Here is a 139653-nt window from a genome sequence, read left to right as displayed (position 1 = left end):
ATTTTTTATTAATGATATTATGCAAAAAATAATCAATTAATTAATTACTCAACCTAAACTAAAACTTATAACAAGTTTGATTTCCATAAATACAATTGATTTGCATAATTCAATGGTTAATTGATTTGCATAATTATAGATAGTATTAGTTTTACTTCATATATCTCAATTAAAAATAATTCCATAATTATAGTGTGTCATGATTCTAATTTTGTGGGATAACGTAACATTTACGTGTGTAATCTATAACATTAATACACAAATTTTGTGGGAATATATTAAATTGTAGCAAAATCTTGATACCTTATTTTGTGGAAATATATATTTATAAATCATTATACACTATATACTATTCCAATATAGAAAAATTAATATTTATCTAGCACAATAAAAATTTTAAACTTGGCCCAGGACCGGCCCAGCCCGGCCCACTTACCAACTGGGCCCGGGCTCGGGCTGGGCCCATTATTTATACCAAAACCCAGGCCCGGCCCGGCCCGGCCCGGCACAAACATGGGCCTGGGCCGGGCTGGGCTGAAAAGTCGTTGGGCCTCGCCGGGCCCGGGCCGGGCTGGGCCGGCCCGACCCACTTGACACCTCTACAAGTAACAACCCTAGCAGTAGTCCGAATCTTTGACCGATTCAAATACCAACCTGTTCACGATTGTATCACCTGCATAGCTCAATAGAGTGGATTGGTAACACAAGAACATAGATCCTAAAGGATCTGTACAACACCGGAAGAAAGACCAAAGAAAAACAAGGAGATGATGATATTGTGGCTCAGGTTGCACAACAACTGCATTGAGTGGAGTACACATGTGGCGGCCATTGTTTACATCCAGATAAGTGAATGTTACGCGAGCCTCGCAATCAATAACTCACAAACAGATTCAGCCCAAATGATGATGGTCCATAATATTCAACAACGTTCTATATATTTTTTTTATGACGTCGAAAAAATCCTTTGATTTAGCTTCTAGAGCTGCAATTTTAGCCATTTAGAATCTATGTAATTAACATACTAATTAACATTAATTGTTCCGCAAACAAAAGAACGAGACTACCTAACTAAGTAACTAACCACTAATGACTCGAAGCGTGAGGATTCTGTACAATGTATCCGTTGCATAGAATATTCAGTATTGTGATTATTGAATTATTTTGTGATTATGAATTATAGAGACACACAGTCTCGACCAAATAGATTTTTTTTCTCTTATTGGACAGCCAGACGACAACTTTAATATTAAAATATACTTATATTTTAATTCGTTTACAATTTATATTACCATTATTTTTGTTTAGTGGAAATGAAACATTTTGTAGACAAATGAGATCTCAGGCATGCCGGCCGTTAAGATGGTGGTATGACGCGAAACAAAAGTTTAATAATTTTATGTGATAACCCACAATTATTAAACTTGCTGGCATTTGATCAGACACTAAATAAACATTTATAATAGTTTAGTAAATAAATAGTGCAAATTATTCCCTAAAACCTAATACTCAGCTCTCTTTCCAATTTTTTCCATATACTTAAAAAAAATAGTCACATGTATCAATTATCATTAATTATTTCCAATTGTATTGATTTTCCTACCCGACCCGATTCTGTTTTTTTTCAACGAAATTTAACACTAAGCCGCTATTACTGAAAAGTGTACTAAGTTGGTAATGAAGCATATATGCATTGATATCTCATACTTTTAACTAAAAGTATGGATATATTTTTTTTAAAATCTCATATTTACAACTAAAATATGTACTCCTTATATAACTTACTCCATATTGTTAAATAAATGAAACATGATCATCTGCATCTGCGAGGCCCAAGATGCTCTTGGTGTTCTGTTTTTTGTCTTCTCCAGCTGCCTTCATTTGTTAATTAATCCAATATAAAAATGTTCGACTTAGATTGTGTACTATGTATTAATCTTTATTAAGTCAATAAGAATTCAATTATTGGTCGCTTCGTATTCTTGTCTACACTTTTATTTTGTCCTATTTTCCCCGCTAGTTTGGCTGTATCATTCCTATCCATTGAAATTAAAAGTGAATAACTTTACACGAGACTCCTAATTTGGAGCATTCAATAGAAAGATTATAAATTTATAATACAGATGACTCAAATTAAATATTTTCAGGCTCTATTTTATAGAGATATACTCAATTGTTAACTTGTCAACTCTGCATATTAAAAATGTGAATACAAATACATAATTTTTGTCCTTATATCAATATCATTGTGTTGATATTTTTAATATAGATACATTGACAAGTTATCAGTGTTAGTAAATTAAGCTAGTTAGCAACTTAAAAAAAATTATGATAACTATACTTTGATAGGATGCATAATTTTATCCTAGACTAACTTGTTGTTTGGTTCGCAAATAAAAATATTTAGATAGCTCGTGTCAGCCCCAGCCCGTAAAAGGCCCGTATTGAATTTTGAGTTTTTTAGAATTGGGCACTGTTCCCCGCTTATAGTTTCATTAAAAATTAGGTTTACTCGACGATGAATAATTTTATACTTAAGAGTTGGGCCACAAAATTTCTCAATTTGGCCCAACCTTTCATTTAGGCCCATTTTGTTTTGTTCTCCCAGTGCTAAAGCATCTTTTTATACTACTGTATTGATAAAGGGATTTTTATGTTGTTTTTGTCCTTAATCCGTAGTCATATTCTATACTATTTCAAATTACTTATAAAATCATTTATCTTTTATTTTGGTCAATTTCTCTCTAATAAAACAGTGCATATTTTCTGCTTATAATAATTCAACAATATTTTTATACTCACCCTCCGTCCTAAGTTAGTAAAGATATTTATTTTTAATACGAGAGGTAAGAAAATTAACGTGTTAAAGGTTAAAATAAAGAGAATAAAGTAAGCTAGAGTAAAATATGAGAGAGAAAAAAACTTTATAAATATAATTGACTGAGGCCCGTGATTCATTGCTAACCCACTCTCCAATTGCTAACTATAACTAATTTAAAATCATATTTCCTCCGTCCCGCTTTAGCAGTCTCATTGACTTTTCTGCACTTGTTTTATAAAAATGATAATAAATAGTCAAAGTGGAGAAATAATAAAGTAAAAAAGAGAATAATATAGAGAAGAGTCTTATCTACATTATTCTCTTTTTTACTTTATTATTTCTCCACTTTAACTATTTATTACTATCATTTTCACAAAACGAGTGCAGAAAAGTCAATGGAACTGCTAAAGCGAACGGAGGGAGTAAGATTTTAGAAATCTAGTGGTCTAAAATTTGTCACGTGTAATTTTTATTTTTATTAATTAAATCGAAAAAGATAAAAAAAAAAACTACTACCTCCGTCCCATAATAGATGTCACACTTTCTATTTTAGTTTGTCCCACAAAAGATGTCACATTTTCTTTTTTGGAAAAAGTTCTCACTTACATTAATATAAATATATTATTTTCTCTCTCCACTTAACACACAAAACAACTTTTCCTAAAATCTCGTGTCAATCTCCAAGTCTGTCATCTATTATGGGACAGAGGGAGTACCGTTTTGGATGAAAATGTCAATATAGTGTTTTGAAAATATCAACATAATGCGTTCAGAGTGTCAACACATTGCTTTAAGAATGACATTCTACATGTATTATATTGACATATTTTATAGACTAGATTGACATTTGTTGTTGTACGGTAAAATTGAAAATTTTGAAAATTTTCAAATTTTGACATCGGAACATAGCAAGTGAGATTTCGTTAGAATCCTTATGAAATTATCTTTAATTTAATATATATTGTGTGAAAAAATAATTTAAATCAAGAAAGGTATATGCGTTTTAAAGTTGTAGAATATTTTTCAAAAGTTATTTATAACTGTAAATTGACCTTAATATCGTTATTGGCGTTTTTTTTATCGTACTGACATTCCGGGACTGAAAATCTAGGCCATTGATTGGAATATCCAATAACTATTATTTAATTATAATTAGCAATTAAGTATTGAGTTAACAATAATACAATATAACACTTCCTCATTGACTAATGTAGTACTACCTCCCTCCCCAAATTTTGACACAATTTAATATTTCGGTCCGTCCCTGAAAATTTGACACACTTCACTTTTTACAATTTTTGGTAGTGGACCTTATATTCCACTAACTCATTTCTACTCATATTTTATTATAAAACTAATACTACTTTAAAAGTATGACTCATATTCTACCAACTTTTTCAACTCACTTTTCATTACATTTCTTAAAATCTGTGTCAGGTCAAAATGTGTGGGACGGGGGTAGTAAATAATTACCTATATAGTCACAATCCTCGTACATATGCACACAATGTATAAATATTACTCCTTCCGTCCCAGATAATTCGTCCCAGTTTTCCATTTCGGTCCGTCCCACATAATTTGTCCCACTTCATTTTTACCATTTTTGGTAGTGGACCCCATATTCCACTAACTCATTCCTACTCACATTTTATTATAAAACTAATATATAAAGGTAGGACCCACATTCCACTAACTTTTTCAACCCTCTTTTTATTACAATTCTTAAAACTCGTGCCCGGTCAAAGTGACCCGAATTATCCGGGACGGAGGGAGTAAAATGGTAGAAATATTTAAAATGTGCGCCACGCCCCACTAATTTGTCCACAATATCAACGCTTATTATTATTTGATTTCCCAAATAATGAGATGATTTATCGATCAAAATGTGCGCCACGCCCCCTAGTTTATCAGAAAAGCATTTTTCTCTAAAGTTCGGCACGTTTCATGTCAATTATGTGACATTATTGCATACACATATACACCTAATAGGATATTCTAGTAATTTAGTAGAACTAGTGATTAAGATGTCATTAATGGTGATTAAAGCACTATTGACTGATATTTAGGAATAGATTAACAAAATTATACCGCCAAATTAATATTCAAAATTCTTCCTAGTTATGGAGTACGTATATATATGTGTGTGCTAGTTGTGAGACTGTGTCTATAGACATGTGGTTATGTAGTTGTGTTATGCAATTAAGTACTATTAACAATAATTACTTCTCTGTTTTTACATATTAGCATTACAAAAAATGAAGAAGTGTGTGGGTGTAATGCTAGCCAATATAATTACTCCTATGTTGTATGTGTATGCACGCATGGAACATAAGTGACATGTGGAAATTAATCTTTTATATTTTCCTTTTTTATCTTGATTTCGAGTTTTAGTACTTTGAGATTGAAGATATACATGGATTTTGATCCTGACTAGTTGTTTATATCATTTTTTGAAATCATCATAACTCTTATGAAGTTGCATATTAGCTAGTGTATTAGGCTTCTCTATCCATCAATGTAAAAAGTACTATATGAAGCAAGAATATAGTATTATCGATGAAGTACGTGTCTAAATTGGAATCTGTTGAGAATGCAATTTTACTGCTGATTGCTGCCCATTGGAAGAATTTTGATTAGAGGAGATACCGCCTTCTTTTTGGCATCCCGGGTGTTGAAGGCTATCAAATGCATCCTATGACGTAAACCACCGAACACATATTATTTTCGGCTTTTAAATTTTCCTAGTAATCTTTGAAGTCGTTGTTGCGAGTTTAAAAATAGTGTGGTAAGTGGATGGTGAATAAAGTAAAAGAGATGAAAAGAAAATAAAGTAAAAGAGATTGTTAATTTTTGCCAAAAATAGAATTGGATCAATTAACTTAAAACTTTTCAAACTAGTAAAATGACTTTGTTAACATGGAACAGAGGGAGCATAATGAAAAGGATTGGATTTCCATGTTCTACCTTCTATTGTGGTCTATTTTTTTATTCAAAACTAAATTATACTTCAAATGTTAGGATTCGAAACTAACTTACTCGCTTCGTACTAGGGAAGATGATCCCTTCTTTGGGCGGCATGAGATTTTATGCAGCTTTATTTTGTGTGTTAAGTGGAGAGAGTAAAGCTCTAAGAGATAGTGAAAGTAGAGATACATGTGTTTTCATTTTTAGTAACGAGTCATCTTAATTGAGACAAATAAAAAAGAAAAGTGAGTCATCTTCACGGTGGAGTACTTTAAATGTAATTCGGATTTATATATGTTGAAAAGAGCGTATTTGTAACTTGTTTGTTCAAAATCAATTTTCGACCAATCTTCTATTAAAATGCGAACAAAAAAAAACAAAGGTTATGTGTCCCAACAATATTCATTTAGTTTTGAGCTTCAAAAACAATTTTCAGCAGTTTTGATTTGATTATGTGAGTGGATTATACGTTTCCCCCCTCAAATTCCAACTTTATTTCTCACATTAATTTATTTATACACCATCGTCCAATTTTTCCCATTTACATTATTAGATGTTTAGCATTATACATTTTAAAAGCCAATTTAGCTAATTGTATAACAATACTCTGTTAAGGAAAGTAAATAAAATGCTACTACTACTACTACTAATTTTCAAGGATTAGGATCACATATAGGCATAGAGAATCAGTTGTCCAATGAATGATCTCCAGAAGCATTTCTAACCACAACTTGCAATTTTGTGGCACTATTATATGTGTCAGATAGTATTGGAAACACAAAATACTATCGTAAGTAACCACGCACTAAACACAGTGTTTCCAACTATCATTAAACTTAGAACTGATTCAGGAATCGTTTGAAACAAAAATATCTACTATAATTATGAAAACGAAAGTGCTTGGACAGAGTTAATCAGTAATTAACAAATTTAGTCCACCGAACAATATTGCAATGAAGAAAATGGAACTTGATATTTTGTTCGTACATGAGCTAATTGTCACCTAATTTGTGCTGTTAAGTTGTTTATGACTCTGAACAAAATTAAAGATTATTAGCCACATACTTATGTTTCTTCACTGGCTATGCTAATAGATAGAGCAAAAGGAGGTGGCAGATTAAGATTGAAAACTATAGTTTCCCATCAAGTTCTAATTCTATGTGACACATTATTTGTGTAGTACGGAGTATAATATTACACATGATTATATCAATGTTAATACATAACAAATTGAAGATCTCCTAACTTTGTTTTATAGCTAAGAACATTGATCCACCCAATAAACAAGCATATCCATAAGTGGAAACACACAACATTTGTATATGTGGTGACGATACATATTCTAATTAGACACTTGTGTTGCATACTCCTAACACGTTTTCATCATTTAAGCTTTGCGTTACCCTAATCTCGTTTAAGCTACCGATCATATGTCCATAGTGAAGGGGAAGTCCTCACACCAACCATCCACTCTAAGTATTAAACCGTCACAAAAGTCAATTTCCTTCTCAAAATTTTAGTTAGGATTGAAGCCTTGTAACACCATTTTATTATAAATATATGAATTTACAGCATACTCCGTCCGTTTCCTGTTAATAGAGTCATTTTTCTATTTTAGATAATTCCAATATAAGTGAGTCATTTCAATTTTTTGGCCAAAAAAATCATCCATCTTATTTTATTCTCTCTTCATTCATCTTACTTTATCTCTTTTGCTTTATACATTATTCACTTAACATACTATTCTTAAACTCGGTGCAAAAAATAAATGTCGCTATTAAAACAAAGAGAAGCCTCAATATCCATCTCAAGCCCCGTGTATAATTTTTAAAGATATAATATTAAACTGATAGCAATAATTTGAACGTATATAGAAGAAGGACCTTACGGCTAACGAGGATGATAAATTTTGATTTATGTATATAAGAGCATCCGCAATGGTCGGCTAGCGACCGGCTAGCCGATTCGTCGGCTGGCCGATCGGCTAGCCGAACCATTGCAATCGGCAGCGCAAAATCGGCGAGCGGATCAGCGTGGGCTCGCCGATCGCTCGTCGCTGGCCCGAAACGCTAGCCGATCGGCTAGCCGCCATTGTGGAGGCCCGATCGGCCAGCGATCGGCCAGCGCCGATTTTCGATTTTTTTTAAATCATATATAAACGCGATTTTCGTTTCATTTTCATTTGCACCACTTGTTTTAACGAGTTTTCTCTCTCTCTAACTTTCTGTTCAAGAGCATCATCGAGCGCACGCTACAAGTCAAAGAACCCCACGATAACCCTCGGGCCGAGGGCCGGGGCCGGGACCCGGCATGGTTTTGGGGGAGGGGCCGAACAACCCCTCAACGCCCGAACTCGCCCCCCTTTCAACAAAAGGCCCCTGGGTGGCCCAAAATTGCCCATTGGGGGCCCCCAACCCATGATGGGGCTACTACGGGGCAGGGATATACCCGGCCGGTTTTTGTGAAGACGATCCGACAAACAAGTGAAAAGAAGGCCTACTTTGCGCAACGAGAGGGGCGGCAAGGACGGGACCGCTTTTGGTGCCCCACCTGGGGGGGAACGGGGCCCAACGCTCGGGGAGCCGGAGCTTTCCCGGATAATGTACCCGCATTATCCTCGAACAACATGATCGTCAGAAGGCGTACTAACCGTTAGCTACGACTTGTCCAAGTGAGGAAGCCGTCACAAACCATCCATTAAGTATTAAACGTCACAAGTCAATTTCCTTCTCAAAATTTTAGTTAGATTGAAGCCTTGTAACACCATTTTATTATAAATATAGTGAATTTACAGCATACTCCGTCCGTTCCGTTAATAGCATTTTTCTATTTTACATAATTCCAATATAAGGAGTCATTTCAATTTTGCAGTCAAAAAAATCATCCATCTTATTTTATTCTCTCTTCATTCATCTTACTTTATCTCTTTTGCTTTATCATTATTCATTAACATACTATTCTTAAACTGCAAAATAAATGTATTAAAACAAAATTTAAGCCTCAATATCCATCTCAAGCCCCGTGTTAATTTTTAAAGATATAATATTAAACCGATAGCAATTTGAACGTAATAAGACGCTAACGAGTGATTTTGATTTAGTATATAAGAGCATCCGCAATGGTCGGCATGACGGCTAGCCGATTCGTCCGCAGCCGATCGGCTAGCCGAACCATTCGACCGGTCCAGCGAAATCGGCCAGCGATCGGCGTGGGCTGCCGATCGCTGCCGTCGTAGCCGAACCGCTAGCCGACGGCTAGCCGCCATTGTGGAGGCCCGATCGCTGCGATCGCCAGCTGTTTTCGATTTTTTTTAAATCATATATAAACGCGATTTTTTTCATTTTCATTTGCACCACTTGTTTTAACGAGTTTTCTCTCTAACTTTCTGCTCAAGAGCATCATCGAGCGATGGATCACGCGGGTGGTAGCGTACGAGGGTGGGGATCCCGAGAGACGAACGGAGGATGAACGAGGCTATGGAGGCCTACATGAACCGCGGGATGGAGCGGTACATGCGTATGGTGGAACACAGGCGATACCTCGCCCTCCTCCACCGCTTGTCCACCACCGAGCAGCGATTGATCGGATCACGTAGCCGCACATCACCGGCCGTACGAGGACTACTTTGCAGAGACTCGCGCTTCCCGCCAACATATTCCGGCCAGTCGTAATGCGCAGGAGTTGTTTATGCGCACGTTAGGGCATTGGAGCGTCAATATATGTGTTTCCGCTTCGTGCACGATGCGGCCGGAGACCCGGCCACACCCCTATCCAAAAGTGCACGGCAGCAATCAGCAGCTGTGGCCTACGGAGGCGCGACATGTGGGATGAGTACCTCCACATCGGTGAGTCGTCACCGAAATGTCCAAGGAGTTCTGTGGGGGCGTGATTAGCATTTTCGGTGAGCAAGACTCTTCAAGCCCTACTCCCGAAGATTGTCGAATTTGAGCAGATGCACGGGGAGAAGTATGGGTTCCCGGATGTTAGCAAGATAGATCGTATGCATCGGGAGTGGAAGAACGTCCGACCGCCCGGAAGGGGGCCTACACGACCGGCTACAAGTCAAAGAACCCCACGATAATCCTCGAGGCCGTAGCCGACACGGCCGCGGATCTGGCATGCGTATTTTGGGGTAGCCGGGTCGAACAACGACCTCAACGTCCCGAACTCGCCTCCTCTTCAACGAGAAGTGCGGCGTCGTGCCCGCCTGCCTCATTCGTGGCCAACGGCAACCGGCATGATATGGGCTACTACTTGGCGGATGGGATATACCTCAAGTGGCGGCTTTGTGAAGACGATCCGACAAACAAGTGATGAAAAGAAGGCCTACTTTGCGCAACGACAGAGTCGGCGCGAGACGTGGAGCGCGCATTTGGTGTGCTCGCCTCGATGGGCGGCAATCAAGGGCCCAACGCGTTTGTGGGATGTCGGATGCGTTTCCGAGATAATGTACGCCCGCATTATCCTCGCACAACATGATCGCCGAAGACGAAGGCGTACAACCGACTAGTCGTCGTGACGATGAAGCCGGTCCAAGCCACGTAACGGCCACCCCTAGTGCGACAGGGGTACCCTCGATGAAGCCGGCCGACTCAAGGAATTTGCCAGCATGCGCCAAGTGGATGCTCATATTCAACTCCAAAAGGATATAATTGACGAGTTCAGGGCACGAGGACCGCACGACGATAGTTTTTTTCTTTATTATGCATGTACTTTTTTTATCTATGTAACTTTTTAAAATGCAATTAATGAATTTTCCCGTACACGTGTCTAAATTTAATTCCGTATTTTAATCGTAATTTTAATTCCGTAAAGAGATCCGCATTTCCTAGCGCGCTAGCCGATTCGTCTTTACACCAATCACCGATCGGCCGCAATCGCGCGCACGGCCTGGAAGCTGGCATCGCGTGCCGATCCGTGCCGCGTGCTTAAGCCGTTGCCGACGGCTGGCGACGGCCACGAAGGTTTTCCGATTTTTTAACATCATATATAAACGCGATTTTTATTTCATTTTCATTTGCACCACTGCTTTAACGAGTTTTCTCTCTCTAACTCGTTCAGTGATCATCGAGCGATGGATCACGCGGGCAGCGTAGGAGAAGTGGGGATCCCGAGGAGTACTACGAGGATGACGAGCATATGAAGGCCTACATGATGCTATGACGACAGGTATGGTGGAAATACAGGCGATACCTCGCCTCCTCACGTTTCCACCACCGAGTGATTGACGGATCACGTACGATGCCTGCAAGATCTAATATGAGTATAATAAATACATTCATTACATAGCCATCATTTTTTATAGATGTAGTATTGAAAATTAGGGCTGACAATTTTTGACACTACACGATAATCCGACACGAATCCGCACGAAATTATTGGGTTTGGATCAAGTCTTATTGGATGCGGGTCATTATTGGGTCGACCCACTAAGAACACGAAAAAATCGGGTCGGATGCGGGTTGGATGCGGGTCGGGTCGGGTAACCCGTTAAAAATTAATATTATTATTTTTATTTTGAGTAAAGATAAATTTGCAAAATTTGTATACACAAAATGTTCTTCAAATTTTAAAAAGGATAATATTAATTTATTTTGATTAGATAGCATCATTAATTACATATTTTTTTGACTAATTTGACCTTATTTATAATTTTTCATTTTTCATTTGTATTGTTGTACAATATGTACCAAGACCCTTATTAAAAGATAAAATTTTAGAGAGAATAACCATCCATAGTATTTTAATAGAATAATAATGGAATAATTTTTTATTCATTTTATTTAAACTATCACAATGATATAAAGATAAATAAATTACTTTTTTTTTATAAAGTATAAATTAGGAAAACACTTTTTTGTTAGGAAATTCTCTCATATTATTTTTGAAACTATTGATATTTTATCAATAATTTCTTACTTTTAATTTTGAAAATAATATTATACATATTGGTTGATTATTCTATCTAAAGTTATTAATATTATAATATGGGTCATTCAATGATGAGACATTGTTGGACTCAACATATATAATAGTAATACAACATTCAAATGTATAGCACTTGCTCCATAAATTGATAAGATCATGAAAAATTATTAGTATTACTATATGATAAATCACAATATTTTCAATATTTCATTTACTGTATTATTTTAATATTACTTTTATAATTATTTTCATAGTGTGTAATAATATCATAATAGAGATGGTATGATGATAACATGTGGAATTCAACATGTAAGTTGTAACATATCCTTTAATTATATGACTGCTATATAAATTGATATATTTAAATATTATGATAAACCACAACAAATTTTAGACCCATATTATAAAATGAATTTATGATTAATAATCTGTTATATATTATAGTGCATCAAATGATACATAAGAGCTAGTTCGACGATAGAAGGTTGTTGCTATCAACGTCTAGGCGTGTGACACTTCAAGTATATTAGTTAATATATTCAAAATATATAATTATGTCTTCATTCATGTAATTTTGGATAATAATATTAAATGACCATGTAATGACCCTACTTTGCATATTTCTTCATGTGTTATAATATATGGAAAATATTTGAAATTACAAGCTTCAAATTATATTTTAAATTACAAAAATTAAAGTAGTCGAAAGAAATGAAATAAAATACAATGTACGTGAGAGATCCAAGTAAAAAATAAAACTAAATCAATTAGTGTTTAGAATAAAAGGATAATTTGAATAAATTTATGAAAAGTAAGTTTATACTTATAGATACAAAACGTTAATTCAGATATCATGTACTAGCAAAACTAATCAACAAATAATTTTATAATATAATTTATTATTATTATATTCTTTTTATTTTGATTTAATAAATTTAATTTAATTATTAGTATTTTCACTCTTTTTTGTTTTGTTCTTTTTACTTCTTTAGTTCTTTTATCTTGTTTCAAATTTTTTTGTTGGGTTTTGGAACAAAAGTTATGTATTTGGAACAAAAGTTATGTATTTTGTTGGGTTTTTTTGGATTTTGTTGGAGTTTTGTTGTTTAAAATGGAACATCTTCATGCTATATGGTTTTTTAAAGTCTTGATCATTTTGTGAAGCAATATGTAATCGTGTTGTTATCGTGTCGGGTTAACCCAAAGTGGTTCGTGTCGGTATCGTGTTCAGGTCGATATCGTGTTCTTATCGTGTCCAGGTCGATATCGTGTTCTTATCGTGTCGGGTCAACCCAAAGTGGTTCGTGTCGTTATCGTGTTCGGGTCGTGTCCGGGTTTGAAGGTGGCGGGTTGGGTTCGTGTTCGGGTTTGGGGTTTCCTTAACAGGTTGGGTTCGGGTTTGGCCTTATTGGGTTGGGTCGTTATCGGGTTGACTCAATAACAACCCAATCCGCACGATTTGCCAGTCCTATTGAAAATAAGAGAGACAGAGTATTGAAAGGAGGTAGGTGCCTACTTGAACCACGCACACCCACGCACTACATCTTCAACCACACTATATATATAATCTTGTCTGTCCTCATTTCTTATTCCCACGGCTTCCACGTTCCCATCTTAACCATCTCGTCCCTCCACTTGTTCCAAATTGCACTTTCACCCCTAACCATGCAATCCCTCGCCCATTTCTCATCTCTAGATCTCAAATCCATAACCCGTTTGACTCGGGCCAACCCGACCCGATTCCTCATCCAATGCGCCTCCGTCAGCCACGACGCATCCAATCCCACCGCCGCTCAGCTCCCCGCCGCCCAATCCAGCCGCCGCTACGAGTGGCAGAGCGCCTGCGCCATCCTCGCCAGCAAGGTCGTCTCCCAGCAGCAGGACACCGAGAAATCCGCCGCCGTCAACGGCCACCCCTCCCTCAACCTCGTCCCCCTCAATAGCTCGGCGCTTCCGAAGCCGCTCACCATCGCCGACCTCTCCCCCGCGCCGATGCACGGCTCGCAGCTCCGCGTGGCGTACCAGGGCGTCCCCGGCGCGTACAGCGAGGCCGCCGCCGGGAAGGCCTACCCGAAGTGCGAGGCCATCCCCTGCGACCAGTTCGAGGTGGCCTTCCAGGCGGTGGAGCTTTGGGTAGCCGACCGAGCCGTGCTCCCCGTGGAGAACTCGCTGGGCGGCTCGATCCACCGCAACTACGACCTCCTCCTCCGGCACCGCCTCCACATCGTCGGGGAGGTCCAGCTCCCCGTCCACCACTGCCTCCTGGCCCTGCCCGGCGTGCGGAGGGAGCACCTGCGCCGCGTCATCAGCCACCCGCAGGCGCTCTCCCAGTGCGAGCACACGCTGACGCAGATGGGCCTCAGCGTGGCCCGCGAGGCCGTGGACGACACGGCCGGCGCGGCCGAGTACATCTCGGCCAACGCACTCCACGACACGGCGGCGATCGCATCGGCACGCGCGGCGGAGCTGTACGGGCTGCAGGTGTGTTATAGTAGTCCGTTAATACAGTTCTCTCTTTAAAAATCAAAATCAATGTGGGAGATTGTTAATTGCTGTTTCACTTGCCAACAACAGGTGGTGGCGGACGGGATTCAGGACGACTCGAGCAACGTGACGCGGTTCGTGATGCTGGCGAGGGAGCCCATCATCCCGCGCACGGACCGGCCGTTCAAGACGAGCATCGTGTTCGCGCACGAGAAGCAGGGCACGAGCGTGCTCTTCAAGGTGCTGTCGGCCTTCGCCTTCCGGGACATCAGCCTCACGAAGATCGAGTCGCGCCCGCACCGCAGCTGCCCCATACGCATCGTCGGGGACGCGGACACCGGCGCCACCGCGAAGCACTTCGAGTACCTATACTACATAGACTTCGAGGCATCTATGGCGGAGCCGCGTGCGCAGAACGCGCTCTCCGAGGTGCAGGAGTTCACCTCTTTCTTGAGGGTGCTCGGCAGCTACCCCATGGATATGACGCCCTGGGCGCCTTCCTCTCCTCAACATTGATTCATCCCAATATTATTTTTCTTTTTGTTTCATTTTCATGCCTAGGTTTATTGCTCTTTTGTCTCTTTTTTAATTCGATTGTAGATTACTATTGTGTTACTACTATTTGATACTATAAATATTGGATCTTGGTAGTTTAAACATCAATAAGGTTAACAATTAACAAAGTCATTGGCTCCCCCACTAGGCAAGGATATTATCTTGATATTCCATTTTAAGGAAAATGTCTTTTTGTTTTAGATGATTATTATGCTAGTTTGATGTGAAGTAGTATATGCATATGCGTATGGTGCTCCGTCTAAGGTTTTAGCTAACTTAGCTTGAATATACTGGAAATGGGCGTAACATCATAATTGTGACAATCAAAATCATAAAAGGGTTCAACTGCATTACTTTATCAGTATTTTACACATGTTTATGCAGGGTATAGCCATCGCACGATTCAATTCAGTTCGGTTAATATGATATTGTGCTAATATCATTTCTTTCTTAAAATTTTTATAAACATGTTTATTAGTAAAGCATCATTTTGCTTACATTAAAATTTGAGTCAACTATTAAATGGCCATTTTGAAATTAAAAAAAAAAGATTTAATAAATACTCTGTCAACCTCCAAAAAATAAGTTTAATAGTATCATGCAACACAAATTTTAGTAAGTAAAAGTTATTGATGTAATATAAATAAGAAAAAAATACCACGTTATGAATAATAGTACTTACTCCTATTAATTTATAATGTAAATTTATTAGTTGTCACGTGGTGAATTATGGAGCTGGCGTTATTATTTGTGTTATTAGTGAAATAAATGTCTCAACTTTAATATTGTTTGTATTGTGGACGGAGAAAAGAGTTTCATTTATGAATATTGTTATATAAAATGATCGTAAATAAATTATATTAATAATAGTATTATCATAACAAGTTATAGTACTATCATGAAAAAAAAGGTAGAGAACTGTGCATAATTTGTGGTACGAACAAATAAAGAATGTAGGCATATTATTACGAGACAAGTTGGTAATCCCTCCGTTCGCCTTTAAGAGTCTCATTTCTTGGCGGTACGAGTTTTAAGAAATACTAAGTAAAGTAGATGGAAAAATGTTAGTGAAATATGAGTCACACTTGTATATTTTAGTTTTAAATGAAATGTGAGTGAAATGAGTTAGTGGAATGTGAAATCCTATTACCATTTATGATAAAAGTTAACCGGGACTGCTATTCACAAATGGACTAAAATATAAAAGCATGATTCCTATTCGCAGACGGAGGAATCCTATTCACAGACGGAGGAAGTATTATTACTCTTTAAATAGGAAAATTTCGTTTTAGTCATAATTTGCCCCCATTTAAATGGGCAAATCACTTGTCTTTTTTCCTATTCACTTCTTAGTCTTAATCATAACGGAATAAAAACCAACATAAACAACAAAGAATCTATGCAAAAGAAAAAAAAAAAAAAAAAAAAAAAAAAAAACTTAAAATGTACCACGTGTGTGGTGGAATATCTATATGGGCTTAGTTTTTGGTCCATATTCAAGAATTTGCCCGTAGGGGTAGCACAGTTGGTTATAAAGGGATAAAATTACAAGAATGGCAGAGAATCGATTCCCACTATTGTCGTGTAGTTGTAACATCTCTCAACACAAGCGTGAGACCTTATGAGATGGACTTCTGGTAGGATAATGAATTACGTCCTCCTTTAGTAGGTCGCTGCATATCCTGATTTAATTACCCCTTGCAATACTATATATCTGACTGGAATATGAAGGGCCCTTGATGTTGGGATTTCAATTTTTTTTTTCAGAGAAAAAAACAAAACTGAAAAGGTACTACCACGTGTGTGGTGAAATATCTATTTAACGGTTGCGCTAGGATCCAACTTACTTCAAGTCCATTTTTTCATATAAAATTTACTTATAACTTATTTATGCTAATTCAAAATATCTAAGCTCAAAATGAGAGTGATTTGGTAAACAAAATGTAGTTATAGACTCGATTATTGGTGAAGCTTATGTAGTTTGAGTTTATTGTAGGTAGAAATTGAAATGGGCTGCTATGACAAAGTGTGGAGTGGACTGGTCGACTGGAGATGCACTTTCCTTTAATCACGTTAAATAATGCACACTTGTGTTTTATTTTATTTTTACTTCCTCGTTCCACAAAAATATGCACTCTTCCCTTTTTAGTTCGTCACACAAGAATATGTGCTTTCTAATTTTGGAAAATCTTCTCTCCAATGAAGTGGGACTCATTCTTCTCTAATAATATTTTAATTACTTTTTCTCTTTACCTCTCTCTTAATTTATCAATTTTATGTTAAAATCCGTATCGAACCCAGAATGCATATTCTTTAAGGACGAATGGATAAAGTTTTACTATTTGGGATCAAGATTTGATGGTGGCTCAAAAATTGGTTTGGAAGTTTAAGTCTCTCACTCTACACTTGTATTTTGACTAGGAAAATTCAATAAAAAATCTCACTTATGCTTCAAAAGTCCAAATATAAATAATGTATTTAAAAGCACAAAAGTAGCATCTTTAATATAATAAAGAAATGGTCCTAATCAGTTTTTTTAATGTTGATTACAACTTGAAGGTAATGGAGGAAATAAAGAAAACGGTAAAGACCAGTTCGATGAAATCACTTTATTAAGTTGACTTTTTTGTATTTTTAAATTTGTGTAGCAATTCATTTCATGCCTCACCACATGGCTTATTATTTATTCGATTGTGTCATTAGAGTTTAGCCACCATTTACATGCGGTGGACAACATGCTATAAGGTGAAATTAGCACTCCATTAATGTATCAAAATGGTGTTCCTAGCTACGTATTATATACTCCTAAATCAATGACTCTGTGTATTGTTATATGTGTGCAAAGTTATTCTAGACAACATTATAAATAGGATTAAAATCAAGAAAATTTTAATGAAAGTGGGAAATGATGTCATCTTAAATTAAGATATTAATAATAATGATTAAAAATATATTACAGGTAAAGACTGACAAATTAGATGATAGAAAGAGTCAAATATAATACTCCATATAAATGATAATAGTAATTATGTAAAGATAATATGATTGGAATAGACTAAGTTTGAGTACTATTAACTATCCAAAATGACAAAAAAATAAGGTATATTTATTTGAGAGTGTCGGAGCATATTCCATGTTAGTATTTTCGAAAATGGCTGGGAAACTTAGGTTCCACCGCTACACTCACCGTCATAGCAATACCAATACCCTACAACTTCCAAAATTTCCTATGAGATTATTAAGATCCTTTCAAACTCTTTTTCCTTGAAAAAGAAGACTTAGGAGCAAGTTATATTCAAATTTTAGAAGTACATCTACTTTGATTATGATATTGAATACTACATTTTAGAAAATACACACGAGTTTAAGAATTGGTCACGAACTACCAATTTATTTCGATTTTGTTACGGTACTTAAATTTAAACCAATCAAAACTGACATAAATGCCAAAATGATCGATATTTAGATAGAGCATTCGTCTGTAAATTTTCAACTTTCTCGATCTCACTTTTAAATCCACATGTGAATTACTAAAATATTACTTATACTATTGATTTGCAATTGATCAAAATTCCAACGCTGACATGACTTGATCACATTGATACCTAAAATGTGATGTTTAATTGACATTTAATAGTGTCACATAATTAAATCTATCATGTCAAAATCTTGATTGATTGCAAATTTAAACAAATCAACAGTTTGATTACAAATTTAAATCAAAGTAAATGTTTAATAATTTGCAAAAATATTTTTATATTAAAATGTAAAGTCAAAATTTAGCTAAAGCTTAGAAATTTGTAGATAAATTACCATTTTTAGAATATGCTTATATGCTAGATACAAGTAGACCAAACTCACGAGCAATTATGATTGGGTTTTTTATGCAGCCCAACAAAACAGGTAAAAAAGTTGGTATGAAATTCTGAAGCGTGATTAAATAATATAAAAACAAAATTTAATATCATAAAATATCCTTCAGAATATAGTGCATTACATATACAAATATTAGCATACATAAATGTAACAGCCTGGATTTCTAGGGTGTTATGAATACGGCGATCACCACCTAGGCGGACTTAATTGCAACAAGAATGTAGGCTATGGTTTCATTTAAAGAGATTTGACCAAAATAATTAATGAACTATTTAAGAAATAAGACAACGGCTTAAGCAAGAAAAAAATCAATCGTGGATAGCTATCATAAATCATGCTCAAAAGTCAAGGGTTTAATATAAATCCAAAACGCATCATGTCTCAATATTATAAACCAAAAGGGGATAAGTTCAAACTCAACAAACGATTATAAGTTTCGGGTTTCAGCGGAAGCAACCAAGAGAAAAGTGAAGTCATGTATGAAGACACAACTACAATTGAAGTTTCAAGATGACCATATTATTCAATTAAAATTTGCTCAACACCGCCAACCGCTCGTCGCCACTCAACCTGCACATAGGGAAAACACATGCAGGGCTGAGTATTTTGAAATACCCGGTGGACTCATGCCAAAACATTTTATCAATTATGCCACCCTTACCATAGTGAACTGAGTTTTTGCAGTTATCAAAGAAATATCATCGAGTATCACAAAAATAATTTCACAGACTGGCCAGTCAAACAACTCCCCCGTTTTCTCAAAAATTTCCACAATCACAACCTTTCCATGGTGCGACGAAAGTGTGGCCACACTTTTCGCCTACGAGACCGGCCGACTAGCAAGAACGGCTCCCGATCCTACCGTGTACACTAGCCTGGTAGGGTTTGCGGCCCTACTCGGACCCGAATTCGTTTATACATATCCATAGCCCTATAGCCCAATGGAGCGAACTCTCAAATTAGGCATCAGGCGCACAATATCATCAAAACAATCATAGGCATGACATAACAGTTTAAAACCACCCTTATCTCTCCACTTTCATAAATTTGCAACATAACAGAGTTTAACAGTAAAGCCCACCTCGGCTCCTTAGATCACAAGTATGCTCTTCCTCTTGCTATCACGCCGAGAGCGCGAGTTATCACCTTTAATTTATGCGTATCACAAATAAGTCTCAACCGTTGATTCAAAAATCATGCATGTTCTCAACGTTTCCCTTTTCCCATCAATTCATTTTAATATCACCATACAAAAATCAATGTATGATTATCATATCACTTTTTATTCACACTATAACTCCAGATCTATCATCAAAACATGTCACGCACGAGTGTTTTACCAACACACCACACACACACACACGAATACACACACACTTCACATTCATCAATTGTTTCCCCTTTTCACTCAATCTATATGCATGAGGGTTCAAGAACACCGATTAATGGGCTAGATGAGAAAAGATAGATCAAAATACCTCTTCTTGATAAAAATAATTGGTAGAAACAAAGTAGGATCTTGGTTCTTCAATAGTTTTTGAGGCTTCAACTGGAATTCTTCTCAAAAGATAAAAAATCTGGGAGAAAAGTAGAAGAAAAAATTGAGAGAGAGTGGGGGAGAAGGGAGGCGTGAATTTGGAGAGTGAGGGAGGCGTGTGATTTGATTTCTAGGTTTAGGGTTTCTCATGTATTTATAGAGTGCAAAAATAATTCTTTAATTAAATAAATTAAAGATTTGAGAAGATATGGAGGAGGGAGTTGGCGTGATTTTTGGTGGAGAAATAAGGAGAGATTTCGAAATCTTAGGCTATTTAATTAGCCTATGATTTTATTTGATTTTTTACGGAGTAGAATAATATATTACGAAGCAAGGTAAAAATAATAAATCCTCCAAATAAATAGGGAAAGTGGCGTGGATATTGATTCTCTCCCCAGGAATAAATTCCAAATATTAATTAAAATGGGATATGGCAAGATCTCCTTGAGATATGGTAAGATTTGTTAGAATATTTTTATTTATTCATGGAAGAGAATAAATAAGGGATCAAATAAAATAATAAAATAATCCCACTCATCATTTAATCCACATACTTCATAGTATTAAAAGCATTTAATGCAAATATTTTATGACTCAAAAATTAGGGTTCGAAAAAGTGGGGTGTTACAATGAAAATAAATTTTTAGATATGTTTTAATATTGATGCTGAGGACTAGTAATAATGAATTGAATTGATATCTAGGTATGCAATTTGGAGATATAATTTCTTTCATCTTTTTGCAGTTTTTGGCGATCCTAGTGAATTGTCATATACTGAATGGACATGAAGAAGAAGAATTTAAGAAGGAGAAGAAGAATATTAAGTTTAACAATTGGAAAGAAGAAGAATGAAACATTTTAACACTGATTCTATAAGAGGGGGTGATTTGTGTAAAACTATGTCGTTTTAGCCCTAATTCTGAAAGTGGGGCGACATAGTTTAATATGCCAAACGTTTATTTCACGTAGTAGTAATACTTTTTTCGGCTTTCACGCCATCCACAATTTGACCCAATTCCGAATCTATTGATGGATGATTCAAAAAATTGTCAAAGTTATATATGGAATTGACCATTCGAACATAACTGGGATTACTGTTTTTATTTTTCTCAAATAGATATCATTGACAGTTTAATATATAGTACTATCTTCGATATTCATTTATTCTCACGAAATACAAAGTCTGTGAAATTTTGAAATTAAGATGCATACTCGGAGGAGTAGCTAGAACTTCAACAAGCTTCCAACTAGGAGTGCTATATAATTAAGCTTTTTAATACTTTGCGACCCTTGCTACACAATTTGTCACGAATTTTCTCTGGGTTGCAGCAAGCCACCGTGATCATAACTTGATACACTCGATCTGAAACTTCTATAGTGCAAAATAAAAAGAATATTTGCGTTACAAATATCATATACTACTAGTGTTTATATTGTGGGTATATAGATGTTGAATATATGTGATGAAAAATTGATGGCATATGTATGTGGTGTGCAAGCAAGCTTGAGTTGAATTTGATGGTGATTGTGATGAGAGAGAGAGACTCACGGGGAATGTCGCAAAGAATTTTCCTGAGCTTGTTGTAGCAGCATGGACACTGGAGATCAACATTCAATGTCATTATACTCAGCTGCAAACATTCACCATAATTTTATTCCTCATCAGATCAGAAGTATATAGTAGTATATATTTATAGATTTATAATTAATCATGCACGAGTTGAAAAATGAAAAGGGTTAAGAAGTTGGGGCATACATTCTCAGTTGCCATCAATCCTGCTGTTGATCCTCCTGATTAATAGAAAGGGAAATAGATAGATAGAGACTAGAGAGGGCCTTTAGAATTTATGAATCTCTGAGAATTGAAAATTGGAATCCTAATTAATTGTTGTGTTGTGGAGTTGATTGGGACGTTTAACAGCAATTGGTGTTGTGTTTTCAATTTCTAACCCTTCTTGTGTATTGTACATTTATACTCCTATTAAAGCTTGTTATTTCAGTGAGTTTATCCCACATCGAATGCATAAAAGGAGGATGTGCATATGACATAATATAAAAACATGAGCCAGTATATGAAAAACTCATACCTTTCTCGGCCTTTTGGCTAAGATCAAGTGTAGTATCTATTCTTATCAGTTTAATGTCTGATATGTGGACCATTGGTCCACACGATATTAGATTTATTTTTTGAGGGGGAAGATCCATCTAAGTAGCTTGCTACTTGGGTCTTCATGCGTCGTCTTTGCATTGCACTGGCCAGGCTCACCCCAGCAATTTTAGTTTAAATATGGAACTAAGTTATTAGTGGTGAAGCTGCGAAGCCGGTGAAGAGGCACTGAGAGAATTCACGGCTAGAGTTTGATGAGAGTTGGGGATATGATTCTAGTCGGAAATGAGTGAGCTATGCATGAATTATATTTAAGCTTATATGATCTCTCTCACTACCCTTAAAATATTCACACACAGCCTAAACTCTACTTCAATTCAAGTTTCAACCATGAAGTCTAGTTTTTCATTAAACGGAGGAGTACTAGTTTTCCTTGTTTCCTGTATTCTCAATTCACCTGCAAGAAAAATGGCTTCAATGAAGGTACCTCCTTGTTTTCTTGATTTCCCCAGCTATTTTTTGTAAATTGTAATGAGACTATTAGTCAATACTGATCATTGTTGAGCAGTAGGAGAAGTGGATCAAGGAATCCATGGCAAGGGATCCGAGTTCAAGATTGCAAGTGTAGATTCTTTGGATGCACAAGTGTTTCTCTCATTCAGTGTTTTAATAGCTCGATAAATAAGGATTTAAATTTATTGAATAAGCTGATGGGGGAGGACTTAGGAGAATGTGGAAATGGAGAGGAAGAGTGATTGATTTCATGCTATTGTTGTTTACACCATACAGTGTTTATTTATGTAGTTTTATGTACTTTTATTGGTGAAGTGGTGCTACATTTAGATATTCTCAACATATAATGTTCCAGTTTCAATCGTCACGTGCATCAAATCTAGTTATTTACAAGTGGAGTAAAGGCCAAAATTGATCCTGAACATATGGTCATTTTATGTTTTTAGTCTTAAATATTATTTTTTGGATTTTTTTGTCCTAAACATATGAACATTTGATCATTTTGGTCCTCCGTCAATATTTGCATTAAAAATTAACGGTCAATGGGTTTAATCCCAATTTTGACCAAATTAGACTTTTAATTTTAATTTTTTACTCCCTAATTATTTTAGTAATTATTTATTTAAAATCAAATTTAAATAATACGAAAAATAAAATAAAAATTGTAACTCCTCTTCTCCTACGCCCCAATCTCCATCTCTGTCGCCTTCAACAGCTCCGCCTCCGCCATCTCCCTCATCCATCTTAATCAAATGCAGATTTTCCACTCTCACTCTCCTCCACAACTCCATCCCCACATGCCAATCAATAATTCCCCAATTAATTCCCCTTTCATTTTTTTGATTTTTTTTAAATTCAAATTTAATTTAAAAAAAATATCATTTTTAAATAAAAAAAATATTTTCCCACTTCTAAATAAATTATATCAGTTTTAAACACACTTTTAATTTATTTTTCCATTTTTTCTCCCAAAATTCACATTTTAAATAGGTATTTTTATTTTTAAGGATTTTAATTGTGTAATTTTTATATTTTAGTATTTAATTATGTAATTTTTTATATTTTAATGTATTTTTATATTATAGAAATGTTTTTAGTAATTGAATTATTTAAATTGAATAATAGAATGGTGGGACCCTTGCTTGCGGAAGAGCACGGATGTGGGTGTTGTGCTCTTAGCTAAGGACATGGAGTAAAAGTGGGGCCGGGTCCACCTCCGTGCTCTTAAATAAGAGCACGGATAGGGATGCTCTAAGTGCTAACCACATAACCACCAGGATGGACGACTACTTCCTAGATTTTATTAGTAGACCAAATAAAAAATCTTGAAGATAGAAGTTAAAAAAGAAATTAAAATCCAGAGAAATGACGATCAGAGTGGGGATCGAACCCACGACCTTTAGATTCGGAGTCTAACGCGATATCCACTCCGCTATGTGATCTTTTTTGCTAAAATTAAAGGGAAAAATTCACAAAAACGGGAACAGACACAGCAACGGCGATTTCTGGCATTATGCCGATGATGAACAGAGGAAAGAGACGATCAACAAAATCACCCAAATAAAAAGACAAAACAAAACACGAACGAAGAATAAAAACAAGAAAAATAGAATCGACATCAAAATCCAACGCAAAAAAGTATAGATCACATAAAAAAAATCACCTTCTTTTACTAAAGGAAAGATCGGATGGGAGAAATGTTCGATGCGAAAAAAATACGGATGCTTGGACATCGAATAAGTTATTTTGGTTGCTCAGCGAGATCGAGAAAGGGAGATAAGAAGAGTTAATTCGCCATTGCGATGGAGACAGAGTTAGGGTTTCGTTTTCCCCAATTTGTTTGAAATCAAATGTGATGGCCGTTGTTGCAATTCATTTTCTTTCCCCCATCCAAAATTTGCATAATTCCAATTTAACCCTTGAGATTATTAATAATGACATAATGGGTATTGATAAGAAAGCCCATGTCCAGCTACCTTTAATTTGGGCCGACTATGTACAAATTAATTTAGAACTTTAGTTTGTCCGAATCAAAATTTTATACTCCTATCCTATGATGCCACTATTTTAACTTATTCTAGCAAAATTGCACATTATAAAAATGTGAATTATTTAAGGCATTCAAAGCTAAGAATCCTAAGATTGCAAATGAACTAATGGGCCTTATTTCTATCAACTAATATCTGAGTAATTTTTTGAGATCTTAAATAATACTTCATCCCTTTTTTTTTCTCAGTTTCATATAGTTGGATTTTATAGGATGCATCTTTATTAGTACATGTATAAAGTTTGTGTTATAAGTGTGGAGATCTTGAAATAGATCAAATGAAAATCCAAAAGATTTTGCATCTGTGTCGCTCATGGTCTGAAAACCATCACTATATTTAATTGTTTCTTCAACTTGTAGAGCACATGATTTATTCTAATTATTAAAATTACTGTTTTTGTATCATTGCATGTATTTATCCGTCCAATGCATCTTCCTGGAAACTTCCTCCACACAAATTGACAGTGGCATTGAATTGAATGATAGGGAACATTCATGCTATCACAATCCATGTGCTTAGTTTTTAAATTAATAGGAGTAATCAGTACAATACTGGTACAGTGGTGTTAGAATATAGGGTTTATATCATGCAATTTTCAAAAATATTACTAGTAACTTTTTCCACTTTGAAGTTGGTATGCAATATCATGAATTTATAGTAGGGTGCCAGTATTCCACCGATAACTAATTATGGCTAAATTTTAATGATGTGGTAGATTAGCTGGCATTTAATTGATGATATGGACGCTAACATAACATTTAAAAAAATGCAACTGATTTGGCAAGTGTAACTTGACATACCACCCGTATTGTTGTCAGGCCATCTCCAATCAACTCATTTTTTAGTATATGTCACACTAAAAAATAATTTGACTCCAACCATTTACACCATTTTAGAGTATATGTCTCACAAACTTTTTACGGTAGCTACACTACGCACTCATATTTGGTATTGTTCCGTAGAAAAACCTAAAAATGAATTTGAATTTGCAATATGATTAAATAAGTTTGCTACACCAAAAATGAGATTAAGTATATAGTTGGAGACGGCCTTAGTTGCATCCCCCGTCTGAGTAAATCTACAACAAAATGGACCTTTTGGAGAAGGCAAAGAACAACTGTCTCCGACATGATCGTGAACATGCAATGCTGGAGTGACGGTAGCGAATGTCCATCTCTCAAAGGCTTCGGCCTACAGCGTCAACATTGTTTTGGAGTCAAATGATCTCCGCTCGATAGTTACATAGCTTTTCATAGGTTCCAATTCTATCTTTACATGATTTCCCTTTAATTTTTTCTTTGATTCTTTCCCTCATTTATTCATTTGATTGAGATATTTGTTTCAATAATTTTTTTTTTCTTAAGTATCCTTTGATAGAAATTTGATTGGAAGACAAGAAAATATAGTAGCTACAATTAGGCAGAAAAATATTAGCAGAATTGTTGGAGTGCACGTCTCCTCCACACGAACCATTGCTCAAATCAGCAAAATACAAATAATATTGAGTTCGAATCAATAAGAAAATAAGATTGACCAATTTCATAGGAGTATTCAATGATTATAAATAATTAATTTAGTTAGACATAGCGGCTACGGAATTGCTACTAACTCATCACATTTTAGTTTTCCACGATAACTTAACCATAAAACCATAGGCATCATACCATATATTATTATGCACTGATTAAGTGACAATTTAACCGAATATATAAGTCCATCAATAAGTGTATCTATGCAATCAAATTAAGCAGCTATGTTAGTACACTAAATTAGTTAGCACACTCACGCAACCCTATATAGGTGTACCCATCCAAGATTCCAAGATATTAACTGATCGATTATAAGTCCACGTACATTGAATATTTTAAGGACATATACAAATAATTGGTGTTCATGACAAGAAATTACGTCCCCTTTTAATTAATTAAGTAGAATTTAGTTAAAATGGATTGCAGAAAATGCATTATTAAAAACACAACTCCAACTTCACTCCACTATTCCACGTGTCTTGTCTTTAATAAATGAATTATAATTGCATATGATATGGTGGATACAGCAGAATATGCATTTTGTGTCGTTTTGTAGCCCAATTCTAACTGGGAAATATTCATTTAGGGCCTCATTATTTGCCTGACCAATTTTGATGTTCAAAATTTAATTTTTTGTAGCAAACGTTTTTCATTCTATCTTATTTTATGTCCGCACAAGTTTAGTTGTTGTCTACTTGTCTCGAACGTAATGGTTGTAGAGCAGTGTGTCCCACCTGCGAATCTCAACTTGCCCGACAACATTGAATGGCTAACTTCCTCAAATTTAAGGAAGAACTAATTATTCATACCCACTAGTATATCATAAATACAAAAAATTTGAGTATAGTCAATTTGTAACGCTAGACATGGTTTATTCAAGCTATTTATCTTAGCTACAACAAATACAATTTTAAAATGAGAGAATGAAATTACATACTCCGCATTTGTAGTGTTTAAGAACAATTTGTGCGGAAATTAAAATTTATATTTTATATTTTTAAATTAAACATATACAAAATTCAACATAAATATAATCAATAAGTTATACTCCGTTCTACTATAGGAGTATTTAAGTTATTAAAAATTATTTAAAATTAAACAATTTCTGGCATTTGGATATGCTTTCAGCTATTTTTGCGACCTTTCAGCACTAATATTTTGGACAAACTACATGTGCACTGAGTATTAGCACATTAAACCTTATCAAAAAAAGAAAAGGAAAAGGAGCAAATTGCTCAAAATTCCTTTCCTGCTTTGACTGAACTGATAGTAGCCAAATAGTACTAGTAATATTTCTTGCCGCCATGACGATTCTGATTTTGCATTTTACTATGAATCAAAATGATTATATTTTGAATACTCCTAAATTGGATGTATACAAGACCAAAGTCCACAAAAGGTCAGCTTTGATCAAATTATTTGTAAAAAGTTTGACCATTTACTCTGGTAATAAACCCAATCGTTTCGGCGGTTCAATTTTGAGTGAAAATTAATATACTGTTCAAGCAATTAGTAAAAGTAATATTTTGAAACTATTTTCAATAGGATATTAATCTATAAATTAATGTTTTATGGAGTATATCGTAGTGTGGTTTAAATAAATTGTTTAGATTCATGATTAATTTATTTCCCGTTAATTAACAGATTCTTTAGGTAGGATAAAACATCATACATGGGTCCCACTTGTGGCTCTCTCGCCACGTGTCAATGGCGGCCGAGAATAGCCCACCAAAAAGTTTGGGGCAATTTTGATAAATCAACCCACAGTCAAACGATTATTATTGGTCACAGCTCCAACCTAAATTCATCTCCTCCTACATTTCCAATTTCTCTAATTGATGGATATAGGCCATGTTCAATCAATTTCAAAATTATTGTCTCATATAATTGCAAGAAAATGCTTAATGCAGCTACTATTTTTTTTTATCAAGGGTGCAATTCTTTTTCTATGACGTGTTTTACGTAGTATTATTTAATTCTTAATATTTCCAACTATGTATTACCATCAATGCCAAATATCACTCTCTATATTCTATATATATCATGCTTCGACATAATATCAATTAATTTATTTTTTATTTAACTATAACTAATACTAGTAGTACATGTTGGAGCGGTCATTAGAAACAATCGAGCTATCCTAGTTTGTAGGCCAAAATTTCTTGTTAAATATGCTAGTCATAAGGCCATCTAGTGGCATATAGATGAGTTAGATCTTCAATTAATTTTCCTTTGTCGCATATATGGAACTAAGCTCTCACTCTTATAGTCTACAGAGACACTTCCACTTGCCATACCCTTACCAATAATTAATAAAATTATTATCTTTTCATATAAAAAAAACTCATCGAATTTATGTGGTGTTTGTTTAGTCTAAGAATCTAAGATTATGACTCAACAATACCGATTACACATTAATATAAAAAACGTGGGATCTAATACCTTAGTAATAGTGATGACATAATCCTAATAAACTATTATCATTATTGATCAAGAATCAAGAAAACGACATATGTTGGAACAGTCTTCACATCCCAATAATGCAACGAACGAAATATCCATAGAGCTTCACATTCCTTAATCCCCTATTTAAAATCCCATCTCATCATCCCCTTTTTTAATACTCTCTACTTTCTCTCCTCCTCCGCCGTGGAATTCTGGTTATGTTCGCCGCCAAAGGTAATACAACTAAACGCTTAAATATAGTATTATAATGCCGTCGCCGAAGAGTCACCGGAAAGGAGGCCATGAGAAGAACAAGAAGGGGCGGTTGTCGGAGAAGGCATCGTCGTTCCACGGGAGGGATGCCGGAGGTATGACCGACATGCTTCCGCGGCCGAGGACGGTGCCGGACTTGCTGGCCGGCAGGAGAGGCGGCGGGAGTCCGGCGCCGACGCCGGCGAAGCTGACGAAGTTGCTGGTGAACGTGACAATACAGAGGAGCCCTGGCCCTGTGCACGTCTTGATGGCGCCGGAGGCCACCGTGCAGGACCTGATCGCGGCGGCGCTCCGCCAGTATGTCAGTGAGGCGCGGCGGCCGGTGCTTTCATCCACCGCCTGCTCCGCCTTCGATCTCCATTACTCTCAGTTCAGCTTAGAAAGTAAGGCCTCATTCATACATATATATATCGCTTGCAAATTTTTTAATTAGCCGATGTGGGATGGTTTGAATCACAATAGCGCTTGTGCTTCACAACCAATTTTTCATAGATAATTAATTTGTTTGAATGAAAATGATAAACAGGTTTGGATAGGGAGGTGAAGATAGTGGATTTGGGTTCAAGAAACTTCTTCCTCTGTCCGAGGCAGATTGCGGCGGAAGGCGGCGGCGCATCCAGCTGCTCGAAGGAAGCTGAGGAAAGCAACACAAAGAAAGGGTTGCCGTGGCTTAAATTCATGGATTTTTTACTGTAATTCAAGGCTGCTTAATGACAGCCACGATTACTTTTGCGGCTAATTCTTTTTAAATGAGGAGTATTTGGTTTGCAAAAGATGTAAATATTGTGAAATCATAGAATATGCGTTTTTAGGTATCTATAGAGTTTAGTTTTAGCCATGTAAGATTCACAGGAATGGCTCTTAATTTCTGTTTTACAGTACTATGTTTTAGTTGTCCAAAAAAACACAAGTGTATATGTTATAGTAATATGTTCAAATTTGATTTAAAATTATTTTACATCATGTCTTGTGGTATATCATTGGATTTTGGATTGGATTCAGAAGAATCGAATTAGTGGTCATCAAAGATTGAAGTTTGCTTTTTGATCAAAAGAATGAATCAGTTATACACCAAATTTCGGGAGTATAGTACTATGTATTTACAAGCAATTTAATTTATTTACTACATCAAGAGATAAATTTTTAAATTAATAAATTATTCAGTAATAGTAATATATTCCAAATTTAAATAAAAATTACTAATACGCCTTGAAATTTTTAAAATGAGCCTATGTCCTGAGGAATAACAAAATTTGAGATTCTTTACCAACTCGTGTGTTGATAACATAGTTCTACCATGTATCTACATTGATTCCATCATCATCTAAAATTCACTGTGGAATGCACTATCTGTTCTACAAAATTTAATGAATTTATTTTCATAATCTTTAACTCTACCATCACAGATTTCACAGTTTCTATCAGAATCCATACCATCAATCACACATTCACACGTAAGAATGTATCTATATTTTTTATTCACAAATAAAAATGCATAATTGAGCTTTAATAGTATAAATTATTAACATGTATATAGTGATGGTGATGGAGACTTTATACCTGCAACTTTTAATTCGAGAAACTTGTTTTACATATCATGAAGAGGCACATTTTTTTATGGGAAATGGCCCAATAATTTGATCCAGAGACTAGTCTAGAATTTTCATGTTCATGCATCACATAAATATAATTGGTGTAATTCATAAGGTCAGATGTGTGGACACCAATTTAACTAGTTTTGGTTGAATATGTTTTTAGTACTATCATTTAATTGGGAGGAGAAGTCAATGAAATGATAAATAAAAACATTTGTACAGTGAACCTCGCTCGAAACAATTCATAGATGCTTAAATAGTTTAAGATATCAATATAAAATTCGTTTTCTCTCTCCATAACTCTATAAACAATTACTAATTGTTTACTAATATATCTGCAACATTTTGTCAAAGAATTCTCTCTATATATCATTACGTTAATAACCTACAGGTTTACTAACAAATCATATCATGGTTAAATATTCTCTCTATTTTCTTTTATTTATTCTCTTTTAGCACCCCTATTTAAAAAAAAAAACAATATGCCATTATCTACACACAAAACACACCAAAGTGAGCAGTAACTATAAATTATACTCCCTCCCTCTTATTGTGGTCACGAGTTTTAAAAAATATATAAATGAGTTAATTAGAAAAGTTAATAGATTATGAGACTCACTCTTTTATATTAGTTTTATAACAAAAAAAATGTGAATGAAGTGAATTAGTGGAATGTGTAACCTACTTACCATTTATGATAAAAATGAAGTGCGACTCTTATTGTGAAACGGATCAAAATGGCAAAGTGTGACTCTTATCGTGAGACGGAGAGAGTACTTTATTGGCAAGAGTACTTTTTACCAAACTAATTTCTTATTATTACAATTTAACAATCAGATTAAAAAATTGTAATTCAAAAATGAGAAAATATTTTATCAATCAAACAATGTACTACTATCTTCTACATAGCCGACTACGTGATTAGTAAACATGGTGGTCAATAATACCAATTTTACATGTGAAAAATAAGTTTGAGCTATTTCATGAGTGGAATGGAAATTTGCAGTGAAACAATGATTAGTCAATCACCTTTAAAAAATGACTAAAACATGAATGATCAATCACTACAGCATCATAATCAGGTTGTAAATTCCATACTGTCATAGAAAAGCATTCATAGGCTCTCTGTTAAGATTCTGGGAAGCATTACATAAATGTGAAAAGAAAGAGGAAGTCTAGGTATAGAATTAAAACATTGGTCCACTAGCAAAATGGATCAAACCAGCAGCATCCCTATAAAGAGGAAAAATGAAGCTTAATAATTGTTGAATCTACAACTTGACCTCCACGGGCTTCTCAATCCGACATCACCCTGAAATTACAACTCTTCCCTCACTGCAACCAAAATACCTGTACAATTTGCATGGGAACCTATAATTAAAATCTGTGCTCAATATCTTTCTAAGCAGGGTACCTGGACCTGCAAAACTAGTAAATCAGTGTGAGATCTGCAAGTATATATCTTAGGAATAAATTGGAACAATATGCGAAAACTCACTAGCCTTGTTGTTTTGTGGCTACAGGATACCTGACTGCACACACAAACACAATGTTTTTTTTACAGGGAACAACCAAGACAGACAAGGCCAAATTAGCAAGGTCGCTAGTAGGAACTCATGAGAGGCAACATTAAAAAACAAGAACCTTCCAATAGACAATATCAACAAGCAAGAAACAAATCTCACTAACCACTAAACTATGTCTATGTCTATGCAAATTGCAAAGCACTGTACCATATAAATCCACTATTATTTTATCCAACAAAACAAAGGTAATGAAAATTGGAGCACGACTTTTTTTGGAGAAATACAAGACATCGATGTTGTGTGTACACAACATCTTGAGAATAGCTAGGGGATTATAAGATCATTTTAGAAAAATTATCAGAGCTAGCACAGAACAATAGCTTCCTCACACAGATTGCGTGCAAACATACAGATGAATGCAGGAGACAAATTCAACTTTGATCTAGTTGAGAGGGAGACTGGCAGGAAGTAAAAGTCAAAAAGCAATTACAGCTCCTTCAAAAGGTTTAGGGCTGAAGACTATATATATACGGGAAACCAAACTCGAACAATACTTCAGCGAAAAAACAGAAAAAGGGAAAGAAAAGCACGATGGACATAATGAATGGTACTAAGAAACATATATTTATCATGTTGCATATGACAGAATTGAAAACCTGCACACCACCTGCAAAGTGGAAAATGTGCAGTAAGCTAAATTTTAAGACAGGTCATTCGTAATGATAACTGTTGCCAGTGAAAAAATCAAGAATACCGAGGTGGAAAGGGAGTGAGAACAAACCAGTGCTAATATCGTCAATACCCATATCCGTCCTACTGTGTCGGTTCATTGTGTCCTCCGTTATCTATATTTCCAGAGTGGTCATTTTTAGCCCTGCTATCCTCATCACCAGCATTTGCCTTGTTGCCAGAACGTTCTGTTTCTTCCTTCTCCCTATTCCACTGTGCAATTTTAGCACGTCTTTCTTCACTACCTTCCCTAACAGGACTACGATTCCTCCTGCCACCTGGACTTCGGCTTCTACCCCTCCTACTTCTTGGACTTGTGCTCTTGCGCCTCCTGCTTCGACTTTCATGGCGATCGTGGTCATCATACCTTCTGCTGTGACTCCGACTCTCATGTGAGCGGTCATCATAGCTACGGTGCCGATAGGGACTCCTGCTCCTGCTACGGCTGTGTCTACTCCTACGCCTCCCAAATAATTGGTGCCTCAACTCCCTAGTGAGAAGTTGTATTAGTTGCAATAATGCTCAAACCTGCATAAGTTTGCATGAGTACAAACAATTAAATCACCTGTTAATCCTTTTCAGATGCATGAAGTTACAGTAGCCACCACGGTTACATGCGTCCTCCTCATACTGCCTACAGGTGGCTTCACGAAAATCAGTCACTGGGGAGAAATCAACAATGATGGGGCGTCCTGCAGAATAACAAAATAACTCAGAAGAATGTTCTACATGTGAAATATAATGGAGGATATTCCTTCACTTGGAAAGAATCCAGTAAATATGAAAGAAAGCTATGCCCAAAAGAGCCGGTGTACATAAAATAAGGTAACACTTATTACCTGCATAGAACCGCCCAGTCAGGTTTTGAAGAGCATTAGCAGCATGCTCTTCCTCCCTAAATTGGACATAAACATTGCCAACCTGCAACAAAAACAAATCTAATGTCATATTTGAAAAGCCAGCTCCAAAAGTTACAAATCCAGTGATGTGTTGGAAAAGATTACCATATGATCAGCTAAATTGTCACAAACATTCAAGCTTTCAATCTCTCCGTATTTGTTTAGCTCCTCAAATAAATCTTCATAAAAGTCCTGCAACACCAAATTAAAAGGAAATATGGAATACATTCATGGTCAGCAAAACAAAGAAGTTTATCCATCTCTTTCTTTTTAATCCAAGTACACAACTACACATAGGATAATTTTATTAATTTATCATATCATCATTCTATTCATTAGAAGTCACAAGATCAGTTTTACTCTATACAAGCCATGCCAATGATTGAAATTAACCCCAGTATTGATAGTATGCAACCTTACATATAAGTCACAAGGAAACAAAGTACATTAATAAATAAGTATCTAGCAAGGCATCTAAAGCAACATCAATAATCAAAAGGTCCAATTATCATTTGTACACTCACAAACATTGAAAGACAAATATAATCCAGTAATGGCTAAAGATACAATTTCAAGGAAACTAGCAACAAAATCCAAATGTTAGTGAATCACTGATTATCATCCTCAATTCAATACGATAAGTACACAATCGCCCAAAAATACTACAGTAAATCAAAGACCATACATTTACAAATTCACAAGCACGCACACAAAAAAAAAGGTTAAAGAAAACAAACAGCGTCAAATTTAATGACCAGAGAGAGAGAAGGGGGGAAAGGCAACCTCGAAGTGTTCCTGCATTTTTTTGGGGTCGATCGGCTGGCCCTGAGCGTCGACGCCAGGAGTAATCATGTCGGGGCGCTGGTACATGTTGGAAAGAAGGATCGTGGGGCTGATGCTCGGCTTGGTGTGGAGGCGGGAGCAGCGGTCGCCGTGCCTGCACGCGCCGATCTTGAAGTAGAATGGGCAGTTAACTCGGTCCTTCTCTGTACCGAAAATTGACGCCAAGTGCTCCGCCATCGCAAAATTTCAAGCAGATCGAGGAACCTTATTCAATTGCTTATTGGATTCAGAGATCCTTGCGATTAGGGTTTCAAAAGGGGAATTGAGCTGATTACAGAGAGAGTGAAATTTTTATATGATGACGAGGAGAGAGAACTCGGTTAGGACACACACGCCACTTGTTTGTCTTTTAATTTTAATGTTAAATTGAGGCATTATTTTTGGGTTGGGCCAAAATATTTATCACTTAATTTGTGGACATACAGAGAAAAAAAAACCCTATTATGTGCTTTAATTCTGGGGCCCATATTTCGGCCCAAATTTGTTTATTTTACACTCCTACTTAGCATTGTACGTAGGGTTTAGGAATAAATTGTTAACTCTTTATTAATGTGATCTTGTAAGTAAAATGCATCTACAGATCTCGTGTATGTTTCCACTTTGATCCTGGATTCCAAAATAAGTACTCCCTCTGTCTGCAAAATGTTGTCAATGTTTGATTCGGCACGAATTTTAAGAAATGTGGATAAAAGTGAGTGAGAAAAGTTAGTGGAATGTATGCCCCACATTTATATATTAATTTTATAGCAATAAAATGTGAGTGTAATGAGTTAGTGGAAAACGAGGTCCAATTATCAAAAATGGAAGAAAAAAAAATCAAAGTGGACAACATTTCACGGACAGAGGGCGTACTATACAACAAGAAAGAATGCTTAGAAAGAAAGTCTGATTCATCCATCAAATGCGATGACATATTGGATTTGATTTCTCACTAGCTTAGAAAATAATCCTAAATATGGAGTATAAACTTTAGTTCGTGATATTCAAATATTTAGTTTGTGGCCAGAAGCCATTTTGCGAATTAGTCCGATAAAATAAATGTATATTTCTACGAAATTAACGCGTACGGACATAATAGGAATAATTGAAGTGGGGCAAAGAATTTGAAAGAAAATGGTAGAGAATATTTGATGGGGGCAAATGCCAGATAATGCATTAAATGAGGACCCTCAACTTAATTAGAAACGTGTAATACTTAGCTTCTTTTATTTTATTTTTCTATTTTATAATTGTAAAATTTAAATTTAAATACCATGCTACTGTGAATTCCAAAGCTAAGATATTTGGTGACTTTGCTCTGATCATTTTGCTGGCTAGCAAACACACACATTATGCACTTTTCTTGTTGTCAGGGTGTCACTTAATTAGCTATTGTTGCAATGGTAGAATAGAAAGAATAAAATTGAGGGACATACTATATGTTATCTCAATTATACAGCACAGTTGAGGGAGACATCTCATCAACTTTTATACTCCATTTGATAGGAAGGGACCCTTTGTCACACCTTTAAGGTTGATGTTGCTCTACCCATCGAAAATATGATTCACATTATTTATAAACATACCTATGTGAAAAACAATGTGTTTATTTTTTCCAAATAAGCTGATGCAATAAACATAATTTTGTTTTCCAAATTTGACATGGGTACCGAGGAAACATCAATTTATTGGGTTTATCTTTTCATAATTAGCTACTATTTATTTGATTCAATTTTTAAATACTATGAGCTTGTATACCACCATATTACTAGCAAACTTATGGTCATATGCATAATCAAAACTCAAAATAATAAAAGATTATATTTCTTCTAAAAATCCAAAATGCCGACAGAAGAGTAGGCCATCTGTTCACTTCATACACATGGATTGCTCAATTAATACAATTTGGGTACTTTCCTCTCCACATGAGTTAGCTATTATTATTGTCCATATACCAATACCATCTATTATAAAATTCAAAGATAAATAAATTGTTTTGATTAATTTCATTTATATTACTATTTTCCTTCCGAGTTTTTTATTTCATCATATAATTCATTTTCTAATGGGGATGGGAGTGCAAATTCTACCATTAAAATACTTGATCAAACCAAACAAAATTTATAAATGTATACATCTCTTGCCTTAGCAATACAAAGCAAGAACAGACTATGACTCAGTTCATAAACTGCAATAAAAATCAGACCACTATAACTCTAACAAAAAGAGAAAAAAGGAAAGTCTAATCAAGACTTGGATATATTTCCGTATAACTAAATGAATATAGTTCCCTTTTCCCCAACTGCAAATCAAATAAACCAAACAGAGCAATCCTGTGTACATTCACCCTTCTTTGTGTGGACTACAAATGCCGTAGTTTAGCTAAGAAGTCGGGACGATGGTGCCAACGTAGCCCAATCCGACGATGGTGAAGGTGAAGACTTGAAGAAATAGGTATATGAAATAGTTGTTCTTCCCATAGGCGAAATCATAGCATCCACACACGAACAGAAACACCGCGAATCCCAGCTCGTGCACTTGAATCCTGTCTCCCAGCAGCTTCCTCAGAGACTTCTTATTCGAACCACTCTTGTTACCTTTGATGCTGAGCTTATCCCCGAGCTTCTCAGTCACCACCCACTCATTCACCCTCTTCGCCTCCAGCAGCCCGATAAATGCTGCCTTGGTGCGGTGGAAGGACATCACGTTCTCAAACAGCACCCAATAGAAGAGCAGATGGAACGACCTTGGCGTTCCGACTGAGTTGAGGGCAGTGATGATGCAAGGAAGGTAAATGGCTCCCCATTTCGGGACGTATACTTCAGGCACCAAAATGGAGAGAGGCAGAACCACGCAGTAGAAGAAGAAGGTGAAGAAGTGAGCGATGATCTTCCTCACGAAGAAGAAGCTGTAGATCACGTAGAATTTCTTGTACAACGTTACTTTCTGCCATCCAAGAGCATATTCACAAATTAATTTCATACTTACATATGACAATTAGCAAAGTAGTAGTACTAATTTATAAGAAAAGGAACCTTGTTTGTTGCTATTCCCATCATCATTTTCTTAAAGAGATTAGCCGGTCCACATGACCACCTATGCTGCTGGAACCGGAAGGCTTTGAAAGTACTCGGGAGTTCACTATACACCTACAAAAACCAACAACACGCATCAGCTTCGTGTAACACAAATCTTCGAAAAACTGCATTGGACATGATGATTAGAATTAGACCTGGAGATCACCAAGGTAAAGAAATTTCCAGCCTTTGAGACCAGCACGAACAGCAAGATCCATGTCTTCGACCGTTGTTCTGTCGTTCCACCCTCCGGCCTCGTTGATTGCTGCAATCCTCCATATTCCACCAGTTCCTATTTATTTTTTTTAGCACAAAGATTAATAAGTATTTAGTGAAATAGTACTAATAAAAAAACATGGTTAAGTTGTTACCGTTGAAGCCAAAAAAGGCATGAGTGGCTGAACCTACTTCTTGCTCAACTGTGAAATGATAATCTAATGACATTTCTTGCATTCTTGTCAGCAAGCACTCATTTGAGTTCACTGCAAGTAAAATATCCATGATCATTTTATTCATCTTTTATTTCTACAAAAAAAATTAGTATATCAAGATCTTCACGTGTATATTCGCAATACACGTCGCTATAGAGATTAATGTGAAATAATGTAGACAAAACAAATTGTCCTAAGACACCAAAACAACCAAGAAGCAGTTGATTAGGACCATCAACCATGTGAGCAGCAAAAAGAGTTGTCACTTTTTCTGACACTCGTGATAACAACATGTTTATGAGTTAAAATCATTGCCACGTCACACAGTCAGAAGCTGGATTTACCACCTATATTTTTTTATACCTAAATTTATTGTAATTGTGATCGTCGGTGGGAAGTTGAGACTGTTGTGCTACATAATTAATTGGTTACTATTATACAATACAGCACATGGATAAAATGACACTTGTACCCTTATGAGCAAAGATTTTACTATGTTGATAAAATTTAAGCGTCGATTGTCAGCTTACACGAAAAAGACAAACTTGACTTCCATGCCGTTACATCCGTGACTTGAGGAACAGAAAGATCAGGACAGTTTCGTCATTTGGTTATTTGATTGCCGAAAGATGATGCGTTGATTAACTCTTTCATAACTATTAAAAACTTAGTCAAATTAATAAAATAGTACTATAAAAAGGTGAACTTAATATGGTGGTTGTTTTGTTTTGCTACCTACCCAAGTTTAAAAAGAAAAAAGATGATCACCTAAAAGGAGGGGAAATAATTGTAATAATCAAGATTTAATGGGTCCTAACTCCTAACACTAGTATAGCATATATTAGTAAAATAAATACTCCCAACCCCTACGTCGCCCCGCAAAGCATGCAACAAATCACTCACTTGAGTAAAGAGAAAAAAAAGTGCAAACAAACTGCGAATTTACGTTTACACCCCCACCTCCAAAATTAGCAATGCTATAGATTAAATATGAGGACCACCGACACTTTCATATGGAGCGAATTTATGAATAAGATTATTAGAATAATATTATGCGACCTACAACTGAGACTTACCGAATCTCCACCGGGCTTGTACAAGTGCAATGTCCGGATTGTGAATGAGAAAAGGGACCGCCCTTCGGAGAAATTCGGGTTCGGGCCGGAAATCAGCGTCGAAAATGACGACGTACTCGCATTCTTTGACGTAGTCGTGTTTCAGTCCTTCCTTAAGCGCCCCGGCCTTGTAGCCCCCTCTTGTCTCCCTAATTTGGTATCTAATGTTAACCCCTTTGCTTGCCCACCTTAAGCATTCCCTCTCAATCATGTCCTAACCATTCATATAAATCATTAGTACTTTATCAAATACTCCTACTAATAATGTAATTACTAATAAATGACCCTAATTGCAAAATTAAGTAAATTGAATAATGGTGTCGGTTAAATGTAGGAAAATTAGATTGGTGCATTGCCCAATGATGAAACGACACAAAAAATCATGTGATTACTAAATATGAAGTGAATTTCATCACATTCATTCTTGGGAATTCCTCATTTTATGGGTTTGACCAAAACAAACCTTGATTGTAAAGTCGGTGGAGTCGTCGAGAACTTGAATAACAAGCCTATCAGCAGGCCACGACAGATTGCAAGCTGCGCCAATTGATATCTTGTAAACCTGCGATTGAATACATTTCATCAAACACGACATAAAGAAGAGGTAAATTCGATTTTGATAAAATTAAAAAAAAAAAACAAACCTCTTTCTCATTGAACATGGGGATCTGAACGAGAACCATAGGGAAAGCAGCATTCCCATCCTCCAAATCATCATCCCTCATCGCCTCCCATTTGTATCTCTTCTCAGGCTTCTTCCAAAACAGCTTCACCAAAACGATGACGATGCCCATGTAGAGGCGCTCCATGAACACCATGATTGACATGGCCAGGCATATATACACGCAAATCGTCAGCAAGGGCACAATCAACGGCGCCTTGATGAACTCCCACAGCACCGAAATTTGGCCTCCAATGTCGGGAGAATACACGGATTCTGATGTGAAGCTATTTGCGGCCATTTTCGAAACAGGGGAATGCTCTGTTTTTTCACAGATCTGCTCTGTTTTAAGAGATCTTGGAATTCAGAGAGCAATGTTTCTAGTTTGTTGTGTGGCCTGAGAATGGATAGGAGAGAGAGAAGGAATGCTGCATTGCGAGAGAGAGTGGAGCAAGTTATGGGGGATTTGGTGTTGTGATTGAGGAAAAATGAACATTATTTTATAGTGAAGATGTGGTCTCATTCACTTGGACTTCTCTTTCTCATAACTGATAAGTGTGGCCTATTTTTAGTATTCATAATTACACAACAAAATATATTGGGATTGCTGGAATTTTAACTCAATCTGAATCTAATGTTGTACAATTAGTTTATATTTTGGGCAATGCTATATGTGAGTAAAAGTAGGGTGAGTAAGTTAGTACTATATGAGTAATAAGTATTTTACTACTACAAAATAAATACTACATGTATTAAATGAGATAGTCTTAAAATGTATATGTATCGAGAATAATGGAAACTATGGAGTATTATTCCTTTTCTTTATGCAAAATAGTCAATTTGCTATTCACCTTTTATGGGATATTGGTCTTAATACTATAAATTTTGGATGAATTCTAATGTTTCATTAACTTTGAAATGATATTCAGAATCACAAACTTTAAGATTGATGTCAATTTTCTAGGGCAGATCATTCTTTAACCCAACAGATTCACCGAACATATTTAAGCACATATTCAACATTAAATTTAAGATTTAGGGCATCGAAATGATGTTGTTTCATGTATATTCAGATTAAACAACATAGATTTCACAAATAACCACGTTAGATCAAAATGTGCCGAACTTTTCTATTTAGGTCAGATTAAAAAAATTGTACACTTCAAAAAATATGTATGATTTTTAAAACCATAAATAATCTTTTATTTAGTACGTACTAATGCTTTGACCAATAAATTTTAACCTATAAGAATTCAGTACAGTTTAGAATAAATTTGACTATTTAGTTTATTGTGCTATAAATCTAATAAAAACGCATATAGTAATTGAAATTATAAAGCAAATAGAAAAGGATTTTTGAAATCACACTATCCACGAGATATCGGCACTATTTTTAAGTTCAAAACGCGATGGATTTCTTTCCCGTTTACGTTCTCCTCCTTTCTTATTCTAATTTTTTGCCTTTTTATTCTAGGGGAATATTCGAATAAAATGAATATAAATAGACAGTAAAAATTGTTGGGTTGACCCACCAACCTTCTGGAAAGGGAAAATTACTAAAATTGTCCACAATAATTTTTGTGATAACAAAGGGCCCACCTGAAAGACCGAACGTCCGGTGATCAGAAAAATATTCCGGCGTCAGAGTTTCCCCTAATAGATATTATGCCATATGTAGTATGTTCCCATGATTGTAGAGCGATGATTGTAATTACCACATAAGTTAAAAAGTTAGTAGAGTGCTTTTTTAGTACTTCCAGTACAAGAAAATCATTATTTTATTTTATTTTTGCAATGATTGTTAAATTAGGATATGCAATGTTACCTATTATAGGCCGAGACCCATGCATGTGTAGGAAATATTAATTGAATCAAAAGTTTTAAATATGGTGTTACTATAGTCGTACTTATTTTGGAATGAAATGATGATTCAATATTGTATATTAGAGTGGTTAAATGATTTAGTAATTGTATTAAATTATATAATCGTTATCATTACTTTTAAAAAGTTTATGGTAAGTAAGATAAAATCCAATAGACAACCATAAATTTGAAATCTGTTGAATAAAAAACTTGAAATCGTCAAGATTCATGTGATGAGATACACTCAATAAATCTCTATTTTTAGGAGATAACAATAACTCTTCAAGTATAATTAATTACCAAAACAATTAGTATTTCTAATATTCTAACAATGGTAAGCCCTGTAATATTATTGTTTTTCGTTTCTCATTTCTCATATAGTGTGAGTGCAAAAATTTTATGAGACGATAAATCAAAATGATGTAATTTTTGAATTTAGTGTAAATGGTTGGAGTTAAACTATTTTTGGTATGACATGTATATACTCAAAAATGGATTTAAATTTAGTGTAAATGGATTTAAATTTGGTGTAAATATTTGGAGATGGTTTAACAAGTGTACATTATTAATAGTAGTATCATATCACCTCTAAATTAACAATATTTTTTTAATTGTAATGTGTAAAATCATAAAATAAACGTACTACTAGTTAATTATAATGGAGGATTTTTACGGATTGATTTATTAACTTTCTTGAATTTGATTTTATAGAAATTTATTTATCTGAATTTAGTACGTTCAAATTTGAAAAAGGCAATCATGATATAAATGCTGCCATTAACACAATCCCTATTTTCTAGTGTAAACGTTTTAGCAAATATCCAATTATTCTTATAGGATAGTGATAAATGTACATAATTTACTTTGAAAATTTGAAGTTGTAAGGCTATGAATGTTGTACGTGACTTTTACTTCTGTGATTGAGATGCGTTTCTTAAACAACCGCCGCCGTTATAACTTTACTGATATGAAAATTAGGGAAAAGATAAACGTACATTTTATACATAATATTTTAAATTTTTTTAGATTTAAGTGAATTTAATTAAAAATTAATTTTGTTATTTATTGTAATATATGTAGCAATAACAAAGAAGTGATATAGAAATTTTATGTCGAATCGTAGTATGATTTCGACTATGATTTGAATTAATATACAATATTTAGTAAAAAATATATATTTTATTAAATATACAAATATTTAAGTATAAATTTTAAATCTTTCTTGAAGTGTTGCAAAATGATTAGTATGAAATTTATTTTAAATCAATTAATGTTTATAAAATGATTTTCAATGTAAAATGTTTTAAAAAGTTCGGTTATGTACGTACGTATACGTACGTTTATCACTACTCAAAATTAAATTAGAAATAATTGGGTTTGGAATTTTATAATGCGAACAGGATTTTTGAAAATAAATTATTTCCTTAAATTTCGCCGAAATATATAATGCAACAACTGGATTTTCATAGTTCGATTGTGTGGACTACGGACCTAGAATTTCCCAATTTAACTTGTTGATCTCCTAAACTCTATTTTAGCTCAATTAAATTAATAGCGAGGTTTTCCCCTTTATTTTCTTCCAATATTTTTATTTGGGAAATGATTTTTTTATCAATGTCAATATTTTTTCATAATTATATTTTATATATTTGACTAATATATTGTGTATATATCCTCATATTATTTATATGGAGACGAATTAAATCACAAAAACAAAATAATTAACTCAATATGTTATCCAAAAATACATACTATTTGTCAAACATGCATGATATTAACATGGATTATATGATAATCATGATCCAAATTTATAAAGATTAACGTGGACTCAATATATATTTAATCATGGTCCAGAATTATAAATTAACATGGGCTCATTTAAATTTCAAATTGAATTATGTGAATTATATTTTATGTTTTGTATATATTGAATTAGATAATACCACCTCTGTCGTTAAAATATAAATTTTTTTGAAATAACATAGATTTTAATATATTATTGGTAAATTAAGAAAGATAAATGTAAAGAAAAAGCGATTAAAGATTAGTGGAGAATAAGTCTCACCTTATTAGTAAGAAAAGATTTTCAAATACTGAAAGTATATTAATGAACAGTGCGGGCTTGGCATATTATCATGGGCCTTCATGTTTTGACTCTGGAAAACTGAAGAGCTGATAAACCCATGAATTAAACCCAAATTATGGTATTTCATGGAAGGTGAACACACCCTCATTAAGATTGTTGGTTATTAACCAAGTTACAAGTCATGAGAATTGCAACTCTTAAAATTTCCCAAGATCCATTGTTTCAGTCGTACTTAATTTCAAACATTATTGGTTATAATTGATTTGATGTTTACTAATTTTATGTTCGAAGTATAAATATTCACCTCTCGACTTTTGTAACAGTACAATAATCAATTAATTATTGGCCAAATAATCTCATGTATAGTCGTTAAGAATTTTATACTACAAAAGTGGAGTCTGGAGAAATAGATCAATAGAAAAACATATTCCCTCCACCCCTCCACGAAAAATAGGACACTTTATGAATGACACGAGTTTTAGCGTATAATTGGTAAAATAAGAGAGAAGTAGCTCATGTATAGTCGTTAAGAATTTTATACTACAAAAGTGGAGTCTGGAGAAATAGATCAATAGAAAAACATATTCCCTCCACCCCTCCACGAAAAATAGGACACTTTATGAATGACACGAGTTTTAGCGTATAATTGGTAAAATAAGAGAGAAGTAGTGTTACTGGAATGTGGGGTCCATATTATTAATAAGGGAGTAGGAAAAAAAAGTACAGTAAAACAAAAGTTGTTGAAAACTTTTCTTTTTTGAGTGTGCCTTATTTTTAGTGGACAACCAAAAATGACAAATATGTCCTATTTTTTGTGGACGAAGGGAGTAGTATTTAGTCACTCTCAATTAGTAGAGTTCCATGAGTTTAATTATTCATAGACATATTACTTGAAATAAACAAATGGAAAAACATAAGAAACAACAGATACACTAGAAAAACCATTGTGAAGGGATCCGCTATCTTTGAATGACTCACACTGAAGTGTGGTAATTGGTTAGCTCTAAGTGATTCACGTTGAGATAAATACTTCATGTTATAAATCAAGTATATGAGATTTCAATGATCGATTACTTATTTCCAAATTTATTTAAGTAATATAGAACAAACGGTGTTAGTCTTACGTTATTTTGATTTGTCAATATTTGTTGATTTTCATTATTCAATAATTATGTCATCTTGAGTATGATGAAGTGATTGTATTGTCAATATTTGTTGATTTTCACTATTCAATAATTATGTCATCTTGAGTATGATGAAGTGATTGTATTGCGGGTATTGATATTGTTAGAAATATATCAAAGATCCTCTTATCCGATAATCTAATGGGATGATTTCTAGAAATTCATAAGTTAATTCACGAAATAAATATTTTATCAAATTACATTATTTAATCTTTTGTCGAAAGACAATTTTTGAAATCCCCACCGGAAGATTTTCGAAAATTTAATCTCCTCCATATTATGATTTTTATTATCCAAATTTTAGAAATTTGATACTCAATAATCGAACTCAATGTACCCCGAATGCATTATAATTTATAACAAACAATGAACAATTGAATTCAGATTGAATAAATCAATAAATGGGAATTATTTTGCCAAGGAACCCAAATCCCACAACTGTATACATGAAGGCTTGAATGAATAGATATATGAAGTAGTAATCATTTCTAAATAGGAATCCATATATTCCACTCATGAAAAGAAACATCCCAAATCCCACCTCGCTCAACAAAATTCTGCAAAATAAATTTAGATGTCTCACTATTCAAACTGCATCATCACATATTCACATCATATATTAACAGAACAAAAAGAAAAATTTACCTGCTTCTGATAAGCTGATAGAGTGATCTCTTTGGTGCATTAGCACTTGCTTCACTCTCAATCTTCTTCCTCATTGCACTATCTCCGACCTTCTGAGTGACGAGCCACTCATTAGCGCTCTTCGCTCCCAGCAAGCCCGTGAATATGGCCTTGGTGAGGTGGAACGACATCACACACTCGAACAGCACCCAAACCACAACTAGATGGAGTGACCTGAAATATTATCAACTCTCACCATTTCAACATTTGCAAATACTCTCTAATAATTGTAGTATTAGGGAAGACCTTGGAGTCGACAAGGCTACATTGATGGCAGTGATGATGCACGGCACAAAAACTGCGCCGCCTTTTGGAACATCAACCCCGGCTACTAGAATCGTCAACGGAAGCACTATGCAGTAGGAAAAGAATATGCAAGTATGCCCAATTATCTTTCTGACCACAAAGAAGTTGTATATCATATATATCTTCTTCCACACTGAGATTTTCTGCCAACATCAAAACCACTACTTCATCACACAAATCAAATCAAATTCAAAACTAGCTAGTACTATATTTCTGTCAAAATAAACCTTGCTCCTAGCAATATCCATCATTGTTTTCCTAAACAAGTTATTCGGGCCACAGAACCAACGATACTGCTGTGAACGAAACGCTTTGAGAGTAGAGGGAAGCTCACTTTTCACCTATTCAAACCACAAATTGTCATTCTACATTAGAGTGTAGGTTACAACTAAAAAATATGTCACTCCATACATACCTCAAGATTTCCTACATATAGAAGTTTCCAGCCTTGTAGGGCAGCTCGAATGGCGAGATCCATGTCTTCTGCAGTGGTTCTGTCATCCCACCCTCCAGCCTCTTTCATTGCTGCCACTCTCCATATTCCACCACTTCCTGATCAAATTCTCACATCTCATCACACTATTCCAATTTTACAGCAAAGTATAGATTTTTATAGACTTAATGCTACCATTGAATCCGAAGAATTCGTGGACAGATGATCCGACTTCTTGCTCAGCTATGAAGTGATAGTCCAGAGACATTTCTTGCAGTCTAGTCAGTAAGCATTCATCTGCATTCACTGTATCTCGAAATGGCCGTATCATTATATAGTTGGTGCAGAAATTGCTGATTGATTAGTGAGGCAATCTTACCAAACCTCCAACGGGCTTGAACGAGAGCAAGATCAGGGTTGTGAAGGAGAAAAGGGACGGCACGTTGGAGAAAGTCAGGGTCGGGCTGAAAATCAGAGTCGAAAATGGCAACGTGCTGGCATTCTTTAACATACCCATACTCCATGCCTTCTTTGAGTGCTCCGGCTTTGAAGCCTTCCCTTGTGTTTCGACTTTGATATTTAATGTTAATGCCCTCACTTGCCCACCTCACACATTCCTTCTCCACCATTTCCTACAATTTTAACTGATAGCTTACAATAACTATATAACTTGGCACCTTTGTCAATTGCAGAAGAGCTTATACTATTTTGAATCAGAACAAAAGTAGGAAAAAGTACAACAAAAACTCAGTGAAATCTTGGACTTTTTGGCATTACCTTGACGAGAGTGTCGGTGGAGCCATCCATGACTTGAATGAGCAGCCTATCAGCAGGCCATGTGAGTTTACATGCTGCACCAATCGAAAGCTTGAAAACCTACAAACCCACCACAACAATATCATAAAGGTTAAACCTTTAGTCCCTCTATCTTTCTAGAATAATGAAACTGACCTCTTTTTCATTGAAGATGGGAATTTGAACAAGAACCATAGGAAAAGCAGCATTTCCAGTTTCTGGGTCGGCCCGAATGGCCTCCCATTTGTACCTCTTTTCGGGCTTCTTCTTATACAGCTTGACATATGCAACAACAAACCCAATGTAAAGCCACTCCACGAACAGCATCGTCGACATTATCAAGCAAATAAACAGACCCAATCGCACGCCCCGAGCCAAGAATGTAGCTTTGACTGTGCCCCACAACCGCCCCATGCTCTCCGCCGTCGTCGGCCCCACCGCCCATTCCATCACAAAACCCATCATCTCTGCCATTGTAAGATCCAGAAACAGGGGATGCTCTGTTTTCCTTTGGTTTCTAGGTATGAGAGTTCACAATCAGTCAGCATGGGATAATTGTTTGAGTTCCATTATTGCCTTCTCAAGAATGCAGGGGACACTTACAGGTAGCCAAAATGAAAAAGGAATAATAGTGTATGATTATGGTCTATGGATAATTTATTGAAGAAGATCAACGAGATAGCATTTACTACAATCGATGTAGGGTTGTTAACTTGTAGAGACAAAATATATTTGGCGTTTTCAGATCATGTGGGAGGGATGGAAGAAGCATCTGAGCTACGAATATTCGTTAATCTAAACTTCTTTATTACTATTGCACATATTTTTTGGGGTACAAGCAAGCATCTACAACAGCACCAGATTGTGGTCCTCTCCTTTTTAATATCTAGGTTCCTTTAATTTTTAATTTAGCTATTGTAATTGAGACTAAGCACTCTTAACATGATCATCAACTTTGTTTTGCCAAATTTAGAAATCGGCCAATCTAATTAAACAATTGCATTGGTGTTGAATGGAGATAATTGAACAATGCCCACGTGACAGAAGCAGTTAACAAGTGGGCCATGTTATAGTAGGATCATTGAGTCGCTGTATTATTGGATATGGTAGTATTTCCAATAATTAAACAAGTGGAGTACTCTACTAGCATAACTACATTTTTTACTGGTAGGACCACCCAACGAATCTTTATCTTTGTTATTGAAACGATTATTCAAAATAACGTTCCATCTTTTAGGAGATATTTTGGAAAAATGGCTCAATTCGCAAGTCTTTCGAAATTTGACGTTAAATTCGTTGATCTTTTGGAATTTGGGTTCGTGGCATGCGAATTTTTCGGAACTAAGGGATTTTCGAATTTTTATATGTTTTCTTTTCTCTTTTCATATTATTTCTCTCAAAATATTTATAAAAATGACCAAATTGTCCTCCATACTTATTCACAACAATTTTAATAGTACAGTACTAGACTCCTACTAGTATTTTGTACCTTCATTACCGCTGTGTAAGAGCAACTCTAAGGGAAGAAGGTAAATGAAAAGGGTATATCATGTTTATACCTTCTCAAAAAGTGCAATATACCTTTCTAAAAATCAATCAACTCCAAGGATAAAAAGTATATAGAAAGGTATATCATTTAAAAAAAAATAAAATAGTAGTACAAAAGCATTAAAAAAACATAAAGTGTAATACCTTCTCAAATATTTTTTATGAAAAGAAGGTAAATATGATATTTATCTCTTCATATGGAGAGGTAAAGATACCTCTTCAAAATGGGAAAATGTATAATACCTTCTCAAGTATCTCTCCTTTTGGAGAATAATTTTCCATGAAGAATAGATAAATATGGTAGTTATACTAGTTTACCTCTCCATTTACCTCTCCCCTTGGAGTCGGAGATGCTCTAATAATGAAAGCTCCAATTTTTCCGGCTCTCTGTAATGCTCAATTAGTTTGTGTATCAGAATCATGGAGCTTCCATATACTATTTGGCTATGCTCGCCGTCGTGTTCTCCCTCACCTTGTTCCTCCTCCTCTACGCCAAGTTCTGCCACCACCTCCGCCTCCATCACCACCAACCACCGCTGCCACCAACACCAACACCATCCCCCTCTCCCAATCCGCCTCCGGCCTTGAGAAATCCCCCATTGAAGCCCTCCCTTTCTTCCGCTTCCCCTCCCTCCTCGGCGTCGAATGCCGCGTCTGCCTCACCAAATTCGACGACGCCGAAGTCCTTCGCCTCATCCCCAAATGCAACCACGCCTTCCACATCGGCCGCATCGACTAGTGGCTCGAGACGCACTTGCCGCCTCTACGGCACCGCCGACGACCTCTCTGAAAGTCTCCGGTTACTACACAATCCGCCGCCGGCGCCGGATTCGATCTCGAGCTCTAGGCAGAGAGAGAGGAGGAGGCCGCCGTGGATCAACCAGATTCTGCATTGGCGGAAGTGAGGAGGCGCCGATGCCGGAGAGCAGCATGCCACCGCTGCACAGATTGAACCATAAGATCTTAATGTTGAAGAGCCGGTGGAGCAACGTGATCTCCTCCGAGTTCCGACATAATGCTCCTCAACTCAGGTGAGGAGAAGGACAGGAAATTAGGGTTTGAATCGGTCTCTGGAATCCCGACAAGAAGAAATCCATGATAGAAATCATGGTTCATCCAAGAGGGAGAAAGGTTTGGCTTTTGGAAAAAAAAGTGCAGTGGCGGTGGACGTGGTGAAAACTGAAAATAATGGGAGTAAAAAATAATCAAAAAATTCTTGTGAAAATATTAGAGGGTAATTTGGTCGATTCTTAAATATTTTGAGAGAAATAATATGAAAAGAGAAGAGATAACATATAAAAATTCAAAAATTCCTTCTTTCGAAAAATTCACATACCACGAACCCAAATTTCGAAAGGTCAACGAATTTAATGTCAAATTTCGAAAGACTTGCGAATTGAGCCCCTTTTTCCGAAATCTCTCCATTTTGTAGATATCATTTTGGTCTCAGCAACCAAAAGCCAACATTGAGGAGGGCGTGTAAGGTGTAATATGAAGAAGCGTTGATTAACTTGTTTCTTTTCATCGCTTTGGGGTGTTTACTCAATTTAATCCCGACATTTCTTGATTTTTTTCATATAGGGAGTAAGGACAAGTATCATGCAACAATAACATGCTAAAATTTTGACAATCTCCATTAGTTTTGTGTAATTGGGCTTCACTTCTAGTGATGTTTCTTGTATGGCACAAAAATATAACGATTTCTACATCCACAAACTCAACTAACTAAGCACGCTTGGCACATATTCATACAACTCATGAACTTACAAGGAGTACTCTACTGTCTCCATTCAAGACAAATAGTAATACCATGTGGGGAGATTTACTCCCACCATATAATACTATTAAAATTTATTTTTATAACAACATATTTTTATGTCTCCTGTTCCATCGAATAATGGAAATTCACCTGTTCTCCTTGTTGAAAGCAGTGATTGTTCATCAGAAAGCATTCGCCATTTTTGTAATAACTCCTCCCTAAACCATACTCTACATGCTTCAACTTCCCACTAGCTCCCATGTATCCCAACATCGTCTAAGGGAACATGTTATCGCTTGGAATAATATTCCTCAACAAACCAGAATCCAATCGGGAAATCTGCAGGAGAGGTCCCCTGGGATTTTGAACTGTTAGATGCATAAGTCATAAGCCTCATCTAAGTTGGGAGAATTTTTAGTTCCTCTATTCGCGCAGTTCACACTTCTTGGTCAGTTAGAGCACCAGATATCATTCTCTGCTTACATTCTCTCCTCGGTATCCTGCCACATGATGATTGTTATATTAGCATAACTTGGCCCGCAACAAAAACCAGCTTCAAGACTTTTTCAGATCTCATGATTCAGTTTGAAACACACATTAGAGATCCCCATCAATAACAAATTGCGCAGTAAAATACATTCACAATAAACCTTTTGATTACAACTTTGTTAGTTTGTCCAATGCGATGAATCTGCATGACTGTTTGTTCTTCAACTGCTGGATTCCACTATGGATCCTATACAAAGTTAAATATAGGCAAGCAAATATAAATGTCCTTTTCTCAATAGTAACTAACTGGAGGCAAGTAAACACAATATTGCAACAGATCTTACAGCTTACACCATAAATAAAACCAACTGGAATTAAAACCCAACTACGTAATTGGTAGAATACTGAACTCATTGCAACTAAACATACCTGTCAGCAAGTTGATAAGCATCCCAACATGGGTGCATGGTTGTTGTAGCCTCATCCCCACAGTGCCCCCTCTCAAGTTGGATCATCCAGCTGAGAGCTTGCTTCTGGTAAGGGTGAAGTTCGCATAGTAGGGTACTGGGAGGCTCCATTTCCTAAAATATACTCATACTAGTTTTAAACTAAATTATGCAAAGCCTAAGGAGAGCACCACGTAGAAATAACAAAGATAATTGAATGCCTTACCTCTAACTCAGATATGTCAGTCACACCTACAACATTGTCAAGGTCATTCTCAGAAACTGATTCTTCATTTTCACCATTATTTTCATTTCCAGAAGACGCACTCTTGAACTTATTTATATGTGAAATTGTTGGAGGCAAAAAAGAGCTGTCCTGTTCAATTGCAATTAACACTATAATACTTACTTCGTCATATATAAGTATCCAATAGAGTTAGTACCTCAGAATTCAAAGGCCTCTTCCTTGTATATAGAAATCTCCAGGGGTAAATTCTACCTAAAACAAAGATAATGGTCAGATTCCAGCAGGAGCAGACATATACACATTCGTAGGGAAAACACAAAGTCACAAACCACTTGTACGGTCCCTCCTAGGGAAAACTTCATAGATTTCATTAGATTATTAAAATATTAAAAAAGCAAATAAAACTGTCATTCATATGAGGGTGAGAAAGTTCACCTTCTTGAAAGGAATTAGCCCCAACAATTTAAACAGAGTGGGAAGGGGGGTGAAGAATTGACTCCTCAGTTGAATTACTGGCCGCCTTGAGTGACATCATCTGTTGGCACCTTTGGAACATTGAACTGTTGAATAAATGCTAGGCCACAATTAAAGAAAGTTGACTAATTACTTCTCAGTGTAATTGAATAGCAGTGAGCAATAAGCACACAGTTTAAATAGTTCATAGAAAGTGTAATTTGGATTCAAATTCCCTGTACAATCACCAAATTCGCCGCCGACGATCGACCGAACAGTGGAGACCGTGGCCTTGTTTCCCGTCACTACCACCGGCAATTGAATAGAAAATGGAGATCTCAAACATGTAATTTATTGTGCAAGTGATTAGAAGTGGGGTTGAATCACGCACAGAAATATTTGTGGTTCAAATTTTAGGAATTTATAAACCCTAGAATAGCATTACATTGGCGCGAAACATAACGGAAACATGTTCCCGTTAGAATATTCTTAACCGCCCCACTTGATAATTCCATGAGTCAACTCGTTAACTCGCTACATACAAATACATACACATTTGTAAATTGTACTAACGTTGAAACAATTCATGTTATTTTGATTCCTAAAGCTGAATATCTTACGAATATTAAACTTTTTGTTGTTATTTCCAAAGTAGAATCTGCATTCAATGCCACTTATTAACGAAAAAATTGAACCGTTATCTCCACTCACAAATTTCCACCAAATTTGTTTTCAAGTAGTACAATATTAATTATTTGAAGCACTAATTTTATGGGGTAAATAATTGAGTCAATTTAATTTAGTGGAGTAAGAGCACTTTTTAAGGCCAAGGCCCACGAGAACTAACAATTGTTTTTATTTAAACTGAGTAACTTAAATATTGATATGATAAATCTGATGGCACCACCGATCCACATTAGAAATTTTTAGATGTTAATTAAGCATATCATTACCGTAAATACTAATACTAATATTATCCTACCATCAAACTTGTGAGAAACTCCTTTTTTTTAATCATTCAGCAGCAAATATTGACTCGGGAGTGCAGCAGCCCGAGTTAGTGGCCCACCCGACTCACAACGAGTCATGAGTGTGGCGGCGAACTCTTGGGTTTAGGGCTTTACTCTCTCTCTCTCTCTCTCGTTCAGGAAAATCTGGTAAGGCTATTTTACCATTGCAATCCCGCGATTTCATCACGCCGCAAACTTCATCGCTTGTCTCTCTGAGAAAAAAGGTAATTACGATATAATTCATTGTTTATGGCGGATGACTGAAACCTCTTTCAACTTCTCGGCCATAGTTTATACTTGTATTGAATGCTTATTTAGTGCATTGCTTCTTTTTTTTTTCTAGAGGAAAACCTAAAACTGTTAAAACAATGGTGCAGTAATTTTTTTTGGCTTGAACTGCCAATGCGATCAGATGCATTGAAGTTTACTGTCGTTTCGGATTTGATAAGATATGTTCAGGAGAATTCCTGGCAAATGGATTTCATTGATGAGCTTTTTAATTTTAGGTTTTGGTCCAGGCGTTGAGTTACCATTACTGTATGATGGAGACGGTGGTGGTTGAGCCGGAGAGTCGCCGGGGGAGAAAACGGAAGGTGAATAACGTGCAAACTGCGGCGGAAGACGTTGGTGGCAGAAAGAAGGTGATGCATACGAGGTCATTCGAATTGGTTGGAAGATATGTGCTGAAAGAGTTCAAGGGGAGTGGGGTTCTTCTAGGAAGGATTGTGGATTATGATTCAGGTTTGTACAGGATAAACTACGAGGGTGATCTTTGTGAGGATTTAAACAGCAGAAAAGTCAAATCACTTCTGGTGGAAGAAGGCGATTTAACAGATGAATGGCCTAAGAGAAAGGAAATGTTGAACCAACTTTTGTCGAGTAAAGATGTGAACTCGAACACTGCAACCGCTACTGATGCACGAGAGCCGGGAAAAGCAAATTCTATTGATTCATCATCATTGAGTGGAATGACCTATTCTTGTAGTGCTGATGATGGGATTATCAAAGTTCAGAGTGATGAGGTTGGTGCTGATTCTTCGAGTGGTTCGTGTGAGGGTGCTCAAGGGGAGGAGACTAAACAGCCACTTGTTCCACCGCCAGATCTGCCTCCTTCGTCTGGTCATATTGGCGTTCCGGAGGAGTGTGTCTCACATCTTCTTTCTGTCTATAGTTTCTTGCGATCATTCAGTGTGCGGCTGTTTCTGTACCCTTTTGCGCTGGATGATTTTGTGGGGGCACTCAATTGCTCTGTTGCAAACACATTGTTGGACTCAGTTCATCTTGCTCTTATGTGTTTCCTAAAGCGCCAACTTGAGAAGATCCACGCAGATGGTTCTGGGCTTGCATCAAAAGTTCTCAGGTATTTATTGAACATATGCTATTTTAACTTCTTTTTCTGAGTGCTCGAAATTTTGTTTTTCAATTCTAGCCAAGTCCAAACTTTATTGTTGGAAGAATTTATACTCTTTTGACATTTGTACTGAATTAAGCATGTTGCCTAGTGGTTTTCTTAGGCTGGTTTATTATTTTTGGAGTATTTTTCTCAGTATGTAACTAACAATTCAGCTTCTTTTATCTTGAATTAGTTATGCATTATTGACACCGCCTGTTAGACTAGTTACACCATCTACGTTGATGTTCATGCGATTATTGTTTCACTTTATTAAATTGAAGATGGTCATGTCTATGTATCCTCTGGGCAAGCCCCTTCACTTTGATGCTGCAACATTCAATTCACTTTGTGATCAATTTATTTTGTTGTTGTTGTTGTTGTACATTCAGGTCCCTGGATTGGAGCTTGCTTGATACATTAACTTGGCCTATTTACTTGGTCAATTATCTGATAGCAATGGGTCATAAAAATGGAGATGACTGGAAAGAGTTATATGCACATTGCCTGGAAAGAGATTATTATACTTTATCTGTAGGTAAGAAGCTGATCACTTTGCAGATTTTATGCGATGATGTTCTGGATACTGAAGAGCTCAGGGCAGAAATGGACATGCGTGAGGTATCAGAAATTGGAAAGGACATAGATGCGGGCACAGTGTTGGGCGCATGTGAACCTGCAAGAATTCTTCCCGGAGACTCCAAAACTTCTGACTGCATGGACATAGAAGTTGCACAAAAAGTTGAAAACCATCAGACCAAAAAATCTCTTGATATTCTCCATACAGAGTCTCTAGTTGGTGGAGCAGTCGAGGACGGTAATGGTGATGAATGCCGCCTTTGTGGTATGGATGGAGTTTTAGTTTGTTGCGATGGTTGCCCAATGGCTTACCATTCAAGATGCTTAGGATTGAACAAGATGCCTGTTTCCAATGTATCATGGTACTGTCCTGAGTGCAAAGTCAGTGAAAACGACCCCAAAATTCTGCGGAGGACAACATTGAGGGGAGGGGATGTTTTTGGTGTTGATCCAACTGGACAAGTCTTTGTCGCTTCTTGTGACCATTTACTTGTGTATGCATCTAATTTCATGCTATCTTATTGCTTACATTTCAAGCTCTCTATTATTTCTTTTTGCAATAGATACCCATTTGAGTGCTCTATTAATGCAATTTGTGTTTTCTCTATTTTCTCTTTACTATTAATATTACTTGATATTTTTCTCTCTGTAAAATTTTCAGAGTGAATACCTCAGTTGATTCTGGAACTTGTCCAAGATACTATGATAGACACCATATTCCTGGAGTCCTTAATGTTCTTAATGCGAATCCAGATTATGCTTCTGTCTATTCAGAAATATGCCAGGGGATAATGAAATATTGGGAATTATCTGCAGATACCATACCATCCAATTGGGAATCTGGAATTGGTTTAGAATTACCGAACGAGGGAAGTGGCCCGTGCATTGCACAATTAGTTGATATGCTGGACAAAGTCCCTGAAACGACAGAGGTTCAAAATCATGCAACTTGTGCCACTGGTAATTCTTCTGAAACGGCTGATTCTTGTCTTAGAAACTGTGTTCAACAACCTGTTTCAAGTGAGAGTTCTTTTGATAATGTGACAAAATCCAACTGTCATGCGGATCCTGTAAGACAACAGTGTGAAATCTTGAAAACAGTGGTGGCTGAACCTGCTTCGTCTAGTAGTTTAATTGGTAGGCCTGAGAGTCCTTATGAATCAACCCAACAAAGCAACTCAAATACGACAGAGGCTGTTTCCACAAGAAGTAGCAATATTAGTGCTCTAAGTGATGCTCCCTTAGAAGCCAACGGATCACTTGTTAGCCAGGAACTTGATAATAAAATAGGATCTACTTGTGGAAGTCCAGCTCGTTGGTGCTCATACAAGGGCTCTTCCTTCAAAAAAACTGGTTACATGAATCACTATTTGCATGGAGATTTCTCTGCATCTGCAGCTGCTAACTTGGCCATTCTTTCACATGAAGAAAGTCAAGTTTCAGAATCTCAACAAGCTGTTAGCATCAGCTATGCAGATCAGGTAAAGGCTTTCTCTATAGCAGCTATGGGGTTTTCCTGGCCCAATGTGGACAACAAACTTGCTGAAGTCCCTCGTGAAAGATGTAGCTGGTGCTTTTCTTGTAAGGCTTCTGTAACAAGCAAGAGAGAGTGCTTGCTAAATGAAGCTGCTTCAAATGCCACCAGAGGGGTGATGAAGGTACTTGCTGGTGTTCGGCCTGTAAAGAATGGACGGGACGAGAGACTTTCTGGCATCGCAGCATATATTATATTTATGGAGGAGAACTTAAGTGGCCTACTTGCCGGTCCCTTCCTTAATGACACTTTCAGGAAACAATGGCGCAGACAACTTGAACAGGCCGCCAATTGCTCCGAAATTAAGATCCTTTTGCTTGAAGTAAGCATTTATCCATTTTGTATATGTCTGTGTTCCATATCTTAGGATGTTTGAAGTTTCATTGCACGCCCTTCCTTGCACTATTTGATTGCCAATTTTCTGTTTTCCGTGTTTTTTTGTTTGTTTCAAACCTTTATGCTTCTAGTTGAATAATCATGTATATCATCACAGCTTGAGGAGAATATGCGCTCCATTGCCTTTTCCGGAGATTGGATGAAACTTGTTGATTGTTTTTCTACTCAATCCTCCACTTCTGAGATTGCAACTGGATCAACTCAGAAATGTAGGCCAGGCAGGCGAGGCAAGAAACGACCTGATATGGTTGAAGCTGTAGTGGATGGTTTCCTGAATAAACCAACTAAGTTCACCTGGTGGCGGGGAGGTATAATGTCAAAGCTTATGTTCCAAAGAGGGATTCTTCCAAGCTCATTTATCAAAAAGCAAGCCCGTCAAGGTAACATTTGTAGTCCACCTCTACATAGTAATTAAAGAGTTCAATGCTTATATTCCTCTTTGTTTGATGAAGGTTGGGATGTTTTCTTTCTCTATCCGATAATATTTCAGATCCAAAGTAGGTCACTAATATGTTATAAGTAAAGCAGGTGGTAAAAAGAAGGTACCCGGTGTACGATATGTTGAAGGAAATGAAATCCCCAGAATTAGCAGGCAGCTCTTCTGGCGTTCCGCAGTAGAAATAAGCAGGAGTGTGGCACATCTTGCACTTCAGGTACCATTATATTCTTATAGTGGAATTTGTATCTTGTCGTACCTTGGTACTTTACGATAAAGTTTTCTTGTCTTAGGTGAGATACTTTAATCTACATGTGAGATGGGGTGATCTTGGTCGTCCAGAGCAAATGCCTGGTGATGGAAAAGGCTCAGAGGCAGAATCATCTGCTTTTAGAAATGCTGTTATCCATGCTAAGAAGATAATGGGACATGAAGTTAGATACTGTGTTGGATTTGGTTGTAGGAAACACCTGCCGTCGCGTGTTATGAAAAATATAGTGCAAACAGAGAAAATCCTAGAAAGTGGGAAGGAAAGATACTGGTTCTCTGAGACCTTCATCCCCTTGTATCTAATTAGAGAATATGAACGAAAAGCAGAGAAAGCCAAGTCTGTGAATGTGCTTTCCAAACTGCAGAAAAGACAGTTGAAGGCTTCCCGTGAAAATATATTCTCTGCTCTCTTATTGGAGATGGGTAACACAGCCAAGAGTTGCTGTTCGTGTCATCAAGATGTCTCCTATAGGTACTTTGATTTTTCTAGTTTTCTCGTCTTTTATCTTTTCTCTGTCCTTATGTTAACTAGTCTGGTTTCGATGTTTGACATTCAGGAGTGCTGTGAAGTGCCATGCATGTCAAGGTATTTGTCAATAACCGATGTTCTCTTTTATAATTTCCTTTTTTGTGGGTTGTTATTTATGATGATAGAACATATTACTACCTGAAGAAATGAATATTGGTGCACGTAGAGATTGAAAAAAAGAGAGATGACTACCACAAAGCTAAGCTATTTTACCTATCTGTTAAATCCGACCTACTTAATGACAAATTGCTCCACAGCAAATCAGATTTGGAATGAAGTTCTTTTATAGTTGATAGTTTCTTCCTTTTTCTTCATTATCTGCACTTAAACACGTATCCCAATGTGTTAATATTTCTTTTCTATTACTATTACTTTTACAGTTGTGAATGAGAACTCTTCTGATACACAAATTATGTGGTCTTATTATTTGTGGTCACTCATGAAAACCTCAATTACCCTCTTTCATTTACCAGGATTTTGTCATCAGCAATGTGCCACCACTTCAACAGTAAATAAAAGTGAGGACACTGACTTTGTAGTTATCTGCAAGCAATGCTTTGAAACTCAGGTGGCTACTCCAGTTGATAGTAGCAGTGAATCTGCCACAAGCTCTTTGCTCCCTCAAGTACCAGACATTTCTAAGCCAGCTATTCCTAAGGATGTGAACTCAGTATGCCATGAAGAATCATTGATAAATCGTCCTGCAGTTACAACGACAAATGCTATTCCTAAGGATGTAAACTCGGTATCCCATAAAGGATCATTGATAAATCATCCTGCAGTTACAACAACAAATGCTATTCCTATGGGTGTAAACTCGGTATCCCATAATGGATCATTGATAAATCGTCCTGCAGTAAAAAAGACAAAGACAAATGCAAGATCAAATTGGGGTCTCATATGGAGGAAGAAGTTTTCTGAAGACACTGGCTTTGACTTCAGATCAAGAAACATTCTTCTGAGTGGTAACACAGATAGGGACCTGATGAAACCTGTTTGCCGTCTTTGTGATCAGCCATATACTGGTGATGCAATGTATATTTGCTGTGAATCATGCAAAAGTAAGAGAACATTTAAAATCTTCATTTCAGATCATTATTATCAGTCCTTTTTGTAATTTCTTTTATTGCTCCTAAATTATTATTAATGTTTTGGCGTTGTGCCCATGGCAGATTGGTTTCATGCTGATGCTTTAGAGCTTGACGAGTCAAAGATTTTTTCTGTTGTGGGATATAAGTGCTGCAAATGCCGAAGGATCAAGTCTCCCGTGTGCCCTTACTCGAATCTACCAAAAAAGATTGTATCGAAGGGGAAAATAGAGCACCAACAAGCTTCCAAGCCGAAGATTCCTGCAATGACCTTTAACCGTGATATGATCCTAGCGCATCTTGAAGAAGTACCAACAGCTTCCAAATTACTCGAAAAGAAGGGGAAAATAGAGCACCAACAACCTTCCAAGCCGAAGATTCCTGCAATGGCCTTTAACCGTGATCTGATCCTAGCGCATCTTGAAGAAGTTCCAACAGCTTCCAAATTACTCCAAAAGCCAAAAGCCATCATTGTATCAGCAGCAGCAGCAGCAGTAACAAATAATCCTCTTCTCTCTTCTCTTGATAAATCTAAGCAATGCACTGAGGGGAAGTCAGAACTGAATAGTGGATGGAAAAATGCAAATGCATCTGATCCTGATCCTAGAAAGTTGCCAGTCAGGAGACATGGTAATCGAGAAATAGATGTCCAATGTCAGGAAGGTGCCTGTCCGTTTGAAGCATCTTTGCCGTTTGAAGAAAATGCTTTTAATTCCACACTGGAGATGCTCATAAGGAGAAGTACAAGACAAGAGACCAAATTAGCAACCAAATCTTTCAGGGATGAAGAAGTAACAGAACCTACAGAGGCAAATCCTTTAACCCCAGTGCAGGATTCGTTATCCCTGCAGCAGTTTGCTTCTCAAGATTTCTTTGATCTTGAAACCAATGTGGGTGGCCATGTGAATAGCGAGGAGCCCTCTTCAGTTCCAAAATATGGAATAACTGAAGCATTGCATGATCAGGAAAAGCTGATTGCGTCTTCAGGAACATCTGAACAGATAGTGCCTTGTAAGCTGTGTTCTAAAAATGATCCACAGATAGATCTTTCTTGCGAGATTTGTGGTATAAATATTCATAAAACTTGCTCGCCCTGGTATGAATCATCCTCCAATGAGGATGACTGGAGGTGTGGCAGTTGTCGTGATTGGAGCTAGCAGCAGTTTGGTTCATGCATCAACCTATGCACGGATGATGAAACCATAAGCTTGATCATATTTCCAATTTATTGGGGACAAATGACAATGGAGATGCACTACGGCCACTGATTTTTCTTCAAATTTGATGGATAAAGCATGGTTTTTGGGTGTTTATCCTAATATTTTTTGACCCTTTACAGGTAATTGATACAACTGTACATTGCAGTTGCCCATTTTTGTCAACAAATATATACACAACTATCTATTCATTTAGATTAAAATTGAGAAGCCTAATCGGCTGTATTTTTGCGTCTTCACTACACTTTGTAATACTATAATTTGGAATATTATATACTCCCTTCGTCCCATTCAAGATGTCAACCTTTCAATTTTAGTTTGTCTCACTCGAGATGTCCACTTTTTATATTTGAAAATAAATTTAACTCTTCTTTACTTATTAAAATATTCTAACTATTTTTTTTCTCTGTACTTATTCTACTAACAACCCATTCTAAAATTTCATGCCACTAAAAAAGTGGACATTTTGAGTGGGATATATAGAGTATTATTCAAATCTTGAAAAGTTAGGATTAATTGAATATGCAACAAAACAGAACTCAGTACTAGAGTACTAGTTATGATGCAATGAATAGTTCCTTGTGATATGAATACTAATTTCAAAACCATCGATCAACCCTAAAAAAAACAATAATTGTTTCGATTCGACACAATGAAAGGTTGTACCAATGATGCTATATTAAAAAAAACGAACCAAGATTCTTGAAAAATCTATGCTTTCAAACTATACATTCAACCTGTAACTGTATCACACACATAAGATTCAAACTATACATTCAGCTTTTGTGAATGCTGTGAAAACCGGGGAAAAAACTCTAGTAGGTAGTTTAAAACTCGATATCATCGACTGCACTGTTACATAAAAAAAAAGTAAGGTAAAACTCATCTGCTAGAATTTTTTCCCCAGCCCAGTTCACCATCTAAAGCTATGTCTTGCTATGTCTAAAGAAGCTTTTTTACCTTCTCCAAACTATGGACAAACAACGTCTTCTCAACATTTGCTTCACGCACTGCAAGAGAAAGAAACCGAGCATACCACCTTGTGATTGACAAGCCCCTACTCCCATGGCTGCCCGTTCGCTGCAAGAAAAGTAGTCTTGCCCAGCTTTGTCAGAGCATGAATCAAGATATACAGACGTCTAAATACTCAAAACTGGGAGAAGCTTTTTCTATGTCTAGGGTTCTTGATGGATGGTCGTGCCTGCTCGACTGATGCTCTTGGAGTTGGTGTCCCACTCTCAACGACATCTTGTTGGGCAACTGAAGCCTGAGGAAGTAGTTTGGATCCAGTCCCTCTAGGAACAAGGCGTGGAGAGCTTATGTAACTGTTTGACTTGGTTGCCTTTTTCATCTCTTCCTTGATTTTACTGAACTCTTCTTCCAGTTCACCAACTCTAGACCTCATCCGTTCCATATCTACTTTCAGCACCTGGTTCTCACGAACGACTGTTACCCATCCATCTCGATGGGCCCTTTGCCCAGCAGCTTCGTTAGGAATGGCCAGAGAAGCTGTGGGGGCACTTTCAGCATCGAGAACATTTAGGCAGCCAGCTAAGGCCGTCCGCAGTTGCATCTGCTCGAAGAACAAGACTTGTAGTACGATTCTAAGTGGAAGCCTCTCGTTTTGAGATGCGTGGGCGCAAGCATCGATCGAGAGTTTCTGAAAATCAATAATGTTGCAGAGCTGCTCCCGCTCTTTATCTGAAAGCCAGGGATGTGCCTGTAGAATTTCACGAACATTTTTCAAGAAATTAGACATACAGGAAAGGGGCATAACTCCTTACTGGAGAAACAAGAACAGACAAAATTTCTAACCTAAATGAACACAAAGAAACATATAACTATGGCAAGGAGGTCATTCAAACCTTAATGTATATATCCAGTGCTCGGTATAGCCCATCGTGCAAAGATCTCGAAGATTCCGGCAATGCTTCTGCGAGTGCACGTAATTTTCCAGGTTTCAAGTTTACATCGGAAGCAACCTCTGCCACATAATTATCTATCAATTTCGCAACTCTCTTGAAACGCCCAGATGATGGTGATGTGTCAAGGTCGGCTGATAACGGAGATATTGAAGCTGCACTCGGCTCAGAAGATACAAAATGACGAATCATCCTTTCAACACAATCGGTGTTGTATAAAGTATCGGAATCGGAATAATTAGGTATCAGTAGACCATCCAGGGTTGCCAAATCAAGCTGTATGCCTATTCTCCTTTCCAGAGAATCCTGGCATGTATTGTTAACCCCCAAGATCAATGCAACACGTAAAAGTCCCAGCAGAAAACGGCAAAAAGATTTTCCCTTCTTCTCGGGCAGTAGTTTGATAACACTTCGCAAAAGAGCATCTTGATTGACATTAGCAGGCGTCATGCTGAAACTAGCTACTGTCCTCGACAGACCACTCTGTCCTCCCTGCCATCGGCCCAACCCTGGAAGATACTTTTTACAATAGTACATTATGGAGCGTGCTAAATTCTCCGGACTTATTCCTTTGGCTTCCATTGTCTGAATCAGCCTCTCAAACAACTCGACACAGAGATATGATACATCCTCAAACCACCAGTTGGATTCATTACTTTGGATCTTTGCACCGGTATTTATCCCGTTCCACAGAATGCTCCCTCCAGGACTCTGTAGGCTACCATACATCATCATAGGCCATCCAAACAATGAGGGATCCGTACAGATCATTACAGACAATGCATTGATACATCTACTTATAATTTGAAGTTTGTCCGCTCTTGGAATAACCAGTTCACAGCTCTGGAGAGCCAAAATGCAATCCTTCCAGTCTTTTAGGATATGCTTATGGAAATAACTTTCTGATTTAGACAATAAATTGTCTTCACCATAATCATCAGTCATGGAAAGATAATCTGCAGCGCAGTACAAAATTACTATGTTCTTGGGTGTGAAATCTACCCTCCCGCCATAGCAGAATTTGACTACAATGGAAAACGTTTCGGCACCACCTGGAAACTCTTCAAGAGGTACTGTCAATGTCATGTCAGTGGAACTTTCATAATCTTCAAAGATAGTTGCTATCTTCCCACATCTTGAAATAAGAGGAAACTGGAGCATATACACTTGTATTAGAGTCCAAATATATGGCAAAGAAGAACTAGTTTTCGTTGCACATCCAATGCCAATCTATAAGTAAGATACTTGTCAATGGCTCTCCAAAATGAATAAATAAAGATACCTTGTGAAGATGGAACTTTACTTCATCCACCACTACTGTTATATCACTTTGCAAACTTGAACTGTAGTACCTGACAGAAAAAGAATTCATAGTGAGAACATTTCACACCAATCGCATGTTCTTAAAGAATAAAAATGATACTGCAAGCTAATACAAGACATTTTTGATACAGATGAAAATGCCAGGCTAAGAACAAGTATATTTAATCATGCTTGCCACAGCCTTCATCGTTTCACAAAAGTTATGATACACAGGATAAGGTAGTCAATTTATGAAAGAAACTGAAGTACTTGTGATATGATGGTATACAGAGAAAGACCTGATTTGACGATTAACTCATTCGATACTACCAAATGCAAATTTTAGCCATAAAACTCACTCAAATTGCCTATTGACTAGCGTACCCCCCTCCATATCACATGCTAGACGAATCATTATTCAGCATTTATGTAATGTACCTTTCTGCCACTAGGATCATACTATCACGCAAATAGCAACAAGAAAGGCCAGCATTTACATATAATTATACACAATCCAATAGACTGAAAGAATGGTATAAGCTGAATAATTGCATATGCATGCTCCTCGTGAGGAATGTACATATGATTATGCTCAACCAGAATAAATTGAAAACCAGAGTTCACAAAGGTTGAAACTGATGTCGTGTATACAATCTTGTAGTTGGACAATTTATGATTAGTGCCGCTTTGAGAAATAATAGGTTAGACCACAAGAGCATTGCCAAAATGCCACTGAATCTGGTGTAACTGATCCACTTAGCTATTATTGGCCAAAATCTTAATGAAGTTAACAATTACTACAAAAGACAACCCTGCCTTAGAGACATAGAAACATTAATTGCATGATGCTTAATTTGACTGTAATTAAATCGACTTATGCATTCCGCTAATCCTAACTTGATGATACCTATTACAGTGCAATCCTTTTCCCGAGCTTGTTACCTCTATCATTCGTCCAACCATAAATCTGTTTCCTTTTTGCTTGTTTAGAGCGTGATTATCTCTAACCGTACCTTCAAAACTCTGATTTTATTAATATTTGGTGATTATAAAACACCCCAGAAAAAAAAATGTCACCTGCATATGATGAAGTATAGTGGACTAGTGGAGTAGTAAATAACAAGACTTCACACATCAAATTGCTCGAGTAATTACAGAAAGAGTCTGCCAGGGAGGTTTGGAGGTCTCAGTGATCAAGAATAAACAATTGGAGAGAGAGAGAGTTACCAGTGATCTCCTTCACGATGGAATCCAGATGTTTTCCCAGGAGGAGCCATCAGTCGGTAAAAGGCTTTTCTTCAAGAAAACTCGTCCCTTTTCTCCAATAAAGGCATCAACTCAATTCAATTCAAATTCATTCTCCCCCTCTAAACAATAAAGCCAGAGGGCTCCCATCATGTCAATTTTGAGTTCACCTCAGAAACATCAGAGATTATCATTATTCTCACAGCTCAGCAATCCATTAATTTAAGCAGCCATCAATAAACAATAAACCCCACCAAATGTAACCAAAATAAAACCCACCAAAAGCAGGCCACCAACCATCACAACTCACAACCACAGATTTTGATTAATCCCAAGTTTTTAAAAAATCGAAAATGAAAAATTTTGAAAATTAAAAGACCAAGATTTAGTCGGTCAAATTAGTGTCATTATTATGATTAGGGAAAACAAACAGCAATTATGGAAAGCCCAACCCACTGTTCCTAAATATGCGGGACATACTTTACTCTATTAAGACAGGATCCAAGACAAGAAACCGGCTTTAATAGAATATGAGAGAAGCAAAAAGGAAAAAGGTACCGATTTCTCTCAAGATTCGTATATACTCACATTTAAAGGGTAATATTTTCTAGTACTTCCTTTTCAGCACAAGATGTGAAAAATGAGGATGTTTTAGTTTTAAAATGTTCTAATAACATGATTAAAGGCGTAAAGATGGAGAAAGAAACATGGGAATCATAATATCGACTGACAGCAGTGGGAGGTTTGTGGTGTGACATGTGCAAATTTGGTCGAATAGGTGGAGTGCAAGGGACGACACACAATGGTCCAATATCCCAGGTCATTGTTCTAGTACGCAACTTGGAGTCTTGGACAATATTCCAATTGTAGAATGTCAAAATAACAAGCAATCTACTTGTCATAATTTTTTGTAATATATAGTACTATTAAAAACCTCATTTGGCCCATTTGTTTAGAATGGAACAAGAAAAATAACTCATAGTAAAACATTAGCCCAATTAAATTTTTCAAAAGAAGTACTCCATTTAAACTATAAATGATAGCGTGACTGTGAGCTCGGGCAATACTATTGTGCAACGCATGAAGGCCCAAGATGGAGAATTAAACTAATAAGAACATATAGATCTTAGCAAAAAGGCGGAGAAATTAGTTTTCCATTTACTGGCCCATGCTTTTTATACTCCACATGCTCTATTCATCCTTCCTTTATACATTCCATGTGGGAAAACAAATTTCTATAAGCTCCTCTACATCTAATCATCTAAAGTGCTTCACCTATTAATAAGAATTGCGGTAACATAGCCAATCTCTCTGAAATGTTATTCTATCAGTGCAAAGTTTTCTTGGAGCCATCTCACTTAAATGCAGTCCGACTACTGTCCGAGACTCTTACATTAATGCGGTTCATTATTGCAACCACGCCTACTACGTTCTCCATCATCCCTTCTTCGATGTACCCCAGCACTAGTTTCAATAATCTCTCAGCATTTTCTTGCTCTCCGCCTCCTACATCTGGTTGATCAGTGTGGCTGATTCCTTTCTCTCCATCCCTCTGAAGAACTCAAATGCTAGCTAGTGTTTTCTCCATTCAGAGAGTAATTTTGAGTAGACGAGAATTGTTCACTTTCATTCCAACTTGTTAAAGATGGTTATGCATTTCTCCAAAACTTCCGCATTTTATCCTCCTTAAAACATAAATTTCAACTGCAATTGGTGGGGTGTGCCTAGCCAATGCAATAGTGCAACGCAAAGGCGACCCATGAAGTACCCAAGCAGCAAGCTACTTAGATGGATCTTCCCCCTCAAAATATAAATTTAATATCGTGTGGACCGATGGTCCACATATCAGATATTAAACTGATAAGAACAGATACTACACTTGATCTTAGCCAAAAGGCCGAGAAAGGTATGAGTTTTTTATAGAATGGCCCATGAATTTATACTATGTCATATGCACTTCCCCTTAATGCATTCGATGTGGGATACACTCACTCATATAAAATTCCAATAACCTCACTCAGTCGGTACATCTTATCTAAACCTAACCTCAACGAAACATCAACAATTCTAACGTTGTTATTCTATAGTGTAATACACAAACTATGATGGCAGGAAATGAAGAACATTCAAAGTTTTACTGGAGACACTGAAGCACGCCTCAGTGAGTGCACGATCTATGAAATCTGGCATTCATTTTAGTTTTGTGAGACTTGATCAACTGCATCAGCTTGTCGACACAGTTGGTCCTGGAGAGCACAGAGACCATGGCTCCGGCCTGAAGATGCAGTCTGAGACTCTTATATTTACGCGATTCATCATTGCAACCACTGTCTGTAATACAGGTTCAATACACTAATAGGAGTACAACAGACCAAAAGAATGGGAACTGAGAATGTATGCCTCAGCTTCTTCCCTTTTCAACTCATGCATGATTAGTTATATATCTACAAATATATATGTGCTTCTGATCTGATGAGGAATATATAATATGGTGACTGATTTGGTGAATGTTTGCAGCTGAGAATAATGACATTGAATGTTGATCTCCAGTGTCCATGCTGCTACAACAAGCTCAGGAAAATTCTTTGCGACATTCCCCGTGAGTCTCTCTCTCTCATCACAATCACCATCAAATTCAACTCAAGCTTGCTTGCACACCACATACATATGCCATCAATTTTTCATCACATATATTCAACATCTATATACGCACAATATAAACACTAGTAGTATGTGATATTTCTAACACAAATATTCTTTTTATTTTGCACTATAGAAGTTTCAGATCGAGTGTATGATATGAACAAAAATCAAGTGATGATCACGGTGGTTTGCTGCAACCCAGAGAAAATTCGTGACAAATTGTGTAGTAAGGGTCGCAAAGTCATAAAAAGCATAATTATGTAGTACTCCTTCTTCCTAAATGAGGCAGCTTATTGAAGTTCTAGCTACTCCTTCCGAGTATGCATTTTAATTTCAAAATTTCATAGACTTTGTATTTAATGTGTGTAATTGAATATTGATATGTATCTGTCAATTGTATTATACCTTTGCCATTGATTTAAAATGAACATTATACTTAGTGGCCATGGTGCCAAGCTCATCAAGCAGCTGAACTTCTCTGTCATGTGATAGTTTAATTAAATGTAATTTGTACTAATACAACTGTCACTCGGACTTTTTTCCCTTCAATGTCCTATTTGTGTGTAATAAGTACAAATTTGTTAAATCTCCACCATCCATTTTTTTTATTTAATGAACCACATTTGTCCTTTATTTTGATATAAAATTTGGATTTATTTTAACTTCTACCCGACATATATAGATCTGTCTATCAATTTATGTATTTGTTAGTTGTTGTTTAGTTTTAACTTTTAAGCATATCGTTGTGTGTATATTTTGTTGAATAGTGATTGATTGTGAAAGCAATCAATACATATCTTGGATGCTTCTTCAACTGTATAGTCTAAGGCAAAAGTGTTTCTTTTAGATGATATCATATTTATTAGAAAAAAATGGTACTCAACTATATAATTATTTTCATTAATAACCATAGCCTTTGTGAAATAAAAAAGAGGTTTTGCAACTTCGCTTCAGTTTTCAATATAAAAGATTTGGAATTCCGATATGTGCATGTCATTCAAAATCTTAACTGTGTTCACTTTAAAGGATCTAATGCTCAAGCATGATCAAAAGAGAAAGTTTGTTGGAGGGCAAAGAGACCGGCTGGTCGTGTAATAGACCCTGAGACATCGATATCTAATCGTACATATAAAAAGTCGGTTAAGGACTGCACAGATATGTCAAGAAAAGTAAATAAAAAGCATACTAGTGCTTTTTATTCTCTTTTCTTAAAATACCAATGCAATCTTTCGTCGATTCTCTATATGCACCATCAGAAATCACGGCTAAATTCTATAAATGGTGAGTTCTACAAAAATGGTTCCACCAATAGGCTAGTTTTTTTTTTGTTTCTGCAAATGGGTGATACGCATTCTAAGAATGCGTATTCGAAATACGCATTCTAAGAATGCGTATCTAAGTCGCGCTTTTTCGTTCGCCAAAAATGAAAAGAAATCAGGAGGGGAGGGGAAAAACGCATTCTTAGAATGCGTATTTGAGATACGCATTCTTAGAATGCGTTTTTCACCTTCATAAATCGACAAACAGAACAGAATCGGGCAGAAGCTGCGCGAAGAATACAGCCTCCTTGCCTGCGAATTCCGTGCGCCGCTGCCTCTCCGCCGCCGCCGCGCCGCCGATCCCGTCGTTCTTCCACCGCCGCCGCCGAAAATGTGGCATTCTTGGAAGGGATTCGCGCAGAGGAGGCTGGAGTTCGCGCAGAGGGCAGAATGCTTCTGCCCCCGATTCTATTCTGGACTAAGTTTATGGAGGGGAGAAACGCATTCTGAGAATGCGTATTCAGAATACGCATTCTAAGAATGCGTATCTCAAATACGCATTCTAAGAATGCGTTTTTCCCCTCCCCTCCGTGTTTTCTTTTCATTTTTGGCGAACAAAAAAAAAACTAGCCTATTGGTGGAACCATTTTTGTAGAACTCCCCATTTATAGAATTTAGCCAGAAATCACAGCTGGCCAAGAGTCTATTACAAGACACTACAGGTTCTTTGCCCTCTCCTTTGAGTGACTTTTTTCCTCTTTTGATCCTGCTTGAGCATATTAATGAGAGCCTTTACAGTGAACACTGTGTACACAAACACAGATAAAACCATACATCATTCGAAAACAAGATACAAACAGGCAGCACATCTCAGTTTCATACTTCTTAACTCGTTGCCGGTTTTGAGGTAGCCTTCTTTACAGCTTCTGCGTACGTCCGGTGTTGGTAAGTAAGAGTCGAGTCTAGCAAGTCCCACAGTGATGTCTTTGGGTTCCAACCTGAGGAACACAGATACAAATTTAGGAGAAGAGCATCTCTAACATGAACCAGTTTTGGTAAAACAACAGAGTACTCTACCAAGTTGTCTGTTGATTATGGTCATGTCAGGAATTCTCTTGTCACTGTCATCGTATCCTTCACCATAGAATTCTTTCGAGCTTATATCAATCGTAGGTGCATCCAGTGGAGGTTCTCCACTAACCTTTGAGTAAACCTGTGTGTGCATTAAACAGGAGAGAGATTTTAAGAAAATTATCCAAAGTCACCTGAAAGAAAAGACAAGTGCATGCAAGGAAAGGCTTGACAGTAAAAAACGAGTTTGAATTTACCTGAGTCATCATCTCAGCAAGCTGCCTGACCGTAACTTCATTGTTAGGGTTGCCAACGTTAAATATCTGACCATTAGCCCTGGATGGATTTTCCTGAGAATTCATTTAATTTAACAACACTCGCACAAAAAATGTAATACACGTCATTCAGAAGGCATAATTAAGACATACAATCATCAAATGGACAGCTTCGATGGCATCTTTGATGTAAACAAAAGTTCTCTGAGATTCACCTCCATCCACAAGCTTCAGTGGTTCACGTCTTAAGAGATTCTGGGCAGACAAAAAAACCAGTAAAATGAAAAATGACACGAGTTCATACCCGTATATAATAGGAAGAATGTTCATGACAAAAAAAAAAACAATATTACATTGCTAAAGCAGGCAAGAACTCTTGGAACACCCTCACTTGGACCATCGATTCCAGGTATAAAGTCCATCCTGGGACCAATCCAGTTGAAAGGCCTAACAATTGTAAATTCAAGACCATTTTCCGCACCCTCAGCTGTAGAACAAGAATATAAGAATACAGTTAACATGACACTTCAAATTTACTAATGTCCCACAAAAATATAGACACACTGCTCACCATATATCAGTCTCTCAACCAACTGCTTTGCACATGCATATGACCATCTCTGTTTCTCAATGGGGCCAAAGATGCAAGGGGAGGAATCTTCTGATAGAACATAGTAAGCAGGATCCTGATGCAAGAAGGTGGTGAATGTTCAGAAAATCCATCCAAGCAAAAAACAGAACAGCCCCATTGGTTATAACTTGGTAAAGCACTTTGCAAGAAGCAAGTGAACAGAAATAATTGGACATAATAGTAAACAATCAAATGAGAAAAGAGCTTACATTTAGCATCTGGCTAAACTTATCTAGAAGAGCAACATTGGATGTTTTATCTATTAACTTTATAATGTTTCTACTTTGATCACAATTACTTGTGCATATAACATTACAATGATCCCACGTCAAAATTATTACACAGCTTTTCAATAAAACTTTTCCATGAGTTGACTAGCACTACAGATGGTAGATGTTAGGACAACATTTCCCATCACCTACAACTGACTCAAAGTTGCAAAAACAAAGCTCAGATTTCCAGGAAAATGTTTTACTCCTCATAATAATTTAAATATTTTTATGATGGTAAAACAAAGTCATTCTTAAAATATGAGACACAAGATTTCTTGATCTAAACTGGTGGAGAAAAGGCACTTCAGTATTGGAGGATATGAAAGCAAACTCTCACCTGTCGCAATGGGCTATCTTTGGGTAAAAAGCAACCAATTGTTTTCCCATAAACTTCACAAGTGGAGAAATGAATGAGGCGTTTTCCATTTTCCGAGCAGTATTTAATCTAAACCAAAACAATCACGGCCAATTATTTTATATTTGAAAAATACTCCATTAGAAAACCGAATTGCAAAGCGGTTATAACACGAAAGGCTTACCACGGGGAGAGCATCAATGAAGTTGCTGTAGATTGTATCAAGTGGGCGCGTATTATAGTCTGCTGGAGTGCATATAGCAGCGAGATTTATGATCTGTCACATCAGAATATATAGAGAATCAGCTTAGGTTAAATAATTAGAATTAACGCATGGATTTAAACAAACATAGACAAGACGAGGATTTAAGAGATCATCATTTTCGAATATTCACTGAAAAATAGAAAGAAACAAAAAAAGAAATTAAAATTTACATAGTGATCTTAAGTAGCAGCACATAATTTCACTTCAATTACTTGCTATCATCATATATCTTCCTACATTGAAATTAAACCGGGAGAATTCCAGTGCAATGTCAGTATCTTAAGCAAAACCTACTTAAGCAGGATCTACTAAAGCAAACCTCGTGAACAGCTAAAAATAAAGAGAAGCAAACGATGGAAAATTACAAGATCCGCCAGCCGAATGAGGCCTTCGAGGCGAGAATCGTTCTTAATGTTGAGGCGGTGGAAGTGAATGCGATCCGCCCAGGGCAGCGACGACGGCTCGAGGAGGTGCTTGATCTTGTCGCTATAGACATCGAGCGCCAGAACCTTGTGCTGCGTCTCGGCCATGAGCTTCTCGCAGAGGTGCGAGCCGATGAAGCCGCCGGCGCCGATCATGCATATGGTGAGCGGCTTGATCGGATTCCCGTCGAGATCTACGCTAGCGCTCGCCATTGCTTGAGATGGATGGGTGATTGAAGATGATGCGCGTGAGAATGTTGGGGATTTACGGTTTATGGATTTGTTCGCTGCGGCATATGCAGGAAGTGGGACCTACTAAACTTTACTTCTTGCTTAGTTGATTCGTACTCGAGTTTCATCCTATTAATAACGGCAAAGACCATCTCCAATAGTACACTAAAACTTAAAATAAGATAAGTATTTAGCTTCAATAGTACTCAAAAATCAATCTCATTTTTGGATTTTAAGAAAAAAAATACCTATTTTTAGGTTTACGCAAAACTCAAACCCAAATTTTTATCAAATTTTGTGAGTAAAAGAAGCATAATAGAGAGAATATTTTTTTGAGTTTGAATTTAGTTTAAATGGTTTGAGTAAAATCATATTTGATATGACATTTACACGTTTGAGTTTAATGCAGATGGTTAGGGATGCTAATGACAATTATTTATTACTGATCATTTAATGGAGTACGAAATTAATCTTCGATCAATTTAATACTACAAAATAATTTTAAATAGGAGTATTATTATTGTCGGATCGAGTTCCCTGATGGATGATGATGAGATTACACTAAATGAACTCTATACTTGTATAATAAATGAGTTATACTAAGAAACAAATAAAGTGATTTTGGAAGAAAATTGATCATGATACGGCACAAATTCTAGTTAGATCAGAGATGTAAACCAACCTTGTTCGAGTTACATAAAAATTTAGTATTTTGCAAGTTATAATTTTTTATGGACCCTCGAAACAATCGCAAGTCCGAGTTTTTTTTCATGAAATAATAAAACTGCAAATTATATGCTCCTTAGGTAGTTTTAAAACCTAACCACATCTTGACTTGTCATATCTATCATCCAAAATAAACAAGTCAATAACAAAAGTCAAACTAACCCCATTGAATATGTGTGATTTTCGATATACAGGTATTCGATACGATAACGATATTGATATTATCCATATCGAAAGTTCGATATATCGAAACTTTCGATACGATAACGATATGAAATTCGTTCATATCGATATTTTTGATACGAAACACGATACAACGTTTTCGATACGATATATCGTATCGATCCACCCCTATGTGTGACAAATAGGATTTATTCTAAATATACGTTCATCGAATGCAATATCCATCCATCATTTGTAGCGCTGAACACTTGATATTTTGTGAAAAATCTGGAGTATACAAAGAGGTGTAAAGATAGAAAGGAAGATGATGTTTTAGTCTTGTGATCTCTCCAAGAAGGGTGTTTCTAAGCTCTCTAGACTTGATATGTTCCAACTATGTAACATGTCGGTGCCTACCATCTCATTAAAGAATCAAGAAACTCCCACACACCACCTAACAGCCCTTACTTATTTAAAGAGTAATCAAATGAAGCTTGCCCTATATAACTAATCACTCCAATTTCTTCAACCTCCCCCAAAGAAGTATAGTAAAAATTAGTACTTGTTTCATTCAAGCTGGCAGCTTGAAATGGCTAAGTTATCTTACACAAGTAGAAATAGTGGTAAAGCATGTCCAGCTCATTGCAGAGCACAACAAGACACGCCACTTAACTTAGTTACCTTCCCTCCTTAAATTAATCACCTTTTGACTAACAATGCCATCTTCATTCACAAGCCTTTTAATTTTATTTTGCACACTTAAGATATGCATGGATTTTGAAGTGGCACAAGATCTTAGATGTAGCCATCTCAACCAATTAGGCCTCTTTAAATACCACCCAGAAATTCCTTATCAAACATCTCTGCAAGGAAACATGAGTATCAAAAACATCTCAAGTTTTACTATCATCTACATTTTCCTCGTTACCGTTGCAAATGCACAGCCTTTGGTTCCTGCACTCCTCATATTTGGGGACTCAGTTGTTGATGTAGGCAACAACAACAATCTTGAAACTATTGTTAAAGCCAATTTCCCTCCTTACGGGCGAGACTTCATCAAACACAAACCAACCGGTAGATTCTGTAACGGAAAGCTTGCTTCCGACTACACTGGTAACAATTTCCATAACCACCTAAATCAATTACTTCTGTCACCAGACTAAAACAACTGTTTTTCCTACTAACAATGCAGCTGAGAACCTCGGTTTTACCTCGTATCCTCCTGCCTACCTCAGCAAGCAAGCCAATGGGAAGCATCTCCTGATTGGGGCTAACTTTGCCTCTGGCTCATCAGGCTACTATGATACCACTGCAAAAATCTATGTAAGCATAGTGAATAATTTTCATGGTCTATTGACGTAAAAGAAAAAAACAATCTGACTTCGTCGAGTTTTTGATCTCCTACATAGGAAACGATCCCATTGAGCAAACAGGTGGAGCTATACAAAGATTACCAGAAGAAGCTTGCAACACTCGTGGGACAATCCAATGCTTCATCCATCATAAACGGATCGATACATTTCCTTAGCAGTGGAAGCAGTGATTTTGTTCAGAACTACTACATTAATCCTCTTTTATACGAAAAGTACACTCCACTTCAATTCATAGACATTCTGTTGCAGTCTTACACCAAATTTGTGCAGGTTTTCAATTTCTGATGCTTGAAACACACAGATCTAGCCATACACATGAGATAATAAATAAACTGTGCTTATGAATTTAGGAGCTGTACAATTTGGGAGCAAGAAAGATTGGAGTGACAACGTTGCCACCACTTGGATGTGTGCCTGCAGTTATCACCATATTTGGCGAGGACAGTAACGAATGTGTCGAAAAGTTCAATAAAGTGGCAGTTTCATTCAACAAAAAGCTCAACTCCACTTCCCAGAAACTGCAGACCAAGCTATCTGGTCTTAATCTTGTAGTTTTGGATATCTACCAGCCTCTTCATGACCTTGTCACGCGCCCTACTGATTACGGTGAGCACTTGTAGGGGCTACACGCTTTTATAATACTAAAACACGAGATCTAATACTATTCTTTGAACACGTGGAGAAAATAAAATTAGTGTTCTATAATATATTTTCAGGTTTCTTTGAAGCAAGAAAGGCATGTTGTGGGACAGGATTGGTGGAGACATCTATTCTGTGCAATGCAGAGTCGGTAGGAACATGTAGGAATGCAAGTGAATATGTTTTCTGGGATGGATTTCACCCCACTGATGCTGCTAACAAGATTTTGTCTGATGATTTGCTGACTGCTGGCCTCTCTCTCATCTCCTAATTTGAAACATATTTTTTCTATTTCAAGACTGTTTTACTAAGTTGGCAGTTATAATCCGACTGTTGTATTGGTCGTAAGTATTGTGTGTTGTTCATGTATAAATACTACTACTACTACTGGGAGTGTAATCTGTTTTAATCTACATGTATTTGGTGTATAAAATCCTTGTTCGTGCAGCTACCAGTTTATGCATAATAAAATTGTACCATTATGCATTTTCCACATGATACTGGTCTTGAAATATGTGTACTGTGAAGTTAACCTCCACGCTTTACTGATGTGTGAGAAACTGTGAACATCACGTAGCAGCAATGGTGGGCAACAAGCCATTGTAGCGAAGAAACGCATGAGGTGTTGGTTCACGACCTCGAAACTCCAGGAAGACCTGATATATTCAGTGTTGAGTGTTTAAGGGTATTAGGACTTAGAAGAGATAAATGGTCCAATTATGTGAAGGCAGCATACATAAGTAGAGAGTTTCCCAGTAAAAACTAATGAAACCGTTTGTTCAAATACCTCATTTGGGGCCTTCCCACCTCCAAGGGCAAGAATGGTTTCACGAAATTTACGGCCCATTTCTCTAAGAGACTGTCACAACACACATTATGGAGCTTATCAGACATGGTGTCCGTATGTATTCATGCAGCATATGATAAATACCTTTCAGAACTTAAAGACAGAAGATTGCCAGAAATTAAGGACCTGGCATAGTTAGCTACTATATATGTATGGAATACTTCACCTGATCATTTTCCAACCCAGCCTCCTCAAATGCGGAGAAAGCATCCGCGGATATTACCTCTGCCCACTGGACACAAAAACATTTGATTGGAAGTGAGTGAGAAATGTTTCAATCTGATTTTATTATTTAAGTACCAAGCACTTATCCTGTAATTGTTAATAGGGAGGGACTATTACCAAAAAATACCACTCAAAACATCCACAAATGAATCCAATTACCTGATAACTGTAATATCCAGCTGCGTATTTATCTGAAAAAATTGAACGTTCAATGAGAATAAATTTTTGTAAAACACAATAAGATGTTGAGGCCGTATCAGACACAAACCAAAACAAGCATACTAACCTGCAAAGATATGACTGAAACTACAAAGAAATCTGTCTTCTGGCAGCAACGGAATAGGATGAGTCCTCTTACCAATTTCTTGATCCACGTCATATATAGATTCAAGTCCACCTGGAACATAGGTTGAGTGTAGTTCCAAATCCACAGAAGCATAACGCAGCTGCAGATCCCATACCATGTCAAGTTATTGATTAAAATGCAAAGGTGTAACAACACAAACACGCTCTTTACCTGACGAAGCAGTAGGGTACCTGCCCTAAATGTCCTTGCCCGAAGAATTCTTAAGGATGTGTTTTCTGGTAGAGGTTCTCCACTTTCATAATGCTTGGCGATGCCCAATATGGTTTCCCTGCAACCAACGTTGTTAATGCTTTCATGAATTAGTAAGGCTAAAAACTCTACTGGAAAAAGCATTAGCCATTTGAATCTATGAACTACCAAGACGAACTGATTAAAAAAAAGCATTAACTTTGTATTGATAGGTCATAGATATAGACGAACTAATTAAAAGTGCCCATGATGGCTCATAGATAAGGAAAGAAAGGGAGAAGTGTTTTCACCTCTGGTAACACCAGTTCTCCATAAATAGAGAAGGGATCTCCACAGCATCCCATTCTATCCCTTGATTGCCAGACACTAAGCCTTCATCTTGTTTGGTCAGCAAATGCTGAAGTGCATGGCCAAACTCATGGAATACTGCCTCAACCTAATTGACTGAGCGGTTAATTAACATGTCAAAAGAAAATGTGACCCTCTAAATGGAATCTAAACTACAAGAGGCCTAGCAGTCATTGTACCTCGCGTATGGTCATGAGACTTGGCTTATCCTTTGTTGGTGGAGTAAGATTGCAAACAATATTTGTGATTGGCAACCGGGGACGGGTATTGTCACTTGAACATACACCACTCCTACCAACAACCAAATCAGCCCATGCACCGCCACGTTTCTCTGAGGGACGAGAGTATGGATCAAAGTAAAAGTATGCAATGGGAGCATTTGAAGAATCTTTCACTTGGTAGAAGCTGACATCTTTATTCCAGACCTTTCAAATTGCAATGCATAAAATGCTCTGCCTCCATAAGTAGAAAGCAAGTTCAAGAGTTTTAAGAAGCTTTACCGGAGCTGTGCCATCAGCCGGTTCAATGTCTACCCCAAATAGCTTCTTTGTCAGGTTGAATAGTCCTTCCATTACCTTTGGCAATGGGAAATAAGGGCGCAACTCTTCCTGCACAAGTTGAGAGATTGAAGGAAATAGATCAAAGATCTAACCACTTGATTTATTCCCATTTAAACACTGCGTAAAACATATCCTGCCTCGGAAGTTAAGTAGGCTTGAAATCTTAAGGTAAATTTGACAGAAATGTGGAAGAGAAGCCAACCTCATCGAAGTCATATCTTGATTCTCGAAGCCTTTCACTCCAGAAGTTAATATCCCATTGATTCAAATCATTTGCCTCTTGAGCACCTTTCTCTCTAGCATAATCTCGTAGCTCTTCCAAGTCTAAAGAATTGTATCAAACCAATCAGGAAAAAGCGCTCGTTGCAAAACATGACAAGCTGAATCTACTCACCACGAATGGCAGAACCCCAAGAAGCCTCATGAAGCTTGTATATAAGATCCTTTGCTTTATCAACAGTGGCCATTTTCATCTCTAAACTTACCTAATATTTGAATTCTGTTTCAGTCTTACTCGAGAAAATAACAGCAAAAATGGGTCAACCAAGCATTCTAGCTACATCAGTACCTCAGCGTAGTTCTTGAACCCAAGAAGTTTTGCTTTCTCCAATCTGAGTTCCAGAACACGTTCAATAATAGGTGTGTTATTCAGAGGTCCATCCGATGCACGAGTCACATATGCACGGAAAATTTCCTCTCTCAGTGATCTGTTGCAAGCATGTTGCAGCACAGATCGATAAATTGGGCCATCCAACGTGATTATCCAAGGACCATCTTCAGCTGTGGCATTCTCATATCCCTGATATATAAAAGGACATGTATGAAATGCTATCAAATTAAGAGCAGAATCTGCTAAAACTTGAAAGTCTTGTCACTCTTCTGATACCTTGTCAATGGCTGTCTTTGCAGTTATACTAAGGGTGGTTGAAGGCAAGCCTTCTAATTCCTTTTTATCTGTAATAACTTTTTCAAAACTTTTTGTAGCATCTAGAATGTTTTCTTCAAACTGTTGAGCAAGTTTTTCCAGCTCCTGAGTTAGATGAGTATAACCTCAATTAACAGAAATTTGTGTAGCATTTTCTCTGACAAACATAACCAAATAAACAGATGATATCCTATTTTCTCTTTATAAGAGAGCACCTGCTCTATTTCATTGAAACGTTCTCTACTGGTATCTTCGAGAGAAACTCCATACAAAACTGCTTCTTTCAATTTCACTGCATAAAATAGAGGTAACAATGAATCAAGGTAGGTTCAAATGCAAAACAGCACTAGCTAGGTTCAAGACTCATCATTCAAAGAATGCCCCAAACAAGCTCACAGTCAACTACTCGTTTGCGTGCATCACTCAGATTTTCCCAATCTGAAGAGTCTCTGATGGCCTTGAAGGCCATGTATATGAGCTTGCTCTGTCTTAATTTCAGCTGGAACCCAACCTTCTTTGGCTGCAAATGATATGAACATAAGTAAAAAAGAAGGAAAAAATCACCAAAACAAACCAAGAATCACATACTTGAACTAGTTGAATTGTAGCCCTGAGCTGAGGGCAATCCTTGACAGAGTTGAGATGATTCACAATCCCCCAAACAACTGATAACCTATCAATAATCTTCTCGAGAGGCACAACCAGTCCTGGCCATGTCGGCTTCACTGTTTTCTCCAATTCATCCAAATCCTTCTCCTAAAATTTTAGATCAACGTACAATCCAAAATATGTGAATCGTGTACTGGGTAGCATATGAGAATTGACCAAAACATGAGAGGACATTGCAACTCACGAGTTCGATCAGCAAGGCTTCAATTGCGGGGCAGATGTGATTAGGCTCTATCACATCGTACGGCGGGAAAATGAAGTCTTGCAGCAATGGATTCTCAACTGCTGCCATCGAAGATAGTTTGATGAAGCAAAATTTGAAGGTGAGTCAATGAAATTGAGGATTGATCAACCTTGATTTCCAAAATAGTACTCCTACTACTATAGTTTAAATTGATTAATTTTGAAAGAGGCGCCGGCTTTGACTCTTTGGATATTGGATATTGGATTTACTGTGTTTGTATTGTTATTGACAAGTGGAAGCCTTTTTCGCCACAGCCACAACAAAACCATTTCCAACCACCACTTTACAGTATCTCTCTCTCCACCAATATACACACAGCTACAGACTTCTTGTGAATCTAGACTTCGATTGGATTTTTGCGCGGAAATATAGCTATATACACGGATGTAGCGTCGCAATCTCAATTTTCCTTGTATTCGTCTCTCTACAGCAATGGCGTCTCCGACTCCTCTATCTTCGCCGCATTCTCGAAATCCCCTGCAATTGCCGCTACACTCCCCTCACTTCCGCCTTATCTTGGCTGGAATTTCGCTGTCGCAGTCGAAGCAAAAAATTTCGCGCCAATTATTGTTGTGGCAGCAGCAGCAGCCGCGGAGGAGCTGGGATTCCCTGCGCCACGTCGGAGCTAAGGAAGTTGTGATCAAGTGCTTCGCGGAATCGGCGGAGGAAATAGAAAGTTCAGGTGAATCTGACGAGGAGGTCGGTATAGTTCAGGATTTCCCCAACGGTGCTGCTATTTCGCAGAGGACCTCGGATTCTCTTTCCCTTGGGATTCGAGAGCCAGTGTATGAGGTCAAATAATAGATCTGCTTTGTCTTCTGAGTTTCCGGTTGTTGATTTTGATATGGTAAATAATGAATATTGTGAGATAAGACTTCGACATTTTGTGAAGATGAAGAAAATTGATTGAACTTGAAGCGTGAAATTTCTAAAAGTAGATAATGAAGAAAAACGAAGGAAGTTTTGTGCAGCTTGTCTTCAATAATTATTGTCGAATACTAAGTATAGTAGTGGAAAACCAAACCTGAATTTGATTCAATGGAAGGACTTGTTTTTTTGCTCTATGCTCACTCATTCATCCTCAACAGGTTGTGGAAGTGAAATCTAATGGGATCGTATCCAAACGGAAAATTAGTAGGAGACACTTGTTAAAATCAAGTGGTGAGTACAAGTTTTTTTCATGGCAACCTGGTTTTCTCAATAAACTAAAAGAGACATGTTTATTCAATATTTAGTACTCCAGTAGTAGTAAAATTTCCAGTTGTAGTCTCTTTTCTGATGAACTCTGTTTCTCTTCTGTGGAAATATCTTTTTCAGGTCTCCGACCTCGAGATGTTAGGAGCGTTGATCCATCGTTGTGGTTAACCAATACAATGCCTGTGATATTGGTAAGAAACTACGACCTGCAAATGTTCACATTGTGTAATTAATCATATTACCTTGTAATCAGATTTGCATTCAACTTATTTATGTGCAGTGTTCTTGCCTAGGCAAGAGCGCTTAAATGGAAACCATTATTTGGTAGTATATTAGATTTTGGAGGAAGGAATATGTTATCAAACCAGTCTGTCTGCACTTGAATTTACATATTTTGCATTGTTTATTTCTGCCCGTCTCACTGATATAAAGGTTTGTTTATTTCTGTTTGTTAATATCAATGAAACAGATTACTAAATAGTTTTATTTTCTGTACTTTTCAACCTTTTTTGAATTCTTTAACCAATTGGTTCATAATGGCTGTAAACCTTATTTCTAATTCAATCAGGTGCGGGAATATGCAATTTTGCTGAACTTGGGATCTTTACGAGCAATTGCAATGCAAGAATGTGTTTACATATTCAATTATAACCGGTATTCTCCCCCCCACACACACCTTCTATGAACTTTTCTTGTCAATTCTGCATAGGTTTGCACACAATCTCAGCTAAGCAATTTGTTATTTTTGGAACTTACAGGAGAGCAGGAAAAGCATTTATTGATGCGTTGTTACCCCGCCTAAACCCGAAAAACATGAATGGAGGGCCCTCAATGCCATTTGTGCTTGAGGTAGATTTCCTCATGAATTACCTTTCTGAATCAGAGCACTTTGCTCTTTGCAAATAAAAATTCTCCATGAGTACTTGGTCCTGTGGAATACAGAGCCATTCTAAACCCCATTGCCTGTCCTATAAATATTAACTCCATTTGATTTGTCATTATACTAGGAGTTTAGTTAGGCTAGTTCCTACCGAGCTCAATCTGAATCTGCACATAGACTTATTGCTTTACACAAAAAAAACTTCTGGATACTTATCCCATGATGTAGAAAAGTTGAAAGGATGAGTGGTAATTTCTTTTATGACCAATGCTAGTTGTATTCTTTGACTGGTTTAACCAAGCGTTGCTCACTGCCCTTCATTTCTAACAAAGCTTTCTAAAAGGATGAATGCACAAGTTTTTCACATGATGTTTTCCAACCTTATTGAATATTCACGTGCAATGGTTCAGAGGTTTGAGTTGATTCAATACAGTCAACTGTAGATATTACCACAGTCTCAGGTCCCCTTGAAGAGTCATCTGTTTAAGGGGGTTATTGGCTTTTTTTTATGCATGGTAGGAAATTGTTCACCTGACAATAGTCTTCTCTCTTGGAGGGGCTTTAATTGAATCATGGCACTGAAGCAACATTTGACAACTTGAAATCTTGCTTGAACGTAAAAATCCATAAAGATTCTTTAGCACATCTATAGGCACCAAGTCCTACATGCAGTTTGGTCTGGGTCATCCTTTCATTACATAATAATGTGCTTTAATGGTAGTTTATATTTTGAATAGCCTGACAGGTTTTCATTGTGATATTCTTTCAGGTAGTTGAGGCGGCACTACATTCTCGAATACAACGCCTCGAACAGAGATTAATGGAATTAGAACCGCGTGTAAGTAAGAGAAATAGTAACTGAATATTTTCGGATTATTTCTTCTCCTTCTGTGCTGAAACCTTTTAGGTGGTTCTTTTTCTTCTTTTTCTTCTTCTTCATCCAACAAATTTACAAGATGCCTGATTCCTGTTACCAACTTCCTGGATAACGAATACCTAAACCTTTATTAAGATCTTGGTGCCACTAGTTTTGTGCTACAGCAGTTCTGATTCATAGTTGAATTACAGAAGGAGCCAGAAAGCACTGCTTTCTACTGCCAGCTCAAACATAGATATTTATTGGAATTGTTTTACGAAAGCAAAATCTACTTATCTTGCACTTATATAGGAATATTCCAAGCCCACTTTTATTTACAGCTATGATGTGATTGTCTGTAATTTCCTTTAATATTACTCTTCTTGCAGGTCCAAAATTTGCTTGAGGTTCTTCCTAATCGATTGACTGCCAACATACTGGAGGAACTTCGAATTAGCAAACAAACACTAGTATAATTTATTCTGGCTATCTTGGTATTGGCTAAAATGTACTGATCAACTCATAACTAGCTACTCACACACTTTTTTTGGTGACTAAAGGTAGAATTGGGCTCAAAGGCTGGGGCTTTGAAGCAAATGTTGCTTGATATCCTTGAGGATACCCATGAAATACGGAGAATATGTATTATGGGAAGAAACTGCACTCTGTCAAAAACTGACGATATGGAATGCTCTGTTCCCTTGGAGAAAGAGATAGCCGAGGGTAAGTCTTGTACAGTTAGATTCACGCAAAGATCAATTACATCAATAAGTACAGACATCACTTCAGTTTGTACAAGAAGCTGTCTGAGTATTGGTCCTTGTGTTTCTCAGAAGAGGAAGAAGAGATTGAAATGCTTTTGGAAAATTATCTCCAAAGGTAATCCCGTGGCATCCTATTATGAAAGTGTAGGGGACTTCTCATAATGGAAAGGTAAATAGATAAAGGAGGAGACAATGCAAATACCGAAGTATAGATGGCTCTACTGGCACTTCTTTGAAGCTTTTCTTAGTACTACACCTTATGTCTATAAATTGGTTGACCACCCAGGGGCCGAGGGAGGGGGGGTCTCTTTGAAAAAATTTGTTCAAGAATGTCCCATTATTGTGCTCAGGAAAGGAAACACTCCCTTGTTGTCGTCATAGCTAAATCTTTTAGGGGAAAGAAGAGACTCTTCTTTGCCCAAGTACTTCCCTTTCTCTTGACTGCATTCATTCTGCTGAGAAACCTTAGAGATGATATGCTAAGTTTCTGTGATTCTATGATTTGTTAATTAATGAGTGGATCTCTGTAGAAGTTGAGGTACAGTAGGTGGTTCTTTTGTACTTTGGTAGTTAGCAGACTGATTATTTCATGCAATGGCAGATGTGAATCTTGTCATGGTCAAGCAGAGAGGCTTCTTGATTCAGCAAAGGAAATGGAAGATTCCATTGCTGTTAACCTGAGGTTTGTTATTTGCCATTGCTTCTTCTTTTTCTTTGTTGTTTTTCTATGCCATCACCAAAGATTCCTGTAATTGTATATGTTGATCATTTTATGAAATCAGCTCTCGGAGACTTGAAGTAAGCAGAGTGGAACTGCTCCTTCAGGTTGGGGCCTTATGCGTCGGAGTTGGTGCCCTAGTTGCAGGTATTGGCTGATAACTAGTTATTTTAGTCATGCATCATCTTGGCACTGTACTCCTGGGCATTTAATAAATAATTTGACAGAACTGGTTTTCTCCTAGTTTGCCAAATGGTGTCGAACGCTGGAGGCTTATGATCAATTCGAATGCTCCTTGAAATCCTCATTAAGTTTAGTTACATAAGCACATGATATGTAAATGTTGGTAAAATCAATGAACAAGTGTGCCTCTGCATTCAGTTTCAAGATAACATGAGATAATTCTGCATGCTGCAGCATTTGCTAAAAATTCAAGCTAACATCACACCAAAACTGACAGGTATATTTGGCATGAACTTGAGATCTTATCTCGAGGAACGTGTGGTACGATCAACTTGTTCTCCCTCATTTTACATTACTATCATCCTTTCTCAGGCATATACCCCGCTCGCTTATCATATTATTTCATCTGGTGAAAACTTGTATTGCAGTTCGCCTTTTGGCTAACAACAGCAGCAATTTTAGTGGGTGCTCTGCTGGGATTCTTTCTCATGTATGCATACCTCAGGCAAAAGAAGATTTTGTAAACATTAGAGAAGGCCCACGTTCCAACACTATAGTTTCAAATCTCAGTTTTGGTTGATATGATTGGGGACACATACATTGGTATTACTGTCAAAGAGCCTCTACAGTCCTCAGATGCTTATGCAATGCTGTGTTGCATCCTCCGGTGGTAACTCGACAGGAAGCATGTGACTAGTGAACAAGAGGATTCTGACTAATTCATTGGTGTAGGTGGCGGTGGTGTGCGAGTGCTATTTGAAGGCAAGGTCGCAGTCAATAGCTCACTCTATTGCTTATTCATGTTCGAGGGCAGATTATTTACCTCGTAGCTAAATAATGTTAGTGTTGATTGAGCACATTATGTTTGTATGAAGCTAAGAATGAGTGATGATGCAGGAAAAAACAAAAGATCAATTGTCATCTAAATTGCACCATATTAAGCCACACGTTTCTTAACTCTTCATCTACTTCTCTACTTTTTAGTGACTTTTAAGAAACCTGTTGGTGTGCTGTTGCTATATTTTGTTGGCCAATCAAGCAGATTGCAAATCACATAAAAGAGATTAATCGCCTGAAATTATGAGAGCTCAATTGCTTACAATGAATAATAAGATACAATGTCAATCAGGTTACAACTCTTCTGGCAAGAGGTACTATTATTTTCTCTAGCTACATATTGCCACGTCCTCTGTTTATGGATAGACAAACCCAGCATATAAGCACACACACACCACCACCACCACCATGATGCACGGTTTTAGACTCATGAACAGGCAGACACCAACACAACCACCACCATACACGGTTTTAGACTCAGGAACAGGCAGACACCAACGAAGGTTAGCCAGAGAGCAAAAGTAAACCAGCAAAATGTACAGATAAGACCAGCCATATGACAGCCCTGGTTATCGAAGTAATTAAATTATCATACCACGGACAACAAGCAATAACCCATGCTCTGTCCGGCTGGCCGTGTATCAAGTGTTGTACACTTGTACTGTGTTATAATTGCTTTCCCGTTATTTTTCTCACTTGAACTCAACAATTGGAAAGAGAAGCACTGTCCACATAATTATAGAGGCCACAAGAGTATGGCTGCCCAAGCAAGCTTCATACAAGATCAACGTGTAAGTGATTGAATAATGAATACGATACCAGATCATGATCGATTGTTCTTTATGGTAGTCCCTGATGATCCATCAATAGCAATATTTCCCACTCTTACCTCCATTGCCTCCCTCTCATCCTTGTCCCTCTTCTTATCGGAACTACCATTTTCTAGTTCCTTGAGTTGAGAGGTCGAAGGGGCTAATTGACGAGGGCCACCACTTATCCATGGATGATTAAGACATTGGGCGGCTGTCAGCCTTTTCTCAGGCACAAAATCTAGTATCTGGATAAGGAAATCAGCCATCTCACTAGCATCTTGTTCACGGAACTCATATTTCTCCGAAAGCACCTTCACGAGAGGCCAAACTCTCAATCTTCTAATATGTCTTAAATCTCCAAATCTATTAAAAAAGTCTCGAGAGTAACGTCCGCCCAAAGCAACCTATTGTTTAGGTCATGTAGAAAACATGAATTTGGAGTAAATACACGGCCAAGATTAAAAATTGACTGAACATATAGATTTAACAGTTTTTAGTTTCAGGTCAGTAGCCGGTGGGATAAGCAACTCAACAGCCAGAATTCTCCTCACCTTGCGTGGCATCATTCCAAGAAGTTCCATCATCAGGGCCAAATGATCCTACAAAAAAGGGAACAACATATAATCAATTAGCATCACCAATAACAACACATGTAGATTAAGATTATGAAAGTCAATGGTCATGAAATGATTTCAGAGATTTGGAGCATCAACAAAAGACAAAGATCATGAGAAAAAGAAGAAAAGTAAGCACCATCTTATCACAGCAGGAGATATTCATTAAGGCACCAATTTACATATACACAGAAGCTACATTCCTGCAACTTCACGAATAGTATACTTTCATAATTCATAGGATACGACTCTAACAAAACTAGTTCAGAAAGCAACGAGTCTCGTAAAAAAATATAACCTGTAAAATAAGCAACTTAATGGACCTACACCAGTCATACTCAAATCGAGAACAACCATATAGAAACCAAGGAGTTGAAAGCAACTTTACATTAGAGTTTGTCCAATTGAGAGCAAAACCAACAAACCATGCTAACTGGTAATGAACAAATGAAATAGTTATCACAAATCAATCTGAACCAATGCAGACAGTTTCAGAGAAGTTAACCCATAAGTAATCATGGTATGAAACATAATAGGATCAAGGAGACACCAGTCAGAAACCTACAAGCAACGGGACATGCTATTGCTGGAAAAAGGGAAATAAAAATAATATGAAAGCATACCTCATCACGATCAAAGTTTTCACCACTATGTGGGTCAAAAAGGACATCACCGGTGGCCAGCTCAAAGCAAATGCAAGCAAATGACCACATATCAGCTGATGTTGAGTACTTAGATCCCAAAATAACCTCCGGGCATCTGTACTGCCTTGTCTGAATATCACTGGTGAATTGTTTGTGTATCCAACATGCACTTCCAAAATCAACCAATTTGCACTTTAGATCAACCTCAGCCAAGAGCTTCTGCCTTGTAGACCGGCTACCCCTCTTGTTATCCTTAGTCCCAATATACCCATCACTACTTTCATCATTGTTTGCTGCTCCAAGAATTGAAGCATCACATTTTCCCTCTCCATTGGATTTGTCAGCTTCATGAGAATCTTCAGGCCCACTTGCCTCATTATCTAGCTCAGCTTCCTCAGAAGCTTCATTCCCAGCACATCTACTCACTGCTGGATTAGCCTTTCTCCTGATTTGCGTTTTCTGGTTTTTAGGTAGGTCACTGCATGACCCTTTAACATCTTTTGAAGTCTGAGATTCAAATGCAATCTTTCCCTTACTGGTAGGGAGGATGAGAGGTGCCTCTGATTTAGTAGGATCTTTAGATGGATCGATCCTGGACAGAAGCAATATGTTCTCTGGTTTCAGATCTGTGTGTATGATTGATAATTTACGATGCAGATAATCCAGTCCCACTAAAATGTGGAAACAAACTTCTTTAACCTTGTGAAGGGGAAGCCCTCGGTAAGCTGAATACTTAATTAAGGTTAGAAGATTGTCTCCCAAGTATTCAAAGACCATACACACATGCTGACCATTTGGCCCTGAATGCTTAAAGTGATCCAAAAGTTTCACAACACATTTTTTATCCTCTGGATCTCCCTCAGCAATCTCTTTTAAAATAGTGATCTCATCCATTGCTGCTTCAGTGTAGTGTTGTGCGCTCTTTTGAACCTTCAGAGCTACATATATCTATCACCAGATTCATGAGTAAAAAATTATAAACTTGCAAGTTACGAACGCTAAAAATATAATAGAGGTATGAGCTTTTGGTAAGGTAGAATTTTTTCAAAATTGGATTTGCATTCTTCATATCTTAAGCAAATAACTTTTCCTATAATGTCACTGAATTAAAGCAGTGATACCAATCGAATCAAAATATAATCAAACATCCACCTAACTCATCCTCTAACACATCAAAATGCTTGCTTTTTTAAAAATTAAAAATTGTTCAAAAGAAAGATCGGGTGAATGAAACAATAAATTACACCTTCAATAACAGAATGACAAAAGGCATATGGCAAACAATCATGAGAATTCATGTGCCGTAGCCGAAATTTTTTCCGTTTATTTTCTGGAATGAAACCAAAATAAAAGAATAATTAACTCAAGACAAAAAAGTTATTTCCGCATTAGATAGCTGATAGCATAATAATTGATTAAACATCATCACCAAATTTACAACAAAACTTATTTATAGAACAAAAAAATAAGAAATCAAATTAGCATATCGCAGACTTAAATTAAAGTTCAAAATCGGAGTTATAAGTGAAAATTGAATGGAGAAAATTACAGATTTCTGAATGTCCCAAGCTAGCCAGACGGTGGAGAAATGGCCCCAGCCAAGCTTGCTCTGAACGACATATCTTCCATGCTTAAATGTGTCACCGATCCGCACGGCGTGATATCCGCCGCGCCTGTAGTCCTCCGTTCCCTCATCCTCCGACGTGTAGTCGCTCGTCTCGCTCCGATCACCGCCGTTCCTCTCGCGCGCCGCCTCTTCCGCCATCCGCGAATCAAAAGCAATAGAAAGCTGCAGATTTCAATGCGATTAACCAGAAATGGCAGCTCTGACTTATGTCTGAGAGCGAGGTACAGAGAGAGAAACGCTTCTGATTAGGGTTTATATTGGAGTGAGGAAGACGGATAGAATCGTTCGTGTTTATTTTTTCTTTTACGCAATTCAATGTGTATTTCTCTCTTTCGCTCTGTTTAGTTTATAATTTCTTTATCATGTTCCAACTTCCAACTATATAATTATCTTCAATCATATTAATAGGAGTAGTAATTTTCACAAAACAGTCATTAATAATTTGTACTTTCCTTCTGCCCAAAGTCATGTAATTGTGATCATTTTTTGGAATGTTAATCTGATCAACTCTTTTGTGTTCACATCTTGACCATCAAATTATTAATGTTGATCTTTTTATTAAAAAATTTCGACCATAACTTAAACTTTCAGATTTTTGGTTAACCTATCGAATCAATGCGATATATAGTTCACGTAAAAATTATTTTATAATGTATTTTCTTAGTTATTGTATTATTGTATAATTGAATCAATCACATGACATGGAATTATATATTTAGCATATTTTTTTTATATAGAATTTTGATTTGTCAAGCTAGCTTATAGGAGTATAACTTATCGATCCATTCGGTAGTTTTCTGATTTATTTCAATCTAATCAGTAAGTTTAAGATTAAATTGACTTTTCATATCATGTGTTAATCTATGACTTTAGACTTTAGAGCATAGCAATTTATTTCGACTTATGAGTTTGATATCTACTTAAAGAATGTAAAACGAATGTTCATTCTCCAAAACAAGATTGAATCAAAGTAAAAATAAACCATATGATATCACAAACTCCTATTTTTGTCAATTTAGCCCATGATCCCACCTACCAAAATTTATACATTTTTGTTCTTGTAGTTAATTTCACCGTATTACACTATTAATAATATAGGTCAGTACTATTTACAAACAATAATTTAACTATATTACATCAAGTATTGAAAATCGTACTTATCATTTAAAGAGAGTATTTTTTTTCTGTAATTGCTATTCACCAAATGATTATTTCGTAAATTTCCTTTGCTAATCTGTACACATCTCAATGAAAGGACTGTTTCACAAATTTAAGTTTGCTCCCTAACCAAAAGTGAGAGGGAGTATTTTTGAGAAGTAAATAAGTAGTGGGTGGGTGGTCGCATGAGTAGTAGGCCCTACCTTATGGGTTGGGTTAAATACAAAAAAATGATATGCTTAGCCTTAACAAATCGATTAAGCTGTGGACCGAGTTCAATTATTCTGTTGCGCATGCGACTTTAGGAATATTAAATATTTTGAGTTATTCAACTTTTCTTTAAATGCACCTATTTTCATTTTCAGGGACTTCGACAGTATCATAATCATATATCCTTTCATAAGGTTAATAATTGCCCACAATTTTATACCCGATATTTCGATTATCGCATTAATGTCCCCATATTTCAATTCAATTTGTTAGTATAAATTATAATTTCTAATATTTTCAGGTGTTAATTTGGTGACAAAATGAAAAGGTTGTGAGATTATTATAAATTTTCAAAAGTATGTTAGTGCATCAAATTAGTTAGCCCTTTTGGTTTATTTATGCATAACGGGCCTAATGGTTTGCTATGTATTATAGGAGCGCAGCCCAATAGGCCTTCAACCGTACTCCCCATGTTCTCAACGCATTTTTTTTTATTGTTTCTGCATTTAAAGTATACGATCGTAAATATCACACTGATTATTTTATTTTCCTATGTGGTTAATGATAATAAATATGCATTAATGAAAGAAATGAAGGAAAAATCCATAAACAAAGGCCGACAGGCAGCAGAGTTAGCATACCATAATAATTACTATAAGTGATTCTAGAACAAATAAATTTAAGAAGCCATTAGAGAACGAGAACAGATTAATTTATACTCTCTCCGTCCCGCTTTAAGAGTCCCGGTTGAGTCGGACACATATTTTAAGAAAAAAGTGTTTGAGTGTGTAATATATAAATATTGTAGTAAATGTTGGGATACACTTTTAATTGAATGACCAATAAATAAATGTTGTAGTGGATATTGAGACCAACTTTTAACATTTTTTATTAGTTGTAGTGGATGTTGGGACCCACTTTTAACACTTTGTATGCATTTTTTTTTAATTTATCTCAACCGGAACTCCTAAAGCGTGACGCCCAAAATTGTTCAACCGGGACTCCTAAAGCGGGACGGAGGGAGTAGTATTTCATTTCCCTTTCTTTACAAATATTATGTTTGAACGGTAACGTTTTATTTGTTTATGTACACCAACTATTATCTTTTTCACAAAAGCCAATACATTTGTTAAAAGTTGAAAATATAATTATACCTAAAATAAACATACATTAAATTCTCCATTTTTGCACACCATTGTTCATCTTGTATCCACGAATTAATATGCAATGAGTTATTGTTAGAAATTTTCAACAATTTTTTTCTTAAAGAAGAGTTTTGCAGCGATAGCTATTGATTAACATATTAGAGTTTAAGTGGTGTTTTCCTAGTATTCATTATTTGAAATTGTATTCATATATCTAACTCGTTAATTTTGGGTCATTAAAAATAATTGGTGAAATTCATTATTTAAAACAATCTCAATGGATAGAAGTAAGACTTTTAATAGAAATTATTATTTTTGATACAGGTAAAAAAAGTTAAAATAAAACTTAGATTATTATTAAAATTACTGATAAATTAAATTTTAATTTCTAAAGTTGACCACATTCAGTAATTATTTTGTCTCATGTTTCTGTCCCAAAGTATCTGGTTTTGATATTTGTAGTATGGTTTGATATCAACCATTGGTTGACTATATCAACTACTTATTCACTAGATATTCAATATCATATTGATAACAAATCTCCCAAAATCATACTATAAGGATTAATATAGTGTCACTCATTATAAAAAAGAGAATCATATTGACAAGCATTATTATAATTTCAATATGGTCGAGGGTAAAAAAGGATTTAGAAGATTTGATGATTTGACTCAACTAAAAACAATTCACTTTTCAATTCCTGAACTTGTGCAAAATGATGTCACAGCCATATATATATACATAGGCACTCTTCTTATATATTACTCCTAATTACAGAGAATTCTCTTACATAACATTTCCATTACTATATAATATCTAGTTATTTCTATAACAAAATCAAGTTTATTTTCTTTTATTTCAGCATATTTCTGACCAGCAATTCAAAACCATACCAAACATAATTTGCTCAAATAGTCAAATGCATGTCACGATATCAATGCAAAGTCCAAATCGATCTCTACCACGTTCAAATAAACTAGATATTATAAGTTTGCCGAATTGCCAATCAATTTAATTTGGTATGTAAATAATGTAATGATGGAAAACAAGAAGTAAGTGTGATTTATAACTTAATTAATTTGTAATTTTGTTCAAAAGATGTAAGACGTAGAAATTCATGCAAAATAATCGTGAGATACCATAAATTAATCATCTACATTAAATCAATTAGTAGCTTACAACAAACACTAATGTAAGATATAATAACTCAGAGATTGGTCAATTTGCTGTATTTATTTTTTATTATTTTCAAGTGAGTGGAAAGATATTGCAAATCATATTTAAATTTAATAACTATATATATTATTAAAAGATTCATGAGATGTATCAAACCTGTAGAGAAACAATATATATTGAGTGAACTAAAAAAAATGTATATGATAATGTTATTTACCTATTTTGCAGTATCTCGTGAAAATTAATAACACCAGAGAATTATGGTGAAAGAGTTTATTATATTTTAAGTACTATTTTTGTATAGGTTTCAGACTATTTTTCTTTTTGCCCTTTTATATTTACTTCTTTTTGGTTAACAAAAATTTCAGACTGCGTTTGACATTCGTACAATTTTAATGAGCTATAATAACGGTAAAGTACAATACAAAATATGATACTCTCTCGGATATTTTAGTGTAATTGGATTAACTTGATTGATCGGTTATTGTTATAATGATACATCATTTAAGTATGGAGGTGCGGAGTGCACACTTATTTGAATTCATTATGATGTTAGGGGCGAAGCCCCTAAACAGATGAACGGGGGTCCGGGGGCAGCGCCCCCGGGTAGCGGGGTCCAAGGGTCGGAGTGCACACTTATTTGAATTCATTATGATGTTAGGCGAAGCCCCTAAACAGATGAATGGGGGTCCGGGGGCAGCGCCCCCGGATAGCGGGGTCCAACGAAGTTGCTGTATTAGAAATTCATCCGAAAATATAATTTCTGAAAGTCAAAGGACTAATTTGCAATTTCGAAAACCTTTTGAAAATCAGCAGTTATTTTCGGTTAATATTCCCAACGGATGCACTGTTTCGTCAACAGCTGCACCGGTTCGTCTTCTTCAAAATCTGATCAATTCTTCTGGTTCAGATCTCTCGAATACACATATGAATTTTCTGATTTCTCTGAATTTTATCTGATCAAATAAGTTTAGTAGAACCACCAAAATTGATTTGATCTGAAAGTGATTATCACGACTTTCAGATATCCGTTTTTCTGTTCTATATATTGAATCTCCCTAACATACTCCAGCAAAGAATCTTACCAAATATACTTATTTAAATAAGTAGTGGTAGGTAACACTAATTAGTTAGCCAAATAACTTGAGAGCATGTTCGAGTATATTCTTCTATCTTCTTATTCTTTATTTGAAAGTTGAAACTGTTTTCAACTTTGCATGCACCAGATCTTACTTCCCTACGTGGAGGACACAACCTTCTAATAGTAGCTAGAAAATAGCCTTTTTTTCTAAAATCACAAAGTATTTTTCATAACATAATGAAATTGTTGCAATTCCTAACACAAAGTTACAAGTAGAGGGTATCAAGCTATACCTTACAAGTGGTATACATTATCCAAGATATAAAACCCATTATGAATGTGCAATATTAAATCTATTCTAAGGTATAACAAATTTCTTTGAAAATCTTGTAATTTTCTTGAAATAGAGGAACGAAAACGTCGATACTTCCATCGCCGGCGAAGGAGGGGAGAAGGAATATGATCCCCTCTATGGGCGAGAAGGAGGGCAAGAAAATGTATGGCGTTCCACTTCCCAAATCAAGATCATAAAATGGGAACCTTAACCAACTATTGACTTCCAAATTAGGCCACAATATCATTTCTTCGATGTCTGCATTCGGAACAAGATCTTCCGCCTTCACCTCGTGATTGGAAAAGTCGATGAACGATTTGAAGTAGTCGTCGTTCACATTCGTGACCGCCTCGTGCAAAATCTTGGCCGCGTAGGGGAGAGGCGCGTCTAAGAGGTCGTCTACTTTGGCCTTTGCAAATGCCCACAACACCAAATTCCCAAAATATTCATTTGGAACCCTAGGGTTTAGTCGCGACCGGCCGTCCACTGAGATCCTCAGTTGGGTGGTCTCGGATCCATTCAAGCCGCGCGCCTTTGTAACAACTCTCCATAGATGAGCCAAGAGGCTCTCGAAAGTGCTAAAAGGCTTCTTCGATCCATTCATCGAAGAAGCCCTAGCTTTGACCTTGGAGAGAAATTCCGAGGTGAAATGAACTTTGTGTGCCACAATGTCCTCCACATTATGATCTATCAAAGGGTACACTTTCTTGAAGTTTTTAGATAAGTATTCCACCCCTCTATGTTGAAAGTCAACTTTGGGGGGACTTCGAGGGGAGAATATTGTACGATCATTAAATGGCAATGGTGTAATTTCAAGTCCCTTCGAAGCTAACCCCCATGCTACCAAAAAGTTGCTTGTGGCATGACCATCCGCCACGAGATGGTGGGCGGTGAAGCCCACCACCATCGAGCCACACGAGAATCTCGTGAGCTGAACTTGAACGAGCTCTACCACGCCCTCCAAACTAGGGTGCATGCTTAGCAGAGACGCGGAAGGGCAAAAAGTGACGGATTGATCTAGATCGCGATCAACCGATGCCTCCACAAACCTAACACCCTCGTCATTCAAAAGAATGATGGGATCGCCATTGCTATCTTTGCTTAGCCTCCCGGCCCACCCACGATACGCGCCCAACGCCTTCCTTAGGCCTTGCTCGATGGTTGCATTGGGCGGGGTTGGAGGGCGATATGCGTAAACGACAGCTACATGTTGATCGTAGGTCACCTTATCGAAAACGGATAAAGGGATATAGTCTGTCGTTGGAGGAGGGTTGCCTACATACAAAGGCTTAATAAGCTTTGAACTTCCTATTTTGATTTTCATGGTTGCCTTGGGAATTTATTATTAGGCAATGATGTTGTAATTTGGTTTGAGCTTTATGGATGATGTATTAGGGGGTTTATATACTAGAGATATATGCACTTTGCATTCTTTAATCATGAAACTCTATGTTGTAACTAAAATACCAATAATCAATTATATTAATTTGTTATGATTTTAGGCATGGAAGATTGAAGGTCTGACCCTCTTGAAAATTATCCTAATTTAGACAGCCAACGTTTTGCAAAAGTCATCCCATGTCTTGTTCTTTGTGTGCATCTGTTTCAATTAGTTTGGTAGAAACTTAGGGATTTTTATATTATTAATGTTTTGACCTATGAGCAAATAATGGAAATATTTTATTACGTGAATGAAGGCCAGAATTGAGGTCTACTGGAATGAGATCATTAGATAAGGTGGAAGAAGATGGTAAGTGATTAAATATAGTGTAGGAATCTTGATATGAATGATGAATTAGTCTTTTTTATTATTATTACACTAGTTTATTGACTACTCTGTAATAATTCGCATATACGGATCAACAAAATTTGAATTATAGTGTCAAATATAAATAATAAAAAAGATTAAGAAAAAAAACTCACCATTCAAGTAATATCATCAAATCCGGCAAATAATAAGCTAGAGAATGCAACTAAGACTACTCCCACTGTATTAATCATAATTATTTTAATATAACAATAATAATATGTAGATGACCAACTTATCTTTTTGTAGATGAGTCACTTAATAAAACGAAATAGAAGAAAATGAGTTGTTATCACATACTATTAAAATTATGTTGCTTCACTGTGAAATTAAATTTTCAACATTAAAATGTACGCATGCCATAACCATATATTAAATAGACCACTAGAAAATCGACATTTGCTCTTGTAATATACTAGTATAACAGAATATAGAACTTGAAGTTAGATTGATTTAGGTATTGGAAGTGTATGAGGCGTCTTTATTTGATAAAGATATATGGATATATAGTAGAGTTTGTGTTAAAATGACAATAAAATGATACTGTGACACCACTTATACAGCAATATTATAAACGTTACACAACAATATTAAAAACACTACAAAGCAATCTATAGATTGTTGTATAGTGTATCGGATATTGCTGGACAATAAATATTGTTGTATAAAGACCAGCAAATTGCTGACCGTCTTTTTCAGTTTTTTTTTTTTTGCCACGTGACAGCTTATTATTCGTCCACGTATACAAATGATTGGCTAAGAATGATGGTATGGTGTTATTTTAAGGGGTGGTGGCACCCTAACATGCCCCTACACAGTAGTATATGATTGTTACTACATATTTTAATTAGTAGTTCGAACAACTATCCAATTGGGAAAACTAGCAATATTTCAGAGCGTATTAGGTAGTACTATATATTAGTATTACATTTCAAACAACATTCCCAATCAAAGAGGTTACTTTACTAATTAAAATAGCAACATTGTTACAATTGGAAAGTTTCTATATTATCCTTCCTCTTTGACCAGTTACCTCACTAGTAAAAGTTAAGTAAATGTATATATATAGTCAATAGATTCAACTCTTTTTGACAAAGAGGGTGAACCCACATTTAGTCAGACATTTAAATTCTTAGTGCTCTTCATAATATTCACAATAAGAATTTAAGTAGTCAAATTATTCCTTGAGTTACTTTATTTTGATGAGTAATACTCCATATAGTATACTCTCTTTTAGGAAACAGTCCTTTAAATGAAGGATTAATAATATATGCTTAGACAAAATATCAAGGCTACATATATATAAAAATTGGGTGGAAATAAGAAACTAAAATAACATGGAAATGTTCGATGAATATGTTGCAAAGTACCGACACATAATTTATAAACAAACATATAAACACCGACGACTTTCAGTGAAGAGAGTATTGTGTATCCTACAAAATTAAAATAATATTTGACTTCATATGGGTGAGTTAATGGGATGCCATGAATGGACAATTCAGATAATTGGACCTTAAATTATGAATGGAAGCTGGGTTTAATTACATGCTATTATCTAGGAAATAATTAACACAATATGGATTATTATATTCAATTTTCAAATTATATATGTAGAGCAGGCAGTGTTATGTAGGGGTTGGTCGGTACGATATACCGTACCGATAACGCCATACCGCATACCTTACCGAAAACTACGGTATGACAAAATATCATACCAATACCATACCGAAGTTTCGGTATACTGCATTGTCGGTATCGTTAATTTTTTATATTGTTACCTTACCGTTATTGCGGTATACCGAAGTACGGTACGGTAATACCATAGTACCGTTATGCAAAAAAAAATCACTTTTATATACAAATATTTAACGTAGGATTTTTGGAGATTTTTTCTTTTTAGTTCAATTTTATATTATATAAATATATTAAATATAATGTAATATATATAATATTTCAACATGTACCAATTTTTCGGTATGCACCGCGGTATACCGATTCTACGTTATATACCAAATATTTGATATATCACGGTATACCGCGTTATAGGAAAATTGATACCGTTACTGTACCGAATTCGGTACAGTATCATACCATACCGAAAATTATAGTATATCAAAAAACTGGTATTTTTGATATTTTTTCGGTACGATAACTGTGGTATTTCGATATTTTTGTCCAGCCCTAGTCGTGTTCCCTTTCCTCTGGTTGTATATAATGTTCACCTTCTATTTTGATTCTTTTATTCACTTTATTGAAAAGAGTTTTTAAAAAAAATTCTCAAAAGTAATTGCACTAAATTAATTTATTGTAATTTTTCCTGAATCTTATGCATTCTATTGTTCCCTTATATTTATTGCATATGTGGTCGAGTGGTATGAGACTCGTCCATCCTTAATCAAATGGTCAAGGGATCGATCACTGTCTTTGGGTATGGAGCTGTCTTAAATCCTTGGACCAGCTGTCCCATCGATCAAGGTGCCTACAAATGAGTGTAGGGAATAGTCCCTTGATAATTACCAAACAAAAATAAAAGAGAATGAAAAACACCATAAGCATTAGATTAGGCTATTAGCCAATAAACTGATTGATTAGTGAAGCATCAAAATTATACATTACAGAAATAACAAATGCACCTGTATAAAAGAGATGTATTCATGAATGGATTTTGTTCTGTACAACAATGTTAAGAGTATTTTCTGTACTAATGAAGTAAGAAACTGAAACAGTGCACGAAAATTGCCAAGTAGTATAACCTAGCTTCTACCAATGCCTATAATATAGTAATCTGATATGACATAAGAAATATGTATTCAAAAATATGTATTGATACATCATAAAAATGATGGCAACAGAACACCAATGAATATACTGTGCAATAAGAATCCTATAGCCATGCTTAACAACAGACTGCAAGGCTTGTAATGTGGTGAGCTATTGTTGTCAAATTGTCCGGCATTGACAAACTCGGTCGGGCCCGTGTTGCTTGTGGAGACGTTCACAGACGACGAGCCTACACACATGGATTCGTATGAGATGAAGGAGAGCGAGAGGAAGAATCATAGGGTAGATTTGCGAAATTATCCCTTATGTTAACTCCCCAAAGTTGAGGTAGCAAGGATATTAAGATATCGAGTTAATACAGGATTGGGTAGAAATCAGGTAAACGAGAGCATGATGAACAAAAGGCAGAATGCAGAATTATAGTGTTATATATGAGGGTGGTAACCAAACTTACAGTCATAGTTTGCCCATCCGATTCGTTGGCCAGCCAAATCGTACACAACGATTTTATCTTTCAAGACAAGGTCTGCACAAGTGATCGAATTTTTTTTAAGTTTTAAGAGTCTACATATTTGAACAGTCTTGACAACATTAGAAATGGAAAAAGGGGATAAAGCTTTGCAATTGAAGTATGGCCATTTTATTGGACTTCATTACCTAGACCTTTTTTTTGACGCTATAGTTTTCTAACTGAACTTATTTGTACTTGAAACCTGAACTTCTGATTTTGTCCAAAATTTGCATCCATCTTGAACAATGAGGTTATTTTCATTTGGTTCCTAACTGATGTACTCTTTGTGTGATACATGACAAAAATGTTATAAAGGGAAATGATAGATAATTTAAAAGGGTTAGTCTAGAGGCCACCTATCACATTAAGTTGGCTAATTACATGCACTTTATTTTATGTGAGAAAGCAATTGACCATCAGACTAAGGGGCTATTATCAGAAAACAGCAGTTCCCCTCAAGTCGTATAACATCAAAAAGGTTAGTAATTTATTTTCATAGAGTTGTGAGAACAATGAGCTTAATGTTGAAAGCAGTAAAGCTATGCTTCATACCTCCTAGAATTGTTATTCCTTTACTCTGAATTTTCTGGAAGCCAATGCACCATACAGCAGCACCGCCCTACATTAGAATTTCAAAAATTATCGATAATAAGCAAAACCATGTCGTTTAACAGCATGCTCATTTCTTTACATACTGATGCATCAAGTATTAACTGAGCTAGTTGATTCTAGAAGTTTACTTAGCTTAGACTTACAATTGAGTTTTGCTGCAGAAGGTAATCCTCAGGCCTCAGAATCATTGAAGCACCATTAGCAAAGTTTAAACTAACTTGAGGGAAAACTTCAGAGACACTGGAGAGAAATAATTGGGAAAAATGAGATGTGTTATGATGAAATATATTGGAACATACTATAAAAAGAGTGCACTGGAGGATAAATACCTGGAGGTGGCTAGATAGCACTGGTTCCCCTTGGAAGAAACAGGGCGTACATTTGATGAAACAGTTTGCATAATCTGCAGGCGAGTTTTGGGCTCTGAGTTGCAAATTTGAATAACAATAGTAGACTAAATGATGGATACCCGCTGAGCATTTATTGAAAGAAAGTGATATATTATCTCCAGGTACTTACGGCACTGACAAAAGGATCATAAGCCTCTTCTGCAAGGTATGCCAATGTTGTTCCTGAATCAATAATTGTTCCTCCATTGTTTGATGTTGAAAATACTGATGCATCAATGGCTAGTGTCTGTCCATTCACAGAGATGCTTTGTAGATTTACGTTGTAATGTGGCCTGAAAAATTGGAAGCAGAAAGAATCTATCAAACCAGTATGAGGTCATCGAGAAAGCACAACTCAGTGGTTGGATTATCTAGTACACATGAAACCAAACAGTAGCACGTATATGCATGCCGACTGATGAAACACCCTTAATATGTCCTTATGAAAATATAAATACATTGGACTATCATCATAATCCATCTATAGCACTTCAAAGCACAAGAGAAGACCTACAACAAAACAACTGAAAGCACAAACTTCAATCGTTTACACCATAATGTCATAATAATGGCAAGTGTAATTCCACACATGAGAGGAACTTCCCCGGTAAGTTAATAAGAACCGACCTGCACACTATATTGGCTTCCTTCATAGAACTTCAATATGTAATGATAATTTTCCTGCAAATAGTTAAATAGATGAAACTAGCGACATCCTAACTCAGTTCACCCCAATTATGCCTAATTGACAGATTTAAGGAATAAGCTTGGTTAAGGTGGAAGTTCATCTGCATGTTAGAGTGATATACTTTAACCCTCCTGCTAATCAAAAATGGTTACAGAAACAACTATAAAGTACAAATAAAGGCTATTTTACAGGCAGTCTCTCTTTAGAGCTCTTACCTTGCAGTCTGGCAACATATATGGGTTTAGGAAAAAGCATAAAGAGATACCAGAAAACTTGAAACAGAACATATCAGTTTCAAACACATCATGACAGAGTTACCACTAGACCACATTTAACAGATAAAACAAGTACTCTCGTATAAACATATCTCATTTTTTCTCTTTGCCAATTTTGGCTTGCATCACGGAACCTTGACAAACTCTTACCAATAAAATTTAGCTAATATTTTCTATCGAAAGACAACATGGTTACAATTTTGAGATGTTGAATATAAAACTAGAGTGTGATGATTCCAAAACAGAAAAAACACTGTTCATTTTAAACTTGGTTAGACAATGAGATGCAATTCTTGAGTATGATGTCCATTCATACTAAGGTGGCACATTAATCTGCAATGCATAATTTACAAAGCTCAGTGTTTGGATGACGTAGTGAGAGAAAGCCTACTTGAATGCCTGTAACTGAAGCTCAACAATCTAACTATATTCATAGCGGAAATTGAACAGTTTAGAAAAGATATATTGAAATGTCTGGGTTGTCTTTTCCATACCCAACAGGATGAGAAAGAGCATACTAGCTTGAAAATTGTTGAGAAGAAGGGATACATACTGTGATGGTACGAGCGGCGTGTAAACTAAATTTGGCTCCACAATCTGGCCAAGCACCAAAATACCACCTCCACCGTTTCCTCCATTCAGGCAGTGAGAAAACGCATTGGGTGTAATACCTTGTGAAGAAAGTTGTGAAATCACAGACAAACCCTGCTGTCCAAAACCAAATATACCATCAACTGCTCTATCTGGCTTGGTAAGATCTCCCGTCTGTGATGTGCTACAGCTGTGACATAAACAGACAAAGCACGCCTCCACGTCAATCAAACAAGAAAACAACAAAAGTCCATGTTTAGAGAACATTAATCAGAACTCACCCAAAAACAACAGATGCTGAAGTGTTAGTAGTCACTGAGTTCCCAACTACAGTATCGAGATATATGTAGTCTGATAGATAATATCCCGAGGTCCCACTACCATCACCATATTGGAAGGTGTATCCACATTGACTCTTACTTGAACAAAGTGAGTCACCGGACTGCTCCCCTACTGCACACCTTCGGTCTGAGCACGAAATGAGACTTGCAGTCGATGAGCTCGATGGATCGAAAAACTCGAGCTGTATCTGTTAAAAGTCAAAAGAATTTGATCACACTCACATCCTCAGGACTATCTAATCTCAAGACAACGCAAATAAGAATCTAAACACACACACAACCCTACCTGGAGTCCACTGGAAGTAGGGCAACCGTTGCAGGGAGTGCAACCGACCCAGAGCACATCACTTCCTGTATCTATCTGTACATAAAATTCTTTCGGAGGATTTCCCAATTTAACTCTTGTAAAATACAGCCTACAAAACAAGATTCAACACCAAAATCAAACATCGAGAAGGAACTACAAAATCAAAAAATCCTTGAATCTGTCGCATTCAATAACTTCGTCTGACTTTAATTACATTTACCAACAAATCAAGCCGCCTAGAAATCAAAGATTAAACAGGTCACACCAATCAATTTAGTAACACATCAAGCTTCCAAAACATCACAATTGCAACCCAAATCAGCCATCTCCGACGACGGAATTGCTCAAAAAACCAATCTTCAACTTCGCTCAAATTGAAAAACAGATATATGTGCACATGAAATCAGCAATCCAGAGAATATAAATATATACCCTACAAGATACGGATCATAGGTGCCTTCAACTGGAAAATCAACGACGCCGGCGGCGGCGGGGCGTTGCTGCAGGATTCTGCCGTGCCTGGCGCGGTCGATTTGTCTGAGTCGACTCAGCTCGACCCCGTCGTGATTCGCCCTCTCTAGAGTCAACGTCACGCCAGCAGCCACTGCAAGCGACACCGCGAGGAACGCCGCCACCGCGAGTGGAAAATTCATGGGTAAAGTAAAAGGGTTTGTGAAGTGCTACTCGGCTTCACTTCCAATCTACACGGCTGTTGTATGTTGGAAGATTGGTTTCACTCACGACATTTATCCGCATGTGTATATCACGATATTTATGTGAGAGAGGGAGATTGCGCGAGAGACAACAGCCGATAACTGAAATTTGATTTTGAAATTTTGGATTACGTTGGTTGGGATTTAAACGTCGGCAAGCCGGTTGCAGCACACTCAAAAATGAAAAATATGACTTTGTGAATGCTTTTACATAAATGTTATTTATAATTTAATATTACCGTATTTTTTTTTAAATATTCAACTCTTTGAAATTCTTTCCCGCAAAGACTATTTACATTTGTAGTAGTAGCATTTTTTTTATTGATGCCATTATTTGACGCCAAAAGGAAAGTGGATCAGTTTCTTAAAAATATAAATTAGTACTGAATCGGATTAAATAAAAAATTTGAGAAAAAGAAAAGATGATTGAATCACATCAATGCAACTTCGGTCATACAAACAACTTGGGTCTAATTGTTTCGATCCAATTTCCAAATGAATAAGTTAGCTCTTTTTAAAATAAATTGAAAAGGTGTCCTTATTCACATTCGATTTTCAGGTAATGATAGTCACAATTTTTGTCGAAAATGTGCACAAATTCATTTTTTTCAATGAAAACAATATAATGCACTCATGATTTTTACCATAAATTTTATTTTTAACAATGGGTCACATCCGAAGGGTAATTGTCATTCTTGTTGAGGGTGATAGTGTGTCCATGAAGGTTTTGTGACAAAAATATGTGGCCTAATTTTTTTAGTAGGTATAAAAAATTCTGAACGATATAAAGCTTACAAATTGGCATGATATCAGAGACTTCCATTTCTAAAAAAAATAACTAAGTATTTATCTATTTCGATTTATTGAATCTGCAACAAACAAACCTATTTTATGTATTGTACTAGAGCAAACACCGTGGTTCATGCTTCTGTGAATAGTATTTTTATGAGGGGATTCTGTGAATATTATTTTTATGAGCTCATAATTTATAGTATTACTGGGTTCTTAGATTTTCCTTTGTGGTATAATATTCCTTAAAAAGCAAATTTTATGAAGTAGGACCAATAAAACTAATCTTTCGTGCGTGTTTCTTTTTCCGTGCTACTAAATGCCAAATTTACTTATTTTAAATAGGACAAAACAAAAAATGGTTAGCATGATAAAGGGCGGCCAACTTCCGGCAATTGGGTGGCAGCTGTTTTTCCGGTGAGTGGTGAGACGACGGATGAAGGAAAGGCAACGGAAAAGATTGTCCGGCTATAAGTAACGATGTCGAACTGTTGATTGGCCGAAAAATCACAATTTAGGTGAAGTTGATTGAAATTGTGACATAGATTAAGATTAGGATTTAAATTAGAGATTTGCCTGATTAAAGTTTATGAAACTCCTATATACTTGTGAAGTTTTCATGGTCCATATGATCTCAAAACAATATCAGGAAGAGGAAATAGATATTTCCTCTTTTATATAGCATGCAAAAGTATGCACAGTTGCAACTGTGTGTGTGAACACTTATTAAATGAACTTTCTTCAAAGCTAGAATCTTGAACATAATTTCAGTTAATTTGGTGGCTGTCCCATAAACAAAAGCATTCAAATAAATTGTGCTAATGACCTTTTTCTCGCATCCATTTTGAGATACTAAAGCAAAACTTTTGATACCACTCTTTATACAGATTCAATCCATTATTTCAACTTTATTTCTTGCTATCTGACTCTGCACTTTTCCTACCTCAATTATTTCAACTTCCTTATTTCAATGCCTTTTCTTTTTTATTCATTTGTTGTTACTTGTTAGCACTACAATTCTTCAAATTACAGTTATCTGATTCGAAAATTAATCATACAATTATTAGTCAGATGCGAATCTTCAACTGCAACTCAAAATTTATTTTATTTCTTTAAATCACAACCGTTTGAATTATTTTGAAGATTTAAACCATATACTACTACCTGAAAATTGAAATTAATATCAAATTAAATTTCTTAATACAAAATATAACTACTGAATTAACCACATTGTACATAAGATGTATTTATGCTTGATTTCCTTGTTAAACGAGAGAAGAGAAGTACTCATATTATATACTCCATTTTTCATTTGATGAAGTGATAAGAGATTACAGTTAAAATTGAGTATAAAATTAGAAAGACATAAATTAAATAATTCGATTAATAAGAATAGATTATTGAGGCGATGATACATAATAGGACCTAAGATTAAGTAAATGACTAGACTCACTAACCGTGTTATGTAACCCTAGATTAAGGAGATGATGAAAATCACTAATCGTATTAATTATGTATTGATGGACTAACAATCAATAGAGTCATCAACAACAAATCAGACCTTAATTTTGAAAAAAATATTTGTCTACCAAAGTAGGTGGCCAGTGCTCATCTCCCCTACTAAAACTGTTTAAATGAAGGTGGATAATTCACTATAGCAAAGAGAATAAACCTATCTAAGGTCGTTTCTACACTAGTAGTAATCCACATAGGTCCTCAAACTAATTAATCAATAGTAGATATGTGATTAATTAATTAGATTTTAGTTGCATATTTTGAATTCTTGACATGATGTTTGAATGGGTTCTCCTCTAGAGATAAAAATAGATACTACTAATATTTAATAGATACTATAACTATGTGAAATCATATAGGCAAAAGTTCTAAACAATAATTGAGAAAGGCCTTAAGGAGAAGTTGATTATTAATGCGCTATAATATTATAGACTTCTAGTTAGTATTTCATTTCAAAGTTTCAACCAATTTCATTTCTTTCCTATGACCATGCGAGTACCACCTATTATGTTAAGTTCTACTCGAATATAGTCTTATGTCTGTATAATCTCGAAATCTCTCTCTTTCTGTTGAATTTCAGTTTATTCATGTCCCCAATTTAAAAAAAAGTCACTCCGTATTTGTGCAACATTCACTTCCTACTTTTTGCCCATAGCCTTAATTTATGTCACATTAAGTAATGTCGAACTAAAATATGAAATGATATGTAACAATAAAAGTTGGAAGTCTAGATATTAATCTATACTTACTGCATTCTTTTACTATATTATTCTAATTTAGATGTACAAATATTTACGGGTTTTTTTCCTTCATCTCTCTTTTCTTTTGTGTGGGGCAAGAAATTTGTGAATTCTCATCTGCATAACCGATGAATCCAATTCGATATGGAAGGAAAAGCATATAAAAGTGAATGAATTGAATCTTTTTTTGATTGAATCTTGTTATCTTGTTTGCGTGGCCTCGCCACATCAAAATGCTATTCACTTTATATTTTTTTTTACTTTTTGTCTCATCTCAAAAGGTTATGCCCTTCCTCTAATGTAATAAATAATAACCCCTTCCCCTTAAGTCGCTCATTTCTATGCATTGCTATTCCAAAATATTTCGAATTGCAGTTTTTGGATAGTTCTATTTCTCTCAAAATTCCAATATTGTTTAGGATAGACTGAATTCAGCAAATATATAAGGGATTGTTCTTTGCGTCACGCCTCAATTGTTTATATTAATGAGTATTACGTCAATATAACAATCTACATCTATTCCATTCCCAAAAATTCAACTGTTTCGCTAAAATCAAAATGCTCAAAACACAATTGTGATACCCAAAATTTCAGCAAAAAAGGCAAAAATCAGCAATAAAAATGCAGCAAAACACAAAGGCAGCAAGAAACAAGCCTAATAAAAGGCGCCCCTCTTTCCTCGGCCAATCAGATCACAGCATGCAAATGGACTGCCATCTAATTATTTATTCTAATAATTCAACATATTTGAATTTTAAAAAATTACTTTCACCACTTAAAACTATCAGCCAAGAACTTTACAAATATGAATAAAATTGTGGAATACAACTTTCTCACCAGGAAAAATTTCAACTGGAACTACACTCTATGCCGCTGAATGCGGATTCAATCTTGAAAAAAAAAAGTCAAGTATTAAAATGTTAATGACACACAAAGGCACAATTCCTCACATATACAAGGATGAAAACAATTAGGGTCAGGCTCATAAGATGCTCAACCAGCAGCAGTTGTACACAAGATGCAACGTATCCGAGTATCATCGACACTGTCATCATCGTCATCATTGTCATCACCGTTGTCACTATAATACTGGAGGTTGTCCCGGGGAGGGGGAGTTGCTGGCTTCGTTTGTCTGCTAATCGAAATGATGGAATCCGAGAGACACGTCTCGTGGTATGCGTGGCAGCAAAAGAAAGCATATATCGCCACATCCTGTATAGAGAACGGATCGAAGCAAATGCAACACCTTGCGCCACACCTGCTTTTTGACTTGACCTCTGTGGTTCTGACGCTGACAGATCTCTTGGCTGGCTGAGAGGCACTGTTTTTATTGTTGCTTTTGTTGTGGGACTCATCTTCTTCGTTGCCCAAGTATATAGCTCGCCTTGCTTCCTTGTAGCACTTGATCAGCAAGTTAACGCAATCTGCCTGCACATGTATCACGGGTAATATATCAGTCATGTTACCTGAGTCGACCCTTCGAAATGCGAGTGGATATTATTACCTTCAGAATATCGTTACATCCATGTCTGAGAGAGGTTTCAGTCCTGTAGTCAGTGATGATTTTCACCAGACGGTCTCGCAGCCTGAAACAAAATGCAATTCACTTCAGTGCTTTAGTAATTTAATAAGAGTAGAAGTGAGTGCCAATGGTTAAACTTAAGCACTTTGACTACACACGTGCATTTCAACTAATGGAACAGATAAATATGCGTTTATCCATGGATAGACCCCGAGCCAAATTTGAATAAGAAAATTTGGAACCAACTCACCGAGGTATCTCCAAACCATTGGGCACCCTGTTTACAATATACAGGGGATCAAGATTGCCAACAGTATGCTCCAATAATACCCCAACCTGCCAAAGACGAGACCAAGCAAAGAACTTATAGCTTTTCTTGGAGTAAACTCTGTGTTTCATTGATTAGCAAACTAACTTTACAACTTACCATCTCAGGTTTGTTCATACACTGCTTAATCAGCTCTTCCCAGAGTTCATCATCGTGTTGATTACTTACAAATTCTATGGCCTGCAAAAAATATTGGATACTCAATCTCAACTCTGCTTCAGAACTCTTTCAAATATACGAGTATCAAGGTGCGCACCTCTTCTATATCACCCAATTTATTAATGATTACTGTCAATGCTTGTTTTGCATTTCCCATTCTTCCAAGGATGAAAACTTGCTCTTTCAAAAGTCCTCTTTTGACACAAATTTCATGAGCCTGAAATGAAATTTCAAATTGGTCAGAGACAAGAAGATAAAACGGTCAAAGAGAAAGTATTCACTTCCAGATTATACCTTTTCCAATGTATAATGCTGACTACTCCGTAGAAAGGGAAGCAGCATTTTTGGGTCATAATCAGCATACAGTTCAACCTGTTGACAACCATCAGAAATGGAACCAAGTTTTAACAAACAAATTCTACTAACGAAAAGTCACATTATGTGTCGTCACTTATCAGGCAAGCAAGAAATAAAGCAGAGCAGAAGCCCTTTAAATATGCAAGTAAGCATAGAGAAACAGATCTACAAGGACCCAAAACTCCTTCCTGATTTACTTTACATCATTCATGATGAATGGATTCACGTTATCAGCAGCAAACATTTTACCTCATGGCCAAACAGAAAACTCAACCAGAGAAGAACCAGATTCAGAACACCAGTAAAAATTGAAAACCAAAAGAAGTTGGATAACACATAACAACAAGACAAACTTTGCCGCCTACTTGTTTAAAACCACAGTACAACTCATAAATATCAGGGGGACCAGAAGTCCATTCAGGGTAGTCTAAGATCCTTCAACAGAAATATCACCAGAAGCGAAGTGATAATTAAAGACGGCAGAGGAACTAGGGGGCTAAACTAAAATCCCGAGTCAAGTATCAGTAATAGACCCCTTCTTATTTGGTATCTCATTTTTTATCAAACAGCAGGGAAGCCTACAATATCATCTTTTGCAAAAATGTAATCTCTTTCACATTCCACATGGTTTTAAGTATTAACAAAGTTTGTCGCTTCATTGGGAGTCTGGCGAGGACCTTGGAGGAATGAACCTGGCCAGGCTGGCCTTCAAATTCACTCTCATCCTTATGATGAAAAGTTGATTAATGCCAATGACAGATTACTGATTAGCTACTATGCTTTCTAAGTGAGCATGAACAGTAATATATATAAACACACCCATCAGGTAGTTCCATTTTCCACATACCTGCATGTCATGGAAATCCCTCCCAGCATGAGGATTTGACTCAAACAATGAATGCAAGTAGAGATGTAAAAACTGTCGGTAATCACACTTGGTCTTTGCAGCCACAAGTTGTGAAACTACATCAGATGGGCTTACGATGTCCCTGTGATGGATAAACAGTGAAATTGCACGTTTACAGTCTATCATCATCAGCTGGGCAACCTGCAAAACCAGATAAGATCGATCAAAAAATGTGACAACTAAAACCATTTAGATCAGGTTACAGTTGTGGTTTGGAATATTGTATGCAGTGCATGCATTCACATACAGTATGCAATGGCATCCGTCTATATTCAAAGTATTGATTGTAAACATGTAACCTTTCATAACTTTACGAAAGAGGGTTCTATCTTTATTCATAAGAAAATGAACAAGTTCAAAGATGATTCAATTTTCATTCTAAGCCAGGCATTTCTGGCTAATGCAGCTAACATGAAACAAAATCACACAGTGGTACAATTACCTTTTCACGAATGCCATCATGCAAATTGTGCTTTTCAATGAAGTCGAACAAATCCGGCTTCATAAGCTGAACCAGAAATCAAAAGAATTGTAAGGAAGCGCTATGGACAATAAACTAGAAACTATAGCAAAACCATTCTTCTAACTGCCACATTACATTCACTCCAATCCACTAAGGACTATGAAGTAAACTGGTTATAAATTAAATTAAATATAAGGGCAAACCAATTACATCGGCATACAAGCTGAACGCCTTCTCATATTGTCCATCAATCACATACAACTCGGCCAGAGCCTGAGATGAAACAACACCGCATAAGATGTAAATACACCAATGTCTGCAGTAATTAAAAAATATCCCAGATAAAAACCTCTCTGAGAGCATCAGTTGATGATGAAGTATTTAGCTGTGGTTCTATAGCTGAGATAACAGGCGAAGCCGAATATATATTATGTGGCCAGGTTCTGATAATAGACAGGAGATCTTTGTGGAATGATGGATTCGTCGCCAAAGCAACAAGAGCAACCTAGAGAAAAACATATGTTTCAAGCCGCAACTAACTGTTTGACATGACCCAAAAACAACTACACAGATTTAAGATCGAATGTAAGAACAATAAAAGAGTTACACACCTCGTATGCAGTGTCGCGTAACCTTGGATTTTCTGTTGGTATGTATGGAACCAATACAGGAAGCTGACGGAGGTGAGCGAAATGGAAAACCCACCTACATCAAACAATCATTACATTATCAACTGAGCCATTGCAAGGTATATTCATGCAAATGTATGTAAATATGTATAGTACCTTTCCCATGCAGCTGATCCTCGCAGTAGTTTGGGACAGCGAGAAGCCGCTTCAGCATATTTATGTTCCACAATGAGACTGTCAAGATATTTTAATTTTACCTGTTTGAATCAAACAAATTATAATATACATCTGGAACTAAAACTCAAAAAACTAAAAAGGTTTTACAAATCAGCTTATATAGCACCCTCAAATTTTCATTACAGTAGAAAATTTGATGGTATAGCTAATGAACAAACATAATTTTTGCTGCAAACCAAGTTCTTATAAATATTTCATTATTAAATTACTGATGCATAAATCTTATACACAAGTCAATCAGTAAAGAAATGAAAAGGGAAGTGCAAGATTCAATGCAAATATAGAATAGAACAAGAAAATTACCAAAGTAGGAAAACATCGTTTATTGAACATGGAGGAAGCAAGGAATTTCCAATCACACGAATTGAATGTAGGACTTATACAGGCATATGAATCTTGATATTTTAAAAATCCAGGAAAACAGGAATAAACAGACTACCTCCTCATGAAGCTCACTTCGACCCTGACCAGCTTCTACTGCAGCCAAGGCTTTCTCATGGCACCCATGCTGGAGTAGCCAAGATATGTGATCTTCAGTATCCCTAGCATCCCAAATTTGAGTAAGCTTATCTAAATGGAACCATTGTATGTGAAAAATCGTATCGAGTTTATAAAACACTCCCTCCATCCCACCATAAGTGAGGTGCTTCTTTTTTGGCACTCATTTTCGCGCTTCGTTTTTGCTTCTCTACATTATTCTCTCTCTTACTTTACTCTCTCTCCACTTTAACTAATTTATTATCATTTTCCCAAAATGAGTGCAAAAAAGTAGTGCATCACTTATGGTGGGACGGAGGGAGTATAATATTGTCTATGTTTCTTTAGATGTAGACTTAGGAAAGAATTATGGCTACACCAGGGGAAAATGGTTATAAGACAATATCTTTTTGAAGAAGGGAAAAGAAAGAAAAGTGGAAAGCAAAGGAGAATCAGTCAGGAGCATACATCCCTCAACAACATGCAACCACAAAAAAAGGCATCCTAAAGGAGATAATTTCAGAAAGTAACCTCCCTTTTACTGGCCATCTCCTCCCTCCCAGATATAAGGTTCTAAGAGCTCAACATCCTTAGAGTCCCATGAAACTACCCAGAAATATATATGCAGATTCAACAAGAACAAGCACCGGCGTTTCAAAAATATGAAACGAAGGGGTAAAGTGAGAATATAACACTATGCATCAAATGTTTCATACTTGCTTGCAACCTTAGGCTTCTAGGAGCTGGTAAGGCTAAGCTAGCAGGAGAAATACGCATGCTAAAACTGACATCTAAATAGCACATTCATTTATATTGCTCAGTTTAACTTTTCAAATCACATCCTTCGCTTGATTATTCTAGTTCGTCATGTTAACTGAAATTCAGCGCATATCCATATTTTTCAAAAGAGAGAGTCAAAAAGAAGCAGAAAGGGTTCCCTTCGAAACTTAATCTTATACTCGCATGAAAAAACAGAACCGATGGTAATATCCAATTCAAGTCAGATGCGGACCTAGGCTTAGCAATGACTACATCCTTGGGGGAAACAATATAGTACAAGGGTTCATTTCCAGCAGCCCATTGACCACCTGAATAACTGCTACCTGCATCAAGTGCATATGTTATCAGCTCCAACATCATATCTTGTTCATCACTATTATGACTACAGCTGGTAAGGAAATAGAAAAAGATACAAATTTTCTCTACAGAAGTTGCAACAGCATGTAACAAATAGCTTTACCTGAGAAAGGAGAATGTGCAAGGGAATAATCTTTGGCCTTGTAATGCTCAAAGCCATGTATTGGCAGTGCATCAGTCGACAGTTCATCATTGTTCCGAGTGACAACTCGTACTTCAGGTCTCTGAGCATTTCCCTATTATATGCAACAATCAGTAATTTACTTCACAAGGCAATGAATGGTAAGCATTCACAATGGGATTTATCTAGAGAGAATGAAGACAGACTTTATATCAAAAACTATGCAGTAAATCTCCCAAAGATCAGTTAACTACAATCAATTCCAAAATGGCAATGTTAGGAGAGAAACTCATAAAATAAAGCTCTATCTGAAACATCGCATTTTATTCCCAAATAAAGGAGGCAGTAGAGTGCAATCAGATATGATAAGGAAGTAAAGTGTTTGAACTATTTATGAATCGGCTCGAACACCAGAAGAAGAAATTATGCACCAGAAGGATGTCACCTAGGGAATTAATCTACTCTATAACATTTACAAAGCCATACTTTGAGAGAACTTCCAAGCACAACTGAAGTCCTACATGGTTAAATTATCAATATAATTTTATATTTGCAACTGTGTGGAGCTAAAGATACCAGAAAAAATATGAATCATAATTTCTAATAAAACAAGATGGAATCAAAATTGAACAAGGAGAAAGAAAAGATCATCTACCCTCTCCTGCACATGGAACACCCACCAAAAGATGAGAATAAATCATCTTCCCAGAAGAAGTTACCCTCTAAATTGATGCATAATCCATATTACTGAAGGGCATAAAAATGATAAACGAGTAAAAGTAAATCGACTAGGAAACTCAATCAGGATACTTGAGGCAATACCTGACGTGAAGGAGTAGCACTGCTGAAGTCCTTCTCCCCATCTTCTTCCACAGGGACATATGCTAGAATAACCAAAGAATCACCAAAGGGTGCAATCCCAGAAATGAAATAGCTGGTTTGAAAAGACGCCACAATATCCACCTTATTCAAGCTAGACATTTGCAAATTCTTGTAAGTTTCATTGGCTCTATTCTGATTGTTTCTTATTGATACTATTTTAATAGATGTTCCCCATCCAATGACTAGCAAATTGTCATCCTGAATGAAGTGTAAAGTATGTGTAAGTACTTGGCTACAGTTTTTGTTTCTTCAAACCATATCCGCCAAATTTGGCTTATCTCCATAACCAGTATTCACTTACCTGCCAAACTAAATGGGGAAGCAGCAGCTCGGGACGTGGGCTTCCTCTTGGTCTTTCTATGAATGTTAAACGTTGATCATTAGCAGCATCATAAACTTTTACACCAGCGTCATTAGCCCAGGCAATGAGACTATTTCTCCACTTTACTGAATGAATTGGGCCTTCACCAGAGTGCAGGACCTAGGACAAGGAAAAAATTCAAGAAAGATTAATGTTTTAAATATTTTCCAGGGTTATTCGGGACAGCATGCGAATTAACAAATCAGGAAGTAAAATAAACCTGGTCTCGATAACCTATCCATTTCTTCACGTTATAATATAAATGGCCAGCTAAACCTCCAGTAACAAATCTTCTGGATGCTTTTCTCACGTAATCCGGGTCTAAAGCAATTGCCTTCATAGGACGATGATACTCAAATTTCAATCTTTCCTCAGTAAAAAGGCTATTTATTACAACAGAACCATCATCGGAGCAGCTTCCAATATATTCACCTTCGATATCGAAGCAAAGATCGTTAACTGCAGCAGTATGAGCAATGAATTCTTTAACCTGGAAAAGAAGAAATCGTTAGGAAAGCAACAAACAACTCACGGTTTGAGAAATATAAGGGTGACAAATGAGTGGGGGGGGGGGGGGGGATTAAACAAATCCATATCCACCTGAAAAGGGGAATACTAACTTACTCATGGCAACACAGTTGACATATGTACAAAATGGTAAAGACTGAAGATACAACTGTTCATTCTAATTCACGTGCATAGTCTCACTCGATTAATTGCAGCGAGAAATAAGCTGGATATTACATGCAACTCTGGAAGCATTTTTGCAGTACATTTGCTACCTCAAATGATAAATAATCCATTCTATTGATAATCTATTTAACTACCAGAGCATCTTAATCTTATACTAACAAAAGCAAATTTATTAGCATTCCATTGAGAATCCTGAGCTACATTACCCAACCATTTCAAACCAGTGCATTTAAAGCATGAAGTGGGACATTTATATCAACAAAAAACAGGGAGTCCTGCACTTGCAATACAGATTAACTAATATAGAAATTTTGCGCATCCAAATATTGTGTCTCTAAAAATTGCAAAATACCAACTTCTACAATAGCTATCAGAGCTTCTTTACATTCCAGCTTTATCTACTCAAAACTTCAAAAAACTACTTCAATTGACTCTTTGATCATCACAACAAAAAGAGGACACGTCAACACCAAGATCTCAATTTCAATCCAGTCTCCCCAGGAAGATCACAAGAGCCCCCAATTTCAAGGCAAAAAGAAGAAAAGCTTATAAAAGCAATGAAATTACAGAATTCAATCGAAATATAGGATCGTAAATTCGAGCAGAGACTCACTTGATTCCCGAGGAAATCGAGAATGTGGACGGAGCCGGAGTGAGTGCCGAGAGCGATCATGCGCTCGGAAACGGCGATGCACGAGGCGGCGTCGCTCTGTAGGAGAGTGGGGACGCTGCCGCCCATACGCTGGTACTTGAGGCGCGGCTCCTCCTCTTCCTCCTCGTCGGAGTTGTCTTCTTCAGATTCCTCTTCTCGCTCGTCATCGCCCTCGATTCCGTTCTCCTTCGCCCACATTCTTTGGAAATTTGAAGTTTATAACTCTGAGAATTGAATGATTGATTGAAGAAGTGTATACGACAGATGAAGAAGAAGATGCTGGTCTGAATTTAATTTAGTTTTCGAGAATTTATTTTTAAATAGAAAATGGGAGTAGAATTAGGTATCGGATATTTTATTTTAAAAGAGTTCTAAATTCAGATTATTTTTGGGTCAAAATTTTATAAGATGGTATAGTAAATAAAAAACTATAGGCAAAACACATTCTTAGGTCCTTATACTTTAGTCAAAATGTTAATTAGGTCCTTGTACAATTTTTTCGTTTTACTGGGTCCTTATACTTTTCACAATATTTTTATCAGGTCCTCGTACGATTTTTCGTTTTAGTAGGTCCTTATACTTTTATCATAAATTTCATTAGGTCCTTGTACAATCTTTTATTTTAGGGACTTTTTTACATTTATCTTGGATAATAATATATATTTAATTAAACTTAATGAACTTTTTAATATTTCATTATTTAACTTAGCATAGTCTATAAAGATAATATCATCTTGTTATCCAATAATCTCAATAAGTTGTAGAGAATAATAAAAAGATTAATCGTGATGATTGAAGATTAAAATCGAAGTGTTTTTTTAGTATAACTATCCGAATTTTCAATTGATTATTTATATTTATATTGAAAAATACGTTTCCCTGAATATTCATAATCATAAGATAAGTTAAATAATAAAATTAAAAGGTTCATTAAATTTAATTAATTAAATATAAATTATTATCTAAGATAAAAGTAAAAAATATCTTAAAATAAAAAATTGTATAAGGACCTAATAAAATTTATAATCAAAGTATAAGGACCTATTAAAACGAAAAAATTGTACGAGGATGTGATGAAATTTATGAAAAAGGTATAAGGACCTATTAAATCGAAAAAATTGTACGAGGACCTAATGAACAATTTGATTAAAGTATAAGGACCTAAGAATGTGTTTTGCCAAAACTATATTCAAATTTAATAAAGCATCACTGTATGTATAATTTGATCTCATAATAACTAATTAGGAATATACATCCAATAAATACAACAATCGTACCATATTTACTTAGAAATAATAACAATATTAGTAAAAATAATTTACCAAGGCATACGAATTGGCTATGGAATAACATAATCACACATCGATATATGTTTGACCATATTTCAGAAAAAGTGAATTACAAAAAGGATATTGAACAATATAGGGTACATATTTGAGATACTCCATGAAAATAAAATGAATTCGTGGTACCTAGATAAAATTTAAATTCATTTAACAAACATTTTGACATTTTCTATCTCATAATTGACATTTTTTTTATATCACATTCTCTCTTTCTTATTTATTTTACTAATTTATATCTTTTCATTCTTTTCTCTGTTCACTCTTCCAATTTATTTACGAGTATCATTTTTCATATTGTGTTTATTTCTTATTTATTTAATTTAACTTTTTTAAAATTACAAGTTATACTTCACGTAAATTAATAGTTTGACACACTGAATGAAAAATAATACTAGGAGTATACAACTGAAAAAAAAAACAAATTTCAATTTGTATTATTGTTTATATATAAATTCAATTATTTGTATACATTTTTTATCAAAATTTAAGATCGTTATAGTTAATACATTATTATTAATTATAGATATTTCTAAAATTATATAATATTATTATTTATTATAATATATTTTTAATAAAATTAAAATATGATATAAATTTAAATTTATTTTTGTTGTATATTATTTTCATTCATTATTTTTAAATATCGATTATTGGTGAAGTATAACTGATAAATTTAAGAGATATAAATGAAATAAAAAAAGAAAGAAAATAGAGAAAAGATAAATTGGATGGTAGAAATCATAAATAAACTGGAATGTCGTGGAAATATGAAAGATATAACTTATAAATATATTTTATATAAAAAGAGAAATAAATACTTTAGTTGTACTAAAATACCCCTCAATGCAAAAAGAAGAAATGGCAAAAACATCCAAAAATAATGAAAAAGTACTCAAAATGAATTAAAATATTGTTCAAGTACTTCATATGTGATTTATTTTAACGAAGTACCTCAAATATAAATATTATAACGTGTGGATATCATTTTTGTGATTCACTCTTTTAAAAAATTTAATAAATATAATTATTACTCCCTTCATTCCACTATAATTGAAACGTGTTTCTTTTTGGGCCGTCCCATTATAGATGACACATTTCTCTTTCTAACTTTATTCTCTCTCCTACTTTTTCTCTCTACTTTTTGCTCACTCCTATTTTATCTATTTATTTAATCACTTAACACTATTTCCTTCGTCCCAGATAATTCGGTCCAGTATTTTATTTTAGGCCGTCCCACATAATTTGTCTCACATCACTTTTACCGTTTTAGGTAGTGGACTCCATATTCTACTAACTCATTCTTACTCATATTTTATTATAAAACTAATACTTTAAAAGTAGGACCCACATTCCACCAATTTTTTTAACTCACTTTGCATTAGATTTTTTAAAATCCGTGTGGTTATAGTGTTCCAAATTATCTGGGACGAAGGGAGTATTATCTAAAAATCTGTAGACAGTAAAAACAATAAAAATGTATCACATGTAACGAGACGTATAGAATACTATTTATAGTATCAACTATCCAGTACAATGAGTGAGAAATTAAAACTAAAAAGTTCACTAATCCAAAATTATTTGTCCATTTATTCCCACTGGAAAGTAGAAATAATGCATATATGCGGAGAGGTCCACCGCAGCCAAAGAATGATTGGTACTTATGGCTATTTAACCATACCATAACATGTGCCATAACTCATAAAAAAGCAAAACATTAGATTGAAATACAATGATGAGGTGAAGAAAAATACAAGAACTAGTGCAGAATCTGTCTGGAATAGTTACTTATCATGGCTTTGAAAACTGGTCTTGATTGCAATAATGGGCATATAAATATTGCAGAAACAAAAATAAATATTTCCTCTATGTTATAGAAAAAACTCATTTATGACAAGAGTTTTAACGTGTAATTTGACAAAGTAAAAGAGAAAAAGTAACTGAAATATATAGTAGAGTAAAGGCCAAATGTAGTCCCTAACATATGACCGTTTTATCAATTTGATCCTTAACATTATATTTTGAATTATTCGATCCCCAACATTTAAAAATGAGCTGAATTCAGTCCTTTATTGGACGGCTCCGTTAAAATTAACGGTCAACAGCCATCTAAGCTATTTTGACTGGATTAAGATTAGATTAAATATTTAATCTTTTTCTAATTTTTTTTCTTATTTTTTTCTTAGGGATTGGGATAGCGGTAGAAATCCTCCGGCGACGGCAATTCTTCATTCCATTTCGAAAACCAATTTGAATCATTTTCCCTCATTGTCTCTCTATCTACAAAATCCCTTCCCTTTTATGCTAAAAATTCCTTCTCATAAAAAAGGATTCTTGGCTAAAAAAATGGCAGATTTAAATCTGGGATTGGGGAAATCTATGGAGTTCAAGAGAGAGATACAAGGGGAGGGGGCGTTATCGCTGAGGAGGGTGGCTTATCGCCGCCGTGCTGGACTTCTAGGGGGTGCTGCTGAGGGGATGCACGTGACCACCACGATATAGAAGGCCTTATTTATTCTTTGAGATGGGATTTGGAGTCGGTCTTGTACCGGATGGCCTAGATGAAACCCAAGAGAAGATCAAGGAGCAGAGGGAGGGGAATCAGGAGGGCGGCAGAGGTGGGGGCGTGCGGCGGCATAGGAGAAGCGGATGAGGAGGGCGGTAGACTGGAAGAGGAAGAAGAAGAAGATGCAGAAGAGGTGGGAGATCTCCTTGCGGGTGGCGTCGATTTGGGTTGAGGATGAGCTCCTCCTCTTTGAGCCACTGCTTGAGGAGGAGTTTGTGAGTTGGGTTATCGGCGATCTAGTGGAGGGATCATGTGTTTGCTTCAACTAGAGAAGATGATTTTGTGTTGGGAGAGAATTTGTACTTCAAACATATGGAAAAAAAAAAATTAATCTTGCCCCTAATTTAGTCAAAATAGCTTAAAAACCGTTGACCGTCACTTTTAACGGAGCCGTCTGAAAAAGGACTAAATTCAACTCGTTTTTAAATGTGGGGGACCGAATAATTCAAAACGTAATGTTAGGGACTAAATTGATAAAACGACTATATGTTAGGGACCACATTTGGCCCTTACTGTATATAGTATAGTAGTGAGGCCTATAAATAATAAAATAAAAGAGAATGAGAAAAAAGGTTAATATAAATGAATATTGTTTGTTTGTATGAGACAGATAAAAATAAAAATATAGCATATTTCTATGAGACGAGGGAGTAAACAGAAGTAGTAGCTCATAAAGGGTTAGATTTTCCCAATTTTTCAAAATTTACGATTTTGTGCTTAGCTGACTATTTTATGCAAGCTGGTTATGCTATAACCGATTGGTTTTTGGCTCCTCCCTAGATTTCCACTTGTTATTTACTCAATTAAATACTCTCCATCCAATAATAATTAAGAATAAATCGCTGTGTGTATTATATGGATTTTGATGAAAATTAGCTTGTAGATATTATGAATTCAATTTTAATAAATTATTGGCTCTTGGACAAGTCGTTATGGAAACATTCTGCATGTATAACAAGTAGGCCTGGGCCAGATCGGTGTATTCATATGGGCCAATTTTATAGGCCCAGTCTATATAACACTAGGATCCCCAAAGCCTTCAAAGTTAATTGGCACTCCACATGCCTTCTCGTATAGTATTACTGTATTAGTATTAATCATTTATATGATCACGCGTTAAAATTAAATTTGACATTACTACTACGCCATAATTTATTTAATTCAAATCACTAGTATACTAAACTCTTTTTTTAGGGGAAGTATACTTAACAAAACACAAATATCTTGAAATACCATCAATAACAAAATTGTGTACTCCTACAATATTATTTTGTGTAATGGATAGATACATTGGATAGTCATCAAGTCATGTATACGAGCGCATATATTCATCGGTTAGTGATCGGATTAAGATTAAAGCCTATGGTATATCCTTGCGCTTTTCTATTATTCCACAATTTACAGTATAATCAAGAAAATAATCATGCAAAGGTACCGTAGTTTAAAAACTCTTCTTTGGGTGAGATCCGATTCCAAACAAATACACATAAAATATAAAGCCATATATAGCTAGACTTATGAATTTGATAGACGTGGTTATGAATTGACCAGGGGTAGAATTTATGGATAAAGATCCAATCTTAATTGGACGGGTGTTATATAAAATCAAAGTTATGTGATGTGACCTCTCAACTAATTTAATTGATCCTTACACATTGAATAATTAAAACAAATTATTACTATTAAAGATGGATATCGCGCAATAACAAACGAAGTTGATAAAATGCAGACTTTATTAATTTCGTATAGTTTCGTTCTCGACCTGCCCTAATTTGTTTCGTTTGGTCTCTTCTTTGCTTCTAATTATGTTGTATGATTGCAATTTGTTTGATTTGAAGATTAACTAACTGATATTTTGACCAAATTAAAGTAGTCGATTCTATAGTAAAAGTTTTTGACAAGTATCAGAAATTCTATTACTCTGACTTATTGGGGAATATTAGAATGAAGAAAAGAAACAAGCCGAAGATTCAACTATATTAAAAGTTTAATTTGACTTAGTATGATTGGTTTGTAGTTAATTTATATTCTATGCAATGCAAAGCACAATACCGTTGTATTAAAAATTATAAGAATATTCTCCATATGAAATTCGTTTATTTTAGATACTCCTATTAATAATACCGTTGTATTAAAATTAGAAATAGAGTGTAATACACACAGCAAGTTGTGGTAATGCTTCCAAAATACTTGTGAATGAATGCAATTGATCGCGAAATGGTGTGGGGATGGAAAATATAAAATAATTTATTTTGTGATAAGGAATTCCGTGCCTAACTAATTATACATACATACATACATTCTCATGTCTCTACATAAAATATGTTCCAAATAGAAGAGGATCCTATGCAAGTTTTATGTATATGGACAATCAAGAGAGAGTGACCTGACCAAATTTAGAGGGAGAAGATAGTGCCACACTTCCCGTCAGATTCGGAAGATGCATCCTCTCATTTTGAGATTTCAATTTCTATAACAATCTCTATTCATTTATTTGTAGTAAAAATAAGTAACGAGGTTTAATTCATGAGTTAATTAATAAATATTTAACTTTTTTCAGTCACATATATACGAGGGGCAAACCTTGCTATTATAGTAGATAAGTACAAATTAAAGTTCATAAGAAAAACAAATCCAACAATCCAACAACTAATTGGCCATAACAACTGATCAAGATCAAGTCTTCGTAATAATTTGATATGATCATCGCAACTAGATTCTAATCATATGCCAATAATCATGCCAAAATATGATAACTACGCACTAGATATAAAAAAATTGTACTTTAATTTCAGTTTAAAAAATCGATAAGCTTAAATTGAAGTCATTACATATAGCTCTTTTCTTGCAATTGGTTGGAACATGAAAATGAATTTTTGGAAACGTTTTATTACGTTTGGGCAATTATTGATGTTTATCCTTGAAAATTTGGCGTTGCAACTGTTTTTGGTCTATAATAAGTTTGTAAGTTGTAACTGTATAGAAAGGCAGATAGAAACAAAAGAAAGCCATATATTAAGAGTCAGCCCTATTTATGATTAAGTAGTCATAAAAATGTGCATATATACATGATTAAACTTTTTAGATATTTTATATTTAAGTATAATTAATTTAAAATTAATTAATATGTTATATAATTATACTTCTACGATAATTTAGCAAAAAATCAATTAAATATTTGCATACTAGATATTACGGGATATATGGATATTTGTCAAATTGGTACAATTCGAATCGATCAGATCAAATCCTTTTTTATGGTATCTTTCAAATATAATGCGTACAATTTAGTATGGAAATAATATAGTAGTAGTAATTAATAATAAAAATATTTTAAATAAAATCGGTCCCTATAATTAGGAGTACAATGTATTTATGCATATCTATGTTTATTATATCCGATTAGAAGTTCTCTTTTCAAATGATTATCTTAATAATTAATTATTATCATCCGTGATTTTCATATAATCTAAATATCTAATATGATTTGGACACCTTTTCATGATTTGTTTTAACTCTAGGCGATACATTTATTGAAGTAGGAATTAGGATAACAACGAAATGAAAAGTCATTAAAAAAAAGGCGGTGATGGATCAAGCCCTCACAGCGCAGTGAGACTAATAAATCTCGAAGACATATATTGTTGCATGAGAAGAAAGGAATTTGATTGTACTCATTTAGATACATACAAATATCCTGGTATTTATCACCACCCTATTATTCCGCAAGATAAAAATTACTACTCCTATATTAATATTACTGTACTTCTCAAACTCAAACTCTGCCATCATCCCTTTTCTTCCCCACAAAAAAGCAACAAAACATCTCCTCTGAAAAATGTCCCAACAACATTCTAGTACTACAAATCCAGAAGCTGATCAAAATCCCGAGGAGGGCTACGAAACTCCGACGTCGGAGGAGCACAAGATTCCGCCGGTGTGTTTGAGGCGCCCTCCTCCGGCTCCAAAGAGGTGGAAGAGAAGTTATATGTATACAAGAATTAGCATTGGGAAAGTGGTGTTGAGTGGTAAAATTGTACCGGAAAAGGAAATTAATGCTTTCTTCTCTCAATTTGAATCTCCGCCTGAGCCTGAGCCTGAACCAGTATCTGGCTCCGAGCCGGAGCCAGACCACAGTTCAAGTTCCAAGAAGATACGTTCTGATAAGTGAATTTTTTTACTACTCCTTTTTAGAAGAGAATAGAGGTATGCATATTATTAGTCATTTATTTTATTTTTTTGTGATTACTTATAGAAACGGGTATATATTTTTCGGTTTATTTTCATTAAGTGTGAATGTTTAGGAACTGAATTATATATGCATCGACATTAATTAGGTGTGATTATTTACACTCCAATTACCAATTACTTGCTACATCCTCTATATATGTTTGAAGAAATTTGCATATTTTTCATTTAAATATTGTTAGTAATTTCTTTATTTTTTCTTTGCCGTATGTGCTGATTCTAGGAACAGTTGTCATGATTGAATCCGAGTTTTGGAATGAATAAAGCATTGTTCAAACTTCAAACTTGGGAAATTTCCAAAATTACCACCGATTTTTGAAAGGGAAAACTTTAATGATCTAAAAAGGCACTTAATTAAGATTACAGTTTTCTTTTCTTTTTTTTTTTAATTAATTTTAGAGGTGGTGGATATGGTTAAATAGAGAGGAGAGAGATTAAGTGATGATAAACAAGAGCTACGCAAGAAAGGAAGAAAAATGAAGGTAAGGTTTGAAAAAACAGAAGCACATGCAGGATCGGAATTGGTTGTTAGTTGGTGTAGTATTATTACCTTCCACGCGTTACATCGGATTCCTATTGTGTTACATCCAAAACCACTCTGTTTCTGGCTACGTTAGTCCATCCACTATGGATGGACACTTTTTTTTTTTTCCATTAGACTTAAAATTATCGGACTAAAAATAATTAGAAAACGAGATAATAATAAAATTAAAAAATGCGATGAGACCAAATATTCGTTGTATTAATGGATACCGGAAAATTCTACAACGAACATTTTATAAAAAAAAACATATAAAAATACCGCCACCATCTACTCGGTGACGGAGTCGGAATCATCTGCCTCTTCTTCGTCGCTCACTCCCCACGGCGCCGCCGCCCCTGCCCCAGGCGCACCCGGCGCCGCTGGACCAGTCAGCCCCAGATCCTCTCTGATCCTACACATGAGCTCATAGTATATCGCCTTGGTGATCGGGTCGGTGGCCGATTCGTAGAAACGGCAGTTCTCTTGCAGTTGTTTCATCAATTGCACATTCAGGTTCCTGTTCAAGACCACATGGGCCCCATGGTCCACGGACTGAGCTCCAGAAGGCGCCTGCGCGCTGCGCGATCCAGACGCGGGCGCCGAGTAGCGGGAGGAACCTGCAGACATTCGGGCGCTGCGGATACTGGCCTTCTGCCCCGGAGGGCGTGAGCGCCTAGTGTGTGTATCAGAGGGCTTCTCCGTTTGGGCGTCGTTGAGGTTGGTTGATTGTCTGCCGCTGCTGCTGCTGTAGTTTCCGGTTCTATTGCGTCTATTGCGCTTCGCCCCGTGACTTCAGTCTCCTCTGCACAAATGGACTTGAATTTCGGGCAGTTCTCGAGAACGAGAAACTCCTCCCAGTGGGTGAACTTAGGCTTCCATAGCGCGTTGTATTGGGACACAGACAGAGCCTTCACGTCGGCTTCGTTGCGGCCACTCTCAGCGTTGAGAAGGTTGTTGCCGTAGATGCATGCGAACTTCCTGGTGGGCGTCAGAATCCTCCCAAACTTTTTTCGGATCTGTTCCGCGTCACGCGGTTTGGCGCCTCTCGGCTTGAACTCATTGTAGGTCAACAAAACGCGCTTCCAAAAGCCCATCTCGGTCTGATCGGTGCCAACACAGGGGTCTGATGTGACGTCATCTCATGCCCTCGCCACAGCAATCGACTCGTCTTTGGTGTAGTGCCCACCCCGACTCGCTACCGCCGCTGCCATCCCCATCGCCGTCGCCGCCGCCCCTCCCCCCACCGCCGTCGCCGCCGCCCCTCCCACCACCACCGTTGCCGCCGCCTCTCCCACCACCGTCGTCGCCGGAACATCTCGTCGGCGGGGTCTCCGGTAGGCCCGGACTACCGCCGCTGCCGCTGCCATCCCCGTCGCCGTCGCCGCCGGCCCTCCCCCCACCGCCGTTGCCGCCGCCCCTCCCACCACCACCGTTGCCGCCGCCTCTCCCACCACCGCCGTCGCCGGAACATCTCGTCGGCGGGGTCTCCGGTAGGCCCGGACTCATCAGCCCCATCATCTGCTCCAGTGTGAACCTATCGAAATCAGACAAAAGAGTCTGGGTGCGCTGGAAAGAGTGAGAAGGGGTATCCGAACGCGGATGGTTGGGCGAGTCCATAGTGGGTCGATAATCTCCGAATGCCGAACGACCCAAATTCCTCTGATGAGATGACTGACCACGATATTGGGTTTGTTGCCACGGCGGGATGTCGGTGACCACGACTGGAATGGAGGGTGACTGGGACTCGATCCCCGGGGGGTGGGACTCGATACCCACAGCTGAGATGGCTGGGAAGAAGGATAGTATCCGTATCCCGATTCTTCCGTGCCGGGTGAATCTTCGTCTATCTCGTGCATTTGGTATAAAATTCTGAAGAGTGAAATTGGAGGTGGAGTGAAAATGGGCGTGGAGTGAAAAACAAATTGGTGGGGTATTTAAATAAGCCAAAAAAATAATTACAAATTCGAAATAAAAAAAAATTAAAATAAAAAGCGGCGACCGCCGCGGCGGTTTCGCCGCGCAATAGATAGGCGCGGCCGCCGCCGCGCTTCTCTCTCCTCCGGCTCGTCCACGCCGCCTTCGGAGCGAATGCCCTTCCACCCCAACAAAATCGTCCGCCTCCGGAGCGGACGCGTCCTCCGCAGTAGCCCGCCGCGGCTAAGCCGCGATGGGGGCGGCCGGCGCTCCGCCCCTATAGTGGATGCTCTTAATCTACTAATTTTAAGGAAACTGATTTCAACCACACCTGTGTGTGAAAGCATCATCTTAATTCATATAAGTAACTGTAATTTTATTCAGATAATAATATGGTCAAACATTGAAGTTTTATTAGATTATTTTCTCTATATTGTAATTTGAGATTTTTAAGGTTGGCTTGATTTTACATTTAGTTAGTTAATTTAGTTAACTAATCACAAAAAAAATCCCTGCTCCATATTTTTGAGGCTGGCTTGGTTCTACATTGAAGTTTGATTAGATTAATTCCTGCAATATATATTTAATTTTTTTTTTGGGGGGGATTACTTATAGAAACGGGTTAGTTGCTAGTTGCTACAGATGTTTTTATTTTTATTTAGTTTTTTGTTTGTTTTTAAGGAACTCGTTAGTTGCTACATAGGTTTCGATGATACATATTGCATGATTTTTTGTTCTAGCTATATATATAGGAGTGCTATATTTTCACTTGATTGCTAAACTTATTTCATAAGTATATAGTAGTAATATGGTACTGATACAATCATACATGAAACGATGAATATGAATATATAACTAAAAAAATTATTTTCATGATATATATCTTTCAATACTAATAATTAAGAAGCTTGTAGTTTCAAGTTTTAACAATACGAAAATACTAAGTAAGTAACACACACGTGTAAATAAGTTTTGTTGATAAAAGTTTTGTAAAGTTTGGTCGTGTGGGTCAATTGTGAGAGCCGTACGTTTTGAAAACTAAAGCAAAAAATAATTAAATATGGACGATATGATATGCTTGTACATGTTATATAATCTACTTATCTATAAAAAATAGTAATTCATTTTTCTATTTAATTTCATTTCAAATTTATTGCTCCCTCCCTATTAGAAAGTCCTGCACAAATTTTAAGATAAGAAATTAATACAAAAATAATAAAATGTAAATCTAATTTTTATATGTAAATTTTATAGTACTGTATTAAAAAGTGAGATGAGATTGTGTCTGAAATTTTGTTATATTTTTCATTTTTGCGCGCGTTAACCAATAAGATGAATCTAGACACTTGATTTTGTGTTCAGATGATTTGAAAACATAAAGTTTTGGGTTTGTGAGTGTTAGGAGAAAAAGGTAATTAGGTCATCAGTGCACAGCACATTGTTACCACGTAGCAGTTACAAGCCCGACGCGTGTTATCCACTGCTTGCGTCGCCGCTCCTCTTTTAAACATGCACCACCACCACACATCATTCAACAAAATGGCACCGAAAAGGCGGGCGGTGGTGACCGCCAAGAAAGTGGTGGAGGAAACCGTGGAATTGGTGGTCACTCCATCAGAAGGCGATGAGAGGAGAGTGAAATTGGTCTCCTCTACCAAAACAGCCAACGAAAATGTGGAGGTCGTCACCTCCGCCCTCACCGCTCCTCAAGATGAACCGGAAAAGGCTCCCACGCCGCCTGAAACACCGCAGGCGGAGAGGACAGTGAGGCCGAAAAGGAAGGCGGAAGAAGGAGCGAAGAAAGCGGAGAAGAAGAAGCGGAGGAAGAGAGGAGGGGAAGGGTACAAGACGTACCTGTTCAAGGTGATGAAGCAGGTGCATCCCGATATGGGGATATCGGGGAAGGCGATGGTGATTCTAAACAACTTGATGGTGGACATGTTCGAGAGGTTGGCGGAGGAGGCGGCGCGGCTGCACAAGTATACGGGGAGGCGGACGATGTCGTCCAGGGAGATTCAGGGCGCTGTGAAGCTGGTGCTGCCGGGGGAGTTGGGGAAGCATGCCATTGCTGAGGGCACCAAGGCTGTCACTAATTACATTTCTTATGTCACTGCTCACTAGCTTATTCCACTCTACTTAAGTATGTCAGTATGTGTAAGTTTAGTACCAGTTGTTGTTAGGGTTTGTTTAGTTTGGAGAATGATGTATTTAGGGGATTTAACTCTTTTATATGTACTGTTATCTCATTGCTCCTCTACATTTTACTTGTGTCTTGCTTTTGGCATCACATTATATGATTTCATGGCAGGAATCTTTTAACCATCGCAACATTAATCACACACCAAACTTGATCCTAACTAGCCTATCAAGATAATAAAAATGTGAGGATGAAAATACCATTCGGCATGGTTCTAAGTTAGTACACTCCTAAATCCTATAATCTAAGGCCGGGGGAGACCAAATTTTTTCATAAATTAGGAGTCAATTTGAATTGGTAGTCTTTATAGTAGAATCTATAACTGTTATTAATATAGGTATTTATAATAAATATGTGATTGTAGTCTTTCCACCTTTTGGCATGAAGCCACTCTAATTTTTTTTTTTTGAAACTTAGCTTAAAATTGAATTGATGGCTTTTTAAAGCTAACTAGTTGTCCTTTTTTGGGTTGTGATTGGTTTAACCCTTCAAAATGTCCAACAATGGCCAAAAGGCAAAAGTCATCATTTGTAAATTTATAAATTTGAACTGGGAAGTCATCATTTGATTAAGGTTGTAACTAATTTGGGAATAACCTTAAAATGAGTACCATCATCGATAAATAATGATTAAACTGATTTCATATGGAGTAATAAGTTTACAACTGTAGGAGGAAATGTATTTGGAGCCTCAACTGAAGGGAGCTGGAACAACCAGCTGAACCGCCTCATGGATGACCCGACCTTGTAATTCTTCAAAATCATCTGCTGAAGAAAACACAAATCCATACAAGTTCAGTTCTAGTGTTAAACGGAACGAACATCTCATCTTAATGGAGATATGGTTACCTAGTGCAGGAAGGATTTGCGCGATTCAAATCCTTTGCAGTTTATACATGCATCTTGAGTTTCCTTTTCGTCACCGGGCGAAGTAGGCGCGGACAGCCTCTACTGCCGGGGCACAGCACATTGGACACTTTCCCTTAGACTGGACCAGATTTTCTGCACAATTTGTACAGGTGCACATGTGCCCACATCTGCATAAACAACATCATATTTCACATCATCAAGATTACCATACCTAATTGTGAGGCAGGTTAATCTTGCATACCTGTAGAGCAAGGAGTCAATTTTACTGTGCTGACATAGGCAGCAAATTCCTCTCTTGACATGATCCCATTGAGATTCATCATGAACCTGGTTGTCCTTGGCTACATCTGCATCACATAGTATCATTAAAAGGTTAAGTGTGCAGAGACAGAGAAACAAAACAAGCTAATATTGGGATAAACTAACCTCCTGAAGAGACTGGCCTATTTAAAGCTGCAGAGACCTCTTGATGAAACGACTGCTGCAACTCTATTTGCATATCCATGCATGCTTCCAGCATACCTTGCATATTGTTCAACCCTTGCTGAAGCCTAGCCATGTGCATTCTTAACTCATTGATGACCTCCCATTCCTGACAATCATGTACAGAAAGATATGTCAGTGGCATGAGTAGAAGTATATGATTCAACAAAACAGGAAGGACCATTGTTGGAAAGGAAGATTTTATAGCATGTCAGAAGCAAATCCAACGAAGTCTGGAAAAAGGTCGAAAATCTTAATCAACATACACAATGCCATCAAGAAATACTTATGCATGAGCGAACAAGATCTGAAATGAAATGTATGCATGCAATAACAGAATGGAATTAATTATGAACACTAGTTCTTTAACTTACTGTTCCAAACTGCTGATTTAAGTAATGGCGTGCCAAATCTGTAGCCTCCAAATCATCATTCCAAAGTTGTTGTGATGTCTCAAAAAGTGTTGAAGACTGCATAAATGGGTTTCTCTCCGCACTTTCAGATGGAGCCAGAGATTGCTCATGATCTAGCTGTTCAGGGTCTTCCTCAGATTGAGGATAAGATGCATGCTCCAGCCTTTCTACATGAGACTGTAACACCTGATTCAGGCTCTCACGGAAACTGCTATGAAGAAGACTAGATACACGTCTCCTGAAGCAAAAATCGACAAGTTGTTAGCCGAAACACCTTCATTAAATGTGGGATATCATTTTGAATAAAAAGTGATTAGATAGTGTACCGGCTGTAAAGCTCCCGTAGTTCCATACTATTAGCATTATCATCATCAGGGAAATAAGTTGTGTCAACTTCTCTAACAGATTCTCCGGCCTCACTATAAGGGATGTCTAGCCAACTGTCAATAGCCTCTTGAAAATCATGGCTCGGCCAGTCATGAGTTTCTTGCATCTGATCTTGCTCTTCAACATTGTCACCAGATGGTCCAGGAAATGATTGATCAGAGTCTCTTTCAGTAAATGCAACATTATTTACATTCTGCCTGATACTTTCCTCAGTCTCAGTCACCGACACTTGAGATTCTTCATCCAAAGCACCATGTGAATCAAATACCTCATTTATGTTTCCTTCGAAAGCAGAAGTACTATCATCTACTACACGAACAGAAGTTTCAACATTTATGGAATCATAAGAGGGTCCACTGCAATTCAAGTCTGCAGATTCGAACTCAGATTCATTACTAAAAGTAATGTTTATATCTTCATCTCCAATATGACTACACGCTCCATGCTGTCTTGCTTCAGTTGCAAAAACTGACTCCTTTACACTACTAGCCCTTTTAGCACAGACGGACACAACATCTTGACTTCTTTCATTAACAAAAACAGGTTCCTCCGCTTCATCAATTTGTACTTCAAGTTCTTGCATATTCCTGTTCCCATCTGCGGTGGTACCTTCCAAGTCTGCAGCAATCTGATTTCCAGTATCTCCCCTTTCAATGCAAGTAGACTCAGCTTCACCCTTATTTCCATCATTAGAACAAGAATCACACTCAGCATTATTTACTACAGCAGAACCAGTGTTGTCCAACTTGGAGAGGAATCCTTCCCTGCATAAATTTAAGTTAGCAAACACCTCAGACCTGACTTTAAAAATTAGATAAGAAAAGTTCTGTGACTTGTTCCAAGACAGAAGGCGCAGTTATACATCTTAAATGGAGAGTTAAAAATACCTAAGGTCGGAAACTGTTTGTCTTTGTCTAAGAAAACCCAGTTCAGTAGCAGCCTTTGAAGAAGGTCTTTCCTCCCCGACTAGTCGTTCATTTCTTAGGAACCTACCTCTAAGAAGTGCCTGCAAAGTGGTTCAAAAATTAGTTATAGCACATTGGATTCTGAAAACAGTCAATTCCTAATCAAATATGGAAAAGTATTCTGTGTTCAAAAAAGAAAAACCTCAACAGTCTAGCATATAGGCTAAATCATCTATCTTGCTCTTTGTCAAATGTAATGAATCAATTTTGTTTCTGAGGAGAGGTTTTCAGTTGAAATGTGGCATGGAACGTAAATAACTCCAAGTAAAGATCGAAGAAGGCAAATGACTATCTTTACAACATTAATAATTCATTGCAACACACGAAGATGCAGGGTATCCGAAAAGGCTAGATAATTGAGTAGGCAAACTTTCACTCAGTAGGAAATCACCTACTGCTTAGACATAATATATCAAATACCTGAATGCGATTACGGTGAGCAAAATCAGACACAGGTTTCTGCTCTGACAGGCTTAGAAGTTCTCTTTTTCTTTCGCTTTGAGCCTTCGAAAGAAGGTCTTGAAGAGTTTGTCTCCCACATAACCTACGAAGGGGCCTTCGTGTCCCAATCTCTGGATGATTAACTACCAAACCACCACTTGAATGGACAGTTTGAGACCCAATTTCAGCCGCTCCCGCTCTAGATGAGGCGCAGACACTTCTCTGCTGAGTAGTATTTTCTGCCCGCTCCCACAGAATTTTTACCCTTTCAGATTCAATACCACTGACACATCGTTGTGCATGGTTTTTACGATTGGATCCATATGATGGATCACCCCTAGGACAACTATTCATCCACCCTTGAAAAATTTGCCTCACCCTTTCCCTTTCAACTTCTCCCAACTCACTAGATTGCTCTGATATCACACTGTAATCATCATCATGCTCGGTATCTGAACCACTAAAGGCTTGGTTTTCAGACTCATAAGAAACTGGAGAGAAAGCATCACCGTTCTCACTCCCATCTCCAACAGACGTGCGTATGCTTCTGCACTCCGAATCAGAACCGTTGCTATGTTGCCTTGACCGGTATGATTCACTCAAGACGTGTTCGCCTTCAATCTCCCGCCACATCTGCAAGAGCGTGGATGCCCTTGTGCTACGCTTACAACGGTCATCACCCCATCTGCCCGAATCTCTTTTCTGCGACTCAACGATGAAGGACCGAGGAGCAAAATCCGGAACATTGCGTAAACCGGCAACAGCCATTTCCAGACCTGTTGTCACTGTCAATGCAACTCACAGGTTTGGTATCTCCCACCTCAATGAAACTAGTCACTATTTTAAACCACTTCTAATAATCACAGCCAATAATCATCCTCAGCTATTCCACCAATAATCACACAATCAAACAATGCCTACAGAAGATCTGCGGAATGACAAATTGACAACATATCATTATTAACATTCAAATACAAATTTCAAACTCAAACTAAAATTTACAAATTCGTAACCGCCCTGATTTGAATACAGAATCAACATATTGAATAAGAAAAACTAATAGGTTGGTTACTTGCAGATCCATCTTCTATTCTTCTCCTCACCAACTCAAACCCCCACCCCCCAACAACATCAATTGCTAAATCCTTAAACAAACATAATTCCAAAATCCTCAGCAACAAATTGGGAAATGCCAAAATTATTCACTGCATAAACAAACAAATTAACTATACAGTACAAAATGCGATCAAAAATTCAGATACAAACAAACACAATCCTCACCCCAGTTTTTGGCAGCAAATGTAATAGTAAATGGCACGAGACAAATAATATAAGTTGAAGTGAATTATATTTCACGAGTTAGAGAGAGGGGGGAATTTATGAAATTAAATAGCAACAGCGAAAAATTAGGGGGAGGGGACATGGCCGCGGCGCCATTAATTAACATACTATACTTGTTTAGAATTAAGTGATTAACATTCTTTCGTTTTCGAATTTTTGCCGTAACTCTAACGTCTCCTTTCTCCTTGACCGCCGCGTCTGCTAAATTACGGATTTAGCCCTTCGATGGCCTTTGTTTAACGGTAAACAGCTGATTATAATGGTAAATTCATTTAAATTGAATTTTAATTAAATTACCAAAAATAGGGGTTGGGACACCGTGTGATCTTCTTGTCATTTAGTATATCATTGAAAATAGTAATGTAACAATGGATTTTTGAAAGATAATAATACGATCTTTTTTGGGTTAGTGTTTTGAGTTACACATAAATTCGTGGCAGCAGATATCATCATCTAAAACAAATTTTATTCTTCGAAATGTTATGCATTGGCAGATTAAAATTCGGTATTTCTTATGAACTAATTAACAATATTGAACTATTATATAACTTGATATTTATGATCGCATACAAATATACAATTATTACGAGTGGTCACAGGTCATATTAGTAAAGGATTTGTGTGTGATTTTATAACTCTTTGTTATAAAATTTGTGTTAGGTTAATCCATATCTTTTATTGTATTGTATTGCACCATTATGCAACATCTTAGGTTGCATTTAGGCAATCTTAATCCATATCTTTTATTGTAGGGGTAACTGCTTTTAAAGTTACTAACTTTTCATGAATTCCGGTTTCTCCCACGAATTTTAAAAAGTTCGTGTAATATCACGAACTTTATTGTCGGTTGCCATTTTCCCATGTCAGGTTTTCCGGTCTGATTCAAACAGTTCGTTTCCTATTAAGACAATGTCCAAATTCTTTTATCTTACTATCGTTATCTTTGTCTTTGAAATAGCTTCGCATGGGTACCTTGTACGCCTCAATCGGAACTCGGATGAAGAAGTTATGGTCATTATGATAGTACAAGGTCGCACAAAGGTCGCAGCCTTCATCAAATGGCCATAACTTCTTCATCCGAGTTCCGATTGAGGCGTACAAGGTACCCACGCGAAGCTATTTCAAATGCGAAGATAACGATAGTAAGATAAAAGAATTTGGACTTTGTCTTAATAGAAAACGAAGAGTTTGAATCAGACTGGAAAACCTGACATGGAAAAATGGCAACCGACAATAAAGTTCGTGACATTACACAAACTTTTTAAAGTTCGTGGGAAAAACCGGAATTCATGGAAAATTGGTGACTTTAAAAGCAGTTACCCTTTTATTGTATTGTATTGCACTATTATGCAACATCTCAGGCTCCATTTAGATATACTTATAATAGGTTAATGAAATTTAAAAATTCACAAAATAAATTAATTTTACCATGGTATTTCATCCCTCCCCAACTAATTGTAGTTTTATTTTGTCATTTTAATTCTTTCCTCAATAGTGAAAATTAGTTCACTTAGTATCAAAAATTTAATTTTTAGGGTACGGATGGAGACTTCATTGAGTACATTCTAACTATATTTCGTTTACAATTTAAGCTTGAGGAACTTCAGGCTTTTTAAAAAGAGGAAAGTTTGAACATGGGACTTATTATTAAATTCATTTCTTTTAGAAAATATTTATACTTTGGTATAATGGGGCCATTTGATGGAAACGATAAAGCGATTCCTTGACTCCTTGATATAGGGAGATTATATCACTTCTTCTACTAATAATTATATGTGGGGGGATTTCTTCCTAATCCATTAATCACATTAATGAATAAGAGCAAAATAGTGCACACTAGGTTATGTCACAAGTTTAATAAATATAAGGTAGAATGCATTGTGAAGAGATAATGATATTCCATTTTATTAAGTATAGTGTATTAATTATCAGTCGAAAATGATGAGTACCAGTTTGATAAAATTATAAATAAGTGAAGAAATTGTAGATTAAAGATAAAAAAAGTAGTATTAAAAAAATTATGATCATCTTAAGAAAAGTATACGTTGAGGAAAAGTAGTCATTATGGTGCGAACGTTAATCCAATAATGATTAAAGTCGGACATGCAAAAAAATGTAGTAGTAATATTTTGGGGGAATAATATAAAATGTGAAGGGCATTGGTGGGTGGGGATAATAAGGTGGTATCGCAAATGTCTGAGTTTCCGCAACACAAACCTTTATTTTATTTGATAATAATACACTAATCGACGTGCAGGCATCCCATAACCAAATTGGTCATCTGCATTTGAACATTGAACTTAATTAGGAGCACCCCCCAATGATTATCAACACATAATATTTTTATTTGGATAATCACATGATATGAAATACAAGGAATGATGATTTGAGCCGCATTATTTTGTTTATTATGCCGTCACTTGTTTGTTGTCCATCCCTCTCATCCTTATTCCTTACAATAACAAGGATAACATTTTTAATTATACTAATATTTATAATCATATTTTTTAAAATCACACTTGTTTTAACTTCAGAAATTAATTTTTGTTATAATTCTTCTTATTCGAATTTCAAATATACACTATTAGAGCCTTAATTACAAAATCGAAATAATGGTCCCTTAATTATCGCAACTAATCGCATTCATAGTGGCTTAATTAGATTAATTGGTAGCAATTTGCTATCCAAATGAATGATTTTTAATTTGTAACTTGATTATGACATTTTAAGAATATTAAAACTTGTTAAATAGCAATAAATTGCATAGTGTATATGTTTATATTTGTTTGGTAAAGCAACACATTGCTGTTGTTATTATTCTTATATTTTCGTGGCATGTCAGTAGTTGATGATGGTAGATAGTGGGCTTCAATCTTTATCGCATTTATGAGTTTGTTGTAACGAGGACAGGTGCATAACTTGGTGAGGAAAAATATGAATGCATTAGGTATCGACTTATCAACCATTCCCAAATCTCTATCAGATTCCTGAATCAATGATCTCTTTCCCAGTTCCCATACGTTGCAACCATAATTAATTAGGGGATCCATGCACCTGTGCATTACAAATGTGTATCACTGTAGTACTGTTTTTTTACGAAATTCTCCTTTTATGAAGGATCATTTTGTTATTTATTGGTGTAATTGTCACCTCTAGCATCCAGTATTTGTGAGTTTTATTTTTCTTCAATTACTAAGATAATATACAAAATTATGATCATAAATTCTGCCGGCAGGGCATAGTTCAGTTGATCCCGGAGGGGTAGATTTGCCACAACAATCATAAAAATTCAGAAACAACTGTTACGTTTATGCAGCATATTATCAACCGCATATATGTGTTATTGTCAAATTTTTTATCATTACTTATCTTAAATTTACATATTTTACACTAAAAAATCATGATAATATCATTAAAAGGAGGCGAAGTCTGAATTTTGATCCGGCGCCTCGGCTGAAGCAAACTTATGTTAAATTATTTCAATATTCATTTTGATTTGCAAACATCAATTACATAGTTAACGGTCAATGTTTGTTTAAATCAAGAATTTGGTGAAAATTCTGATCAATTTATCTATGAAAGAATAATAATATTAAATTATAAAATTTAAATATTTTTTAATTGTTTCATCCATGTATAAAATCTTGTCTATGATGTTTAAAATGATGTGTTTCGCTAAAATAAATATTCTTGTCTTGCATAGTTAATACTCCTGCATGTTATTTTATTGGAAATCTTGGAATTAGTTGGAATTGCTTCTCAAGGTATTCTAAAACTATCAAGGGCCAAGGCTCTTCTCTTTATTTCTTGATTATAGGCTTTTATAGGTTTAAAAGGGAATCGGCATGCATTGCTTTGTATTTTTCAGTTTATGTGTGTGGGTTTTTCATTCAATGCGAATGGTTTGTCTGTCTTGTGATATTATTATAAAATATTAAGCACATATATCTAATAATTTGATGCGTGTATAACTATATATTGTACCCAAACTAATCAGCAATATTGATTTTACAGCGACTCTCTCACTAAATGGTCATGATATATTCGAAGCTTAAATTGATGTTATGGGCTTGGATTGAGTTCAACTTATGCATGAACATAAAATGATTTTGATAAAATTGCTCATGGGCCTAATTAATATTTTTAGTCTACCGACAATATGCTTCATCTTTCTAAAGGGCCATAGAAACTTTTGGTATGGAAAACATAAGTTTATTGTTTGTGTTTTTTAATTGCAAGTTAATTTCCGAGAGATAGAATGACAAGAATTATTAAGGTATTTTTAACGAATATTAAGGATTATTTAAGGAATTAAGTATACAAGAGAATATGTGCTGGCCGAGGACGAAGCTAATTTTTAAATAAAGTCCTATTCTTTTTACCTAATCGAAAGTTGACAACTATAGTTTATGAACATGCATAAAGTTATAAAAGTGTTCTTTTAGCATGAGTGTATTTAAAGAGAGCAGTTTGCGATCACAAGATAATATATCAAAGGAATAATGTGAATCATATAAAGTTCTAGGTTGAAATTCTTGGATAGAAAAAACAATTTATATATTTTTAAATAAAACATAGTGTAATCTTTTTTGGGGCCAATGTAGAAATGATGTCAATTATTTTCATTGAAAATTTATAGAGTTTGACCAATTGCAAATATAAATTTTGTGCAGTTTAGATATTTGTTGCCACTTATTATTAATAGAAATTATTTTAGTAAAATAATTTTCTTTAGTTGAAATATTTCATAAATAATAAATACAGTTATATATTAAATTATATAGTATTTCAAAAAATATAGTATTAACAAAGATGTAATTGCTTGCAAAGTAAATATATATATATTTTTTGTTTAAATTTTAAATTCCACATTAGTGGATACTTTTGTGCCCGCTAAATTCAAACATTTTAAAAATAATTAAAATACAAAAATCAATCCATGAGCACAAACTATGCTCGCCAATTCAAAAGTTTACGAGCATATATGTTGGCTAGTGTAGGGGTGGATAGATAAGGTATACCTTACCAAAACCACCATACCGTATACCTTACTGTAAATACGGTATGCAAAAAAGTCATACCTTTATCTTACCAAAGTTTTCGGTATACCGAACTTCGGTATACCTTATTTTCGGTACGACAAATTTCCATACTGATACCGTACCGAAGTTCGATATACCTTACTTTTGCGGTATATCTGACTTTCAACATCAATTAAAATAGAAAATTAGAGTTTTTAAAATATTATTTATAATTTATAATTTTAAAAATAAATCAAATATAATTTATTCATAATTATATTTATATTTTACAATAGATTTTATAATTTAAAAATATATAAAATATATTTTATATATAATTGTGTTTATATTTTTGTGGTATATACCTTAATTTACGGTATATACCGAATTTCGGTATGTAGCGGTATACCGCGGTATTTGAAAATTCATACTGTTACCTTACCGGAATCTTTCGGTAAGGTATCATACCATACCAAAGTCACAGTATACCGAAAATTCGATATTTTCGATATTTTTTCGGTACGATAAAACCGATATTTTGTTATTTTTCCCCAGCCCTAGGCTAGTATACGTGTAAACTCAGTCGCACTTTCATGATCAAAAGTCCAAAGATTTTATGAGCACATATACCATACTTGCAAAAGTTAGTGAGTCACATATTTGTGAGGACCACAATGTTAGGCGCTAATGGCATTGAGCAAGCACTTTTTATGTTTTTGGGGCACTTTGATACTCGGTTAATTATATGTTTAATGTGGGATAGTTATTATAATTTGCAAAGAAAAAATTAGGAAGGATTTTAACTATGTACTCCGTATTTCTTAAGTAAATTTCAACATTTAGATAAATTACTATTCAACTTAAAATACGGAATAAATAATATTCCAATATTAATGCGGTCCACATGTTGTAGAGTGCAGACAAATTAAAAGATGATTTTGCAAAATGCTTTAGTGCTTGCTACATCTAAGTATATTCGTGTGTTGTCAAGCCACATGTTATGTTGTAAATCACACGATACATGAACTTAATTTTTATGACTAATTTCAAATAATCTAAGCTGCTAATATAAATTTTGAATATTTGGACTATTATAAATAGAACATTCTAAAATGGATTTGTCCTATACTTCTCATGTAATATCACCCAACTTTTTTTCATCTTACAAAGTTACACTACAACAAAAGGTTACAATAGAGCCATAAAATTTTTGGACACGATCTAATTAATTCTTGGTCAGATGTAGTAATGTGTAAATGATGGATAAAGCATACTCTTCTTTCTATGTCGGAACGAACAAATGGAAATGTTAGGCTAAGTGCTACCAAAATTCACAAAATAATTAATTAATCTCCAACACAAACTTTTTAAGTGGTTTTCCACAAATCAAGTGCGTTCCAACTAAAATGGGGCCTTTTTCACTTTACATAACATAGTAAAATCCCATTAATCATTTCTTCAAAGAATATCCGATTTTATAATACGCCAATATTTTGAGGTAGATAAATATACAAGAAAATCTTATTATATACTTATATACACGTGCAGGTGCACAGAGAAATGTGAATCCCATTCCCATCACTGCTATTGGTGCTCTTGTGACAAACCAATCAGAAACAAACATGCACAATTATCTAAACATATAAATAGTAAGCTTTAATAATTTAAAATAGAAAAAAGTGAATTCATTAATTGTGGTCGCCGCATATCCCTTGGAATGATCCCATCCTTTACAATACCATGGGAGAGAAAATCGCATATTCTTGCTGTCACAATCCCTTTTAACTTAAATCTCTCTCTCTCTCTCTCTCTCAAACACACACACACACATATGTATATATATATATATGACCAACTTGGATGCTATAATTAAGA

General features: G+C 36.2%; 18 protein-coding genes, 3 long non-coding RNA genes and 3 other non-coding genes across 45 annotated transcripts; 9 read left to right on the top strand and 15 right to left on the bottom strand.

The window, feature by feature from the left end:
* The first annotated feature begins 13297 nt into the window (after positions 1-13297).
* Positions 13298-14854, top strand: LOC125210805 (arogenate dehydratase 1-like). The gene is made up of 2 exons (XM_048110398.1): positions 13298-14194; positions 14288-14854. Exons 1-2 carry the CDS (start codon positions 13379-13381, stop codon positions 14711-14713), a joined length of 1242 nt encoding a protein of 413 aa, XP_047966355.1. The 5' UTR covers positions 13298-13378; the 3' UTR covers positions 14714-14854.
* A 7394-nt stretch (positions 14855-22248) lies between these two features.
* Positions 22249-22441, top strand: LOC125217281. The gene has a single exon (XR_007175695.1). It is a non-coding gene; the product is annotated as a U2 spliceosomal RNA (small nuclear RNA).
* LOC125216962 lies at positions 22269-23149 on the top strand. Its single transcript, XR_007175527.1, has 2 exons — positions 22269-22755; positions 22841-23149. It is a non-coding gene; the product is annotated as an uncharacterized LOC125216962 (long non-coding RNA).
* A 1005-nt stretch (positions 23150-24154) lies between these two features.
* Positions 24155-24227, bottom strand: TRNAR-CCG. Its single transcript has one exon. It is a non-coding gene; the product is annotated as a tRNA-Arg (tRNA).
* A 4668-nt stretch (positions 24228-28895) lies between these two features.
* On the top strand, positions 28896-30038 carry LOC125212621. Its single transcript, XM_048112833.1, has 2 exons — positions 28896-29463; positions 29607-30038. The coding sequence occupies exons 1-2, from the start codon at positions 29076-29078 to the stop codon at positions 29774-29776; spliced, it is 558 nt and encodes a 185-aa protein (XP_047968790.1). The 5' UTR covers positions 28896-29075; the 3' UTR covers positions 29777-30038.
* A 1735-nt stretch (positions 30039-31773) lies between these two features.
* On the bottom strand, positions 31774-34992 carry LOC125214758 (splicing factor U2af small subunit B-like). Of its 13 annotated transcripts, none has more exons than XR_007175173.1 (7): positions 34613-34992; positions 33935-34021; positions 33770-33851; positions 33496-33622; positions 32983-33420; positions 32026-32868; positions 31774-31908 (listed from the first exon to the last, which is right to left on the bottom strand). XR_007175173.1 is itself a non-coding variant. In XM_048115896.1 (6 exons), exons 1-5 carry the CDS (start codon positions 34847-34849, stop codon positions 33015-33017), a joined length of 939 nt encoding a protein of 312 aa, XP_047971853.1. In that variant the 5' UTR covers positions 34850-34992; the 3' UTR covers positions 31774-32868; positions 32983-33014. The 13 variants fall into 13 exon arrangements, 5 of the variants coding, with proteins under 5 accessions (XP_047971853.1, XP_047971855.1, XP_047971858.1 ...); XR_007175168.1 differs by having other exon boundaries at positions 31774-32103; positions 32174-32868; XR_007175169.1 differs by having other exon boundaries at positions 31774-32095; positions 32174-32868.
* Positions 34993-36752: 1760 nt separating this feature from the next.
* Positions 36753-40413, bottom strand: LOC125214757 (glucomannan 4-beta-mannosyltransferase 2-like). Its single transcript, XM_048115895.1, has 7 exons — positions 39919-40413; positions 39738-39836; positions 39236-39488; positions 38100-38210; positions 37884-38020; positions 37687-37800; positions 36753-37597 (listed from the first exon to the last, which is right to left on the bottom strand). Exons 1-7 carry the CDS (start codon positions 40234-40236, stop codon positions 37034-37036), a joined length of 1596 nt encoding a protein of 531 aa, XP_047971852.1. The 5' UTR covers positions 40237-40413; the 3' UTR covers positions 36753-37033.
* A 5045-nt stretch (positions 40414-45458) lies between these two features.
* Positions 45459-48046, bottom strand: LOC125211579 (glucomannan 4-beta-mannosyltransferase 1-like). Of its 3 annotated transcripts, XM_048111441.1 has the most exons (9): positions 47443-48043; positions 47269-47367; positions 46871-47123; positions 46687-46797; positions 46474-46610; positions 46286-46399; positions 45999-46201; positions 45714-45926; positions 45459-45625 (listed from the first exon to the last, which is right to left on the bottom strand). In XM_048111441.1, exons 1-9 carry the CDS (start codon positions 47758-47760, stop codon positions 45463-45465), a joined length of 1611 nt encoding a protein of 536 aa, XP_047967398.1. In that variant the 5' UTR covers positions 47761-48043; the 3' UTR covers positions 45459-45462. The 3 variants fall into 3 exon arrangements, with proteins under 3 accessions (XP_047967398.1, XP_047967399.1, XP_047967400.1); XM_048111442.1 differs by lacking the exon at positions 46286-46399 and having other exon boundaries at positions 47443-48046; XM_048111443.1 differs by lacking the exon at positions 47443-48043 and having other exon boundaries at positions 46871-47135; positions 47269-47357.
* Positions 48047-50551: 2505 nt separating this feature from the next.
* LOC125217089 lies at positions 50552-52336 on the bottom strand. Its single transcript, XR_007175561.1, has 5 exons — positions 52211-52336; positions 51755-52027; positions 51512-51663; positions 51244-51329; positions 50552-51093 (listed from the first exon to the last, which is right to left on the bottom strand). It is a non-coding gene; the product is annotated as an uncharacterized LOC125217089 (long non-coding RNA).
* Positions 52337-53267: 931 nt separating this feature from the next.
* LOC125211346 (DDT domain-containing protein PTM-like) lies at positions 53268-60980 on the top strand. Its single transcript, XM_048111084.1, has 10 exons — positions 53268-53462; positions 53745-54598; positions 55021-55701; positions 55869-57063; positions 57235-57517; positions 57666-57790; positions 57867-58315; positions 58401-58429; positions 58846-59433; positions 59545-60980. Exons 2-10 carry the CDS (start codon positions 53778-53780, stop codon positions 60615-60617), a joined length of 5244 nt encoding a protein of 1747 aa, XP_047967041.1. The 5' UTR covers positions 53268-53462; positions 53745-53777; the 3' UTR covers positions 60618-60980.
* A 357-nt stretch (positions 60981-61337) lies between these two features.
* LOC125215932 (BTB/POZ domain-containing protein At3g44820-like) lies at positions 61338-65765 on the bottom strand. Of its 2 annotated transcripts, none has more exons than XM_048117516.1 (4): positions 65129-65765; positions 63882-63951; positions 62543-63751; positions 61338-62397 (listed from the first exon to the last, which is right to left on the bottom strand). In XM_048117516.1, exons 1-4 carry the CDS (start codon positions 65176-65178, stop codon positions 61825-61827), a joined length of 1902 nt encoding a protein of 633 aa, XP_047973473.1. In that variant the 5' UTR covers positions 65179-65765; the 3' UTR covers positions 61338-61824. The 2 variants fall into 2 exon arrangements, with proteins under 2 accessions (XP_047973473.1, XP_047973472.1); XM_048117515.1 differs by lacking the exon at positions 65129-65765 and adding an exon at positions 64809-64914.
* A 1094-nt stretch (positions 65766-66859) lies between these two features.
* LOC125217279 lies at positions 66860-67056 on the bottom strand. Its single transcript, XR_007175693.1, has one exon. It is a non-coding gene; the product is annotated as a U2 spliceosomal RNA (small nuclear RNA).
* LOC125211530 (UDP-D-apiose/UDP-D-xylose synthase 1-like) lies at positions 66960-72658 on the bottom strand. 3 transcript variants are annotated; one of them, XM_048111368.1, is made up of 10 exons: positions 72283-72658; positions 71837-71929; positions 71635-71742; positions 70966-71080; positions 70748-70881; positions 70548-70649; positions 70377-70469; positions 70126-70261; positions 69931-70046; positions 66960-67795 (listed from the first exon to the last, which is right to left on the bottom strand). In XM_048111368.1, the coding sequence occupies exons 1-9, from the start codon at positions 72550-72552 to the stop codon at positions 69934-69936; spliced, it is 1164 nt and encodes a 387-aa protein (XP_047967325.1). In that variant the 5' UTR covers positions 72553-72658; the 3' UTR covers positions 66960-67795; positions 69931-69933. The 3 variants fall into 3 exon arrangements, with proteins under 3 accessions (XP_047967325.1, XP_047967324.1, XP_047967323.1); XM_048111367.1 differs by lacking the exon at positions 66960-67795 and adding an exon at positions 68783-69852; XM_048111366.1 differs by lacking the exon at positions 66960-67795 and having other exon boundaries at positions 69695-70046; positions 72283-72657.
* Positions 67415-68249, top strand: LOC125211533. Its single transcript, XR_007174534.1, has 3 exons — positions 67415-67540; positions 67664-67745; positions 67923-68249. It is a non-coding gene; the product is annotated as an uncharacterized LOC125211533 (long non-coding RNA).
* Positions 72659-74304: 1646 nt separating the features above from the next.
* Positions 74305-75965, top strand: LOC125211531 (GDSL esterase/lipase At5g22810). The gene is made up of 5 exons (XM_048111369.1): positions 74305-74571; positions 74651-74781; positions 74868-75101; positions 75182-75437; positions 75548-75965. Exons 1-5 carry the CDS (start codon positions 74334-74336, stop codon positions 75739-75741), a joined length of 1053 nt encoding a protein of 350 aa, XP_047967326.1. The 5' UTR covers positions 74305-74333; the 3' UTR covers positions 75742-75965.
* LOC125211527 (organellar oligopeptidase A, chloroplastic/mitochondrial-like) lies at positions 75872-80017 on the bottom strand. The gene is made up of 17 exons (XM_048111359.1): positions 79785-80017; positions 79520-79687; positions 79328-79451; positions 79147-79223; positions 78893-79036; positions 78575-78805; positions 78401-78491; positions 78209-78330; positions 77947-78054; positions 77626-77871; positions 77389-77534; positions 77060-77177; positions 76829-76988; positions 76702-76733; positions 76484-76549; positions 76258-76329; positions 75872-76126 (listed from the first exon to the last, which is right to left on the bottom strand). Exons 1-17 carry the CDS (start codon positions 79890-79892, stop codon positions 76040-76042), a joined length of 2100 nt encoding a protein of 699 aa, XP_047967316.1. The 5' UTR covers positions 79893-80017; the 3' UTR covers positions 75872-76039.
* A 75-nt stretch (positions 80018-80092) lies between these two features.
* Positions 80093-85399, top strand: LOC125211529 (magnesium transporter MRS2-11, chloroplastic-like). Its single transcript, XM_048111365.1, has 13 exons — positions 80093-80636; positions 80933-81005; positions 81162-81232; positions 81610-81695; positions 81800-81890; positions 82691-82759; positions 83167-83247; positions 83338-83500; positions 83611-83656; positions 84143-84223; positions 84324-84406; positions 84720-84763; positions 84871-85399. Exons 1-13 carry the CDS (start codon positions 80277-80279, stop codon positions 84964-84966), a joined length of 1344 nt encoding a protein of 447 aa, XP_047967322.1. The 5' UTR covers positions 80093-80276; the 3' UTR covers positions 84967-85399.
* A 107-nt stretch (positions 85400-85506) lies between these two features.
* LOC125211528 (SRSF protein kinase 1-like) lies at positions 85507-89330 on the bottom strand. 3 transcript variants are annotated; one of them, XM_048111362.1, is made up of 4 exons: positions 88899-89330; positions 87329-88297; positions 86643-86690; positions 85507-86495 (listed from the first exon to the last, which is right to left on the bottom strand). In XM_048111362.1, the coding sequence occupies exons 1-4, from the start codon at positions 89112-89114 to the stop codon at positions 86103-86105; spliced, it is 1626 nt and encodes a 541-aa protein (XP_047967319.1). In that variant the 5' UTR covers positions 89115-89330; the 3' UTR covers positions 85507-86102. The 3 variants fall into 3 exon arrangements, with proteins under 3 accessions (XP_047967319.1, XP_047967320.1, XP_047967321.1); XM_048111363.1 differs by having other exon boundaries at positions 85507-86402; XM_048111364.1 differs by having other exon boundaries at positions 87329-88287; positions 88899-89024.
* A 4694-nt stretch (positions 89331-94024) lies between these two features.
* On the bottom strand, positions 94025-95404 carry LOC125216230 (agmatine coumaroyltransferase-2-like). Its single transcript, XM_048117888.1, has one exon. It carries the CDS (start codon positions 95402-95404, stop codon positions 94100-94102), a length of 1305 nt encoding a protein of 434 aa, XP_047973845.1. The 3' UTR covers positions 94025-94099.
* A 3120-nt stretch (positions 95405-98524) lies between these two features.
* Positions 98525-103274, bottom strand: LOC125216229 (aspartic proteinase 36-like). Its single transcript, XM_048117887.1, has 10 exons — positions 102818-103274; positions 102365-102494; positions 102019-102266; positions 101700-101927; positions 100314-100476; positions 100124-100197; positions 99938-100034; positions 99735-99801; positions 99126-99197; positions 98525-98900 (listed from the first exon to the last, which is right to left on the bottom strand). Exons 1-10 carry the CDS (start codon positions 103036-103038, stop codon positions 98722-98724), a joined length of 1479 nt encoding a protein of 492 aa, XP_047973844.1. The 5' UTR covers positions 103039-103274; the 3' UTR covers positions 98525-98721.
* Positions 103275-106888: 3614 nt separating this feature from the next.
* Positions 106889-115358, bottom strand: LOC125214931 (vacuolar protein sorting-associated protein 41 homolog). The gene is made up of 19 exons (XM_048116164.1): positions 115029-115358; positions 113943-114212; positions 113663-113842; positions 113302-113559; positions 112462-112594; positions 112234-112324; positions 111184-111286; positions 110664-110764; positions 110490-110583; positions 110228-110383; positions 110089-110151; positions 109858-109923; positions 109356-109556; positions 108446-108523; positions 108249-108368; positions 108092-108172; positions 107915-108000; positions 107647-107728; positions 106889-107570 (listed from the first exon to the last, which is right to left on the bottom strand). The coding sequence occupies exons 1-19, from the start codon at positions 115263-115265 to the stop codon at positions 107136-107138; spliced, it is 2835 nt and encodes a 944-aa protein (XP_047972121.1). The 5' UTR covers positions 115266-115358; the 3' UTR covers positions 106889-107135.
* Positions 115359-124881: 9523 nt separating this feature from the next.
* On the bottom strand, positions 124882-125364 carry LOC125209260 (protein FAM98B-like). The gene has a single exon (XM_048108866.1). It carries the CDS (start codon positions 125362-125364, stop codon positions 124882-124884), a length of 483 nt encoding a protein of 160 aa, XP_047964823.1.
* A 1817-nt stretch (positions 125365-127181) lies between these two features.
* Positions 127182-127907, top strand: LOC125216396 (late histone H2B.L4-like). The gene has a single exon (XM_048118093.1). The coding sequence runs from the start codon at positions 127201-127203 to the stop codon at positions 127780-127782; it is 582 nt and encodes a 193-aa protein (XP_047974050.1). The 5' UTR covers positions 127182-127200; the 3' UTR covers positions 127783-127907.
* A 543-nt stretch (positions 127908-128450) lies between these two features.
* Positions 128451-132838, bottom strand: LOC125211694. Of its 3 annotated transcripts, none has more exons than XM_048111597.1 (9): positions 132698-132838; positions 131396-132344; positions 130898-131016; positions 129950-130774; positions 129585-129861; positions 129154-129319; positions 128969-129074; positions 128707-128894; positions 128451-128625 (listed from the first exon to the last, which is right to left on the bottom strand). In XM_048111597.1, exons 2-8 carry the CDS (start codon positions 132182-132184, stop codon positions 128777-128779), a joined length of 2400 nt encoding a protein of 799 aa, XP_047967554.1. In that variant the 5' UTR covers positions 132185-132344; positions 132698-132838; the 3' UTR covers positions 128451-128625; positions 128707-128776. The 3 variants fall into 3 exon arrangements, with proteins under 3 accessions (XP_047967554.1, XP_047967556.1, XP_047967555.1); XM_048111599.1 differs by having other exon boundaries at positions 128451-128622; XM_048111598.1 differs by lacking the exon at positions 132698-132838 and adding an exon at positions 132489-132593.
* Positions 132839-139653: the final 6815 nt, after the last annotated feature.

The sequence above is a fragment of the Salvia hispanica genome, chromosome 3, assembly GCF_023119035.1.
Source record: "Salvia hispanica cultivar TCC Black 2014 chromosome 3, UniMelb_Shisp_WGS_1.0, whole genome shotgun sequence".
NCBI lineage: Eukaryota > Viridiplantae > Streptophyta > Magnoliopsida > Lamiales > Lamiaceae > Salvia > Salvia hispanica.
Note: the sequence above shows the minus strand (reverse complement) of the source record. Positions and strands in the feature narration are given on the sequence as shown.

Coding starts and splice junctions, on each gene's coding strand:
- LOC125211529 (XM_048111365.1), top strand. CDS start 80,277: ATGGCGTCTCCGACTCCTCTATCTTCGCCGCATTCTCGAAATCCCCTG. Junction 82,760..83,166: donor TAATGGAATTAGAACCGCGT/GTAAGTAAGAGA, acceptor CTCTTCTTGCAG/GTCCAAAATTTGCTTGAGGT. Junction 84,407..84,719: donor AGTTGGTGCCCTAGTTGCAG/GTATTGGCTGAT, acceptor CAAAACTGACAG/GTATATTTGGCATGAACTTG.
- LOC125209260 (XM_048108866.1), bottom strand. CDS start 125,364: ATGGACTCGCCCAACCATCCGCGTTCGGATACCCCTTCTCACTCTTTC.
- LOC125211527 (XM_048111359.1), bottom strand. CDS start 79,892: ATGGCAGCAGTTGAGAATCCATTGCTGCAAGACTTCATTTTCCCGCCG. Junction 78,055..78,208: donor CAAGATATGACTTCGATGAG/GTTGGCTTCTCT, acceptor CAACTTGTGCAG/GAAGAGTTGCGCCCTTATTT. Junction 77,535..77,625: donor GTCTCATGACCATACGCGAG/GTACAATGACTG, acceptor TCAGTCAATTAG/GTTGAGGCAGTATTCCATGA.
- LOC125216230 (XM_048117888.1), bottom strand. CDS start 95,404: ATGAAAATCAAAATAGGAAGTTCAAAGCTTATTAAGCCTTTGTATGTA.
- LOC125212621 (XM_048112833.1), top strand. CDS start 29,076: ATGCCGTCGCCGAAGAGTCACCGGAAAGGAGGCCATGAGAAGAACAAG. Junction 29,464..29,606: donor CTCTCAGTTCAGCTTAGAAA/GTAAGGCCTCAT, acceptor AATGATAAACAG/GTTTGGATAGGGAGGTGAAG.
- LOC125216396 (XM_048118093.1), top strand. CDS start 127,201: ATGGCACCGAAAAGGCGGGCGGTGGTGACCGCCAAGAAAGTGGTGGAG.
- LOC125214931 (XM_048116164.1), bottom strand. CDS start 115,265: ATGTGGGCGAAGGAGAACGGAATCGAGGGCGATGACGAGCGAGAAGAG. Junction 113,843..113,942: donor GGATAGGTTATCGAGACCAG/GTTTATTTTACT, acceptor TCCTTGTCCTAG/GTCCTGCACTCTGGTGAAGG. Junction 112,325..112,461: donor TGCACATTCTCCTTTCTCAG/GTAAAGCTATTT, acceptor CACTTGATGCAG/GTAGCAGTTATTCAGGTGGT.
- LOC125215932 (XM_048117515.1), bottom strand. CDS start 64,864: ATGGTTGGACGAATGATAGAGGTAACAAGCTCGGGAAAAGGATTGCAC. Junction 63,952..64,808: donor AAAGGATTGCACTGTAATAG/GTATCATCAAGT, acceptor TTTTTCTGTCAG/GTACTACAGTTCAAGTTTGC. Junction 62,398..62,542: donor CACTGGATATATACATTAAG/GTTTGAATGACC, acceptor GAAATTCTACAG/GCACATCCCTGGCTTTCAGA.
- LOC125216229 (XM_048117887.1), bottom strand. CDS start 103,038: ATGAATTTTCCACTCGCGGTGGCGGCGTTCCTCGCGGTGTCGCTTGCA. Junction 100,477..101,699: donor ACGCCGCTCGTACCATCACA/GTATGTATCCCT, acceptor CCAATTTTTCAG/GCCACATTACAACGTAAATC. Junction 99,802..99,937: donor TTCTGCAGCAAAACTCAATT/GTAAGTCTAAGC, acceptor ATTCTAATGTAG/GGCGGTGCTGCTGTATGGTG.
- LOC125214758 (XM_048115896.1), bottom strand. CDS start 34,849: ATGGCGGAGCACTTGGCGTCAATTTTCGGTACAGAGAAGGACCGAGTT. Junction 34,022..34,612: donor AAATGCAGGAACACTTCGAG/GTTGCCTTTCCC, acceptor TTGGTGTTGCAG/GACTTTTATGAAGATTTATT. Junction 33,421..33,495: donor CATCTGAAAAGGATTAACAG/GTGATTTAATTG, acceptor ACTTCTCACTAG/GGAGTTGAGGCACCAATTAT.
- LOC125211346 (XM_048111084.1), top strand. CDS start 53,778: ATGATGGAGACGGTGGTGGTTGAGCCGGAGAGTCGCCGGGGGAGAAAA. Junction 55,702..55,868: donor TCTTGTGACCATTTACTTGT/GTATGCATCTAA, acceptor TAAAATTTTCAG/AGTGAATACCTCAGTTGATT. Junction 59,434..59,544: donor TTGCTGTGAATCATGCAAAA/GTAAGAGAACAT, acceptor TGCCCATGGCAG/ATTGGTTTCATGCTGATGCT.
- LOC125211694 (XM_048111597.1), bottom strand. CDS start 132,184: ATGGCTGTTGCCGGTTTACGCAATGTTCCGGATTTTGCTCCTCGGTCC. Junction 131,017..131,395: donor CTCACCGTAATCGCATTCAG/GTATTTGATATA, acceptor ACCACTTTGCAG/GCACTTCTTAGAGGTAGGTT. Junction 128,895..128,968: donor ATTGACTCCTTGCTCTACAG/GTATGCAAGATT, acceptor TTGTTTATGCAG/ATGTGGGCACATGTGCACCT.
- LOC125211528 (XM_048111362.1), bottom strand. CDS start 89,114: ATGGCGGAAGAGGCGGCGCGCGAGAGGAACGGCGGTGATCGGAGCGAG. Junction 88,298..88,898: donor CTTGGGACATTCAGAAATCT/GTAATTTTCTCC, acceptor ATCTGGTGATAG/ATATATGTAGCTCTGAAGGT. Junction 86,496..86,642: donor TTGGAATGATGCCACGCAAG/GTGAGGAGAATT, acceptor CCTAAACAATAG/GTTGCTTTGGGCGGACGTTA.
- LOC125214757 (XM_048115895.1), bottom strand. CDS start 40,236: ATGGCCGCAAATAGCTTCACATCAGAATCCGTGTATTCTCCCGACATT. Junction 38,021..38,099: donor TGCCTTTTTTGGCTTCAACG/GTAACAACTTAA, acceptor AAAAATAAATAG/GAACTGGTGGAATATGGAGG. Junction 37,801..37,883: donor TTTACCTTGGTGATCTCCAG/GTCTAATTCTAA, acceptor TGGTTTTTGTAG/GTGTATAGTGAACTCCCGAG.
- LOC125211531 (XM_048111369.1), top strand. CDS start 74,334: ATGAGTATCAAAAACATCTCAAGTTTTACTATCATCTACATTTTCCTC. Junction 74,782..74,867: donor ATACCACTGCAAAAATCTAT/GTAAGCATAGTG, acceptor TCTCCTACATAG/GAAACGATCCCATTGAGCAA. Junction 75,438..75,547: donor CACGCGCCCTACTGATTACG/GTGAGCACTTGT, acceptor ATATATTTTCAG/GTTTCTTTGAAGCAAGAAAG.
- LOC125211579 (XM_048111441.1), bottom strand. CDS start 47,760: ATGGCAGAGATGATGGGTTTTGTGATGGAATGGGCGGTGGGGCCGACG. Junction 46,400..46,473: donor TATATGTAGGAAATCTTGAG/GTATGTATGGAG, acceptor TGGTTTGAATAG/GTGAAAAGTGAGCTTCCCTC. Junction 46,202..46,285: donor TGGATATTGCTAGGAGCAAG/GTTTATTTTGAC, acceptor TGATGTTGGCAG/AAAATCTCAGTGTGGAAGAA.
- LOC125210805 (XM_048110398.1), top strand. CDS start 13,379: ATGCAATCCCTCGCCCATTTCTCATCTCTAGATCTCAAATCCATAACC. Junction 14,195..14,287: donor CGGAGCTGTACGGGCTGCAG/GTGTGTTATAGT, acceptor TGCCAACAACAG/GTGGTGGCGGACGGGATTCA.
- LOC125211530 (XM_048111368.1), bottom strand. CDS start 72,552: ATGGCGAGCGCTAGCGTAGATCTCGACGGGAATCCGATCAAGCCGCTC. Junction 70,470..70,547: donor AAGCTGTCCATTTGATGATT/GTATGTCTTAAT, acceptor ATGAATTCTCAG/GAAAATCCATCCAGGGCTAA. Junction 70,047..70,125: donor CATAATCAACAGACAACTTG/GTAGAGTACTCT, acceptor TGTGTTCCTCAG/GTTGGAACCCAAAGACATCA.